The sequence below is a fragment of the Coregonus clupeaformis genome, chromosome 31, assembly GCF_020615455.1.
Source record: "Coregonus clupeaformis isolate EN_2021a chromosome 31, ASM2061545v1, whole genome shotgun sequence".
NCBI lineage: Eukaryota > Metazoa > Chordata > Actinopteri > Salmoniformes > Salmonidae > Coregonus > Coregonus clupeaformis.
This window is the reverse complement of record NC_059222.1, coordinates 22,816,520-22,959,513: the sequence shown is the minus strand read 5'-3', so window position 1 is coordinate 22,959,513 and position 142,994 is coordinate 22,816,520. Positions and strand designations below refer to the sequence as shown.

General features: G+C 42.6%; 7 protein-coding genes and 1 pseudogene across 14 annotated transcripts; 6 read left to right on the top strand and 2 right to left on the bottom strand.

Moving 5' to 3' along the window:
• The first annotated feature begins 43,076 nt into the window (after positions 1 to 43,076).
• Positions 43,077 to 47,134, top strand: LOC121547956 (charged multivesicular body protein 2a). Its single transcript, XM_041859357.2, has 6 exons — positions 43,077 to 43,184; positions 43,777 to 43,944; positions 44,061 to 44,240; positions 44,443 to 44,573; positions 46,640 to 46,701; positions 46,851 to 47,134. The coding sequence occupies exons 2-6, from the start codon at positions 43,777 to 43,779 to the stop codon at positions 46,970 to 46,972; spliced, it is 663 nt and encodes a 220-aa protein (XP_041715291.1). The 5' UTR covers positions 43,077 to 43,184; the 3' UTR covers positions 46,973 to 47,134.
• Positions 47,135 to 47,403: 269 nt separating this feature from the next.
• LOC121547268 (male-specific lethal 1-like 1) lies at positions 47,404 to 55,016 on the bottom strand. 2 transcript variants are annotated; one of them, XM_045209806.1, is made up of 10 exons: positions 54,911 to 55,016; positions 53,425 to 54,203; positions 53,126 to 53,322; positions 52,710 to 53,038; positions 52,499 to 52,563; positions 52,287 to 52,354; positions 51,970 to 52,094; positions 51,726 to 51,798; positions 51,265 to 51,326; positions 47,404 to 50,695 (listed from the first exon to the last, which is right to left on the bottom strand). In XM_045209806.1, coding segments are annotated over exons 2-10 (1,581 nt in total). In that variant the 5' UTR covers positions 54,085 to 54,203; positions 54,911 to 55,016; the 3' UTR covers positions 47,404 to 50,693. The 2 variants fall into 2 exon arrangements, with proteins under 2 accessions (XP_045065741.1, XP_041714376.2); XM_041858442.2 differs by lacking the exon at positions 51,265 to 51,326.
• A 4,889-nt stretch (positions 55,017 to 59,905) lies between these two features.
• LOC121547051 (gastric inhibitory polypeptide-like) lies at positions 59,906 to 60,797 on the top strand. The gene is made up of 4 exons (XM_041858136.1): positions 59,906 to 59,927; positions 60,215 to 60,310; positions 60,427 to 60,564; positions 60,695 to 60,797. The coding sequence occupies exons 2-4, from the start codon at positions 60,225 to 60,227 to the stop codon at positions 60,795 to 60,797; spliced, it is 327 nt and encodes a 108-aa protein (XP_041714070.1). The 5' UTR covers positions 59,906 to 59,927; positions 60,215 to 60,224.
• Positions 60,798 to 65,204: 4,407 nt separating this feature from the next.
• LOC121547271 (vacuolar-sorting protein SNF8-like) lies at positions 65,205 to 73,018 on the top strand. 3 transcript variants are annotated; one of them, XM_041858445.2, is made up of 9 exons: positions 65,205 to 65,313; positions 65,448 to 65,526; positions 65,670 to 65,720; positions 65,838 to 65,976; positions 66,144 to 66,248; positions 66,336 to 66,408; positions 66,571 to 66,712; positions 66,972 to 67,046; positions 71,358 to 73,018. In XM_041858445.2, exons 2-9 carry the CDS (start codon positions 65,473 to 65,475, stop codon positions 71,493 to 71,495), a joined length of 777 nt encoding a protein of 258 aa, XP_041714379.1. In that variant the 5' UTR covers positions 65,205 to 65,313; positions 65,448 to 65,472; the 3' UTR covers positions 71,496 to 73,018. The 3 variants fall into 3 exon arrangements, with proteins under 3 accessions (XP_041714379.1, XP_041714378.1, XP_041714380.1); XM_041858444.2 differs by having other exon boundaries at positions 65,205 to 65,526; XM_041858446.1 differs by having other exon boundaries at positions 65,205 to 65,526; positions 71,362 to 71,454.
• Positions 73,019 to 73,065: 47 nt separating this feature from the next.
• LOC121547270 (calcium-binding and coiled-coil domain-containing protein 2-like) lies at positions 73,066 to 83,833 on the bottom strand. Of its 5 annotated transcripts, XM_045209802.1 has the most exons (21): positions 83,686 to 83,833; positions 82,973 to 83,148; positions 81,535 to 81,637; positions 80,307 to 80,467; positions 79,981 to 80,106; positions 79,754 to 79,876; positions 79,236 to 79,361; positions 79,021 to 79,143; positions 78,702 to 78,761; positions 78,485 to 78,600; positions 78,244 to 78,313; positions 78,071 to 78,133; positions 75,784 to 75,843; positions 75,556 to 75,671; positions 75,315 to 75,384; positions 75,012 to 75,182; positions 74,736 to 74,924; positions 74,468 to 74,563; positions 74,178 to 74,355; positions 74,034 to 74,059; positions 73,066 to 73,835 (listed from the first exon to the last, which is right to left on the bottom strand). In XM_045209802.1, exons 2-21 carry the CDS (start codon positions 83,138 to 83,140, stop codon positions 73,671 to 73,673), a joined length of 2,310 nt encoding a protein of 769 aa, XP_045065737.1. In that variant the 5' UTR covers positions 83,141 to 83,148; positions 83,686 to 83,833; the 3' UTR covers positions 73,066 to 73,670. The 5 variants fall into 5 exon arrangements, with proteins under 5 accessions (XP_045065737.1, XP_041714377.2, XP_045065738.1 ...); XM_041858443.2 differs by lacking the exon at positions 75,784 to 75,843; XM_045209803.1 differs by lacking the exon at positions 78,702 to 78,761.
• Positions 83,834 to 99,017: 15,184 nt separating this feature from the next.
• On the top strand, positions 99,018 to 106,677 carry LOC121546991 (annotated as a pseudogene).
• Positions 106,678 to 110,944: 4,267 nt separating this feature from the next.
• Positions 110,945 to 112,956, top strand: LOC121547273 (homeobox protein Hox-B6b-like). The gene is made up of 2 exons (XM_041858448.2): positions 110,945 to 111,478; positions 112,082 to 112,956. Exons 1-2 carry the CDS (start codon positions 111,052 to 111,054, stop codon positions 112,333 to 112,335), a joined length of 681 nt encoding a protein of 226 aa, XP_041714382.1. The 5' UTR covers positions 110,945 to 111,051; the 3' UTR covers positions 112,336 to 112,956.
• Positions 112,957 to 113,339: 383 nt separating this feature from the next.
• On the top strand, positions 113,340 to 115,554 carry LOC121547272 (homeobox protein Hox-B5b-like). Its single transcript, XM_041858447.2, has 2 exons — positions 113,340 to 114,111; positions 114,608 to 115,554. The coding sequence occupies exons 1-2, from the start codon at positions 113,526 to 113,528 to the stop codon at positions 114,853 to 114,855; spliced, it is 834 nt and encodes a 277-aa protein (XP_041714381.2). The 5' UTR covers positions 113,340 to 113,525; the 3' UTR covers positions 114,856 to 115,554.
• The last annotated feature ends 27,440 nt before the right edge of the window (positions 115,555 to 142,994 follow it).

Genomic DNA, 142,994 nt, shown 5'->3' with positions numbered 1-142,994 from the left:
TATTGTGTTATTCTGTCTTTAAAGCCATCCTCCAGTGATTTTTGAACTTTTCCTGTTGAAAAGTGATATCCCAAGTGTAAAGACATTTTCTAGTTTTGAAAGGACTGTATGGCTGGTTTTAGTAAGAATGGTGAAGGCTGCCAAAGGGCTCCTGTCAGAGAGACTCAGATTTAGGACTTCTCTTTGATCAGTTTTATTATGGCAGTTGAATCATCAGAGAACATTGTAGTAGTATGTATGGTTCAAGGAACAAAGGAAAGAAGTGGCAGTTATCAAGTCAACATATCCACAATAGACAAAAGCAGGCTTCAATTACCCTAGTTTACACAGTTCAACAATACACATTCACCACATAATGCTACCCCAAAAGTGCTAAGAGCAGCAATACTGAAATGGCATAAACTTGGCCAATATGTTAACAGCTAAATGCTACAACAATATAACACAGTACTCTAAGTCAAGGGGTAAGTAGCAGTATTTGATTGGCAGTAAGAACTGAAATTGACAATATGCTAAGTAGCAATAGGCAAACAATAGGGCAGTAGAGCATCAAAAGTAAGGTTCAAACATAATCTGATAAGTAAGAAACTATAGCACAAATCACAGCACACAGTAACACATTACATCAGATCGAGAACTCACTTCAATCAAATGACACATACTGGAGTGTCCTGGGATGATGACTGCCAGACAATTCATTGTTTGGTGTGTGTGTCGGCCATCTTAATATGGTCAGCAGGTGACCACCATTGGATAAGCACTTTGGCAGTGAACTTGGTATTAAACATGGGATAATCTGCAACACCAAGTATAAATACAGTAAAGTACACACACTAAAGGGTAAAATATGTTTTGAGCAAAATAGTGTTTTTTAGACAACTGCAAACTTCAAGGAGTTGGTTTGATGGGAAGTCGTGATGTCATCGGCCTCCCCCTTGCTTGAAGAACAATAGAGGAGCAATAGATAGCAAAAGAGGAAAGGCCCACCCCCCACTTGTGCTATGTCATGATTTGTGGTGCGGTGCCAGGCCAACAACCTCTCCCTCAACATCAGCAAGACAAAGGAAACAAAGGAGTGAGCACACCACCATCCACATCGATGTGGCTGTAGTGGAGTGGGTCAAGGAATTAACATGGTCCACACACACCCACACAGTTGTGAGGAGGGCACAACAGAGCCTCTTCCCCATCAGGAGGCTGAAAAATGTGGCATGGGCCCTCAGATCCAAGATGGCGTAGCAGTGCGGTCGTGTTTTTTTCTGTGTCCTTGTATAAATAGCCAGTTTTTTAGTTTTTTGTCTATTTTGTATACATTTCTCAATTTAACTTTTCATTCTTTAACTAAATATACTTTCCTGCAACCCACCTCACCCAACGTGGAAAGGATTCTATTATTTCTTTATAACTTTTATCAAGAACCTTAAGCTGAAACTAGTCTAGCTGCAACTGAATGGCTACTTGCTATTAGCCACCGTTAGCTTCTTCACCATTGTCCGTGGCCTGCACTACCCACCAGCCAGCTCTAGCTCTAGCCTGGACAATTTGTCGGCCAGTCTGCACAGCGTGCTATCGACCCAGAGCATATCAGATTTTCTGCCGCAATCACTGGACCCTAGCGCCGGATCATCGCAACCAGCTAGCTGCAACCAAATGGCTGTTGTCGTTGGCTAATTACCATTGCCCCTTAGCAAGCACCAGTTAGCCTTGAGCTAGCCTCGAGCCAGGCCCATCTCCCGGCTATCTACCTCTCTGTCAAACGGACGGGACCTCCTAGTGTTGACACGGAGCCCTGCCGATCCAACACGACTGGTTTGCCGACGAAATCATCTGATGTGGTTTCAACAGGCTTCCCGTTACGACGTTGACCACGAAGATCCATCTGCTAGCCCCGGCCCGCTAGCACACGCAAGCCGGGCCTCTTGCTCGCCAGTGCTGTAGCAGCCCCCGAACTACCTCCGAACTCTCCTATTGCTGTTCACCGGACCTTATGATAACTCAGCTATACAGCTGATGCCTGCTGGACTGTTCCTTTATACGGTACCGCATCCTGTTTATGTTTAGCCTCAGCCCAAACTTTGTCGCCATTACCAGCTGTTGTCTTAGCTCTCTCGAATAACACCTGTGATTGCTTTATGCCTCTCTCCCATGTCAATATGCCTTGCTTATTGCTGTTTCGGTTATTTCTTATTGTACTATTTCACTGTAGCCCAGCTCAACCTGCCTTAGACAGCTCCTTTGTCCATCCCCCATACACGCGGAGACCTACTCAATCGGTGCCTCCAGTGATGCTATCTCTTTCATCGTTACCCAACGCTTAGGTTTACCTCCACTGTACTCATATCCTTCCATATCCTTGTCTGTACATAATGCCCTGAATCTATTCTACAACGCCCAGAAATCTGCCCCTTTTTTTCTCTGTACCCAACGCACTAGAAGACCAGTTCTTAAAGCCTTTTGCCGTATCCTTATTCTACTCCTCCTCTGTTCCTCTGGTGATGTAGAGGTTAACCCAGGCCCTGTAGCCCCCAGTATCACTCCTACTCCCCAGGCGTTATCATTTGTTGACTTCTGTAACCGTAAAAGCCTAGGTTTCTTGCACGTTAACATCCGAAGCCTCCTCCCTAAGTTTGAGTTATTCACTGCGTTAGCACACTCCGCCAACCCTGATGTTCTAGCAGTGTCTGAATCCTGGCTTAGGAAGGCCACCAAAAATTCAGAAATGTCCATCCCCAACTACAACATTTTCCGTCTCGATATAACTGCTAAAGGGGGTGGGGTTGCAATCTACTGTAGAGATAGCCTGGAGAGCTCTATCATACTATCCAGGTCTGTGCCCAAACAGTTTGCGCTTCTACTTCTAAAAATCCACCTTTCCAGAAATAAGTCTCTCACTGTTGCCGCTTGCTACAGACCCCCCTCAGCCACGAGCTGTGCCCTGGACACCATATGTGAACTGATTGCCCCCCATCTATCCTCAGAGTTCGTACTGCTTGGTGACCTAAATTGGGATATGTTTAACACCCCGGCCATCCTACAATCCAAACTAGATGCCCTCAATCTCACACAAATTATCAACGAACCTACCAGGTACAACCCAAAATCTGTAAACATGGGCACCCTCATAGATATCATCCAGACAAATTTACCCTCTAAATACACCTCCGCTGTCTTCAACCAGGATCTCAGCGATCACTGCCTTATTGCTTGCGTCCATAATGGGTCCGCGGTCAAACAACCACCCCTCATCACTGTCAAACGCTCCCTAAAACACTTTAGCGAACAGGCCTTTCTAATTGACCTGGCCCGGGTATCCTGGATGGATATTGACCTCATTCCGTCAGTAGAGGATGCCTGGTTGTTCTTTAAAAGTGCATTCCTCTCAATCTTAAATAAGCATGCCCCATTCAAAAAATTCAGAACTAAGAACAGATATAGCCCCTGGTTCTCCTCAGACTTGACTGCCCTTGACCAGCACAAAAACATCCTGTGGCGTACTGCATTAGCATCGAACAGCCCCCGCGATATGCAACTTTTCAGGGAAGTCAGGAACCAATATACACAATCAGTTAGGAAAGCAAAGGCTAGCTTTTTCAAACAGAAATTTGCATCCTGTAGCACTACCTCCAAAAAGTTTTGGGACACTGTAAAGTCCATGGAGAATAAGAGCACCTCCTCCCAACTGCCCACTGCACTGAGGCTAGGAAACACTGTCACCACCGATAAATCTACAATAATCAAGAATTTCAACAAGCATTTTGCTACAGCTGGCCATGCTTTCCACCTGGCTACCACTACCCCGGCCACCAGCTCTGCACCCTCCACTGCAACTTGCCCATGCACTGCAACTTGCCCATGAAGGGCCGACTCTATTCTCTGTGTATATCAATGATGTTGCTCTTGCTGCTGGTGACGCTCGGATCCACCTCTATGTGGACGACACCATTTTGTATACATCTGGCCCTTCATTGGACACTGTGTTAACAAACCTCCAAACGAGCTTCAACGCCATACAACACTCCTTCCGTAGCCTCCAACTGCTCTTAAACACTAGTAAAACTAAATGCATGCTCTTCAACCGAACACTGCTTGCAGCCGCCCACCTGACTAGAATCACTACTCTCGGCGGGTCTGACCTAGAGTATGTGGACAACTACAAATACCTAGGTGTCTGGTTAGACTGTAAACTCTCCTTGCAGACTCACATTAAGCATCTCCAATCAAAAGTTAGATCTAGAATCGGCTTCCTATTTCGCAACAAAGCCTCCTTCACTCATGCTGCCAAACATGCCCTCGTAAAACTGACTATCCTACCGATCCTTGACTTCGGCGATGTCATTTACAAAATAGCCTCCAACACTCTACTCAGCAAATTGGATGTAGTCTATCACAGTGCCATCTGTTTTGTCTCCAAAGCCCCATACACTACCCACCACTGTGACCTGTACGCTCTTGTTGGCTGGTCCTCACTACATGTTCGTCGTCAAACCCACTGGCTCCAGGCCATCTATAAATCACTGCTAGGCAAATCCCCGCCTTATCTTAGCTCATTGGTCACCATAGCAGCACCCACCCGTAGTCTGCGCTCCAGCAGGTATATCTCACTTGTCATTCCCAAAGCCAACACCTCCTTTGGCCGCCATTCCTTCCAGTTCTCTGCTGCCAATGAATGGAACGAACTGCAAAAATCTCTGAAGCTGGAGACTCTTATCTCCCTCACTAACTTTAGGCATCAGTTGTCAGAGCAGCTTACCGATCACTGCACCTGTACACAGTGTAACAGTGTTGCTTCCGTCCCTCTCCTCGCCCCTACCTGGGCTTGAACCAGGGACCCTCTGCACACATCGACAACAGTCACCCTCGAAGCACCGTTACCCGTCGCTCCACAAAAGCCGCGGCCCTTGCAGAGCAAGGGAAACAACTACTTCAAGGTCTCAGAGCGAGTGACGTCACCGATTGAAATGCTACTAGTGCGCCCCGCTAACTAGTTAGCCATTTCACACCGGTTACACTCACCCCCCTTTTGACCTCCTCCTTTTCCGCAGCAACCAGTGATCCGGGTCAACAGCATCAATGTAACAGTCTTGCTTCCGTCCCTCTCCTCGCCCCTACCTGGGCTTGAACCAGGGACCCTCTGCACACATCGACAACAGTCACCCTCGAAGCACCGTTACCCGTCGCTCCACAAAAGCTGCAGCCCTTGCAGAGCAAGGGAAACAACTACTTCAAGGTCTCAGAGCAAGTGAAGTTACCGATTGAAACACTACTAGTGCGCACTGCTAACTAGCTAGCCATTTCACACCAGTTACAACAGCCCATCTGTAATTAGCCCATCCAACTACCTCATCCCCATATTGTTATTTATTTTGCTAATTTGCACCCCAGTATCTCTATTTGCACATCATCTTTTGCACATCTATCATTCCAGTGTTAATACGAAATTGTAACTATTTTGCACTATGGCCTATTTATTGCCTTACCTCCATAATTTAATAATAATAATTAATAATAATAATTTACTACATTCGCACACACTGTATATATATTTTCTGTTGTATTTTTGACTTTATGTTTTGTTTACCCCATATGTAACTCTGTGTTGTTATTTTTATCGCACTGCTTTGCTTTATCTTGGCCAGGTCACAGTTGTAAATGAGAGCTTGTTCTCAACTGGCTTACCTGGTTAAATAAAACAAACAAAAATAAAAGATCCTCAAAAAGTTATACAGCTGCACCATTGAGAGCATCTTGACTGGCTGCATCACCGCTTGGTACAGCAACTGCAAGGCAAGGCGCTACAGAGGGTGGTGAATACGGCCCAGTACCCATCACTGAGGCCAAGCTCCCTGCCATCCAGGACTTCTATAGTGTCAGACGAAGACCCAAAATAAATTCAGACTCCCAAGCCATAGACTGTTCTCTCTGCTACCGCACGGCAAGCGGTACCAGTGCACCAAGTCTGAAACCAACAGGACCCTGAACTGCAGCTAATCCCAAGCCATAAGACTGCTAAACAAGACTGTTAAATAGCTAATCAAATGGCTACCCGAACTACCTGCATTGACCTGTTTTTGCACTAACTCTCTTGCACCGACTCTATGCACACACACTGGACTCTACCCATACACTCACATATACTTACACTGACACCCCAACACACACATGCCCGCACCAGTGGCGGTCGGTGCCGTTTAAGATGCGGGAGGACAGTTTCTTTTTTGAATGAGCATGGCCTTATTTCTATTATATTATTTCTTATCTCTATTATATTATATCTATTATTTCTTATTTCTATTACAGCATATTGGATGACTGTCATTCATATTCCATTCAGCTGAATGTAACATAGATAGGTTTATGCTACTACATACTCAAATTTCCCTATACCTATCATGTTGCTACAACCTAGCCTATGAATGAAAGTTTACAACATAGGTGCACAAGTCGAGATACATTTTAGTAATCAAGGTGACAGACAGTGATACATTCAATACCGCTGTCATGACTTGCCCTCATGGGCTGAGGATCAAAAATGTTGGCTAGGCAAAGGTTTGAACACCCCCTCTCATGGGGGCCAGTTTTATGACTGGTCGTAAATTCCTTGCAGAAACGTTATTTTCCGTGCCATGCAGTATTGGGAGAGGGGAATTTCCCTGTGGAACAAAGGAAGTCTTCTCGCCAAGACTCCAACATCCAAAAGTGGATAATGAAACAATATTCCTACTTCAAAGAATGTGGGAAATGGTCAGTGGGCACTTAAAGAACAACCATGTCAAATGCGTTACTATGTTGTGATGTCATTAAAGACGGTGGAACAACATAACTGTATCTCTGGGGTTGTATACTTCCCAGTTATGAGGTTTGCATCTAATTGTTGTATAAAACAAATTATTAAGTATAAAAATACTTTCGTGAAGATACAGTACCTTGCAAAAGTATTCATCCCCCTTGGCATTTTTCCTATTTTGTTGCATTACAACCTGTAATTTAAATTGATTTTTATTTGGAATTCATGTAATGGACATACACAAAATAGTCCAAATTGGTGAAGTGAAATGAAAAAAATTACTTGTTTCAACAAATTACAAAAAATAGAAAAGTGGTGCGTGCATATGTATTCACCCCCTTTGCTATGAAGCCCCTAAATAAGATCTGGTGCAACCAATTATCTTCAGAAGTCACATAATTAGTTAAATAAAGTCCACCTGTGTGCAATCTAAGTGTCACATGATCTGTCACATGATCTCAGTATATATACACCTGTTCTGAAAGGCCCAGAGTCTGCAACACAAAATTCACCTCAGACCATGCAGATGCAAATGGTTGAATTAACATTAGACAGGGAAGCATGAAGCTGAAGCTACACGGCTTAAAATGGTTAGTCCAAGAAGACCAGCAGACGTGAAGCGTGAGCTAAACGTTACAAAATGGTTAAACTCTACAGACCAGCCGACATGCAGCACGAGCTGAAAATTGTGAAACTCTGACCAAATAAATAATGATGATCCACACTTCTTTGACAATATCATAAATTATCAACCCTGCAAGCAATTCAAGACAATATTATTATGGTGGGGGATTATAATACTGTTTTAAATAGCTCAATGGACCGTAAAGGAAATCACACCACAAACAATCACCCACATGCTCTTAAGGAATTTGTGAATGTCATTGATACATAAGAACTAGTATATATATGGATACTTAAATATCCTGATCTAGTGAGATATACATGGCGGAGACTCAATCAAGCTAGTCGTCTTGACTTCTTTCTTATCTCATTCTCGTTGGCACCAAAAGTTTAAAAAGTGTTGATAGGGGACAGAATGCGGTCGGACCATCATATAATTGGTATATACATTACTCTTACTGAATTTCCACGTGGGCGAGGATATTGGACATTTTATCAAAGCCTATTGGATGATAATTTATTTTTACCTAGGACAAAGAAATGTATAACTGACTTTTTCTGACATAACATAGGTACAGCAAATCCCCTTATTGTATGGGACACCTTTAAATGTGCCTTTAGAGGCCATGCAATTCAGTACTCATCTCGAAAACAAAAGCAATTTAGGTCAAAAGAGTTTATACTATCAAAGGAAATAGAAAGTCTAACAGAACAGATAGATGGCAATAAAAACTGTAACATATAGGCTCAGAATAAATTAGAGGAAAAACAAAAATAAATGGAGAAACTTATTCAAGAAAGATCAAGTGTAATATATTATAAAAATAAAGCAAACTGGATGGAATATGGGGAAAAATGCACCAAATTCTTTTTTAATCTTTTTGGAATGCTAACAAAAAGAATGTAATGAAACTGGTTACAATTGACGGAGTAACCCATGATTCACCAAATGATATTTTGAAGGAGGAAACAAAGTACTTTAAGCATATGTTTTTGTTTCAGTCGCCTCCATCTCCTCTAACAGAAGCTAATTGTAAATATTTTTTTCTATTGACAATGTTAAATTAACAGCCATACAGAAAGACTCATGTGAAGGTGAAATTACAGAGGAGGAACTTCTGGATGAAATTAAAGACTTTAAGTCCGGGAAAACTCCAGGGTTGGATGGCATACCAGTCGAGGTATACCAAACCTTTTTTGATATACTAAGAGGACCTTTATTAGCATGTTTTAACCACTCCTATGTAAATGGTAGATTATCTGACACTCAAGAAGGTCTGATCTCATTATTACTGAAACAGGATACAAGTGGAAAATATAAAGATCCAGTCCATTAAAAAAATTGGAGGCCCCTTACACTTCAGTGTTGTGATGCAAAAATTCTATCAAAATGTATAGCGCATAGAATTAAAAAGGTATTGTCGGATATTATTCATTCTAATCAGACAGGTTTTTTATATGGAAGATACATTGGAGATAATATAAGGCAAGTATTGGAACCAATAGAACACTATGGAAAATCTGAGAAACCAGGCCTGCTATTCATAGCAGACTTCGAAAAGGCATTTGATAAAGTACGACTGGGGTTTATATATAAATGCATGGAGCATTTCAATTTTGGAGAATCTCTTATAAAATGGGTCAAAATCATGTATAGTAACCCTAGGTGTAAAATAGTAAATAATAGCTATTTCTCAGAAGGTTTTAAACTGTCAAGAGGAGTGAAACAAGGTTGTCCACTATCGGCATATCTATTTATTGTGGCCATCGAGATGTTAGCTATTAAAATCAGATCCAACAATAATATTAGAAATATTAGGGATTAGAAATCCAGGGCTTAAAAACAAAGGTGTCATTGTACGCTGATGATTCATGTTTTTTTTTTTTATCCACAACTAGAATCCCTCCACAGCCTCATAGAGGATCTAGATACATTTTCTAGCCTCTCTGGATTACAACCAAATTAAGTCCGGGAAGTCATACTATATTACGTATTGGATCACTAAAAAAAACAATTTTTACATTACCATGTAGTTTACCAATAAAATGGTCTGATGGTGATGTGGATATATTCGGGAATACATATCCCAAAGGAAATTAACGATCTCACTTCAATACATTTTAGTAGAAAGTTAGCAAAAATAGATAAGATCTTGCTACCATGGAAAGGTAAATACCTGTCAATTTGTGGAAAAATCACCATGATTAACTCGTTAGTATTATCCCAGTTTACCTATTTGCTTATGGTCTTGCCTACGCCTAGCGAACAGTTTTTTAAATTATATGAGAAAAGAATATTCAATTTTATTTGGAACAGAAAGCCAGACAAAATTAAACGGGCCTACAGTGGGGAAAAAAAGTATTTAGTCAGCCACCAATTGTGCAAGTTCTCCCACTTAAAAAGATGAGAGAGGCCTGTAATTTTCATCATACAGTGAGGGAAAAAAGTATTTGATCCCCTGCTGATTTTGTACGTTTGCCCACTGACAAAGACATGATCAGTCTATAATTTTAATGGTAGGTTTATTTGAACAGTGAGAGACAGAATAACAACAAAAAAATCCAGAAAAACGCATGTAAAAAATGTTATAAATTGATTTGCATTTTAATGAGGGAAATAAGTATTTGACCCCTCTGCAAAACATGACTTAGTACTTGGTGGCAAAACCCTTGTTGGCAATCACAGAGGTCAGACATTTCTTGTAGTTGGCCACCAGGTTTGCACACATCTCAGGAGGGATTTTGTTCCACTCCTCTTTGAAGATCTTCTCCAAGTCATTAAGGTTTCGAGGCTGACGTTTGGCAACTCGAATCTTCAGCTCCCTCCACAGATTTTCTATGGGATTAAGGTCTGGAGACTGGCTAGGCCACTCCAGGACCTTAATGTGCTGCTTCTTGAGCCACTCCTTTGTTGCCTTGGCCATGTGTTTTGGGTGATTGTCATGCTGGAATACCCATCCACGACCCATTTTCAATGCCCTGGCTGAGGGAAGGAGGTTCTCACCCAAGATTTGACGGTACATGGCCCCGTCCATCGTCCCTTTGATGCGGTGAAGTTGTCCTGTCCCCTTAGCAGAAAAACACCCCCAAAGCATGATGTTTCCTCCTCCATGTTTGACAGTGGGGATGGTGTTCTTGGGTTCATAGGCAGCATTCCTCCTCCTCCAAACACGGCGAGTTGAGTTGATGCCAAAGAGCTCGATTTTGGTCTCATCTGACCACAACACTTTCACCCAGTTCTCCTCTGAATCATTCAGATATTCATTGGCAAACTTCAGACGGCCCTGTATATGTGCTTTCTTGAGCAGGGGGACCTTGCGGGTGCTGCAGAATATCAGTCCTTCACGGCGTAGTGTGTTACCAATTGTTTTCTTGGTGACTATGGTCCCAGCTGCCTTGAGATCATTGACAAGATCCTCCCGTGTAGTTCTGGGCTGATTCCTCACCGTTCTCATGATCATTGCAACTCCACGAGGTGAGATCTTGCATGGACCCCCAGGCCAAAGGAGATTGACAGTCTTTTGTGTTTCTTCCATTTGCGAATAATCGCACCAACTGTTGTCACCTTCTCACCAAGCTGCTTGGCGATGGTCTTGTAGCCCATTCCAGCCTTGTGTAGGTCTACAATCTTGTCCCTGACATCCTTGGAGAGCTCTTTGGTCTTGGCCATGGTGGAGAGTTTGGAATCTGATTGATTGATTGCTTCTGTGGACAGGTGTCTTTTATACAGGTAACAAACTGAGATTAGGAGCACTCCCTTTAAGAGTGTGCTCCTAATATCAGCTCATTACCTGTATAAAAGACACCTGGGAGCCAGAAATCTTTCTGATTGAGAGGGGGTCAAATACTTATTTCCCTCATTAAAATGCAAATCAATTTATAACATTTCTTACATGCGATTTTCTGGATTTTTTTGTTGGTATTCTGTCTCTCACTGTTCAAATAAACCTACCATTAAAATTATAGACTGATCATTTCTTTGTCAGTGGGCAAATGTACAAAATCAGCAGGGGATCAAATACTTTTTTCCCTCACTGTAGGTACACGTCAACTATGACAGACAAAATGAGAAAAAAAATCCTGAAAATCACATTGTAGGATTTTTAATGAATTTATTTGCAAATTATGGTGGAAAATAAGTATTTGGTCAATAACAAAAGTTTCTCAATACTTTGTTATATACCCTTTGTTGGCAATGACACAGGTCAAACGTTTTATGTAAGTCTTCACAAGGTTTTCACACACTGTTGCTGGTATTTTGGCCCATTCCTCTATGCAGATCTCCTCTAGAGCAGTGATGTTTTGGGGCTGTCGCTGGGCAACACGGACTTTCAACTCCCTCCAAAGATTTTCTATGGGGTTGAGATCTGGAGACTGGCTAGGCCGCTCCAGGACCTTGAAATGCTTCTTACGAAGCCACTCCTTCGTTGCCCGGGCGGTGTATTTGGGATCATTGTCATGCTGAAAGACCCAGCCACGTTTCATCTTCAATGCCCTTGCTGATGGAAGGAGGTTTTCACTCAAAATCTCACGATACATGGCCCCATTCATTCTTTCCTTTACACGGATCAGTCGTCCTGGTCCCTTTGCAGAAAAACAGCCCCAAAGCATGATGTTTCCACCCCCCATGCTTCACAGTAGGTATGGTGTTCTTTGGATGCAACTCAGCATTCTTTGTCCTCCAAACACGACGAGTTGAGTTTTTACCAAAAAGTTATATTTTGGTTTCATCTGACCATATGACATTCTCCCAATCCTCTTCTGGATCATCCAAATGCACTCTAGCAAACTTCAGACGGGCCTGGACATGTACTGGCTTAAGCAGGGGGGACACGTCTGGCACTGCAGGATTTGAGTCCCTGGCGGCGTAGTGTGTTACTGATGGTAGGCTTTGTTACTTTGGTCCCAGCTCTCTCCAGGTCATTCACTAGGTCCCCCCGTGTGGTTCTGGGATTTTTGCTCACTGTTCTTGTGATCATTTTGACCCCACGGGGTGAGATCTTGCGTGGAGCCCCAGATCGAGGGAGATTATCAGTGGTCTTGTATGTCTTCCATTTCCTAATAATTGCTCCCACAGTTGATTTCTTCAAACCAAGCTGCTTACCTATTGCAGATTCAGTCTTCCCAGCCTGGTGCAGGTCTACAATTTTGTTTCTGGTGTCCTTTGACAGCTCTTTGGTCTTGGCCATAGTGGAGTTTGGAGTGTGACTGTTTGAGGTTGTGGACAGGTGTCTTTTATACTGATAACAAGTTCAAAAAGGTGCCATTAATACAGTAACGAGTGGAGGACAGAGGAGCCTCTTAAAGTTACAGATCTGTGAGAGCCAGAAATCTTGCTCCTTTGTAGGTGACCAAATACTTATTTTCCACCATAATTTGCAAATAAATTCATTACAAATCCTACAATGTGATTTTCTGGAGAAAAAAATTCTCAATGTGTCTGTCATAGTTGACGTGTACCTATGATGAAAATTACAGGCCTCTCTCATCTTTTTAAGTGGGAGAACTTGCACAATTGGTGGCTGACTAAATACTTTTTCCCCCCACTGTATAAACATCATGGGACCACGCAGCCATCATACCGTTCAAGAAGGAGACGCGTTCTGTCTCCTAGAGATGAACGTACGTTTGTGCGAAAAGTGCAAATCAATCAGGTACAAAGGTATCTACAGTGAGGGAAAAAAGTATTTGATCCCTTGCTGATTTTGTACGTTTGCCCACTGACAAAGAAATGACCAGTCTATAATTTTAATGGTAGGTTTATTTGAACAGTGAGACAGAATAAATAAATAAAAATCCAGAAAAACGCATGTCAAAAATGTTATAAATTGATTTGCATTTTAATGATGGAAATAATTATTTGACCCCCTCTCAATCATAAAGATTTCTGGCTCCCAGGTGTCTTTTATACAGGTAATGAGCTGAGATTAGGAGCACACTCTTAAAGGGAGTGCTCCTAATCTCACCTTGTTACCTGTATAAAAGACACCTGTCCACAGATCAATCAATCAGATTCCAAACTCTCCACCATGGCCAAGACCAAAGAGCTTGATTGTAGACCTACACAAGGCTGGAATGGGCTACAAGACCATCGCCAAGCAGCTTGGTGAGAAAGTGACAACAGTTGGTGCGATTATTCTCAAATGGAAGAAACACAAAAGAACTGTCAATCTCCCTCGGCCTGGGGCTCCATGCAAGATCTCACCTCGTGGAGTTGCAATGATCATGAGAACGGTGAGGAATCAGCCCAGAACTACACGGGAGGATCTTGTCAATGATCTCAAGGCAGCTGGGACCATAGTCACCAAGAAAACAATTGGTAACACACTACGCCGTGAAGGACTGAAATCCTGCAGCGCCCGCAAGGTCCCACTGCTCAAGAAAGCACATATACAGGACCGTCTGAAGTTTGCCAATGAACATCTGAATGATTCAGAGGAGAACTGGGTGAAAGTGTTGTGGTCAGATGAGACCAAAATCGAGCTCTTTGGCATCAACTCAACTCGCCGTGTTTGGAGGAGGAGGAATGCTGCCTATGACCCCAAGAACACCATCCCCACCATCAAACATGGAGGTGGAAACAGTATGCTTTGGGGGTGTTTTTCTGCTAAGGGGACAGGACAACTTCACCGCATCAAAGGGACGATGGACGGGGCCATGTACCGTCAAATCTTGGGTGAGAACCTCCTTCCCTCAGCCAGGGCATTGAAAATGGGTCGTGGATGGGTATTCCAGCATGACAATGACCCAAAACACACGGCCAAGGCAACAAAGGGGTGGCTCAAGAAGAAGCACATTAAGGTCCTGGAGGGGCCTAGCCAGTCTCCAGACCTTAATCCCATAGAAAATCTGTGGAGGGAGCTGAAGATTCGAGTTGCCAAACGTCAGCCTCGAAACCTTAATGACTTGGAGAAGATCTGCAAAGAGGAGTGGAACAAAATCCCTCCTGAGATGTGTGCAAACCTGGTGGCCAACTACAAGAAACGTCTGACCTCTGTGATTGCCAACAAGGGTTTTGCCACCAAGTACTAAGTCATGTTTTGCAGAGGGGTCAAATACTTATTTCCCTCATAAAAATGAAAATCAATTTATAAAATTTTTGACATGCATTTTTCTGGATTTTTTTGTTGTTATTCTGTCTATCACTGTTCAAATAAACCTACCATTAAAATTATAGACTGATCATGTCTTTGTCAGTGGGCAAACGTACAAAATCAGCAGGGGATCAAATACTTTTTCCCCCTCACTGTATATCCACAGTAAAACAAGTCCTATATCGACATAACCTGAAAGGCCGCTCAGCAAGGAAGAAGCCACTGCTCCAAAACCGCCATAACAAAGCCAGACTACGGTTTGCAACTGCACATGGGGACAAAGATCGTACTTTTTGGAGAAATGTCCTCTGGTCCTAAGAAACAGAAATAGAACTGTTTGGCCATAATGACCATCGTTATGTTTGGAGGAAAAAGGGGGTAGCTTGCGAGCCGAAGAACACCATCCCAACCGTGAAGCACTGGGGTGGCAGCATCATGCTGTGAGGGTGCTTTGCTGCAGGAGGGACTGGTGCACTTCACAAAATAGGTGGCATCATGAGGAAGGAAAATTATGTGGATATATTGAAGCAACATCTCAAGACATCAGTCAGGAAGTTAAAGCTTGGTAGCAAATGGGTCTTCCAAATGGACAATGACCCCAAGCATACTTCCAAAGTTGTGCCAAAATGGCTTAAGGACAACAAAGTCAAGGTATTGGAGTGGCCATCACAAAGCCCTGACCTCAATCCTATAGAAAATGTGTGGGCAGAACTGAAAAAGCGTTTGCGAGCAAGGAGGCCTACAAACCTGACTCAGTTACACCAGCTCTGTCAGGAGGAATGGGCCAAAATTCACCCAACTTATTGTGGGAAGCATGTGGAAGGCTACCCGAAACGTTTGACCCAAGTTAAACAATTTAAAGGCAATGCTACCAAATACTAATTGAGTGTATGTAAACTTCTGACCCACTGGGAATGTGATGAAAGAAATAAAAGCTGAAATAAATCATTCTCTCTACAATTATTCTGACATTTCACATTCTTAAAATAACATTTTTAAACAGAATCGGCAGAATGAATACAGTCCTGATCACACGCAAACACAGTTCACTTTCATAGCAGCCACATACAAACAGCATGATCACTTTGCTCTTTGTATAATTCCTTCTCGCTATCCTCCGCTCACCTTTTCCCTTCGCTTGTGGACTTCAGTTCACAACACGACAGCTGTCTGTACCCAGGCGAAAAAACCTTTCCAAGCCAAACCTTCATATCATAACCGCTAACCTCTACACACAGCCTACATCGTTGTCACCATATTAGCTAACGTCATAGTCAACATAGCTAATAGAACCCGCTACAATCATGCAGTACAGTCAGCAAGCAGTTTAGCAGTTACACTGGCGGGACTAGGTGGCAATAAATTAATAAAACCAAAAGCTTATCTTGACTTGGAAGAGTTCCAGTGTTGGATAGCCATAGCCAGCTAGCTAACATAGCTAAACTAGTTAGCTGCATTCGCTAGCTAAGTAAGTGAAAGTGAAAAAAATACAAGGAATATAGCTTGCTCTCTCTCTCTCTCTCGCTTCTCCTTCATTTTTGAAATTAATTTGTTCAAAACTGTTCAACTATTGTCTTCTCTCTTTGAGTCATCTACTCACCACATTGTATGCACTGCAGTGCTAGCTAGCTGTAGCTTATGCTTTCAGTACTAGATTCATTCTCTGATCCTTTGATTGGGTGGACAACATGTCAGTTCATGCTGCAAAGAGCTCTGATAGGTTGGAGAACATCGTCCAGAAGTTGTAAATTACTGTGCAAGTCTATGGAAGGGGGTGAGAACCATGAGCCTCCTAGGTTTTGTATTGAAGTCAATGTACCCAGAGGAGGATGAAAACTAGCTGTCCTCCGGCTACACCATGGTGCTACCCTACAGAGTGCTGTTGAGGCTACTGTAGACCTTCATAAAAAAGTGTGTTGTAATACATTATTTGGTGAAATGTGAATATATTTGGAATAGTTTTATCTAAAAATGATAACTTTTTAATGTTTCACTTTTTATTTCTCTGAAATTCACTGAGGATGGTCCTCACCTTCCTCCTCTGAGGTGCCTCCACTGGCCCCCACACACACACAACACACACACACATTATTACTGACACCACACACACACACTTTCACACTCACCACATACGCTGCTACTAGGGTCTTATCATCCTGTTGCCTAGTCACTACCCCTACCTATATGTACATAGCTACCTCAATTACCTTGTACCCTGCACATCGACTTGGTACTGGTACTCCCTGTATATAGCCATGTTATTTTTCCTTGTTATTGTTATTCACTGTGTATTTATTTCTCGTGTCACTATTTCAATTTTTTATTTTTTTTAACTCTGCATTGTTGGAAATGGACCCATGAGTGTCACGGTTTCGGCCGAGGCGGCCCCTCCTCCTTGTTCGGGCAGGTTTCGGCGGTCGTCGTCTCCGGAGTACTAGCTGCCACCGTTCTATGTTTCTTGTTTGATTGGTTTTGTCTGTTTGTCACACCTGTTTTGTGTTATGTCTCATTAAGCACCCTATTTAGTTCCTTGTTGTTAGTTAGGTGTTGTGTGTAATTGTTCCTTGTCGTGTTGCTGCGCTACCTGTATTTTGGTGCGCTATTTTGTAGCTTACCTCCTTGTTTGTATTTAGGAGAAGATTACGCACTTGTTTAGTGCGCCCGTTTGTGTACGCCTGTGCGCGCTTTTCTCGCCTCCGGGCTGGTTTTGGATTATTTTTGTGTGATCTACTAAAGTATTTTGTTGGACTTTACTTCTGCGTCCTGCGCCTGATTCCACACCACACCTACCTACAGCAACTCGTGACAGAATTACACACCACATATGGAATCAGCAGGAGCACCCACCGACAGCATGGAGGAGCGTCTTCGTGGTCAAGAGGATCGAATCAACCAAATCGGGCACGCCTTGGACCGCGTCATGAACACCCTCCATCGATGGGAGACCAGCGGGGTACCCACACCCCCACCTATCGCACCATCACCATCGGACAGCCCGCCCGTCCAACTACCGGAACCCAGTGGGATTCGGCTCTCGCTCCCGAGGGCGTACGACGGCACCGCTGCCGGGTGTCAGGGGTTCCTATTACAAGTGGAGCTCTACCTTGCCACCATACACCCGGCGCCCTCGGGATACGAGAGCGTTTCCGCCCTCATCTCCTGTCTCACCGGCAAGGCGTTGGAGTGGGCCAACGCCGAATGGAGGGGAATAGACGCCGCCACAGTCACCTATGCGGAGTTCTCCCGCCGCTTCCGTGCTGTCTTCGACCATCCACCAGAAGGGAAGGCGGCGGGGGAGCGTCTATTCTACCTCCGACAGGGGATGAGGAGCGCTCAAGAGTTTGCGCTGGAGTTCCGGACTCTAGCGGCAGATGCAGGGTGGAATGAGAGGGCCCTCATAGACCACTTAAGATGTAGCCTTCGGGAGGACGTCCGCAGAGAGTTAGCGTGCAGGGATACTACACTAACATTTGACCAGTTGGTGGACATGGCCATTCGGCTGGACACCCTGCTCGCGACCCGCGGACGTCCCAGGTGGGGGTCTCCCATTCCACCCTCCAGCGCCTCCGAGCCGAGCCCGATGGAGCTTGGAGGTGCTGGCGCTAGAGGGAGGAGAGGAAGGAGCCCGAGGGGGGCAGTCTCCTGCACCAACTGTGGCCGCGGAGGGCACACCGCGGCTAGGTGCTGGGGAGGGTCTCCTGGTGAGGGAGATGGCAGGTCACACATTGGGGAGTCCTCCCAGGTGAGTAGGCGCCCTACTTACACAGAGCTTTCTGTCGTACACATTACATTACCTGTTTGTTTCCCACAGGTTGCACCTCGTTCCCAGCATAAGGCGCTAGTCGATTCAGGCGCAGCTGGGAATTTTGTAGATCGTAAATTCTGTGTTGAGTTAGGGATTCCCCTCCTTCCAGTCGATAAGCCCTTCCCTGTACATGCCTTAGATAGTCGTCCGTTAGGATCTGGGTTGATTAGGGAGGTCATGGCGCCACTTAGGATGATGACGCAGGGGGGTCATGAGGAGACGATTCAACTCTATCTGATCGACTCTCCTGCGTATCCGGTGGTACTGGGGCTTCCCTGGTTGATTACCCATGATCCTATGATTTCGTGGCGAGAGAAGGCTCTTAAAGGGTGGTCTGCTCAGTGTGAGGGGCTATGTCTGGGTGTTTCCGTAGGGGCGACCTCGGTGGAGAGCCCGAACCAGATGCCAGCACTGCACATTCCGCCTGAGTATGAGGATTTGGCACTCGTGTTTAGTAAGACCAGAGCGGCACGGTTGCCGCCTCATAGACAGGGGGATTGTGCGATAGACCTCCAGACAGGAGCTGCGCTCCCGCGGAGCCATGTGTATCCTTTGTCACAGGAGGAGAAAAGGGCAATGGAGACTTACATTGCCGAGTCTCTGAGACAGGGATACATACGGCCCTCCACTTCTCCCGCGTACTCGAGCTTCTTTTTGTGAAGAAAAAGGATGGAGGTTTGCGTCCGTGTATTGATTACCGCGGTCTCAATCAGGTGACTGTGAAATATAGTTATCCACTCCCGCTGATTGCGACCATGACGGAGTCATTACACGGGGCACGGTTCTTCACAAAATTGGACCTCAGGAGCGCATATAACTTGGTGCGCATTAGGGAGGGGCGATGAGTGGAAGACAGCATTTAGTACTACCTCCGGCCATTACGAGTATCTCGTCATGCCATATGGGTTAATGAATGCTCCATCAGTCTTCCAATCGTTTGTAGATGAGATTTTCCGGGACATGCAGGCGCAGGGAGTGGTGGTGTACATAGATGATATTCTTGTGTACAGTTCTACTCGGGCCGAGCATGTAGCCCTGGTGCGCAGGGTATTGAGGAGACTGTTGGAGCATGACCTGTATGTCAAAGCCGAGAAATGTCTGTTCTTTCAGGAGTCAGTCTCCTTTTTGGGTTACCAGTTGTCTGCGTCAGGGGTGAGAATGGAGGTGGACCGAGTGTCTGCCGTGCGTAATTGGCAAACCCCAACTACGGTTAAAGAGGTGCAGCGGTTCTTGGGTTTTGCGAATTACTACCGGAGGTTTATCCGGGGTTTTGGACAGGTGGCAGCTCCCATAACGTCTCTTCTGAAGGGGGGTCCGGTGCGCTTGCAGTGGTCGGCTGAGGCGGACAGGGCCTTTGGGAGACTGAAGGACCTGTTTACCTCGGCTCCAGTGCTGGCGCACCCGGATCCCGCTTTACCCTTCCAAGTAGAGGTGGACGATCTGAGGCCGGTATCGGGGCAGTTCTTTCACAACGGTCCGGCACACCACCTAAGCTCCGCCCCTGTGCTTTTATTCTAAGAAGCTCAGTCCGGCGGAGCGGAATTATGACGTAGGGGACAGGGAGCTGTTAGCCGTAGTACAGGCCCTAAAGGTGTGGAGGCATTGGCTTGAGGGGGCTCAACACCCTTTCCTCATTCTGACCGACCACCGTAACCTGGAATACATTCGGGCAGCTAGGAGACTGAATCCTCGCCAGGCTCGATGGACATTGTTTCTCGCCCGGTTTGTGTTCAAGATCACTTACATCCCTGGGTCCCAGAATGGGAAGGCAGATGCCCTGTCCCGGCGGTATGACACGGAGGAGAGGTGCGTGGAGCCCATTCCCATACTACCGGAGTCTTGTCTGGTGGCACCGGTGGTGTGGGAGGTCGATGCGGAGATCGAGCGGGCATTACGCACCGACCCTAGCCCTCCACAGTGTCCGGTGGGTCGGACGTACGTCCCGCGCCGAGGTCCGGGATCGGCTGATTTATTGGGCTCACACGTCACCCTCCTCTGGACATCCAGGTATTGGCCGGACAGTGCACTGCCTTAGTACAAAGTACTGGTGGCCAACGTTAGCCAGGGATGTGAGGGTTTATGTCTCCTCCTGCTCAGTGTGTGCCCAGTGTAAGGCGCCCAGACACTTGCCCAGGGGTAAATTACAACCCCTGCCCGTTCCACAACGACCCTGGTCTCACCTCTCGGTGGATTTTGTTACCGACCTTCCCTCCTCACAAGGGGAATACCACCATCCTGGTCGTTGTGGATCGGTTCTCGAAGGCCTGTCGTCTCCTTCCCATGCCGGGTCTTCCTACTGCCCTACAGACCGCTGAGGCTCTATTTACTCACGTCTTCCGGCATTACGGGGTACCCGAGGATATAGTGTCCGATCGAGGCCCCCAGTTTACCTCCAGAGTCTGGAGAGCCTTTATGGAACGGTTGGGGGTCTCAGTGAGTCTTACCTCGGGTTACCACCCGGAGAGTAATGGGCAGGTCGAACGAGTCAACCAGGATGTGGGTAGGTTTCTGAGGTCATATTGTCAGGGCCGGCCGGAGGAGTGGGCGAGATATGTGCCCTGGGCCGAGATGGCACAGAACTCTCTCCGCCACTCCTCCACTAGACTAACCCCTTTCCAGTGTGTGTTAGGGTACCAGCCGGTTCTGGCACCTTGGCATGAGAGCCAGATCGAGGCCCCTGCTGTGGATGAGTGGGTGCGGCGCTCGGAGGAGACGTGGAACGCTGCACACGTCCATCTGCAGCGAGCCATCCGTCGACAGAAGACGAGCGCCGACCTACACCGCAGTGAGGGGCCAGTGTACGCACCTGGAGATCGAGTCTGGCTCTCAACCAGAAACCTGCCCCTCCGCCTGCCCTGCCGGAAGCTGGGTCGGCGGTTTGTGGGGCCTTTTAAAGTCCTGAGGAGATTGAACGAGGTGTGTTACAGGTTACAACTGCCCATTGATTACAAGAATATTAACCCCTCGTTCCATGTGTCTCTCCTCAGGCCGGTGGTAGCTGGTCCACTCCAGGACTTTGAGATTGAGGAGACTCCTCCGCCCCCGTTGGACATCGAGGGGGCTCTGGCGTACACTTCGGACCATCCTGGATTCGAGACGCCGGATGGGGGGTCTCCAATATCTCGTGGAGTGGGAGGGGTACGGTCCGGAGGAGCGGTGCTGGGTGCCGAGGAGGGACATTCTGGATCCGTCCCTGCTGACCGAATTCCATCGTGGTCATCCTACGCGCCCTGCTCCGCGTCCTCCTGGTCGTCCCCGAGGCCGGGGCGGCGCACGGCTGGAGCCGCGCGCCAAGGGGGGTACTGTCACGGTTTCGCCGAGGCGGCCCCTCCTCCTTGTTCGGGCAGGTTTCGGCGGTCGTCGTCTCCGGAGTACTAGCTGCCACCGTTCTATGTTTCTTGTTTGATTGGTTTTGTCTGTTTGTCACACCTGTTTTGTGTTATGTCTCATTAAGCACCCTATTTAGTTCCTTGTTGTTAGTTAGGTGTTGTGTGTAATTGTTCCTTGTCGTGTTGCTGCGCTACCTGTATTTTGGTGCGCTATTTTGTAGCTTACCTCCTTGTTTGTATTTAGGAGAAGATTACGCACTTGTTTAGTGCGCCCGTTTGTGTACGCCTGTGCGCGCTTTTCTCGCCTCCGGGCTGGTTTTGGATTATTTTTGTGTGATCTACTAAAGTATTTTGTTGGACTTTACTTCTGCGTCCTGCGCCTGATTCCACACCACACCTACCTACAGCAACTCGTGACAATGAGTAACCATTTCACTGTTAGTCTACACCTGTTGTTTACGAAGCATGTGACAAATAAAATTAGATTTGACTTACCTTGACCACCTATTGAGATGTGCTTTTTGTTAAGTAAATCAGGTGTTAGATGAGGTGAAAAGGAGACTGGAGTGCCACTTTAAAAGGGTTTATAAGGATCTTGGTGTGTCTAGCATTTCATTTACAGTTACATTTTAGCAGACGCTCTTATCCAGAGCGACTTACAGTTAGTGAGTGCATAATTTTTTTATTTTTTATATATGTACTGTTCCCCCGTGGGAATCAAACCCACAACCCTGGCGTTGCAAGCGCCATGCTCTACCAACTGAGCTACACGGGACTAGCACTGCCATGCCTCGTGTTTGAATAGCCGAAGCCAACTAGTTTTTCAACGTGTGTTCATGTTTTAATCGCATTCACACACTTACAGCATATCAACAATGGCAACTCCACAAAATATAATAACAAGCCTTTCACGATACAAGCACACAGTAGCGTAACCAAGTTACAGGAAAGCAACCATAATACAAGTCAGCTACTCTAGTAGTTTGTACAGCCCTCTTTTCCCCACTAAAACTAAGTGTGCAAGGTTGATTGAAAGTCTTTGAGGTGACCAGGCCATGAGTGGGTCCTGATAGGGTGAGGAGACAAAGTAGCCAGTGGTGGTTGTAGTTCTGGGGCCTGACCAGCTTGCACAGCTAACTGGTCATTCTGGGCAAGCTGCAGCAACAAGGGCAGTATCCTTCCTGTATGACTGGCGGGGTATTGGGGCTGTGGGGTGAACTATTTCCATTTCTACAGTTCGGTATAGGCACTCAGCAGATGCAGCTTGCATGTCAACAAGACCCATTGACTAACTGGAATGTTATCCCAGCCTATATATTTCTTAATTCCATTATTTTATTTTTAGATGTGTGTATTGTTGTGAATTGTTAGATACTACTGCACTGTTGGAGCTAAGAACACAAGCATACAGGGAGTACCTGTGTCAGCGGCCATTGTGCCTTCTCCCTACGAATTCGAAGTCGACGTCGGCAACCTTCCATCCCTGCTCTGGATCGAGCGGGGCTTCTCCATCTGTCGGAGGCCTGCACCATCCTGTGAAGCGTGGGAGTGGGCGGATTTCCTCATTCTTCTTGCCAGCCGGGATTTTGGGCAGCTCCATGGTAAGAAATGTGACTGTTCCTGGTGCAAAAACAATGTCCTATCCCGGAGCTCGAGTAAATTACATTACTAAGCTGCTCGCAAATGTACTACGCCATGACATGGACATCGATTCTATCGTAGCCCATGTGGGTTTTAATGACATTATGAAGGGCAGCTCTGAACAGTTGAAACTGGATTTCTAACAGCTGATTGACTCTGCTAGACACTAATAAAAGACCCATCATATCTGGCCCTGTGCCCTCTCTGAATCGTGGCATTGAACGCTTTAGCAGGATTATTTCTCTTCCCATCTGGCTACGTGATTATTCCAGCTCAATGGGTGTAACCTCTGTTGACAATTTCGATACCTTTTGGAAAAAAACACGTTTTATAAGGAGGATGGGATCCACCCAAATCATTTGGGTTCCTGGATCCTTTCACAGCATTATAAGTCATTGTCTCAACGCAGCCTTATCAATGGCCCAAACCCAGCTCAGTTAATCCCTACATTGTGTCGCTGAGTCATCATAATGCTTTAGCATTTGTACATTATACCACAGGCATTGGTAGACACAATGGAAGTAACCTAATTTATGTCCCTCTAACTGCCCTGAATGCCTCTGCTGATCCTACAGCTATTGCATGCAGCAATCATGTGTCTATGAACCAGAATTATGCTGTTAGCACTGAGGCGGTGTGCCCTAGTAGGAAGTCCACTGTGTGCAACCCACCCTGCACTAACATAAATAACATGAGAATATCTACTTCTGCTAAGCTTCCCAGTAAAGCAATGAAAACAACCAATCATCCCAAAAAATTGCTCAAAATAGCCCACGTTAACATACAGTTGAAGTCAGAAGTTTACATACACCTTAGCCAAATACATTTAAACTCAGTTTTTCACAATTTCTGATATTTAATCCTAGTAAAAATTCCCTGTTTTAGGTCAGTTAGGATTACCACTTTCTTTTAAGAATGTGACATAATAATAATCCCTCTCTAATAATAGTAGAGAGGATAATTTATTTCAGCTTTTATTTCTTTCATCACATTCCCAGTGGGTCAGAAGTTTACATACACTCAATTAGTATTTGGTAGCATTGCCTTTAAATTGTTTAACTTGGGTCAAACGTTTCGGGTAGCCTTCCACAAGCTTCCCACAATAAATTGGGTGAATTTTGGCCCATTCCTCCTGACAGAGCTGGTGTAACTGAGTCAGGTTTGTAGGCATCCTTGCTCGCACACATTTTTTCAGTTCTGTCCACAAATGTTCTATAGGATTGAGGTCAGGGCTTTGTGATGGCCACTCCAATACCTTGACTTTGTTGTCCTTAAGCCATTTTGGCACAACTTTGGAAGTATGCTTGGGGTCATTGTCCATTTGGAAGACCCATTTGCGACCAAGCTTTAACTTCCTGACTGATGTCTTGAGATGTTGCTTCAATATATCTACATAATTTTCCTTCCTCATGATGCCATCTATTTTTTTGAATTGCACCAGTCCCTCCTGCAGCAAAGCACCCCCACAGCATGATGCTGCCACCCCCGTGCTTCACGGTTGGGATGGTGTTCTTCGGTTTGCAAGCCGACCCCTTTTTCCTCCAAACATAACAATGGTCATTATGGGCAAACAGTTCTATTTTTGTTTAATCAGACCAGAGGAAATGTCTCCAAAAAGTATGATCTTTGTCCCCATGTGCAGTTGCAAACCTTAGTCTGGCTTTGTTATGGCGGTTTTGGAGCAGTGGCTTCTTCCTTGCTGAGCGGCCTTTCAGTTTATGTCGATATAGGACTCATTTTACTGTGGATATAGATACTTTTGTACCTGTTTCCTCCAGCATCTTCACAAGGTCCTTTGCTGTTGTTCTGGGATTGATTTGCACTTTTTGCACAAAAGTACGTTCATCTCTAGGAGACAGAACGCGTCTCCTTCCTGAGTGGTATGACGGCTGCGTGGTCCCATGGTGTTTATACTTGCGTACTATTGTTTGTACAGATGAACGTGGTACCTTCAGGCGTTTTGTCTCCTAGAGATGAACGTACTTTTGTGCGAAAAGTGCAAATCAATCCCAGAACAACAGCAAAGGACCTTGTGAAGATGCTGGAGGATGAACCAGACTTGTGGAGGTCTACAATTTCTTTTCTGAGGTCTTGGCTGATTTCTTTTGATTGTCCCATGATGTAAAGCAAAGAGGCATTGAGTTTGAAGGTAGGCCTTGAAATACATCCACAGGTACACCTCCAATTGACTCAAATGATGTCAATTAGCCTATCAGAAGCTTCTAAAGCCATGACATCATTTTCTGGAATTTTCCAAGCTGTTTAAAGGCGCAGTCAACTTAGTGTATGTAAACTTCTGACCCACTGGAATTGTGATACAGTGAATTATAAGTAAAATAATCTGTCTGTAAACAATTATTGGAAAAATTACTTGTGTCATGCACAAAGTAGATGTCCTAACCGACTTGCCAAAACTATAGTTTGTTAACAAGAAATGTGTGAAGTGGTTGAAAAACAAGTTTTAATGACTCCAACCTAAGTGTATGTAAACTTCCGACTTCAACTGTATGTGATTAACAGAGGTATATTTTCTGGGAGATTTAAATATTGACTGGCTTTCATCAAGCTGCCTACTCAAGAAAAAGCTTAACCAGTGCCTGCAACCTGGTTCAGGTTATCAGTCAACCTACCAGGGTAGTTACAAACAGCACAGGAATGAAATCATCAACATGTATTGATCACATCTTTACTAATGCTGCAGAAATGTGCTTGAAAGCAGTATCCAGATCCATCGGATGTAGTGATCACAATATAGTAGCCATATCTAGGAAAACCAAAGCTCCAAAGGCTGGGCCTAATATAGTGTATAAGAGGTCATACAATACGTTTTGTAGTGATTCCTATGTTGTTGATGTAAAGAATATGCACCCATTAAGAAAATGACTATAAAAACGGTTAAATCCTTGTGGATTGATGAGGAATTGAAAAATTGTATGGTTGAGAGGGATGAGGCAAAAGGAATGGCAAATAAGTCTGGCTGCACTACCGAGTGGCAAATGTACTGCAAATTGAGAAATCATGTGACTAAACTGAATAAAAAGAAGAGGAAACTACACTATGAAACAAAGATAAATGACATAAAGAATGATAGTAAAACTCTTTGGAGCACCTTCAATTACATTATAAGGCTAACTCAGCTCCATCATTCATTGAATCAGATGGCTCATTCATTACAAAACCGACTGATATTGACAACTACTTTAATTATTTTTTTTATTGGCAAGATTAGCAAACTTAGGCATGACATGCCAGCAACAAACGCTGACACTACACATCCAAGTATATCTGACCAAATTATGAAAGACAATAATTTTTATTTTAAATTCCGTAAAGTGAGTGTGGAAGAGGTGAAATAATTGTTATTGTCTAGCAACAATGATAAGCCACCAGGGTCTGACAATTGGATGGAAAATTACTGAGGATAATAGCGGATGATATTGCCACTCCTATTTCAATTTAAGCCTACTAGAAAGTGTGTGCCCTCAGGCCTGGAGGGAAGCAAAAGTCATTCCGCTATCTAAGAATAACTCAAATAGCCGACCAAGCAGCCTGTTACCAACCCTTAGAAAAGTTTTGGAAAAAATTGTGTTTGACCAGATACAATGCTATTTTACAGTAAACTAAATGACAACAGACTTTCAGCATGCTTATAGGGAAGGACATTCAACAAGCACAGCACTTACACAAATGACTGATGATTGGCGGAGAGAAATTTATGATTAAAAGATTGTGGGGGCTGTTTTGTTAGACTTCAGTGAAGCTTTTGACATTATCGATCATAGTCTGCTGCTAGAAAAACTTGTGTTATGGCTTTACACCCCCCGCTATATTGTGAATTAAGAGTTACCTGTCTAACAGAACACATAGGGTGTTCTTTAATGGAAGCCTCTCAGGAATTCCCCAGGGCAGCTGTCTAGGCCCCTTACTTTTTTTCAATCTTTACTAACGACATGCCACTGGCTTTGAGTAAAGCCAGTGTATCTATGTATGCGGATGACTCAACACTATACATGTCAGCTACTACAGCAACTGAAATGACTGCAACACTTAACAAAGAGCTGCAGTTAGTTTCAGAATGGGTGGCAAGGAATAAGTTAGTCCTAAATATTTCAGAAACTAAAAGCATTGTATTTGGGACAAATCATTCACTAAACCCTAAACCTCAACTAAATATTGTAATAAATAATGTGCAAATAGAGCAAGTTGAGGTGACTAAACTGCTTGGAGTAACCCTGGATTGTAAACTGTCATGGTCAAAACATATTGATACAACAGTAGCTAAGATGGGGAGAAGTCTGTCCATAATAAAGCACTACTCTACCTTCTTAACAGTACAATCAACAAGGCAGGTCCTACAGGCTCTAGTTTTGTCGCACCTGGACTACTGTTCAGTCGTGTGGTAAGGTGCTACAAAGAGGGACTTAGGAAAATTGCAATTGGCTCAGAACAGACTGCACAGCTGGCCCTTGGATGTACACAGAGAGCAAACATTAATAATATGTCACTCTCCTGGCTCAAAGTAGAGGAGAGATTGACTTCATCACTACTTGTATTTGTGAGAGGTATTGACATGTTGAAAGCACAGAGCTGTCTGTTTATACGACTAGCACACAGCTCAGGCACCCATGCATACCCCACAAGACATGCCACCAGAGGTCTCTTCACAGTCCCCAAGTCCAGAACAGACTATGGGAGGCACACAGTACTACATAGAGCCATGACTACATGGAACTCTATTCCACATCAGGTAACTGATGCAAGCAGTAGAATCAGATTTAAAAAACAGATAAAAATATACCTTATGGAACAGCGGGGACTGTGAAGCAACACAAACATAGGCACAGACATATGCATACACACACGATAGCATACACACTATACACACACGTACACACAGATTTTGTGTTGTAGATATGTGGTAGTGGAGTATGGGCCTGAGGGCACACACTTAGTGTGTTGTGAATTCTGTAATGAATGTATTGTGATGTTTTTAAAATTGTATAACTGCCTTAATTTTGCCGGACCCCAGGAAGAGTATCCATAATAAATGTCCATAATAAATGTGGTCCTCTGTAGCTCAGCTGGTAGAGCACGGCGCTTGTAACGCCAAGGTAGTACATGACACAAAATCTAATGAGAAGTTATTTCAATCAATCATTACACAATGGCCCAATAAATACTAACTACAACTATCAATATACCCTAAGATGGTTACCCCTCTTTTATATGTCTGTGCCTTTTGTTGATACTATAATTATAGTATGCACCATGAAAGGCAAGTAAACATATCACAGCATTGGCTGTATTTTTTTTCCCTAAAATGTAACTCAAGAGCCTGAATGTACAGAAATAAAAGGCTTTATTTGACCTTTTTCCATTTTAACTGAGAGCTGTTCTATCTTCCTCTAAGGGTCTCTCTCCCTCTCCTTTGTCCTTGTCCTATGCCTCTTACTGGTTCCATTCTTGCAAACAGCAATTCAGAGGTGACCTCTTTTATGCATGAATAAGGACTGATTGCTGGTTGAACAATTGTGCAGAAGCTTTGCACACGTGCAGAAGATTTTCACATTCATGGGAGTAAATTTGTATCAGCTGTGACCAAATGTTTTAATTTTGTTTGAAATGATTTACTCAACTGACTTGTGTCTTTTGTAGAGAGTTGTGTTTACAGTTTTGCAAAAATTGTTATGATGGAGATCAAGTGGACCCCAGTTTCATTCAAAGTGTCTTATCAATTGAGAAAAACTGTAATTACAGACTGGGGCACGACCTGCAGGAAATGTGGAGAGTGACAAGAACCTGTGAGGATGACCTCAGGGTACTTAAGCAGTGTTCACATTGGCAGTCTGAAGTAACTCAAATCCTATTTATTTGCATATCCGATTCGAATCTGTTATTTTTCTTGCAGTCTAAATGGCCAAAAAGCACAAGCCACATTTCAAACCACCTTCCTATGTGGTTTAAAGTCAGATACAAATCTGATTCCTGGCCATGTGACTTGTGTCTGAATGGTCAAATCTGTTTTATTTGCCCTCAAGTGGATTTTAGACTGTTATTTGGCATATCTTGTTGCTTGCTAGCTACTCTGTTGACAGTTTGACAAGAACATGTGGTACGTTAGCTAACTAGCATGTTAATTTTTTACAAACAAATTAGTGAACCCGCTAGAAAGCTAAATTGGCTACTTAGCTAGCTCATTGACTCCTGCGGCTAGCCAAAAATGAGTCGTTTTGAAAGTTGGATCATCGTCCTTTGAGGCTTTAAAAGTGTTCTTACCCTGTGATTTTTAACATTCAAAACAACTGGGAAACGTCCGTGGCAGGCATTGTTGTCACCTTAGTTTGCTACAAAAGCACCAACACGAATCAGCTTACACCACTGCGCACACAACCGTCATTACTATGACAACTAGTGTAGCCTTATCTGCAAATGACTGCTGTCTGAACACACACAAATCCGATTTGGTCACTTGTAACTTGCTGTTTGGACAGTCAGTAGTCCAAAACTGATTTGAAAAACTAAACTGATTTCAGCATTAAGGCCTGCAGTGTGAACAAGACTTGAGTGTAGCTAGGTCATAGACCATGGCCTCTATTTCCAGTGCTAGTGTCAAACGCACATTAGTTATTTTCAATTTCGTTATGTAAAATGATTTACCATTGCGTTAGGTTTGCTAAAATAGAGCCAGATTAAAAAGCATTGGTTGTGAGGGACAGACCAACTCCACCCACATATACATTTGAAGATGATACCTGGGCTTTGATGGACAAGTAAAAGGTTTGCAGAGGAGTTGGAGCTGATCAAGCATGGTGCACAAATACCGCTATCTCAGAGTCAATCCCCAGCCACCATGCGCGATCACATTCACCAAGTTTTACCAGCAATGCACATGCCCCGCCTACCTGAGGATCAGTCTTTTACTACCATCTATTTCCCCTGTTTAACATATGCAAAATCCATTTGTCACTTAAATCTTGCTGGATTGATTGCTTTAATTTTACCCCTGCGACTCTTTCATAGGCTACTCTTGAAAATACAAGTAGCTAGCAACATCAGACTAACCAGCTAACAATGACAGGTGAAAATGTAGCTAACAATGTTAGATAGCTAGCATATAAATGAGATATAAAATGCTGTAATAATTACAAAAATATTATTAAACTATTGACAACTTCGTCAGTAAAACAGGGGGAAAACATATACCTTTCTTACAGTAATGAATAAATTGGTCAGAAAGGAAATAATGTCAAAAACAGAGATTTGTGTTAACAGCAGTAGGTGGCGAGCTGCACTTGGTAATGAACTAAACTAAACACCCTGCCAGTTTGTGATAGCTGTGACATCATCACTGAGTTCTTAAAGGGACAGTCTAAAAATAGATTTGTAGTATGTTCTGGCCCCCCGACCATCCGCTCAAGAAGAAATTGGCCCGCGGCTGAATCTAGTTGATGATCCCTGATCTATGTCCATAGATGATATAAAATAAAATGTAGAGGGGGGCATAGTGGTTGAAGCCAAAAGGCTGTTCAGTAAGAAAGAGGGGCAGAGAAGTGAAACCTGTCAGTACTATTAATGTTTCAGAAGGTTTTACTTAAGAAAGTACAGATGGGCTTCCTGGCTTTCACTGTTAGAGAGTTTGTCCCACCTCCATTAAGGTGTTTTAAATGCCAAAGAATGGGACATGTAGCGGCTCTGTGCAAAGGAAAGAAAAATGTGCCAAGTGTGGAGGGGAACATGATTATGGTGAATGTGGGAACAATGTCCAGGTACAGAAAAAGGCTAGAAAGGCCCAAAGATATACAATCACTCATAATGTCTCTTATGCAGAGGCTGCATGGCAGATTGGTGGAACTATAGTGCCTTGCAAAAGTATTCATCCCCCTTGGTGTTTTTCCTATTTTGTTGCATTACAACCTGTAATTTAAATTGATTTTTATTTGGAATTCATGTAATGGACATACATAAAATAGTCCAAATTGGTGAAGTGAAATGAAAAAAATTACTTGTTTCAACAAATTACAAAAAATAAATAACAGAAAAGTGGTGCGTGCATATGTATTCACCCCCTTTGCTATGAAGCCCCTAAATAAGATCTGGTGCAACCAATTATCTTCAGAAGTCACATAATTAGTTAAATAAAGTCCACCTGTGTGCAATCTAAGTGTCACATGATCTGTCACATGATCTCAGTATATGTACACCTGTTCTGAAAGGCCCCAGAGTCTGCAACACTGCTAAGCAAGCAGCACCATAAAGACAAAGGAGCTTTCCAAACAGGTCATGGACAAAGATGTGGAGAAGTACAGTTCAGGGTTGGTTTATAAAAATATATATTGACTTTGGGGGGGTGAATAGTTATGCACGCTCAAGTTTTCTGTTTTTTTTGTCTTATTTCTTGTTTGTTTCACACACAAAAATATTTTGCATCTTTAAAGTGGTAGGCATGTTGTGTAAATCAAATGATACAAACCCCCCAAAAAATCCATTTTAATTCCAGGTTGTAAGGCAACAAAATAGGAAAAATGCCAAGGGGGGTGAATACTTTCGCAAGCCACTGTATTAGGCAGAATGATGGAGTTAATAGGGTTATTCCTGGAATAAGTGGACCTACTGTTGGAAATGTTGCTTATGTTTGTCCAGACACAGATACGAGACCTCTTCAGAAATCTTGTTCTCACAAATGTGTTGTGTCAAAGGACACCTTAATACTTAACCAGATTGACTTTATAGCCTTCATTGGAAAGGTTATCAACCTGACTGCGTTTGTGGAAAGAAGAACTGCCAAGTTGAAGATCATTGTGGAAGCAGCAACAGAGTTTTTAGGAGTAACAGATGTTACTGTCGCCATGATTGTTGATATGTTGACTCTTAATAATACTAATGATGGAATGTCTCAGTATGATGATAATTAGAGTTATGGTTTTTGTTGTCCTTCAGTGGAATGTCAGAAGCCATATTGCTAATGGTCAGGAGTTTAAGAAATATGTAATTGATTTAGAGATCAAACCTGATGTGATATGTGTTCAAGAAACATGGCTTAGACCACATCTTGATTTGATTATTCCTGGTTATTGCTCAATCAGGTCTGATAGATCAATTGGACAGGGTGGTGGGTGTGCTACGTTCATAAGGGAAGGTTTTGTATATCGTAATATACCTGTCCCATCTGAATATGAACGTGTGATGGTGGAAATCTACAGTGGAGGTAGTAAAATTAAGTTACACCATTTTTACAACAGTCGTGGTCAAAAGTTTTGAGAATGACACATACTAATTTTCACAAAGTCTGCTGCCTCAGTTTTGATGATGGCAATTTTCATATACTCCAAAATGTCATTAAGAGTGATCAGATTAATTGCAATTAATTGCAAAGTCCCTCTTTGCCATGAAAATGAACTTAATCCCCAAAAAACATTTCCACTGCATTTCAGCCCTGCCACAAAAGGACCAGCTGCCATCATGTCAGTGATTCTCTCGTTAACACAGGTGAGAGTGTTGATGAGGACAAGGCTGGAGATCATTCTGTCATGCTGATTGAGTTATAATAACAGACTGGAAGCTTTAAAAGGAGGGTGGTGTTCTTCCTCTGTTAACCATGGTTACCTGCAAGGAAACACGTGCCGTCATCATTGCTTTACACAAAAAGGGCTTCACAGGCAAGGATATTGCTGCCAGTAAGATTGCACCTAAATCAACCATTTATCGGATCATCAAGAACTTCAAGGAGAGAGGTTCAATTGTTGTGAAGAAGGCTTCAGGCCGCCCAAGAAAGTCCAGCAAGCACCAGGACCGTCTCCTAAAGTTGATTCAGCTGCGGGATCGGGGCACCACCAGTGCAGAGCTTGCTCAGGAATGGCAGCAGGCAGGTGTGAGTGTAACTGCATGCACAGTGAGGCAAAGACTTTTGGAGGATGGCCTGGTGTCAAGAAGGGCTGCAAAGAAGCCACTTCTCTCCAGGAAAAACATCAGGGACAGACTGATATTCTGCAAAAGGTACAGGGATTGGACTGCTGAGGACTGGGGTAAAGTCATTTTATCTGATGAATCCCCTTTCCGATTGTTTGGGGCATCCGGAAAACACCTTGTCCGGAGAAGACAAGGTGAGCGCTACCATCAGTCCTGTGTCAAGCCAACAGTAAAGGATCCTGAGACCATTCATGTGTGGGGTTGCTTCTCAGCCAAGGGAGTGGGCTCACTCACAATTTTGCCTAAGAACACAGCCATGAATAAAAAATGGTTCCAACACATCCTCCGAGAGCAACTTCTCCCAACTATCCAAGAACAGTTTGGTGACGACCAATGCCTTTTCCAGCATGATGGAGCACCTTGCCTAGGGCAAAAGTGATAAGTGGCTCGGGGAACAAAATATCAAAATTTTGGGTCCATGGCCAGGAAACTCCCCAGTCCTCAAGAGGCGGGTGGACAAACAAAAACCCACAAATTCGGACAAACTCCAAGCATTGATTATGCAAGAATGGGCTGCCATCAGTCGGGATGTGGACCAGAAGTTAATTGACAGCATGCCAGGGCGGATTGCAGAGGTCTTGAAAAAGAAGGGTCAACACTGCAAATATTGACTCTTTGCATAAACTTAATGTAATTGTCAATAAAAGCCTTTGACACTTATGGAAAGCTTGTAATTATACTTCAGTATACCATAGTAACATCTGACAAAAATATCTCATAACACTGAAGCAGTGAATTTTGTGAAGACCAATACTTGTGTCATTCTCAAAACCTTTGACCACGACTGTACTAGTAGACAAGGCAGTGGTTTTGGTTGGACAGTTGGAAAGCTTGTTAATGAGAGTAGTTTGAGGGAGTTGGAGGTTGGCCATTCTGTGGTGATAGGGGATGTTCCTCCATGGTTACTCTCAGATCCTGTTGTTGATCTAACCTTGGTAGGGAAAAGGAAAGATTGGTCAGAAGTCAGTGATATAGGGAAACTGGTTAACAATTAAATTGGTAGAAGTTTTTATGCTTTTTTACCGCTTTTCACAGATGGATCCAAGGACCCAGATAGTGGGCACACAGGAACAGGCATTTACATTCCTGAATTTGATGTGCAGATATGTAGAAGACTAACAGATTAACTGTCAGTATACTCAGTTAAACTGTTGGCGTTAGTAGTTGCCCTCCAGTGGGTGGAGGACGTACAACCTGTTAGAATTATAGTATGGTCAGATTCTCTGTCTGTATTGAATAATGTATCATCTGGTGAATCTAATAGGAGTGAGCTACTATTGTAGGTGTTGATGTTATTATGGAGAATTGAGAGACTGGGTGTAGTAGTGAGATTCTGCTGGGTCCCAGCACATTCGGGTGTGGAAGGGAATGAAATTGTAGACCAGTTAGCAAGAAGAAGAAGAAGAAAGACAAGCATGTTGAGTTTTCATCTGAGGGTATCCTGCTATTGACACACTTGTTGAATTATCCAACAGAACGTGACAACAACAGTAATTAATGAGGCAGTCTAGACAGCGCAGGTGAGTGCAGGTAGGCCTAGACAGAGCACATTTTTGGTGGTTGCAGCCCTGTTCCAACCCTTTATGTTAATCTATTTATATAAGCAAATACACCCCATGTATTTATGCAAATGAGGCACATATAATTTTATTTATTTTAACACAATATTAAAAAAAAATACCGGACACCATTAGAAAAAACGTATATACAGTATAAATGCATTCTATGAAAAAATACTGAAATTTGACAATACATTGAATACCTGAATTCCCACCAAAATCCCTGAACTCTATTCATTATTTGTCCATGCCAGTAAAATGTTTAATGTGCTTTTTTAATTCAGTCAATATCTGATGGATTAAAAAAAGTTTTAAAGTTTGGAGTGTCTTCATCCATTGTCCAACTGTTGCATTGAATTGTTTTTAAAACATTTTTAAAAAAAATATGACCATCGCTAGTTTTACCATCCTCTTGTTTGCCATAAATGGCGTATGTCCTTATAGTGGCATACTGTATGTCCAGCATGAGAGATCTTTCTTCACATGCGAGTCCAGTTCAGGTGTCTCATGGGCCATGGCCATCCATGGCTGGTAGCAAAATATGTACATAGAGGGCCATGCACCATCAATTTCCAGACTCCATTTTGGCTGTTGAATGGCCTCCTGACATGTGGCAGTCCAATTCTATGGTGTCTCTGTCTGTAGTAACTGCCATAGAGGAAGACTTATGGCCTTTCGAGCACAGTTCTGGAAGATTCAGGATGGTATTGATATAATAATAATAATAATAATAATATGCCATTTAGCAGACACTTTTATCCAAAGCGACTTACAGTCATGCGTGCATACATTTTTATGTATGGGTGGTCCCGGGGATCAAACCCACTACCCTGGCGTTACAAGCACCATGCTCTACCAATTGAGCTACAGAGGACCACACATTGATATTGGAGAGGTGCAATTTCTATTATACTGTATGTGAAGACATTTATTGTCACTGAGTGTCAGGCTGTGTTGGTTCATTGTAGTGAACACTTGTCTTATGCGCTTGTCATGTGTGGTTGCATCCTCCCCATACACCATAATGTCACCAAGTCAACATATAAGGCAACTCCAGGGCAGACAGCCAGGATGGTGGACATGATTGTCTGGAAGAAGCAATGTGCCAGCTCAACCTGAACAGGATAAGAGTCCACATCCTGGCTGTCACATCCCAAATGCAGTGAGCAAGTGGAAGGTCATGTTGGATTTGAGCAGACGTATTGGACTAGCAATGAATCAAAGCTCACTTCTAAATGATAAGGAGGTGACTTAAGAGCCTAATCCTAAAAGGAAAGTTACACCACAGTGGGGGCAAGTTGTAGAGCTAGGGAGAGGGTGTCAGAGTCTAGGGTTGGATTCTCTTACCTTTCGTTGGAGCCTCCCAGTTGCCTCGTTGATCATCAAAGAGGCTCTTGACTTGGACTGCTTGGTGTAGCCATGCCAAGCAGTCTGATGCCTTTTTATATATCCAGACAAAGGTGTTTGAGAGTATGGTGGGCATTTCGGATTCCTAACATAGTTGAAGTACACTAAAATAGTATTGAGTACGGGTCATAAGTGCAGTACACAAATCTGAAAAATGTCTCTCATTTAAAACGTGTACATATATACAATTAAACCACCATTTAATGGTATTGTGGCAGCCATATTGGATTTTGGACGCCATATTGGATTTTGAATTAAATCTAGGGGAGCCCTTAACGAAATTGCAAGAGTACGGGCTGAACATATAAAATCCACAGAGGAACCTTTGACCGGAAAAAAATGACAGTTTTCAGTGTCTGAGCCCACTTGCCTTGGAGCAGATTACAATAGGCACAACATTAAAAAAACATGTAACTGTATGCATTTTTGTCAGGCAGGACCATATAGCACTGACTGTGAGCAAATTTGACTTGGAAAGTTATCTATTGAACAGCTACCAATAAGTGAAGTTCATTATAAATATTCATTGTTGATATTTCCACCTATTGTATCTGTGTTTACAGGTCTATATTTCCAAGATGTGTTTGTAGGGCAGACAACTAACTACATGTATTCCACATTTTAGCAATATCAAAGCTTGCAATATTGGGTTACACAAGCTTATGTGGCCCAACCCCCCTCCAGCCAGGCATTATTCTGCACTGTTTGAGTTAAGGGTGTGTGTCACAATATCTATAAATGTAACCACTTTTGCAGTAAAATATTTTTACACAACCATCCATTTCATATATGGGAGACCTTGGAAAAATAGAAAAACATGGGTTGGGGTATCTCAAAAACCAAAGCCCTTTTTGAGGATTGGCCAGTAGCCTAATAGGCGGTCTGAACCATAGAGATAGAGGACTCATCTTTATATCTGTGCCATTATAGCGTCTGTGACCGCATGGGCATCGCCATTGAGGCTACAACCCATAGGAATCCCCAACCAGTGATCTACTTTGACTATTTTAAAATGGCGGAAGTATGGTGGAAGCACTCAATGGCGCTGCCCATGCTAAAACGTCAGTTTGGCCACTAGAGGCCTCTATTCTATATGTTCTGAGCATGCCAGGCTCTGTTTTGTCAGATTTGTGGACCAAAATGCATTTAAAACGTTGCACTTTTTGGACTTGTCGTTAACTTATCACAGATTGATTTAACTCAAAATGGTTATAATAAAGTCACTGGTCTGTGTCGGTGACTATTGCACACACTAAGAACATGAAAGCCATTCATAACAAGTTGGTGCACTCGTTTTGCAAGACACCGTACCCCGAAATTATTAAATAAAGGGGTAATACTGCCAGTCTGTTTGTTGATTGTCTCTGCCACTTGTGTTTCTTTATTGTAATATTTACTATCCAGCCATGGATAATAGTAATTTAACTATATTAGTGGAAACTCTGGCAAACCGGGGAAGAAACGGCATTAGTCTCCTTCGAAAACGAATGAACCAGTGACATTTATGATGAGTAACAGTTATAATACGCCATATCCTGCTAGAGGACAGAAGTGGGAAATGGGGCCTACAGAGTATTAGGTAGGACTTTGACTCCTGAAAATCTACTTGATTTCCAAAGGAAAAGAGCTTTGGTGCGTAGGGTCGTTAAAGTCTGCCAAGAAACATGCTTGGAGACAGTTAGTTCTGTTCTACAATAGGTAGGGGTACTGAGCTGGGAAATGTTTGGTCCATGTTGAAGAAGATGGCTGGAGGAAGCAAAAGCACTCGGATTACAGTTTTGTTTGATGGTGATAATCTGTCTGTATCAGATACAGAAAAAGCTGACTTGTTGGGGAAGACATTTGCTAATGTACATAGTGTGGTTACATTGAACGAAGTGTACAAGCAATGCAGGCGTGAGATTTTAAATGCTCATACTAATGTGTATAAGAAGAGGGATATTGTTGACTCTCTTCTTTGGATGCTGATTTTACATTGCATGAGATGCGAATAGCCCTAACAGGCAGTGGATCGACAGCCCCAGGTCATGATAAATTGTTTTATGCAATGTTTAAGCATATTCCTGATGAGGTCAGAAATGTTCTCCTGGAATTATTGAATAACATCTGGAGTGAAAGGGTTATACCTTCTGGATGGAAACTTGCAGTTATATTACCTTTTGTAAAGCCTGGGAAGGATAGATCATGTGCTGGTAGTTATAGACTGATAGCACTGACCTCTAACCTACACTACATGACCAAACGTATGTGGACACCTGCTCGTCGAACATCTCATTCCAAAATCATGGGAATTAATATGGAGTTGGTCCCCGCTTTGCTGCTATAACAGCCTCCACTCTTCTGGGAAGGCTTTCCACTAGATGGTGGAACGTTGCTGCGGGGACTTGCTTCCATTCAGCCACAAGAGCATTAGTGAGGTCGGGCACTGATGTTGGGCGATTAGGCCAGGCTCGCAGTCTGTGTTCCAATTCATCCCAAAGGTGTTCAATGGGGTTGAGGTCAGGGCTCTGTGCAGGCCAGTGAAGTTCTTCCACACCGATCTCGACAAACCATTTCTGTATGTACCTCGCTTTGTGCATGGGGGCATTGTCATGCTGAAACAGGAAAGGGCCTTCCCCAAACTGTAGCTCAGAGTTGGAAGCACAGAATTGTCTAGAATGTTATTGAATGCTGTAGCGTTAAGATTTCCCTTCACTGGAACTGAGGGGCCTAGCCCAAACCATAAAAAACAGCCCCAGACCATTATTCCTCCTCCACCAAAATGTACAGTTGGCACTATGCATTCGGGCAGGTAGCGTTCTCCTGGCATCCGCCAAACACATATTCGTCCGTCGGACTGCCAGATGGTGAAGCGTGATTCATCACTCCAGAGAACGCGTTTCCACTGCTCCAGAGTCCAATGGTGGCGAGCTTTACACCACTCCAGCCAACGCTTGGCATTGCACATGGTGATCTTAGGCTTGTGTGCGGCTGCTCGGTCATGGCAAACGCATTTCATGAAGCTCCCGACAAACAATTATTGTGCTGATGTTGCTTCCAAAGGCAGTTTGGAACTCAGTAGTGAGTGTTGCAACCGAGGACAGGCGATTTTGAAGCGCTACGCGCTTCAGCACTCGGCGGTCCCGTTCTGTGAGCTTGTGTGGCCGTTGTTGCTCCTAGACGTTTCCACTTCACAATAAAAGTACTTACAGTTGACCGGGGAAGCTCTAGCAGGGCAGAAATTTGATGAACTGACTTGTTGGAAAGGTGGCATCCTATGACAGTGCCACGTTGAAAGTCACTGAGCTCTTCAGTAAGGCCATTCTACTGACAATGTGTGTCTATGGATATTGCATGGCTGTGTGATCAATTGTATACACCTGTCAGCAACGGTGTGGATGAAATCCACTAATTTGAAGGGGTGTCCACATACTTTTATATATATAGTGTATGTAAACTGATGAAAAAGATTATTGTCAACAGACTGTCCTATTTCCTGGAACACAGAAGTTGGAAGGGATTTTGAGGGTGATGGAGGGTTTGATAGAAGTTAGTAGGGCTCTTTTTTATGTTCTTAGTAGTACAGGATTAGATAGGATTGTTAAGTTTCTCTTAATGCAAAAAAAAAAAAAAAAAGAGTCTATAAACTGTGATTGACTACACAATCCAGTACAGTAGGTGACAGCATGCACCTCTAACGTTTGTTTGTGGACCGCCATAATATTGAAGAAGAAGATGGCCATGATTATAGGTTTGAGATGGGTGGAGGAGGTGATCTGCTCTGATTCGGCTGCAGTGTTGAGTGGTGTGAAGACGGGCAGGTCGGATAGGGGAGACTTGTTTGTGGAGATGATGGTGCTGTTAATGGGATTGGAGAGGATGGGAGTGGTGGTAAGCTTTTGCTGGGTTCCCACCCATGTGGGTGTGGAGGGTAATGAGAAGGCTGATGTGGTGGCTAAGAGTGCTGTGAGGAGAGAGGGGGTAGATATTCAGGTCCCATTGGGCCGCAGGGAAGTCAAGTCCTTGATCTGGGCAAAGGGGCTTGATCTTTGGCAAAGGGAGTGGGATGCTAGTAGTAACGGGAGGCAATTTTATCGTGTGTAACGGTCAGTTAAGGAAGAGGTGGGGAGTATGGGATGTGGGAGAGAGGAAGTTGTGTGGAGTAGATACACAGGTTTGAATGCCACATTGTGGATGCTAGGGAGACATGAAACAGGTCTGTGTGATGAGTGTTTAGTGGAGGAAACAGTGGCGCGTGTTGATATTTTATGAACTGTATGACGTAGATAGGGAGAGATTGTGTGAAAGGGTTAGAGAGGCTGGACGAGGTTGGGGTTTGGGTGGTGTAGTGGGGGGAGGAAAGAGGAGGGAAGTGGTGTCTAGGGCTCTATTTCACTTTCTTAGAAGAACAGGACCAATGAAGAAAATGTTATGTAGGTAGGCTGAGACTGGCCTCACACTCCAGTACAGTAGATGGCGGTGTATGCACCTTAAGTTGGATGCGATCCGCCAACCCAATCGCGAAGAAGAAGAAGAAGAAGAAGAAGAAGAAGATGGTAACAAGTGATGAAGGAGAGCAATGGCAGAAGCAGTGCTTGATTATGTTGGCGCAAGTGAAGATAGAGGAAATGAGTGGAATACTGAAACATCTAAGAATGCAGCTGAAAGAGCTGAAATTGTAAATCAAGATGATGCCTCATTCCTTGTTGGAGTTGGATTCATGAGCAATCATTATTTTTTGGGAAACCCATTTGCGGTCACAAAGATGGTGAAGGATGCAGTGGGAGAAGTGTCAGTCCGAGTGACCAGGAGTGGTATGATGTTGATTTCATTTTATTGCGCAGGTGATTAATTGTACAGGACAAACTAACAAAAAATCGAAGAAACTGGATATCAATGTGAAAGCGTCTAAAAGGTTCTTGGATATTCAGGATTTCACGACTGAAACATTGCAGGGAATACTGTCTGAACATGCTTCCTCCTCTCAGGCCCCAGAACCTGTGTAGGGATCTGAGTACATTTGACTAAGTGAAGGAGTACAATGACTTGTTTAGTTTTTTGAGAATAAGATGAGTGTTTTATTTTAATAATTAAAAAAAAAAACATTAGGTGGCGGCAATACACGTTTTGGGATGTAGTCCGTCAATAAAACCTTAAAGAAGAAGAAGAAGAGGAGGAGCCATTCACCAGCAGGATCCAGATAGGTTATAGCTTAAGAAGGTGGACTTTGTGGCCTTTATAGCTATGGTGATTAATGGCACTGCCAAGGTGGAGAGGAAGTCCAGGAGAATAGATATAATAATAGATATTATTGTGGATGCGGCAGAACGATTCCTGGGACTGAAAGACCTCGGCGGAGGAGTTGCCTGGAGTTTTGTCACAAGTCGTACCATCTTCTCAGGCCATAGAACCTGAGAAGGGAGATATGGAGATTTGAAGGATGGAGTTTTTGTGTTTTTATTTTTTGTCAATGTGTAGTTTGCCATTAAACCCACCGAAGAAGAAACATAATAAAGAAGATTGATTTCATCGACTGGGCTTGAGTTTTTAGAAAAATTGAGGGACGTATTGTATCACAAAGAATTTTATGTATAGGCCGTGAATGGCCTCACATTCCAGTATCATAAGTGGTGGTGTATGCACCTTAAATTGGATGCGATCCACCAACCCAATCCTGAGCTGACGGTGGGAGGAGGAAATGGTTGACTGTGCTTGAATCTGAAACTGTGGCAAGTGAAGTGTGTGATGATGAACGGAACATAGTGACATCAAAGAACGGAACAAAATGAGCAAAAGTTGTAGCAGAAGACAAGGATGCAGTGGGAAAGGTGGATTCAATCAAGGTGACTAGAAGCGGCCTTGTTTTGGTTAATTGTGTTGATGAAGAATAGAAGAAGCGTGCACTGGATCTGGGAAAATTGTCCACGTCAGAAGTAACATGTATTGATCTTCGGAGCAGGGCGCCTGCCAAAGGACTTATAGCTGGAGTCTCGTTGGATATAGATGATGAGTAACTTAGTCAGAAAATTGGTAAATGGAAGGAAGGAGAAAAGCCTGTCAATTATTATTGTTGTTTGAGGAGACTCTACGTGAATATGTGAAGCTTGGATATGTGAGGTATACGGTGAGAGCATTTGTGTCCAAACCATTACAGTGTGGAAATTGTAAAGGATATGGTCACGTGTCAAATGTTTGCAGACGGGAGAAGTATGATATTGAAGAATCTGTGAATGGAAAATGTTGCAACTGTGGACTTCCTTGAGTGCCCTGTTAGGGTGAAGGAGGTTGAGGTGTCAAGGATCAGGGCTGCGCAGCGGATCTCCTATGTGGAGGCGGTGAAGAGAGTCGAAGGGGCAAGAGGCAGCAGTGTTGAAGATATGGCGATGGATACATTGCAACCAGTTGCTAGTGTTTTAAGTCAATCAGGTGATCTGGATACACTCATTGTGAAGAAGGTGGATTTTGTGGCATTTATAGCCACAGTGATTAATTGTACAGCACAAGTGTCTAAGAAGTCCAAGAAGCTGGATGTCATTATATCTGCTGCCAATAAGTCTTTGGGGCTCCAAGACTTTATGGCAGAAGCACTACAAGGACTTCTGTTGCTCGGAAATGTCCCGCCCTCACAGGAGGCTTCTGAGCCTGTGTTGGGACCTGATTAGAATGTGTTATTTTTTTTGTACATAAAAGCAGGTTGATTTTGTTTAGTTATTTTCTCTTTTTTTTGTAGTTTGTATGATATTGTATTTATTTGTACCCAAATGTTTTCCTTTTTTGTGATCCTTATTATCCACCAGCACAGTAGGTAGCGGAATGCACATTTAATTGTTGCAAACGCCATTATACCATAGAAGAAGAACCCAATCCAGAAGAAGAACAAGAACGACGGAAGTGAAGCTAACTTTCTGCGGAAGTCCATGAAAGAAAACAAATCCTTCTATCTGTGTAAATAGGGAGACTGTTCCCGATTTAAAACCGGTGAAGACCTCTCAAACGGTAGCTATTTTCCTTAACAGTTGTCATTATGTCGACATAAACAGCCCCGCCACGAAATACTTCATACACTGTAACATAAAATTGAATAATAACTAGCTTGTTACTATGACTCAACTTCTTAGTAAGCTACCTAGCAGCTAATGTTAGCTACTAACGGTAAACTAGCAAGGAAGGAAGGAAGCAAGCATAGCTAGCTAGCTAATAGTTTAAAGGTCTACTCAGAGTAACGTAATCACGCCCATTTAGCTATGCATAGTAGGCCTGTTTGTTGAATCTTTCTGGGAATTCGATCAATCACGTTAACGTTGATTGTTAAAAAGCGGTTTAATCAAACAGGAAACTGATCTGATGATGTTATCCTACACGAATTCTTGTTTATAATGTAGTTATCTCACAAACAAAACATTTGCATAAAACGTACAGAAAATGCGTGCCTGTTCAGGGTTAGGGTTAGGGTGTCCGTTTTCGTTCAGGGCAAAAACGGACACATTGTAGATTCTAAGTAGTAATGACTGACAAGAAAGAGCAGTAGATTAGATAATACGTGTAGCCTAATTATTTCCTGATTTTCTTTCCTGAATTTGTACCTTAGATGGAGTTCCTGTTTGGGAAGAGGAAGACCCCAGAGGAGATGCTGAGGCAGAACCAGAGGGCACTGAATCGGGCCATGAGAGATCTGGACAGAGAGCGACAAAGACTGGAGCAGCAGGAGAAGAAAATAATAGCTGACATTAAGAAAATGGCCAAACAAGGACAAATGGTGAGAGAATGAGGGCAAAGATAAGGGGCTGTTTAAAAGGGAAAAATACTTCATGCCTTTATGTAAATTGTCATGCATCATTTTCAATTGTCTCACACTCATCCACACCATTCCAGGATGCTGTCAAGATCATGGCGAAGGACTTGGTTCGCACAAGGCACTATGTGAAGAAATTTATTATGATGAGGGCAAATATCCAGGCAGTCAGTTTGAAAATCCAGACTCTGAAGTCAAACAACAGCATGGCACAGGCGATGAAAGGAGTTACCAAAGCCATGGCTACCATGAACAGACAGGTGAGCATCTTTTCATTGTATCATGACATTGATTCCTGTTAAAAACACGATCCAAATCTGTATCAAGAGATAAGAATAACTTGCCAGTAGAACTGTAACACACTTAAAAAGCCTCAAACTTTTGTAGTCATTTTTGTTACCAGTTGAATTGTGCCAATACATTCCATTGGCTCACAACATAATATTCACTTCCCCTACACAGATGAAGTTGCCACAGATTCAGAAGATCATGATGGAGTTTGAACGACAGAGTGAGATCATGGACATGAAAGAGGAGATGATGAATGATGCCATAGATGATGCCATGGGTGATGAGGATGATGAAGAAGAGAGGTAGGGGGTTCATGACAGAAAAATTCCAGCCAAATATAGGTTAACTTTCTGTATTTTGGATGTAAATGGCATGTCATACAAGTGTCCAGGCCTTTTTTTTTTTGCCCCACTGGCGATAGACTTCATAATGCTCATTCTGCAGGGTCACAGATAAAACATGAACAAAAACACCCGAATAAACTCAGCAAAAAAAGAAACGTCTTCTCACTGTCAACTGCGTTTCTTTTCAGCAAACTTAACATGTGTAAATATTTGAATGAACATAACAAGATTCAACAACTGAGACATAAACTGAACAAGTTCCACAGACATGTGACTTACAGAAATTGAATAATGTGTCCCTGAACAAAGGGGGGGTCAAAATAGTAACAGTCAGTATTTGGTGTGGCCACCAGCTGCATTAAGTACTGCAGTGCATGTCCTCCTCATGGACTGCACCAGATTTGCCAGTTCTTGCTGTGAGATGTTACCCCACTCTTCCACCAAGGCACCTGCAAGTTCCCAGACATTTCTGGGGAGAATTGCCCTACCCTCCGATCCAACAGGTCCCAGATGTGCTCAATGGGATTGAGATCCGGGCTCTTCGCTGGCCATGGCAGAACACTGACATTCCTGTCTTGCAGGAAATCACGCACAGAACGAGCAGTATGGCTGTTGGCATTGTCATGCTGGAGGGTCATGTCAGAATGAGCCTGCAGGAAGGGTACCACATGAGGGAGGAGGATGTCTTCCCTGTAACGCATAGCGTTGAGATTGCCTGCAATGACAACAAGCTCAGTCCGATGATGCTGTGACACACCGCCCCAGACCATGACGGACCCTCCACCTCCAAATCGATCCCGCTCCAGAGTACAGGCCTCGGTGTAACCCTAATTCCTTCAACGATAAACGCGAATCCGACCATCACCCCTGGTGAGACAAAACCGCGACTCGTCAGTGAAGAGCACTTTTTGCCAGTCCTGTCTGGTCCAGCAAAGGTGGGTTTGTGCCCATAGGCAACGTTGTTGCCGGTGATGTCTGGTGAGGACCATCCTTACAACAGGCCTACAAGCCCTCAGTCCAGCCTCTCTCAGCCTATTGCGGACAGTCTGAGCACTGATGGAGGGATTGTGCGTTCCTGGTGTAACTCGGGCAGTTGTTGTTGCCATCCTGTACCGCAGGTGTGAAGTTTGGATGTACCGATCCTGTGCATGCCTAAGGCACGTTCACACAGATGGGCAGAGACCCTGGGCATCTTTCTTTTGTGTTTTTCAGAGTCAGTAGAAAGGCCTCTTTAGTGTACTAAGTTTTCATAACTGTGACCTTAATTGCCTACCGTCTGTAAGCTGTTAGTGTCTTAACGACCGTTCCACAGGTGCATGTTCATTCATTGTTTATGGTTCATTGAACAAGCATGAGAAACAGTGTTTAAACCCTTTACAATGAAGATCTGTGAAGTTATTTGGATTTTTACAAATTATCTTTAAAGACTGGGTCCTGAAAGGGGACGTTAATTTCTTTGCTGAGTTTATGTCCTATTTGAAAAGGAAACACTATTAGTATAGTGATGCAAGTCTTTAGATGCTGTACACATGAAATTGTGTCATTCCGAACTTTATCCGCAAGGTTATATTCCATTTTTGTTGAACTCGAGTGATAATTTTCTGTGTGCATACACGGGCTACATGGAGAAGCATTGTTCTAGTCCAACAAAATGGAATATAACTATACTGAGAGCGTTGCCATTTCTAAAAGGACGTATTTGGGTGTTTTATCTGTGCCCCTGCAACTGCAGAACGAGCATGAAGAAATCTATCACTGGTGTGGTAAGTTTCTTAAAACCAAGTGAAATCGCAAAAAAAAGTGTCTGGACACTTCTATAAAATGCTATTTACATCTAAAAGACAGATTTGGTTTAAAAAAAAAAGTGAAATTGTCCTTTAAATATCAAAAATGAACCTGCACCAACTCAATTTGTATACATCGTTATTTGTGAATGTTATTTTAAACTGTACAATGTATATTTTTGGCATACTTATGTTGGCTGGTAAATCTATGGAAACACTAACGCTCTGTTTAATTTTCAGTGATGCCATTGTGTCCCAAGTGTTGGACGAGCTGGGTCTCAATCTCTCTGACGAACTCTCAAGTAAGGAATAAAGTGAAGTTATTGTGCTTGCAGTTAAAATGTACTTCACTAAAATGCTGTAGTAGTGATGCAGCTGGTCATCTCCATCACGATTCCTATGAATATTGTATGTCTTACTGATTTATTTAAATAATTTTCTGTTCATTTAGATCTGCCATCCACGGGAGGTAGCCTCTCAGTGGCAGGTGGGAAGAAAGCTGAACCCCAGCCAGCCCTGGCAGATGCAGATGCTGACCTGGAGGAGAGACTGAATAACCTCAGGAGAGACTGAGCGTGGAGGAACTGACACACAACAGCACTTTGGCTGCCTGCCGTTAATACAGATACATGTACTCAGCAACTCAGATCTCTGTATCTATACTGAACTAAAATATAAACGCAACGTGTAAAGTGTTGGTCCCATGTTTCATAAGCTGAAATAAAAGATCCCAGACATTTTCCATACGCACAAAAAGCTTATTTCTCTCAAATTTTGTGCACAAATTTTGAGCGTTTCTCCTTTGCCAAGATAATCCATCCACCTGACAGGTGTGGCATATCAAGATGCTGATTAAACAGCATGATCATTACACAGGTGCACCTTGTGCTGGGGGCAATAAAAGGCCACTCTAAGATGTACAAGTATCACTACATTTGTACATTCTCACCTTTCATAGTGGTGTGCCTGAGAGCATACACTACACATTGTCAGATATTATTAACGTCATGATTTAGTAATGGTTTCTTGCTTGCTTTTGATTTACTTTGTATAATTATATTTGTGGGAGTTTGTAGAACCTAGGTTTAGAATTATTAATGGGACTGCGGAGAAGATGCTGTTTATAAACTATATAGTTTTGATTACTGTAACCTCCTTTGTGTGAATTAAATGACATAGGTCATTGGATTATTTATTTTTAATACTCAAGTGGGGTAAAATGTGTGTACAATTTGGCTCATTTTCCTCCATGTCAAATATCCAGAAAGTGGGCACTTACTCGATGGTGCCTGATAAAACTGAAATAGCCTTTCATCCATAAAACTGTAGTCATTGTGAGTTTCTGATAATCAACATATTTATTGAAAGGTTGATTGAGGGTGTGGTTTATATTTGTAAGAAATGTCCTATTTTGCCTTTATTCAATAAACATTTTTCACATTTGACAGATGCTGGAGCTAATCATCTTCCCTCAATACCTAGAAATGTGATAACATTAATTTACATACCCTGCCCGACCCATGTGACTACACAGGGAGCTGACTAACCCCTTCCCCTCTTGACCACAACATTTGGCCAACAAGATCAATCTCATTATAGCAGTGGTAATTATACACTAAGCTCCCATGGTGTAACCTTGCTTGCCTCTACATTTGCATTGCTTACATGCCAATGTTGTTCAAACTCAGGTATCCCAATAGTATAATTCAAGAGGTTTTCAAAAAAATTGTTTGCACTGATGGACATGGCTCATAAAATTACCATTATCAATCAATAACTGAAGACTAGGCTTAATTGTTAATGTGTTTTTAGTTTTATTCCAAAACAAACTTGTCAATTATTGTCAACATACAATCATTATCATAGAACAATAATATTGAATGTAATCAACACTTGAACGTTTAAATAAAAATAAAAGTTTTTCATATTTACGACATTTGTTTCTGAAGACTAATTTCACATAATTTGAAAACCACTGTATTTCGTGGTCTGTAGCGTTGGAGTGGCCATTGTGCCAAAAGTAAAATGTTGAAGCAATAACACGACAGAACACAAGCTTAAATCACCAGGAGCTACAGGTAACTACCAAGATAATAATGGAAACACTTGGCAAATGAGGGATACAAAGTACTGTATATTGAAAGCAGGTGCTTCCACACAGGTGTCGTTCCTGAGTTAATTAAGCAATTAACATCCCATCATGCTTAGGGTCATGTATAAAAATTCTGGGCAAGCCATTATTTTAGCTACCATGGATATGCCCCCATAGGATGACAATGCCCCCATCCACAGGGCACGAGTGGTCACTGAATGGTTTGATGAGCATGAAAATGATGTTAAACCATATTCTATGGCTATCTAAGTCACCAGATCTAAACCTAATTGAACACTTATGGGAGATTCTGTAGCGGCGCCTGAGACTGCATTTTCCACCACCATCAACAAAACACCAAATTAGGGAATTTATTGTGGAAGAACAGCGTCGCATCCCCAATAGAGCTCCAGACAGTTGGGCTGCGTTTACACTTGCAGCCCAATTCTAATATTTTTTTCACTAATTGGTATTTTGACCAATCAGACCAGCCCTGAAAAATAGCTGATGTGATTGGTCAAAAGAACAATTAGTATAAAAAGATCACAATTGGGCTGCCTGTGTAAACGCAGCCATATAGAATCTATGCCAAAGTGCATTGATGCTGTTCTGGCTTGTGGTGGCTCAAGGCCTTATTAAGACACGATGTTAGTGTTTACTTTATTTTGGCAGTTACCAAGATTGTTAAATATAGCTAGAATTTAAGAGAAGGAAAATATCTAGCATTAGGTTTGAGTGCTCTAGATGATTAGGCTAAACTCTATTGAAAACAAAAACCCATGTTTTCTAAACTTCACCGTAGGACTGATGTCTATGTCTCAGTTATCTACTGCAATTAAGCATATTCTGATGTACTTGAAAAACACCAAAAAATCTAAACCTCAAGCAAACTCCTCACGTTAGAGAATGGGCTGGAGACAAGGCAGTTGTCTGAACAAAGCAGTACTTTTTGAATAAAGCAGCCAAAGTGTCATGCTTTCGAAATTCAAACACAGATGTTATTTCTCTTCTCTGAATTGTACTAAGCGGAAAGGATGTTTCATTTACAGCTCTACCATGTTAATAGTTGATATTGTTTGGAACAAATTTGTCATGCAGACTCACATAATAAAAAGGATGAAAACAAAACAAAGGAATATACTGTAGAAGATCAAAAGGTTCTCAAATTAATTTAACAGCCAATTTTGTCTACCAAGAAGCATTCAAACAAACAACTTGTTTTCATGAAGCAAAGTATGGACAATGCAGAATATCAATCATTTTAGCATCAGAGGATTTTTTCTAATCAAATATTTACTGCATTTGTAATAAAACATACATGCTGAGAAAGGATCAAACACCTTATGTCCACACTTTAGTGCACAATAATAAAACCTTTCGCTTGAAGCGGTGTCCACATAAGGAAATATTATTACAGTAAATACACAAACAGGAAAAATAGTTTACAGTTTCAATCTAAGCAAAACCCAGAGCATGTAAACGCCAATGGTGCTTCCAGCGCACAGGGTTAGTTGTATATTGTACAATTCAAGCACTGCCATTCAGTCAAATCAGAAAACACCACTTCTCTTCTTACCCTTTAGATCACAGTCCCCAAGTTACTAAGTCAGGTGACAACTGTGTAATAATGTAGTAATTATCAAAAGCTACACATTTTTGTGATGATGCCGTAATTAAGGATGACTACGTACATTACACCAAATTCCAAAACATTAGAAAATGTTTGTACTCCCCAAGTATGCTTCACAGAACATGCTTATTACTAAATTGCTACACTAGAGACATACTATGTAACTATTTTGGTTGACCTTATTATCACTTAGCTGTTAGTAAGGGGACTGTTATCTGAGGGGGGGATACAGCTTTTCTTTCATTTTGAGTAGTATGGCCACCAAATTTACCATAGCTAACAAATTTGGTAGCCATTTTCTCAATCTACAGCAGCGCCTTCTCTAGGACAGCTGGCAAGTGACAACACGGAGGACAATGGTTTACTTTTCCACAGACTATTGAGAGCAGTGCATGCTACGCCAGTGACAGCCTAATCCCACAAAAGAAAATAACCTTTCTGGGGAGGCAAGAGGGATCTCTCTTTTGCTTGACACACGCAGATACCACCTCACTTCCGACAGGTACGGTGTGGCGTGTGTTTTTTGGGCACCTCGATGCGGCAGCGGCTTCGCTGCCAAGGCAGGTCAAAGTTCCTACAGAGGAAGACACAATTCAGAAATTCTAATGTTGACTGGAGGAAGCAGGGAAAGGTCACTGGGAAAATCCGACCCCCATAACCTAAAAAGCATTTCACATTTGGTTATCATTCAATTGGCACAACGTGTTAAATAAAGAGTGTCTCGATTGTTGGACTCATTGTATAGAACAATGTCTCAATATGCACACATGCAGACATGTTAATAATAATGACTGTTGGAATGGACAAATGAAAAAAAAAAAAAAAGTATCTAGGAAAATTGTATTGTATAGAGATGTTTTGTCTTTCTTGTCCAGTTTCTTTAAAGGACTTGCAAAACTACCAGTATATAAATATCCTTATTTGAATTACCATGTCTTCAAAATAGGATTAACGGTTTTTGAATTTACACCAGTTTGCATTCCTATTGCCCTCTTTTGTAAATCATTAGGCCTTTGCCTCATTCTTTGAGAACAGAGGAAGGAATAGGCATCAAAATGGTTGCCTAGGAGTGTTTTGGGTGTAAAATATTCACAGTTTGCTTAAAACTTTAAAGACATACTTGGGGGAAGAATAAATACTTGCATTTTGATGAAAGGTCTTTCTGTGAAACTCGCCCTGGCCCGCCACCTGCACCATGGTACCATCTTGAAAAATAAATTACGCATAGTAATGGTTTACATACCTAACTTATCCCCTAACTCAACTATACAAAGAAATGTCCAGCGACAAGCCTAACAAAAAAGCCTGCTTACATAGTCCTACAAGTGAACCTATAGGCAAATTCAAAACCTGAATAAAATATAAAATTGGCAAACAAATAACATCTCTGCATACGAATGGTATATCACACAAACTATCTCCTTTGAATGAAAAAGACACAAAAATGCATAGATGTGTTGGTTTGGACCAAGTGCTTGGAAAAGGGTGCCATGATGTGTGATAGGGTTGTTCCCTGCATGTTGAACTGAACCTACAATGAGCATTGTAGTTGAGAAAGACTGACAGGACTACTGGTGGATGAAATACAAAATACAAAAACTTACTGTTGAGTGAGCTTCGGCAAAGGCCGGCCAAAGGCTACCACAGGTAGGAAAGGGGTGATGATTATGGACTCAACTGGAGAAGGGAAAGAAGAGTCTCAAAATCAAGACTGTGTCTGCATGCAATGAAAGCATTACTTGTAAAACTTCAGTAACTAAATGACAGTATTAAAGGCATAGCAACTTTATGGTTCTGTAAAAAACAACGGTTCCATGTTTAGACAGCAGATGAAGTGGCCAGTCATACCATCCTCAGTGTCCGGGTAAAACGAGGAGACCTCTGGCTCACTCTCCTGGATCCCCTTCTTCTTGTTCATGCGCTGCTGGAGACGCTGAAACATGCGCTGCTCGCGGATCCGCTGAATGTCCCATCTAAAAAAAAAAAATGATTCAGTGAGAGAGGGAGGAGGGATGATGAGAGCAAGGAAAGGATGAAAACGTTAGTGGTTCAATATAATACATCGAGATTGCATTACACGCACAAAAAAAGGAGCCGTAGTGAGAGGTTAGAGACTGATCATGAGGCATTGAGGGTAACTCGGATGTCAGAAAACCCATTTGTACCTTTTTCTCCTCTTCTCATCCAGCTCCAGCTTTGCGTGGCGCTTCAAAAAGACACTGTCGTCCAACATCTTGGTAAAACAACACACACACATTGTTGATGGGGTGAAGGACCATTTGAAGGGGTAAATGGTGAGTTGAATATTGTGTGGCATTACAGGCTTTATTTCTGACTCTCAGTTTAATTGTAAAGCCTTTGTGCTCTCCTCTCTCACCTCTGGGATGTCACTGGCAGCCTCCTCATCCAAGGGCTCCATACTGTTTTCCTTCCAGGATGGAACTGGAAGACAGAACAGTGTAAAAAAAAAAGACATAGGACTAATAACGATACTATTTGGATTTCTACATTATTATTCATTGCGAGGCAATACTACACAGCTTAACACTTGGAACGGAACAACCGGCATGTGTGGTGGGTCTACTCACTGGCTACAACCTCCTCTTTCTTCGGGGAAGGGGATGGCTCGCGCTGGGGGGAGGGGGGAGGCTGATGCCAGCGACACAGGTACATCTCAGTAGTCGACATGAAAGGGAGCTCCTCCATCTGATCGGTGCGCTCCGGGTCGTCTTTGCTCGGGTGCAGAGTATCCCTCTCCACCGCTGACCGACCAAACCCCATCTTCTCTGGGGTCTCTTTACTGCGCAGCTCCCTCTGATGTGGAGACCCAGCTCCACACTCGGACTTAGGGGAGGTGAACTTGGAGCCTTTCCCTCCTCGTGACTTCTGGCTTTTCGAGTCCAGGAAGCAAAATTTCCTGCATGAGCAGAGCATATGTATTAGTGAGTGGAAGATAGTTTGACTGAGGAGAAGTGAAAGCAGAGTAATATTTGGGGTCTGTTACCTCTTGAGGCCTTTGCCGCCTCGACTGAAGGGGATTGTCCTGGGGGTGGGAGTCTGTGGGCTGTCACACACTTCTAGATCCCACAGGTCCTCTTTATCTGGGGTCCAGGGCTCTAGTGGCTGAAATAGGCGCTTATCACGTGGGTCCTTCCTCGTCAGCTGCAAGCGACGCTCCATGCGCTCAATACGCGCCAGCAACTATGCATGCAGACATGTTTCTTTAAATGATTTGGTTCTAAACAAATGACAGCGTTACTGTCATCTACAAACAATTAAGACACTTTAATATACTGTGCATACCGTCTCCTTGTCTGCTTTCAGCTCATCTATCTCCTTGTCCTTGGACTGCAGCTGTTGTTGCTGTTGTTCAATCAAGTCCAGCTGAAGCAGGAGAATCTGCCGGAGGCAGGTGGCCTGTGTGTGGGAGTTAGCAGGGGTTTTTCTGATGTTCCTCCACTTGCCCTCTGTGCTGAACTCAATGGATGCAGTGTTGACAACTCCTCCAGGGGAGACCCCTCTGGTGCTCTCATCAGTACCAGCATCCTTGGAGTTATTGTTTGAAACCAACTCTTTATTATCCACACCGTCACTCAGAAAGGGTTTACCTTTCATTGGGATTCCCTCACCCCCCATTTGTCTGACAGAGGACGATGGCACCCCTGTGCTTTCCCAATTATCGCCTTGAACCAGTGCCGCTCCTGCTTTATTTTGTGCCGCCACCACTGGGGCCCGAATGATGTATTTCTGGTCTAGGATCTTTGTTTTGCTGAGGAGCTCCCCTCCAGTGTTGTGGATGTCCCCATGTACGTCATGGACATCTATGACAAAGTCACAGGTTTCTCTCTTGATGGTTATGGAGTTCACGACATTTGCATTTCCCACTTGTGATTTGTCAAAGTCAATTCTCTCTGTGTCCAGCTTAAATCCTGCATTAGCAAACAAAGTGGATCTCATAGTCATGGCGAATACAACTCAGGTGTTATTGAACTAACATTACAGAATAACAGCTTATTCTGCAAAGCAGTCAAGTGTCATTGATGCCTATTTCCTGTTTCATTGAGCCTGGATCAGTCTTCCTCCTGTAATAGAAATAAGTGATCATCAGTATTGAAACCAACATTCATTGACAGCTAGGTGGGTCTAAATAAAATGTGCTGCCTAGCAAGTTTGCTAGGCACAATGTTGTTCCATGACTGGCAACCTCACTAGTTACTACAACCGACTGACACATGAAATACTGCACTGCGCCTGACTGCTCGGCACCCTTTCACCAGCTAGTTAACTATCTAAAACTATACAACATTTTAGCTAGTAAGCTAACTGTACAGGACAAACAAGTTAGCTATCCAGTTTCCCAGCATCTAGTTAGCGTCTAACGATTGTTAGCTAGCTAACTAGCTTGTTACGTAGGGTCTATTATTTTACAATTGGATAACAAATATCGTTTGCACACCCTCATGGTCCTGCCAAATGATTTGGTAGCTAGCCGTTTTCACTGAAAACTACAAGGGTGCACGGGGATAGCAGTTAGCTAGAGTGGTTCGTGCTTCTAGCAAGTGCTAACTAGCACTTCGATATTTCCTCCATTTTGGTCCTGCACGCATTGCCATTGATGAAAAACATAGCGAACAGTATTTCACAGCACTGACTCGCTGCATACGGAAGCGACTTGGAGGAAGTATGTAACACACCCTACTGAAAATAAGTTATAATAAGTTAGCATATAGTTTCACCGATCATGGTATTTTGCGTTATCCCTCATTTTCGTAAAATTTCTCAAACTCACCTAGTATGTTCATGTTCCACTCTTGCATACTTGTTTAAAGCGCCCAGAATGGCGCATGCGTAGTTAGGCCAAATTGTCATGTTTTCAGGTTTTGTGAAGAATAAAGTTGCAGAAAAGCATCTGTAGAGGGCATCGATGAGCTGGAAATAGGCTTGGTCCACAGGGTTTTCACCTCCGTCTGTAAATATATATTAGTTTATTGACCTCTGTCAAAGAGCGTCCATATCACAGCAGGCAGCTGAGGCGAGGACGGCTCATAGTAATGGCTGGAACAGAGTCAATGGAATGGAATCAAACACATGGCTGGAACAGAGCCAATGGAAAGGAATCAAACACATGGAAACCATGTATTTGATACATTTTACATTTAAATTTTAGTCATTTAGCAGACACTCTTATCCAGAGCGACTTACAGTTTTAGTGAGTGCATACATTTTTCATACTGATACCATTCCACTAATTCTGCCCCAGCCATTACCAGGAGCCCATCCTCCCCAATATACTGAACAAAAATATATAAAAGCAACATGCAACAAATTAGTTAGTCCCTAATCTATGGATTTCACATGACTGGGCAGGGGCACAGCCATGGTGGGCCTGGGTGGGCATAGGCCCACCCACTGGGGAGCCAGGCCCAGCCAATCAGAATGAGTTTTCCCCACAAGAAGGGTTTATTACAGACAGAAATACTCCTCTTCAATTACCAATTTCTCACACCTGTGCTTCTATATCTTTTTACTTTTAATAGCGGAGAATATAAGGGCTCAGTTGACATTTGGCCTGCAAAAAGCAGCTCATGTCCCGTCTGATGCAATTGTATACATGTATGTTTATGCTTCACAATAAAACATATTTGAAACGACATTCAGCCTGCAAGGTAGAGATGAATGGGGAATGTTTTGTATTTTTTGCTTTCTCTGTGATGCGTATTGTGAGACACAGGTGGGCTTAACCTCGTCACACCTTTAGCAACCTAAAAGGACCATGATGAATAAATAAAAAAAGGTAACAGTTTAGCTCGGACAAATTGAAAACCCTAGTCATTGGCGACTCCATTACCTGCAATATTAGACTTAAAAATAATCATTCAGCGATCATACACTGTTTACCATAGGGCAGGGCTACCAACATAAAGGCTAATCTGAAGAGGGTGCTGGCTAAGGCTAAAACTGGCGAGTGTAGAGAGAATAGGGATATTGTTATCCACGTCGGCACCAACAATGTTAGGATGAAACAGTCAGAGGTCGCCAAGTGCAACATAGCTTCAGCGTGTAAATTAGCTACAAAGATGTGTCGGTATCGAGTAATTGTCTATGGCCCCCTCCCAGTTAGGGGGAGTGATGAGCTCTACAGCAAAGTCTCACAACTCAATCGCTGGTTGAAAACTGTTTTCTGCCCCTCCCAAAATATAGAATTTGTAGGTAATTGGCCCTCTTTCTCACCAACAAACAGGACCAAGCCTCCATCCTAGCTGGAGGTGTGCTCTCATCTTATCTATCAACATAGACAGGGCTCTAAATCCTCTAGCTCCACAATGAGATAGGGTGCAGGCCAGCCAGCAGGCTGTTAGCCAGACTGACAGCTTAGTGGAGTCTGCCACTAGCACAGTCAGTGTAGTCAGCTCAGCTATCCCCATTGAGACCGTGTCTGTGCCTCGATCTAGGTTGGGGAAAACTAAACATGGCAGTGTTCGCCTTGACAATCTCACTGGAATAAAGACCTCCTGTCATTATTGAAAGAGATTGTGATATCTCACATCTCAAAATAGGGCTACTTAATGTTAGATCCCTCACTTCCAAGGCAGTCATTGTCAATGAACTAATCACTGATCATAATCTTGATGTGATTGGCCTGACTGAAACATGGCTCAAGCCTGATTAATTTACTGTGTTAAATGAGGCCTCTCCTCCTTGATATACTAGTGACCATATCCCCCGCTCATCCCACAAAGGCGGAGGTGTTGCTAACATTTACGACAGCAAATTTCTGCGTTTAGTCATGAAATCTCTGCAGCCTACCCAATCACTTTTTATAGCTACTGTTTACAGGCCTCCTGGGCCATATACAGCGTTCCTTACTGAGTTCCTTGAATTCCTATCGGACCTTGTAGTCATGGCAGATAATATTCACATTTTTGGTGACTTCAATATTCACATGGAAAAGTCCACAGACCCACTCCAAAAGGCTTTCGGAGCCATCATCGACTCATTGCCACAGTCATATCCTGGATCTAGTTTTGTCCCGTGGAATAAATATTGTGGATCTAAATGTTTTTCCTCATAATCCTGGACTATCGGACCACTAATTTATTACATTTGCAATCGCAACAAATAATCTGCTCAGACCCCAACCAAGGATCATCAAAAGCCGTGCTATAAATTCTCGGACAACCCAAAGATTCCTAGATGCCCTTCCAGACTCCCTCCACCTACCCAAGGACGTCAGAGTACAAAAATTGGTTAGCCACCTAACTGAGGATCAAAATGTAACCTTGTGTAATACCCTAGATGCAGTCGCACCCCTAAAAACAAAAAAACATTTGTCACAAGAAATTAGCTCCATGGTATACACAAAATACCAGAGCCCTGAAGCAAGCTTCCAGAAAATTGGAACGGAAATGGCACTGGAAGTCTTCAAACTAGCTTGGAAAGACAGTACAGTGCAATATCGAAGAGCCCTCACTGCTGCTCGACCACCCTATTTTTCCAACCTAATTGAGGAGATTAAGAACAATCCAAAATGTATTTTTTATACTGTCACAAAGCTAACTAAAAAGCAGCATTCCCCAAGAGAGGATGGCTTTCACTTCAGCAGTGATGAATTCATTAACTTCTTTGACGAAAAGATCCATAGCTCAGTTGTCCTGAGTCTGCACAGGATTGCCAGGACCTAGGATCAATGGAGACATTTTTTAAATCCTGTATTTCTTGACACATTCATGAAAATAGTAATGGCCTCTAAACCTTCAAGCCACATACTGGACCCTATTTCAACTAAACTACAAAATGATCAAATTTCTCCAGTGCTAGCCTCTCTACACTGGCTTCCTGTTAAGGCTAGGGCTGATTTCAAGGTTTTACTGCTAACCTACAAAGCATTATATGGGCTTGCGCCTACCTATCTCTTCCGATTTGGTCCTGCCTCCTTATTGTCCCTAGAATTTCTATGCAAACAGCTGGAGGCAGGGCTTTCTCCTATAGAACTCAATTTTTATGGAATGGTCTGCCTATCCATGTAAGAGACGCAGACGCTGTCTCGACCGTTAAGTCTTTACTGAAGACTCATCTCTTCAGTAGGTCCTATGATTGAGTGTAGTCTGGCCCAGGGGTGCGAAGGTGAACGGCAAGGCACTGGAGCGATGAACTGCCCTTGCTGTCTCTGCCTGGGCGGCTCCCCTCTCTCCACTGGGATTCTCTGCCTCTGACCCTATTACAGGGGCTGAGTCACTGGCTTACTGGTGCTTTCCATGTCGTCCCTAGGAGGGGTACGTCACTTGAGTGGATTGAGTCACTGAAGTGATCTTCCTGTCCGGTTTTGCGCTCCTCGGGCTTGTGCGGTGGAGGAGATATTTGTGGGCTATACTCAGCATTGTCTCAGGGTAGTAAGTTGGTGGTCTGTTGATATCCTGTGTGGGGGCTGTGCTTTGGCAAAGTGGGTGGGGTTATATCCTGCCTGTTTGGCCCTGTCCAGGGCTATCGTCGGACGGGGCCACAGTGTCCCCTGACCCTCCCCCCTGTCTCAGCCTCCAGTATCTATGCTGCAATCGTCTATGTGCTGGGGGTCTAGGGTCAGTCTGTTATATCTGGTGTAATTCTCCTGTCTTATCTGGTGTCCTGTGTGAATTTAAGTAAGCTCCCTCTAATTCTCTCTCTCTCCCTCTTTCCATCCCCACCTGGAGGACCTGAGCCCTGGGACCATGCCTCAGGACTACCTGACCTGATGACTTCTGGGTGTCCCCAGTCCACCTGATTTTGCTGCTGCTGCTCCAGTTTCAACTGTTCTGCCTGCGGCTATGGAACCCTGACCTGTTCACCAGACGTGCTACCTTGTCCCGGACCTGCTGTTTTCGACTCTCTCCCTCTCGCACCTGCTGTCTTGACCTCTGAATGCTCGGCTATGAAAAGCCAACTGATATTTACTCCTGAGGTACTGACCTCTTGCACCCTCTACAACCACTGTGATTATTATTTGACCCTGCATGTAATCTATGAACGTTTGAACATCTTGAAGAACAATCTGGCCTTAATGGCCATGATTGTCTTATAATCTTCACCCGGCACAGCCAGAAGAGGACTGGCCACCCCTCAGAGCCTGGTTCCGCTCTAGGTTTCTTCCTAGGTTCCTGCCTTTCTAGGGAGTTTTTCCTAGCCACCGTGCTTCTACATGTTTGGGGGTTTAGGCTGGGTTTCTGTATAGCACTTTGTGACATCTGCTGATGTAAAAAGGGCTTTATAAATACATTTGATTGATTGATTGATTGATAGCATATTAACCATTACAACACCATCTTTCATATTTAAGACAAATCATGTTTTTCCATCTCAAGGACCATTTTAGATTTAAATATAGCTGCACGCAACCCTAAACGTGTTACAGCATTGAAACTTTGACCTTTTACTTAACTTCCTTATCTTGTAGTTTGAGCATTAAGCTGTTCACTTCTCAATTGTTTCCCATCTAGCCCATTAAGATTAGCCTAATAGCCCAGAAAGGTTTACACTGGTCATATTAAGGGTAGTTACCTCTAATCTAGAGAGCGATTTTAACCCCCCTATTATTTTACTCAGCAGAGAAAAACAGACTTAATAGTTCTGAATTTATTAGAAAGCTTGCTTATCGGAAGTATGTGTATGTTATTGTCATTAATTGCCCTAATGGAGTGGAACTTAGGTGTTATTCCTGCTGTTATTCTGGTCACGACACAAATCACCTCTGAGAAACTGTATAAAAGGACAAAATGTCTTGTAGCACCTCACAAAAAGCTTGCATTTCTCACTGAAGAATCTCCATTCTCAAGGTAAGATACTTTTCAAAATATACCCTCCCAGTATGCTGCTGTTCAAACTATAAATGTCTACTTTATACATAAATGCTTGTGTCTATCTTACTGTATGTGTAATACATGTTTACCTTAAGTGTCTTTGTGTAATAATAAATAGCACAGTTATTTAGAGATGAATCACCCAAAAAAAATCACTTCTGTATTGTAAGTGTAAGACATTTTCCTCAATTCCAGATGTGGCTTTTTTTTCTCTTCCTGACTTTCTCTGCCTCTCTTTTCTATTCTTTCCTCTCCTTGTTTAGTTTTGTCACCATGAAGGTAGCATTGTTTGTACTGGTGCTCCTCTGCGTGGCTGGAATGCTGCATGCTGAGGCCTCAGACCAGTCTGGAGAGAACAGGTAAGATTCCCATCCTGCGTTTGAGATGTCTGATCATTTAATGTTGATGTGGAGTCCCCTGCATTATCTAATATCTCCATTCCTCTCTCATGTTTGTGTTTATGTCTGCTTGTCAGTCTCACAGAAAATAGACAGGGTTTGGGGAGAAGATATGCTGAGTCAACCATTGCCAGTGACATGAGCAAAATCATGGACTCCATGGTGCAGAAGAATTTTGTCAACTTCCTGCTCAACCAGAAGGAGAAAAAGAGCACGTAAGTAAAATTGACCATAGAGTTTGAAATTACTATAATTGCTACAGTTCAGAACTTGATAAATTGCAGAAACTGAGAGCAAATTCAGTCACTGGCAACGACTATAATCGAATATAAAAAACTGTCATAGGTCTAATGTCACTCCGGTGGAAGATCCAGAGGCTCGCCTGTACAACAATCTCCTGAAAAAGCTTGCACTGTGCATCCGCAGCAAGGGACACAGATCCATGTGAGTTCATTCTGTGAAGATATTAACTTCAATATAAATTGTTGCCAAATTATTTGTTGTGTGAAATTGGCTTTATTATAATGTTTTCCAATTTGTTTCCTCACAACAGGACCCAGTGATGTTTGAAAGAATATCAGCAAATTACCAACATAGGCGAGAGAGTAATGCAATGAGAATCCTGAAGTCAACCACAACATTATGACAATTTAGAGAAAAATGTATGCTTTTTATTTTGTTATGAATCCAGAATGTCTTACCTTTTTCATCAATAATTGCTGAGGGGAAATAAAATTATTGAACTATTAAACAAAGATTGGCATCACTGGGTAGTAATTTCATCTAGCATTTTGCATGAGATAAACATTTCACAAAAGTAACAAATGAAATGGCAAAACATCGTGCACAGTAATATTTTCACAAATGTCAAACATTTTCACAAATGTCATACCTTCAAAAATGGGTTCTACTGGTCATATTGAAAGAATAACATGGTTCTTTGCATTTCTTGAGAAGAGGAGGCTTCATAGACCACTAAATAGGCAACAACTAGAACAGAGTTTGCTACTTGGCTTTATTATAATAATTTTTGTCCAACCAGGGGGGTTGGACAAAAATGGGCCTCTGCTCATTATTCTCTTGCGAGGCTCTAGGTGACAGTATTCAACTCTAGATTAATGTGGTCCTCTGTAGCTCAGCTGGTAGAGCACGGCGCTAGTGTGTTCGATCCCCGGGACCACCCATACACAAAAATGTATGCACTCATGACTGTATGTCGCTTTCTCACACCTGTACAGTAGGGGGCGGTGTATGCACCTAAAAGTTGGATGCGATCCACCAACCAAATTCCAAAGAAGAAGAAGAAGCCATGATGCCCTCGTGACAGTCATGGACTTCTTGCTAGATCGAGTCATACGGGTGAGGTTGGGATCAGAATTGTCAATGCGGTTTGAAGTGGGCAGTGGTACTCCTCAGGGAAGTGTGGTTACTCAGGTGTTGTTCACCCTGATGATATATTACATGTTGGGACAGGGAATGGGTGTGGCCTTGTATGCTGATGATGGGACTGTATGGAAGAGAGGTGGGAATGTGAAATATGTGAAGATTGGTCTCTAACATGGGGGTTTAGGATGTCTGTGGCTAAATCCTGCTTTATGGTGTTTTCTAGGAAGAAGGTTAAAGATGTTAGGCTGCAAATATAGGGTCAGGATATTGGTAGGGTGTCTGAGTTTAAGTATTTAGGTATGTGGTTTGATAAGAGGCGTACGTGGAAGAGACATGTTGAGTATATTATAATTAAGTATAGGAAGGTGCTGAACCTCATGATGGCAAAGGCAGGTTATGATTGGGGGTTGGATAGACAAACACTGTTGTATATGTACCAGACATTGATCAGGTCATCTTTGGATTATGGGTGCTTTGTATATGGATCGGCAGCCAAAACGGTACTACAGCAGCTGGATAGGATACAGTCAAGGGCCCTGAGATTGTGTGTGGGTGCCTTCAGGACGACACCTGTTGAGGCATTACAGATGGATAGTGGGGAACTGCCACTGAGGATAAGGCGGGGCAAACTTGCATTAGCATACTGGGCGAGGTTGAAAGGGAGTTCAGAAGGACATCCTGTGGTCACAGCAACTGGGGAATGCTGGGAGTGAGGAGGGGGTAAGCAGAGGGCATACGGGTGGACAATCGGGCAGAAGGTGGTAGAATATGGACTGGGGAAGAGAGAGATAGGGCTGGCATTGGGGAACGTTCCTCCTTGGCTGTTTCCAAAACCAAGTGAAGATGTGGACATGATTGAGGGCAGGAGAGAATGGGGTGAGGACGTGAGACGGGGTGTGGAGATACAGTGGGGGAAAAAAAGTATTTAGTTAGCCACCAATTGTGCAAGTTCTCCCACTTAAAAAGATGAGAGAGGCCTGTAATTTTCATGATAGGTACACGTCAACTATGACAGACAAAATGAGAAGAAAAAAAATCCTGAAAATCACATTGTAGGATTTTTCATGAATTTATTTGCAAATTATGGTGGAAAATAAGTATTTGGTCAATAACAAAAGTTTCTCAATACTTTGTTATATACCCTTTGTTGGCAATGACAGAGGTCAAACGTTTTCTGTAAGTCTTCACAAGGTTTTCACACACTGTTGCTGGTATTTTGGCCCATTCCTCCATGCAGATCTCCTCTAGAGCAGTGATGTTTTGGGGCTGTCGCTGGGCAACACAGACTTTCAACTCCCTCCAAAGATTTTCTATGGGGTTGAGATCTGGAGACTGGCTAGGCCACTCCAGGACCTTGAAATGCTTCTTACGAAGCCACTCCTTCGTTGCCCGGGTGGTGTGTTTGGGATCATTGTCATGTTGAAAGACCCAGCCACGTTTCATCTTCAATGCCCTTGCTGATGGAAGGAGGTTTTCACTCAAAATCTCACGATACATGGCCCCATTCATTCTTTCCTTTACACGGATCAGTCGTCCTTGTCCCTTTGCAGAAAAACAGCCCCAAAGCATGATGTTTCCAACCCCATGCTTCACAGTAGGTATGGTGTTCTTTGGATGCAACTCAGCATTCTTTGTCCTCCAAACACAACGAATTGAGTTTTTACCATAAAGTTATATTTTGGTTTCATCTGACCATATGACATTCTCCCAATCCTCTTCTGGATCATCCAAATGCACTCTAGCAAACTTCAGACGGGTCTGGACATGTACTGGCTTAAGCAGGGGGACACGTCTGCCACTGCAGGATTTGAGTCCCTGGCGGCGTAGTGTGTTACTGATGGTAGGCTTTGTTACTTTGGTCCCAGCTCTCTGCAGGTCATTCACTAGGTCCCCCCGTGTGGTTCTGGGATTTTTGCTCAACGTTCTTGTGATCATTTTGACCCCACAGGGTGAGATCTTGCGTGGAGCCCCAGATCGAGGGAGATTATCAGTGGTCTTGTATGTCTTCCATTTCCTAATAATTGCTCCCACAGTTGATTTCTTCAAACCAAGCTGCTTACCTATTGCAGATTCAGTCTTTCCAGCCTGGTGCAGGTCTACAATTTTGTTTCTGGTGTCCTTTGACAGCTCTTTGGTCTTGGCCATAGTGGAGTTTGGAGTATGACTGTTTGAGGTTGTGGACAGGTGTCTTTTATACTGATAACAAGTTCAAACAGGTGCCATTAATACAGGTAATGAGTGGAGGACAGAGGAGCCTCTTAAAGAAGAAGTTACAGGTCTGTGAGAGCCAGAAATCTTGCTTGTTTGTAGGTGACCAAAAACTTATTTTCCACCATAATTTGCAAATAAATTCATTAAAAATCCTACAATGTGATTTTCTGGATTTTTTTCCTCAATTTGTCTGTCATAGTTGACGTGTACCTATGATGAAAATTACAGGCCTCTCTCATCTTTTTAAGTGGGAGAACTTGCACAATTGGTGGCTGACTAAATACTTTTTTCCCCCACTGTATATATATAGATAATCAGTTTTATTCGTTTTTAAGGATATATACAGACGGTTCAAAGGATCCAGTCAGTGGAAGGGTGGAGGCTGGGATGTATATCCCAGATTTCAATGTTAGCGTATGTAAGCGGTTAACTGATTATGTGTCAATGTATGCAGCAGAGTTGATGGCCATGATTCTAGGTTTGAGATGGGTGGAGGAGGTGAAACCACTCAGAGTGGTGATCTGCTCTGATTCGGCTGCTAGTTTGAAGACGGGCAGGTCAGATAGAGGAAACTTGTTTGTGGAGATGACAGTGCTGTTAATGGGATGGGAGTGGTGGTAAGTGTTTCCTGGGTTCCCGCCCATGTGGGTGTGGAGGGTAATGAGAAGACTGATGTGGTGGCTAAGAGTGTTGTGAGGCGAGAGGGGGTAGATATTCAGGTCCCGCTGGGCCGCAAGGAAGTCAAGTCCTTGATCTGGGCAAAGGGGCTTGATCTTTGGCAAAGGGAGTGGGATGCTAGTAGTAACGGGAGGCAATTTTATCGTGTGCAACGGTCAGTTAAGGAAGAGGTGGGGAGTATGGGATGTGGGAGAGAGGAAGTTGTGTGGAGTAGACACACAGGTTTGAATGCCACATTATGGATGCTAGGGAGACATGAAACAGGTCTGTGTGATGAGTGTTTAGTGGAATAAACGGTGGAGCATGTGTTGATATTTTGTGACTTGAGTGACATAGATAGGGAGAAATTGTGTAAAAGGGTTAGAAAGGCTGGACAGGGTTGGGGTTTGGGTGGTGTATTTCGGGGGAGGGAAGTGGTGTCTAGGTCTCTATTTCACTTTCTTAGAGGAACAGGACTAATTAACAGAATTTAATGTAGTTAGACTGTGACTGGCCTCACACTCCAGTACAGTAGATGGCGGTGTTTGCACCTTCAAAGTTAAATGCGATCTGCAAATCTAATCCCAAAGAAGAAAAATAAGTTACTTCCGGGTAAAGAAGCCAGGATAGGCAGCTAGCTCTCAAACGTCACAAAGAGTGTGATATTAGTCGATTTCAGAGATGTGTGCATGGAAAGGATTATTGAATAAGTACGGAATGCAAACACCTATCACATGGCTGCAATAGCCAAAAAGCATTTTACGACCTAGCATATTACTTTCACCGTTCAACTGGAAAGTAGCAAGCTAGCTAGCATAACAATAGTAGTGTCATCTTTTTCTAGCTAGTCCTTTTCTGACACCAACCAGATGCATAGGAGAGGAGTAGGTGCAGGAGCTATCGCCAAAAAGAAGCTTGCAGAGGTAATTTGTTTGCCATCATGTAGTCTATAGATGAATGTGCCCATCTACAAAATGTAAATAATCAAGTCATGGCATTGCAGTCATTTTCATTAGAAGCGAGAAATACAAACATCTTAGCCAAAACACTCTATTATTTTCTGTAGGCCAAGTATAAAGAGAGGGGGACAGTTCTAGCTGAGGATCAAATTGTTCAGGTAAGCCCAATAAGTCGTGTGGGTGTGCAAGTGTGTCTACTTTGGAATGCTATTCAATCCATGTAGGTAATCAACCTGCTGCCATTGTAGAAAGCTCTAACCATCATGGTCTTTCAGATGTCAAAACAGCTGGAGACCTTCAAATCTAACCTTGAGGAATTTGCCAGCAAGCACAAACAAGAGATTCGTAAGAGTTCCCAGTTCCGGGTCCAGTTTCAGGAGATGTGTGCCACCATTGGAGTCGACCCACTTGCCTGTGAGGATCACAACTGTGTCTTTTAAATAAGTCGTTTTTGCTCTAGTAGCCCATTAGATAAGTGCATTGAATATCCCTTAGTAATTTTTTATGCATGCGGTTCATACATTGTATTTATTCAATGAATTGAAACGCAACCAGTTGAGTGTTTTCTGTGTCCTTGACAGCTGGCAAAGGCTTTTGGTCGGAGATGCTTGGTGTGGGTGACTTCTATTACGAGCTGGGTGTGCAGATCATTGAAGTATGCCTGGCCCTGAAACACAGAAATGGAGGTGAGGCTTCTTTGGAACATAATCAAAGTCATAGCAAAATACTGAATTTGTTATGTGCCTTTCATTTGTGTTTTATCTCTGTTTTAGGACTTATTACCCTGGATGAGCTCCATCATAGAGTGTTGAAGGGAAGGGGGAAATTTGCTCAGGATGTGAGCCAGTGAGTTCCATCAGACAAATATCTGAAATGATCAATTCAATTGTATCTCCTAAGAAATGCAGAAAGTCAACATTTATGATCATATTTAATACAATAATGCACGCATATTTAGTCATCAATTTCATTATGAAGTTGAAATTGTATCTCTATTCTCCGCTCCAGAGATGACTTGGTGCGGGCCATAAAGAAGCTGAAAGCCATGGGGAACGGCTTTGGGATGATTCCTGTTGGAAGCTCTTACCTTGTGCAGTCAGTGCCAGCAGAGCTCAACATGGACCACACTGTGGTACTTCAGCTGGCTGAGGTAATCATTCATTTCACCTCTTGAATCTGTATTGTGTGGCTGCCTGATCAGTTATTAGGCTAAATGACTTGACAAAAATGTCTCAGAATACTGATTGTGAGATTAGAGGGCACTGTTTGATTTTTCTTGTGAGCGATTACCAACATCATGCTTGGGTCCAGAACATGCTACACGGATACTTGCTTTTGCATGAGTCATTTAGAGGACTGCAAATGTGGTGCCAGATGTCATGAATATTTGTTTTTCTGCCAATTTGCAGAAGAAGGGCTACGTTTCAGTGAGTGAGATCAGAGAGTCTCTCAAGTGGGAGCGAGAGCGGGCCTGTCATGTGCTGGTAAGTCTCCTCAGAGGAAATACAAAGCAAAGAGGTTGTTTTGTTTTTATTTTGGCTGTAGAAAGGATGCTACCTAGAAACAGTGTAGGAGGAGGCAGTGTTGTAGTACTCGAGCCCGGTCTTGAGACCACATATTTAGTGTCTTGTCTCTGTGTCGGATACATTTTTACTCTGCCTTGACTCTGTCTCGTCCAATGAGGACTTGTAATTTTTTGCCGAGACCAGCGGAGTGAAAAATTCCTAATTATCAGCTCCCATTCAGTCAGCCCATAAAACCGCTTCGCCAGGCCAAATATCCACACTCCTTTCATGACACATAAATATCTTATTTACTCATAACATTCCTGTCCTTTACTATCGTTGAAAAATATCATTAAACTTTGTCGTGCTCGTCAGAATTTCCTTGATTCGGTGGTAGGGAAGAGTGGGGGACATTGTGTGAAATTAGCACGCTCACTATTAGTAAGGGGAGACTTTGGGAAGTTGTAACATATTTTGTCCTATTATCTATTATAGATCTGTCAGGGTTAGCGGCAGGTAGCCTAGTGGTTAAGAGCGTTTGGCCAGTAACCGAAAGGTCGCTGGTTCAGAATCTGCTGTTCTGCCCTTGAGCAGTTATCCCCCAAAAACAACTGCTCCCCGGGTGCCAATTTTTTTTATTTAACCTTTATTTAACCAGGTAAGCCAGTTGAGAACAAGTTCTCATTTACAACTGCGACCTGGCCAAGATAAAGCAAAGCAGTGCAATAAAATCAACAACACAGAGTTATATATGGGGTAAAACAAAACAAAACATAAAGTCAAAAATACCATAGAAAATATATATGCAGTGTGTGCAAATGTAGCAAGTTATGGAGGTAAGGCAATAAATAGGCCATAGTGCAAAATAATTACAATTAATATTAACACTGGAATGATAGATGTGCAAGAGATGATGTGCAAATAGAGATACTGGGGTGCAAATGAGCAAAATAAATAACAATATGGGGATGAGGTAGTTGAGTGGGCTAATTTCAGAAGGGCTGTGTACAGGTGCAGTGATCGGTAAGGTGCTCTGACAACTGATGCTTAAAGTTAGTGAGGGAGATAAGTCTCCAGCTTCAGAGATTTTTGCAGTTCGTTCCAGTCATTGGCAGCGAGAACTGGAAGGAATGGCGGCCAAAGGAGGTGTTGGCTTTGGGGATGATCAGTGAGATAAACCTGCTGGAGCGCATACTACGGGTGGGTGTTGCTATGGTGACCAATGAGCTAAAATAAGGCGGAGATTTGCCTAGCAGTGATTTATAGATGGCCTGGAGCCAGTGGGTTTGGCGACGAATATGTAGTGAGGACCAGCCAACAAGAGCGTACAGGTCACAGTAGTGGGTAGTATATATAAATGGATGGCACTGTGATAGACTACATCCAATTTGCTGTGTAGAGTGTTGGAGGCTATTTTGTAAATTACATCGCCAAAGTCAAGGATCGGTAGGATAGTCAGTTTTACGAGGGCATGTTTAGCAGCATGAGTGAAGGAGGCTTTGTTGCGAAATAGGAAGCCGATTCTAGATTTAACTTTGGATTGGAGATGCTTAATGTGAGTCTGGAAGGAGAGTTTACAGTCTAACCAGACACCTAGGTATTTGTAGTTGTCCACATACTCTAGGTCAGACCCGTCGAGAGTGGTGATTCTAGTCGGGTGGGCGGGTGCCAGCAGCGTTCGATTGAAGACCATGCATTTAGTTTTACTTGTGTTTAAGAGCAGTTGGAGGCTACGGAAGGAGTGTTGTATGGCATTGAAGCTCGTTTGGAGGTTTGTTAACACAGTGTCCAATGATGACATGGACGTCGATTTAAAGCAGACCCCCGCACCTCTCAGAGGGGTTGGGTTAAATGCGGAAGACACATTTAGGTTGAAAGTATTCAGTTATGCAACTGGCTAGGTATCACCTTTTCTTTGTCTATTTGCCCTCGGAATGCATTTTTTCACCACTCTGAATGTCTAAAGAATCCATATGTTCTCCTGAAATATGAACACATTTTGAACTCTTATTACGGTGGCGATTTGACACAATTACAACCATGGTCTTGAATTGGACTCGCATTTTCCGGGTCTTTTTCTCGCCCCCCTCCCGGTCTCAGTCTTGACTCTGTCTCTAATTGCTCTGGTCTTGAATCAGTCTCGCTTGAACACAACACTGGGAGGAGGATATTTTACAGAGGGAAATTGTTAGCTACAGGACTGACAAAGGACCATAGAACCATGGTTCTTCATTCAGTTTAGAGTCTAGATAGCACTAGCTGTATTATGCCTACAACAGTGAAGTTTCAGTCCGCTAGGTGTGTCTCTACAGCATGGGCATATCTCTGGTTGACGTGGACATCCCCATGCATGCACCTTATCAAAATATGACTAATTCTATATTGCACCATCCCATTCTCTGGGCTCTGTCTGCAATCATAACTAGTAGTATATACCAGGAATAATGAAACAGAATAATAATAGATGTTTGGTGAATCTATGAATTATGCATGACCACTCCAGTCTTTGCCACTCAAAATATATTTTATTGAATATGTTCATATTTATTTAATCACTCAAAATCTTGCCAAAGCATATTCTGTAGGAGCGGTTAATATGAATTTGTAAATAATTTGACATGATTTATATGAATCAGATCATGAACATATGGACTTTGAAATGAACAAGGGAGAGGTTAAACTTAGGCTGAATCTGGCATAAGATTATTCTCACACTTTACAATAACTCTGTTGCAGTGGTCTTAGGTAGGTTCCGTATAGGCTGTTCCCTCCATCGCGACACTGCTGCCCAGCTGAGGAGCTTGTGATCTCCATGCAGCACCACAGCACCATGCGCCTTCGGAAAAGCACCCCTCAGCCTCAGAAGAGCAGAAGCCCTTGTGGAGGCATGCAGCCATAGAGTCATTATACCCTAATGTAGGCCTATTTGCCTACTAGTCAAATAAACTGCCGAGCACGCATGATTCGTGCAACTCGTCATTCCAACATATTTGAACATTTAATTCATCCTTCATTCAGTTCAGTCTGTATGTCATCCATTCAGTCATTTGTCGGAGTTGCAATAGGAACTAAATCATAGAGAATAGAAGTCTTATCCATTTGTTTATTGAAATCCATGTGTATTCAAAATGATCTAAATTCTCCAAAGTTCTTTTAGCCTATCACTTTAATAATGAAATGTTTAATTTAGGCCTATCCAAATAAAAATAGGCCTTCAACTTGTAGGCATTGCAATTTAGTCTATCATTTTGGGTACTGGTGTCTTGAGGACACATTTTTAAACTCCATTTGTGTTTTATAACTGTTATTATTATAGGACTCCCGTTAAAAAGAGACCCTAGCTCACAGGCCTCTAAATATAGCCTCTAAAAAGTTGAAGATGCACGTGCAGAGCATCTTCAACTATTTCGCTCAGGACAGGTTATAGCCAAGACTTAATCAATATTTAGTTTTGTCTCATTTATTGATATGGATGTAGCCTCTGCGTGATGGGGTTGTGCAACGCAAATGGCTATATCAAGCCTACATACAGAGTGGAATTCACTAATACAACAGTCAAAATGTCTAATATAAGGCCTACAGTCCATGCTCCCAAATACTGGAAAAGGTGTGAATCATTAGGTTACATGATCACCACACTAGCCCCACGCGGCTATAAAAATGTATTATACATTAAATAACACACAACAGCATGGCATATTTAGATAGCAGAATAGGCCTAGCCTAAATCATATTTACTTTCTATTTTGCAGTTCAGGCGGTTATTCTAGACAAGGCTCTTCTGTGTCTTTATCATTCTCACACAAGTCATTTGCTGAAGGCCCAAGCCTATACTACGTCATCTACTGGTATAACATCGTTAATGATTGCAATTCTAAAACAAGCTCTAGACTTTTATTTTGGAAATGACACCGGAAGCTGCAAAGCAACTCTGTCTGGGCTAGAGTTGCTTGATTGACTAGCGAACTTCGACTAGCTACATTCAGTTCATGTCCTTTGCAGATGCCACATTACTGACAAAGGTTTGTACGCATAAAAAAAGATATGTAACCGAGTAAATGGAGACGTAAAGTAAGAATTGAACGTGTAAATGTTCATTCATAGTCGTAACAGGTTTTGTACGTTTACAGATCTATTTTAACGTTTACGTTTCATGCATGGCTTTTCTTACAATCCTAACAATTTACATATGGATTTTCTTACGATCCTATGGATACGTACGTTCAACCTTTTGGCAGGTATCTGGCCCCGTACCCACCATCCTAACATACACACTCCTTGTTGTCCTAGGAAGACCTGTTGAAAGAGGGCTTGGCGTGGTTGGATTCCCAAGCTTCCGGAGAGCCACAGTATTGGCTGCCAGCCCTCTTCTCTGAGCTGACTTCCCGTGATGTCACACCTGAGGAGGCCAATCAGATGACGCCTTAAGAAAAATAGGATTTTTGGTACGTGGGAAGTCAGGGGGGACATTTTGATGAACAATGTGTGCATGTTGGGAATGTCCTGAATTGTAATGGGGTGTATACGCAATTATTAGGCAAGTTGTATGTTTGAGGATTAATTTTATTTTTGAACGACTACAGTGCTCTCGGTCAATCCAAAATGTTAATAAATCTCAAACCTTTCTTTGGAGAATATCTGTGTGCACAATTATTGGGCAACTATTAGTGTGCAGAATTATTATGCAACTTAATGAAAAACGAAAAGTTCCCCATCTCACTTGTTTATTTTCGTCTGTTAAAGTGAGAATAATAAACAAACTCAAAATTTACAAATAAACATTTCTGACATTTCAACAACAAAAATATTCTGTGACCAATATAGCCACCTTTCTTTTCAATAACAGTCATAAGCCTTCCATCCATGGAGTCAGTCAGTTTTTTGATCGGTTGACGATCAACTTTTTGTGCAGCAGCAACCACAGCCTCCCAGACACTGGTCAGAGAGGTGAACTGTTTTCCTTCACCGTAAATCGACCGTTTAAGAAGGGAACACAAGTTCTCAATAGGGTTTAGGTCAGGTGAGGAAGGAGGCCATGTCATTATTCTTTCATCTTTAAGGCCTTTACTGGCTAGCCACGCAGTGGAGTACTTCGATGCATGCGATGGAGCATTGTCCTGTATAAAAATCATGGTCTTCTTGAAAGATGCAGACTTTTTCCTATACCACTGCTTGAAGAAAGTGTCTTCTAAAAACTGGCAGTAGGTTTGGGAGTTGAGTTTGAGTCCATCTTCAACCCGAAAAGGTTCAACTAACTCATCTTTAATAATACCAGCCCATACCAGTACTCCACCTCCACCTTGCTGGCGTCTGAGTCGAAGTGGAGCTCCGTGCCTGTTACTGATCCAGCCACGGGCCCATCCATCTGGTCCGTCAAGAGTCACTCTCATCTCATCAGTCCATAAAACCTTTGAAATATCTGTCTTCTTGGCCCAGTCTTGACGTTTCAACTTATGTGTCTTGTTCAGTGGTGGTCGGGTTTCAGCCTTCCTTACCTTGGCCATGTCTCTGAGCACTGAACACCTTGTACTTCTGGGCACTCCAGGTAGGTTGCAGTTCTGGAATATGACAGCACTGGAGGATAATGGGTTCCTGGTAGCTTCACGTTTGATTCTTCTCAAATCTTTGGCAGTTCATTTGCGTATTTTTTTCTCAACACGGTTCTTGCGACCCTGTTGACTAAGTGCAACAAAACGTTTGATGGTTCTGTGATCACGCCCCAAAACTTACAGCTTGGAGTTGGGAAATATGCATAATAATGATGATATGGTCAAAATACTGACTTGCCTAATAATTGTGCACACAGTGTATAATTTCAAGGGTAGGTACACATCATCTTGCTTTCCTTCAGTGATTGTGGAGATGAAAACTAGGTTACAAATGTTATGTTTTCTGTGTCAGTTGACATTTTCATTATATTCAATTACCTTTTATTAAAACATCAGAGTAATTCTTTGTATATTGCAGTTCATGATACAAAACAATGTGTACTTCCATGTTAACACAACTGTGAAGAAAACTTTATTTGTTGCTTCCCACATGAATCCCATTTCAACTGTTACATTATCAGAGGGCATCATTTGACCATTAATCATTTTACTCTATTATGCAACACGTTATGTATACATATTATCAGCAGCTTTAAGGGGAGAAAGTCAGTTTAGTGCAATTATCCAAAGTAAACATAGTTCAGCAGAGATTATAACAGAGTAAACATAGGAAACCATTAAATAGCAATGCAATACATTCCTATCACCCAGCAATGGAGGCAAATCTCTATTCCAAGACCAAAATTAAGAATGGACAGTCTTAAGTGCCATCAAACAAATATCAGATATAGTATGACACATTTCAGGCAAAATCAATTAGCTACGGATTTACCGGACATTTAATTCTTAAACCTTATTTTACCAGGTAAGAGGACATTTACAGTAATGAACAGGGGACTATAAATGTTGGTTTATATATAATGTCCTGGATGGGTTGTTAGCCCATATTTATTTGTCCCCCCCCCCTCTTACAAAAATAATTAGTAGAGTATCAGCTTTCTTTAATGAGTAGTCAACTCACAGCAACTCTCCGGGTTGTGAGGAAGTGGCATCTCTACACCTCATGGCTGTAGACGTGGTCTTCATATAAAGCCTGCGCCATTCCGTCACAGATAAGGGTGCAGAAGGGGCACACTCTGTGGCTTTGCTCATGCAGCTCCAGCTCATCCTGGGTGATGCCGGGGAAGGATTCATGGCAGTGACGACACTCCAAGGACAACTGTGGGACAGGCACAGGTCTTGAAGTGGTAATAATATTGTATCTTGACTAGATTCAGTTAACTATACTGTAGCACAGAAATGATTGTGGATAGAGCAGTATGAAATCAACCCTTCGATCCCAAATCCCTTGCGTATGTTCTTGTAAATATGTACGCTTTATTAATACCATGTGTACCATAGGAATGACTTTACATACCTCTTCCTCCAGGTTTATAGCAGTGCCTGCAAACAGAATCGTATGTCAGTCATAATTGAACTTGTTATTTTTCAAGGTGTGTCCGTGAGGTACAAGTGGTGTTCATTTTGGAATATTTTAGAGTAGCTGGAGAATTGGGATTACCTGGGGTTTCATATGGGTTCCCAAAGTGGAGAGAGTCATCCAGTGCATCTTGCTGCTGCTCCTGAGTGGGGGTGGGGTACATTGAAGAGCCATACGGGTTGGGATGCTGCATGGGCACTTGAGCAGCCTGGACGTCATCAAATTCCTTGCGAAGTCTTTCAATATCTCTTTTGAGATCCTGACAGACGGAATATATTGGAAAAACCCCAAGGTAAGCGAATGTCCCTGATTTTATTGTAAAGTAAATAATTCAATGACTAGTAAATAGTAGCACAATTCATAGCAGTCACCTGATTTTCTCTGGACAACTCCTCTTTCTCTACTTTAGCGATCTCTGCCATGTTTTCTTTCTCCTCAATGATTCCGTGTAACTCTGAAAGTTGCATCTGAGAGGAGAAAACAGGCAACTTGTGATCAGCCAAGAGAACAAGGTTAGTGTGTTCTCTGTTTATTTCCTCTCACAGGTCAACTAACTTCATAGAACAAACAACATATTGGTTAGCAAAAATCATATCGCTGGATTGGAAAATTCAATAGTATAAGATATTCTCAAAGCACCTCTAGTTTGCTGCTCTTCTGCTTCATCTGATCAGACGTCATGGCCGTGCTCTCCATGCACTCCTTGACCTCCTTCAGTTCCCTTTCTGCTTGCTCTGCACGTTTGCGGGTATTGTTGGAAGCCTGCAGCTCCTTACGCAACTGTGTCCGAGCCTCCTGCAGCTGGCCAAGAAGGGCTTGGTATTGCACCTGGAGAGACACAAGAAGACTACAGTATTACATTGCACAATGGTGTGTAGGGGGAATGACATGGTTCTTTTAGCAACTTGTTCACGCCTTCAAATCACTGTCCACCATCTGCAGTGGCTGCTGTTCCTGCTCTGACAGGCTTCTGCGTAAGGCCTTGTTCTCAGTCTTCAGGTCCTCTAGATCATGTGTAACACCACACCCTCTGTGCAGCGCTGCAGAAAGCTTCTCCTTCTCTTTCTCACTGCTCTGGAGATCCACCTGGAAAGGGTCATGAGGTTCCATTTATTGTTTTTCTCAAATCATTGAATGAATTGGCCAAAAAGTATTTTAAAGAGTGTACATATGTTACAGGTATTCAATCACATTGATTACTCTGCTGAGTTTGCTGACCTGTAGAAGCTGAATATGATCCTTCAGTCTGTGGGACTCCTGCTCAGATTCTTTGAGCCTTGGGCTCAGCCTATTTACACAGACACAGGGGCATGAGGAACCACATTATGTAAAAAAAAAAAAAAAAAGTGTAAAAAAAAAAAAAAAAAGGGATGATATCATGATATGACTGGAAAGGAATTGGACTAGATAGCTATGTCCCCATGCATTGAATGGATTGCTCCAGATAAGATTGACTCACTGTGCCATCTCCACACTTTGGACCTCAACCTTTCCTTTCAACTCCTCTCGCTCCGTCTTCAGCTGTTTGATCTTGATCAACGCTCGTTCATATTTCTCACAAATATTCGTCAGAGACTGCAGTCATTTGTGAAAAGAAATAGGAAGTTACATACATGACAAGGAGACTGAGAAAGTGGGAAAAAATAATAGAAGTAGCATTGAAAAAAGATGTTGATGGTATACATACAGCTGTCACATGTTTTGACACTAAATTCACCAAATATTTTTCATGAATAGGGGTCAGAGACTGGAGCCATTCATGGGAAGAAACAGTTAGAAACAAGACAAGGAGAGAGAGAAAATGGAAAAAATAGGTTATGTTGCAATGAAAAGCATTTATGTTATTCAGCTCTATAGCGTGTAGCCTATAGCTGTCAGATTGGATGCTTTTTTACTGCTACTGAGAATTAGTTGTAGTAGTACTGGTAGTTCTTTAGTATTCCAAAATGGGAAATTGGTTTGCGACAGCTACAGTTGTCAGAGGTTTACATACACCTTAGCCAAATACATTTAAACTCAGTTTTTCACAATTCCTGACATTTTAATCCTAGTAAAAATAGGTCAGTTAGGTCAGTTAGGATCACCACTTTATTTTAAGAATGTGAAATGTCCGAATAATAGTAGAGAGAATGATTTACTTCAGCTTTTATTTCTTTCATCACATTCCCAGTGGGTCAGAAGTATACATACACTCAATTAGTATTTGATAGCATTGCCTTTAAATTGTGGCCACTCCAATACCTTGACTTTGTTGTCCTTAAGCCATTTTGCCACAACTTTGGAAGTATGCTTGGGGTCATTGTCCATTTGGAAGACCCATTTGCGACCAAGCTTTAAATTCCTGACTGATGTCTTGAGATGTTGCTTCAATAAATCCACATAATTTTCCTTCCTCATGATGCCATCTACTTTGTGAAGTGCACCAGTCCCTCCTGCAGCAAAGCACCCCCACAGCATGATGCTGCCACCCCTGTGCTTCACGGTTGGGTTGGTGTTAGTCTCCCGAGTGGTGCAGTGGTCTAAGGCACTGCATTGCAGTGCTAGCTGTGCCACTAGAGATCCTGGTTCGAATCCAGGCTCTGTCGTGGCCGGCCACGACCGGGAGACCCATGGGGCGGCGCACAATTGGCCCAGCATTGTCCAGGGTAGGGGAGGGAATGGCCGGCAGGGATGTAGCTCAGTTGGTAGAGCATGGCGTTTGCAACGCCAGGGTTGTGGGTTCGATTCCCACGGGTGGCCAGGATGAAAAAAAAATCTATGCACTCACTAACTGTAAGTCGCTCTGTATAAGAGCGTCTGCTAAATTACTAAAATGTAAAATGTAAAAATGTGTTCTTCGGCTTGCAAGCGTTCCCCTTTTTCCTCCAAACATAATGATGGTCATTATGGCCAAACATTTCTATTTTTGTTTCATCAGACCAGAGGACATTTCTCCAAAAAGTACGATCTTTGTCCCCATGTGCAGTTGCAAACCGTAGACTGGCTTTCTTATGGCGGTTTTGGAGCAGTGGCTTCTTCCTTGCTGAGCGTCCTTTCAGGTTATGTCGATATAGGACTCGTTTTACTGTGGATATAGATACTTTTGTACCTGTTTCCTCCAGCATCTTCACAAGGTCCATTGCTGTTGTTCTGGGATTGATTTGCACTTTTTGCACAAAAGTACTTTCATCTCTAGAAGACAGAACGCGTCTCCTTCCTGAGCGGTATGACGGCTGCATGGTCCCCTGGTGTTTATACTTGCGTACTATTGTTTGTACAGATGAACGTGGTACCTTCAGGCATTTGTAAATTGCTCCCAAGAATGAACCAGACTTGTGGAGGTCTACAAAAAAATTTCTGAGGTCTTGGCTGATTTATTTGGATTTTCCCATGATGTCAAGCAGAGAGGCACTGAGTTTGAAGGTAGGCCTTGAAATACATCCACAGGTACACCTCCAATTGACTCAAATGATATCAATTAGCCTATCAGAAGCTTCTAAAGCCATGACATCATTTTCTGGAATTTCCCAAGCTGTTTAAAGGCACAGTCAACTTAGTGTATGTAAACTTCTGACCCACTGGAATTGTGATACAGTGAATTATAAGTGAAATAATCTGTCTGTAAACAATCGTTGGAAAAATTACTTGTCATGCACAAAGTAGATGTCCTAACCGACTTGCCAAAACGATAGTTTGTTAACAAGAAATTTGTGGAGTGGTTGAAAAACGAGTTTTAATGACTCCAACCTAAGTGTATGTAAACTTCCGACTTCAACTGTACCTCCTGTCCTCTCTGTGATTCATCCATTGATTTGGCATTCTGTGTCAGTTCTTCATGCTCTCTAGTATTATGTTGCTGTTGTTCCAGTTTGCTCACTAACTGTACCAGTTCCTCTTTGGATTCCTACATAAACAATATACAATTCATAACCCTCTCAACCTGATTAGGGGCTAGAAAGACAAACGACTTGGAAACAAGCCTTAAGGTGGTCAACCTCTTGCTGTTGCTCCTTTAGGGCAGAACATTTCTTCTCTTTCTCACTGCTCTGGAGATCCACCTGGAAATGTTATAAAAATCCATGATTTGGATTTTCTGAGTTTCAAATTTTAAAATGCTGTGTGTTATAGGCATTTGTTCACTTTATATTACTTTGCTGGATGTGCAGACCTGTAAAAGCTGAATGTGAGCCTTCAGTCTGTGTGACTCTCGCTCAGATTCTTTGAGCCTTGGGCTCAGCCTGTATACACAGGAGCATAGGGGACCACATCAAGTGACACAATTGTCAAAACATTCCTAAACCAGATGACATCATGAGAAAATATTTGATTTTAATCACTGGAGCGGTATTCTGAAGGGGAGACTATGTCCCCATGCATTGAATGGATTGCTCCAGACAAGATTGACTCACTGTGCCATCTCCACACTTTGGACCTCAACCTTTCCTCTTAACTCCTCTCGCTCTTTCTTTAGCTGTTTGATCTTGATCAACGCTCTTTCATATTTCTCACAAATAGGGGTCAGAGACTGCAGCCATTCATGAAAAGAAATAGCAAGTTAGACAAGACCAGACTGAAATGAGGAAAACTAGTAGAAGTAGCATTGAAAAATATTGATTGTATACATACAGCTGTCACATGTTTTGACACTAAATTCCCCAAATATTTTTCATGAATGGGGGTCAGAGACTGGAGCCATTCATGGAAAGAAAGAGTTAGAAACAAGACAAGGAGACAGAGAAACAAGACATGAATTCAGAGAAAGTGGAAAAAGAGGTTATGATACAATGAAAAGCATTGATGGTTTTTAGATGTATAGTGCATAGCCTACAGCTGTCAGATCAGATCATTTGTTACCACTGAGATACAAAATTCACTCAATAGTAATAGAAGTAGTATTAGTAGTTCTTTAGTAGTCCCAAATGGGAAATTGGTTTGTGACAGTTACCTTCTGTCCTCTCTGTGATTCATCCATTGATTTGGCATTCTGTGTCAGTTCTTCATGCTCTCTAGTATTCTGTTGCTGTTGCTCCAGTTTGCTCACTAACTGTACCAGTTTCTCTGTCGATTCCTACAGAAACAATATACAATTCATAACCCTCTCAACCTGATTAGGGGCCAGAAGTAAGAATGCTTGTGGAAAGAATAGACTTGCAAACAAACCTTGAGGCGGTCAACCTCTTGCTGCTGATCCTTTAAGGCACATGTCAGAGTCTCATTTTGTTCTTTCAGTTGCCCCAACTCCATGGTCAGCTCTTCTTTCTCCCTCTCACTTTGCTCCACCTGTTCCTAGATTCAGAGATGCTTAAATCATGTCCATAACCTCTTAAATTGTTTGGATAGTTCCATTGTCTTACCCATTCACCCTCTGAATGGCACACATACACAATCCATGTCTAAAGGCTTCAAAATCCTTCTTTAACCTGTCTCCTTCCCTTCATCTATACTGATTGAAGTGGATTTAACAGGTGACATCAATAAGGGATCATAGCTTTCACCTGAATTCACCTGGTCAGTCTATGTCATGGAAAGAGCAGGTGTTCCTAATGTTTTGTACACTCAGTGTAGTTCCACCCAAGACAAGTTATGTTCAAAAGCATTGATGTTTCAATATGTTGTTTCTTAGTTGTCAGATGGTTTGTGATAACTGTGTTATAGACACAAAATTGACCAAATATTACCTCCTGCCCTCTGTGTGAGTCATCCATTGGTTTAGCGTTCTGTGTCAGTTCTTCATGCTTTCTTGCATTCTGCTGCTGCTTCTCCATGTTCCCGTCTGCCTGGTATAGTTCCTCTTTTGACAGCTGCAGAAATAATGTTACAATTCTGTTACCTCACATTTTTATTCACACACTTGACTAGGCGCTAGAAATGACCAGCTGTTGGAACAAATAACTTGAAAACAAACCTTGAGGTGATCAATCTCTTGCTGTTGCTCTTTCAGGGCACTTCTCAGAGTGTCATTTTGCTCTTTCAGTTGCCCCAACTCCATGACCAGCTCTTCTTTCTCCCTCTCACGTTGCTCTACCATTTCCTAGATTCAGAAATGCAAATCATGTACGTACATAACCTCTCCTACGGATAATTTTAGCTAAAATGTTTTTGTGAGGAACATCATCACCTTGAACCAGCCACTAAGCAAGCCAAACAGAGAGTGCTGCATTTTTAAGAAAAGTATTTCAAGCATGGTCTTCAAAACACAATCAATGTTAGAAATGGTGGATTGTATTGTACCTGAGTTGTGATCACCAAGAGGTCGTTTTCAAGACTGCAGTCTGTGCTTTGTTCCCCTGGGGTTTTAAAGCAGAAGGGGGTGCTGGCTCCTCTCACTTGGCCATTGCTATCAACATAGCAGAACTGATAGAACTCTGCGTTATCCTTTGGCAAGTAGTATGCTATCAGAATCACAATATAATTGTCAGTGTAATCCCCAGAATAATATTGATCACTTTAATATCAAATAAAAATTTAAAGTTAATACCCTACAGGTATCATCAATAAAAAGTAACCTACACTGAACAAAAATATAAACGCAACATGTAAAGTGTTGGTCATGAGCTGAAATAAAAGATCCCAAAAATGTTCCATGTGCACAAAAAGCTTATTTCTCTAAAATGTTGTGCACAAATTTGTTTACATCCCTGTTAGTGAGTTTTTCTCCTTTGCCAAGATAACAACCGCGGACCACGTGTATGACGTCATGTGTGCGAGCAGTTTGCTGATGTCAACGTTGTGAACAGAGTGCCCCGTGGTGGTGGGGTTATGGTATGGGCAGGCATAAGCTACGGACATTAAACACAATTGCATTTTATTGATGGCAATTTGAATGCACAGAGATACCGTGATGAGATCCTGAGGACCATTGTCATGCCATTTCAGCATGATAATGCACGGCCTCATGTCGCAAGGATCTGTACACAATTCCTGGAAGCTGAAAATGTCCCAGTTCTTCCTTGGCCTGCATACTCACCAGAAATGTCACCCATTTGAGCATGTTTGGGATGCTCTGGATCAACGTGTACAACAGCGTGTTCCAGGTCCCACCATTATCCAGCAACTTCGCACAGCCATTGAAGAGGAGTGTCAACATTCCACAGGCCACAATCAACAGCCTGATCAACTCTATGCAAAGGAGATGTGTCACTCTTTATGAGGCAAATGGTGGTCACACCAGATACTGACTGGTTTTCTGATCCACGCCCCTATCTTCTTTTTTTTTTTTTAAGGTATCTGTCATCAACAGATGCAGATCTGTATTCCCAGTCATGTTACTTCCATAGATTAGGGCCTAATGAATTTATTTCAATTGACTGATTTCCTTATGAACTGTAACTCAGTAAAATCTTTGAAATTGTTGCATGTTGTGTTTATATTTTTGTTCAGTATAAATTGATCACAATAATTCATATCAAAGTTCATGTCAGTTGAAAAGTTTGAGGATAAAGTCCACACATGGTCTTACCAGTAAAAAACACTTGTTTTCTGACTGGCTCCTGTCCTATCAGATCCAATGATGGTTCTACCCACACAAATGTGTGATAATCCTTTGTGGTGCTCCAGCCCACCTGCACAATGATACACCAGTTATAACACATTTATGACTGACAACATATAGGGAGGCATTCCAGACTGGATATTTATTGTTTAATATAGGTTATTTACTTTGTGGATTAAACAGATCACTCATGAACATTGTTCCCTCTTAACTGCACAGCTCCCCGGTACTGCCGTGCAGAAGAAATATCAGCAGATGCACAGAAGAACTTCACTCAACTTTCTAGAGTTTTCCCCCCTTAGTTAACACTATCAATGTTTCCCTTTCCTGTGGGAATTGTGATCAAATCAACGTAATATTAGTCACTTTCAATGCAACATACCGAAACAAAACCAATTATGCAAGAGATTTTGTTGTAGGCAGAACACATCGGAGTAGGATTTTATTGCATTGACACTCACGACTCAGCCGTACTCTACACAGACCGGTATGGCATAACCAAACAGAGCTGCAGTAGGACTATATGCAAATAGACCATTGCCATACATGGATCTGTGCCATTGACTTTGAACTGGACTGTGTTTACAGCATGAGTGGTCGTGAGTAGATGTGCTTGTTTTGAGATCAAAGCGAGAGCTTCATGTAGCCACGTGTGCGCATTTGTTCATATCCTTTGCTAGTTAGTTATTAGCCCAGTTATAGATACTTTGTAGTCAGCAATGGGGGAGTGATTTGCTTCCTAAAAGAGCACAAAACGTGTACATTTCTAGACATCTTTGAAAAGCAAGTCTGGTAAAGAGCTTTTTTTTTTGTCTTAAAGGGGCAGTGTTGTATTCTGAGACAGACTTGAATAAGATAAGTAGCCAATAGGCAGAGGGTAGCATAATTCGTCTGATTCTCTGTGATAATGGTATGGGAATAATAATGCATTCTATTTTGTAAAGTGGTTTCTTGCATCAAACAACACATTTTCTGTCACCTCCTTGTCTGAAGGACAAGTGGATAAACAGGTTAATGTCAAGCCCTGCATGTTTTTTTTTTAAGTAATGGAATGTAGGCCTACATTGAACACCACACATTGACTGCTATTGTAGGATGAATGCTAGAACATGGATTTCCATGTTAAAATGTTATGGGAGGTATTTTATCCATTGTTTTTGATGATAGGCCACTAGTAGGCCTACATTATGATCAAATAGCCACAGTAGCCTACTTGCCCACTGTCTGAAACTAACTTAAAGCGGGTACAGCCTCAGTGTTCACAGTAAACACGAGCAGGAAGTTGCACAGATATTTCACAACATTCAAGTTTGCACTCAGCAGACATGACATTTGCTCAATGCCGACATTTTTTTGAGGAAACATTGCTAATGAATATTCATGACAAAACAGTGTATAATCTCACCTTGAATATCCCCACCCAGTCTCTGGGATTCGGTTGGATGGCTGCTGTCAGAGTGTAGCAGCAAGTCAAGGCAACATTTGATGCATATGAGTTGGGGATTTCCTGAAACAGAACCTGGGAAAAGTTTGTTGACAATTCCATTTTGGCTGCAGTTTCGAGGCTCTCCATTCTGAGTTCTGAAATTGAGAATATAACAAAATGAAAACACATAGGCCAAACATGAGCATAAAACATTTAATGGTTTAAAACTAACAGCAGGTGCAACTTCCATAAACCATAATTTATTTTGTCAATTTAACCCTTATGTATCTTCTCTGGCAGCACACATTGTCGATGGGTCGGTTGTTTATTAGAAGGCCAACAATTTTATATCACATAGAAATTGCATTACACTATTGCGTTGTTTGCAAAACTTAAGTTTCACTTTCATTTAAAATATGTTGTGCAATGTTTATGCTTCCCACCAGACCCTCATATTTAACATAGACCTACTGTTTTCAGAATTATTTGTATTTGATTGTCAAACAATCTAACCCAATAGATTATTCGAGATTGTTTTATTATGTTTGATCAAGCCATAACAAACCATACAAGGCCACAAATAAAACACAGGAGAAAACGAATGTGAAAGTAAACGCAATTATGTCATTATTACGATCACATTTGTAATGCTGTTTAACAAAAAACATAAGACATTAAATGGTTGAACTTACATGAAGTTTGGACTGCCACTGCTTGTTCAACTCAGCGGTGTCGCAACCATAGATTGTGTATATATAAAGATCGCAACTCAGACGTCAACTCAGAATACTGTCCGATGTATTCATTTCAATTGCGCACAAACATCATCAACCGTAGGGCTATTTGGGAAATGCAGTCTCTCAGGGCGTTGGCCACGACCAATCAGAAGTGAAGTTTGGAGTTTAAAGGGCCAGTCTACTGTCAGCTAGGCTTATACTTAATTTCCCTTTTATCTAGACAATGGAACAAAAATATTCAAAGTGATCAGTAACCTAGATTACTAGCCTAATCATAATAAGATTTCGCAATCTTGTTAGCTTGTATCAAATAGGCCTGAAGATGAAAATAAATGCCACTAGATAATGCCAAAAACAAAACAAAATGTCTGTAACAGTTACATTGTATTATGCTCTGTTACACATGAAAAGGGATATTGTTACAACAACCCGTTTTGATCTTTTTAGGATGCCTATTTTATGGAACTCAACAGTAGACTGACAGATGGGGAGATTTCACAATATGAAATTGGAGATAGCCTCTTCCCTCATTAAAGTGGGATATTGACCTGTCCCCATTTATTAAAGGGTTGGTCTTATGTTGTGACTGTGTGGATATTGCTGATGTCAATTAGTGGCATGTCACTAGTCAATATAGCACTATCCAATAGGAAAGGGCTTCAGGTAGCCTTGGTTTTGGACTGTTTCTGTTTTCAACAATGACAATTCAGCTGAAGCAAAAACACACTGTCACCCAGGATAGATAAAAGGATGGGGGATAATCATAATTAACTTTCAAATCCCTGCACCTGCTGTAGCGCACTCAGATATGTGTATGTAGCATGCAGCCAACAGGCTTCTTTCTCCTCAGTTAATCCGTTTTCTGGGGAAACGAACAACAGTGTTTCATATAGATGTGTTGGTTGAATTATGCAACAATCTCCTGTGTTTGCCAGAATACTTGGTCAAGCTGGTGTGATTGAAGGTGCAAAACGCTTCCTTCCATTGGCAAACAATAGCAGATGAAAAAAGGGCCATAGAGGATGACAACCAATGGAAATCTAAAAGGCATACAATAGGTAGAACTTTGCAATAGCAGAAGCAGACAACATGCCATAACATAATCACTGGCGACACATTGGTGCTGCTATTCCGGTAACACTAGCCCACTGCTCTCCTTCCGCTTCCCTGGCTCCCTTGGTTCAGTGGACAAAAGGAGATTACCTGCTGGGCACTGTATCAGATAGGTGTGACTCACGTGTAGCCTAGTTGAACAGGCAGCAGCTCCCCAATGTATTAACCAGCTTAAAACACACTCTGCGTAAACCCTAACCTTTCTGATGCTAGCCAGGATAGTCTAGTATTAGACACAGGAGGCGCATTGAAATGCACTTTGCACCTGTTGCAAGCCGGGTATGGCTTTTGGATCTTTCTCTCACTGCTCTGAACCATATTGGATTTTTGGAAGGATTTATTCTCATGGTGGTTTATTTATGTATTTTATAAAAAAATTATTTAACCTTTATTTAACCAGGAAAGCCCATTGAGACCCAGAGTTTCTTTTTCAAGGGAGACCTGGCCAAGAAGGCAGCAACAATTAATACGTTACAGAATTAAAACATAAGACAATACAATTCAACAACATGATCCAGCCTAAAATAGGCATTTACACTGTAAATGTCCTGGGGACTTTAAGTAGCAGCCACCTGGCAGACCGGGTATGGTAACTGCTGTGGTGAAGGAGACCAGACTACAGAGGTAAGGAGGGAGTTTACCTAAAAGGGCTTTGTAGATGAACACATACAAATGTAGCGTTCTGCGCAAATAAAGTGAGGTCCAACCCACCATTTGGTACAAGGTGCAATGGTGGGTGAGTGACTTGGTATTTGTAATTAAGCGCAAGGATGCATGATAAACAGAGTCCAATCTCTGTAAGACAGAGGAGGCTGCATGCATATACAACAGGTCACCATAATAAATTACAGAGAGAAAAGTGGCCTGATCAAGCTTCTTTCTAGCCATAAGCGGGAAGCAACCCTTATTATGAAAATAAAAACCCAATTTCAATTTAAGCTTCCTCACAAGACTATCCATATGAACTTTAAAGGACAACTTGTCATCCAACCATGTACCTAGGTATTTGTAGGATAACACTTTTTCAATGGATAAGCCACCAGATGTGACAATGCTAACCTTCTCTGGCTGAGTGTGAGCTCTGGTAAAGATCATGAATTTTGTTTTTTGTACATTCAAGACCAGTTTGAGACCGTGAAGGGAGGCCTGCAGTGACTGAAAAGCAGTCTGGAACTTTTCAACAGCCTGAACCACAGAAGGAGCACATGAATATATGACTGTATCATCTGCATATAGATGCAACTTTGCTGGTTGCATCCCATTTCCCAAATCATTAATAAAAATTGCGAAAACACAGTAGCTAAAATGGAACCCTGGCGCACACCTCTATTAATCTCAAGAAAGCTAGACTTGTGATTGTCAGCATATACACATTGTGTTCTGTCAGAAAGATAGTTCCTAAACCAATTTACTGCCCCTTCACTGAGACCAATGTTACTGAGTCTAGCTAGCAACAATTCATGGTCAACTGAATCAAAAGCCTTTGATAAATCAACAAACAGAGCAGCAGAAGTTTTATTTTATTTTATTTTTTTGCCGTATCTTTCTAACTGTGCTCTTTCACAAAAGCTCTCAACCTATAACCTACAGTTGAAGTCGGAAGTTTAAATACACCTTAGCCAAACACATTTAAACTCAGTTTTTCACAATTCCTGACATTTAATCAGAGTACAAATTCCCTGTCTTAGGTCAGTTAGGATCACCACTTTATTTTAAGAATGTGATATGTCAGAATAATAGTAGAGAGAATGATTTATTTCAGCTTTTATTTCTTTCATCACATTCCCAGTGGGTCAGAAGTTTACATACACTCAATTAGTATTTGGTAGCATTGTCTTTCAATTGTTTAACCTGGGTCAAACGTTTCGGGTAGCCTTCCACAATCTTCCCACAATAAGTTTGGGGAATTTTGGCCCATTCCTCCTGACAGAGCTGGTCAGGTTTGTAGGCCTCCTTGCTCGCACACGCTTTTTCAGTTCTGCCCACATATGTTCTATAGGATTGAGGTCAGGGCTTTATGATGGCCACTCCAATACCTTGACTTTGTTGTCCTTAAGCCATTTTGCCACAACTTTGGAAGTATGCTTGGGGTCATTATCCATTTGGAAGACCCATTTGCAACCAAGCTTTAACTTCCTGACTGATGTCTTGAGATGTTCCTTCAATATATCCACATAATTTTCCTTCCTCATGATGCCATCTATTTTGTGAACTGCACCAGTCCCTCCTGCAGCAAAGCACCCCCACAGCATGATGCTACCACCCCTGTGCTTCACGGTTGGGATGGTGTTCTTCGGCTTGCAAGTTCCCCCTTTTTCCTCCAAACATAACGATGGTCATTATGGCCAAACAGTTATATTTTTGTTTCATCAGACCAGAGGACATTTCTCCAAAAAGTACGATCTTTCTCCCCATGTGCAGTTGCAAACCGTAGTCTGGATTTTTTATGGCGGTTTTGGAGCAGTGGCGTCTACCTTGCTGAGCGGCCTTTTAGGTTATGTCGATATAGGACTCGTTTTACTGTGGATATAGATACTTTTGTACCTGTTTCCTCCAGCATCTTCACAAGGTCCTTTGCTGTTGTTCTTGGATTGATTTGCACTTTTTGCACCAAAGTACGTTCATCTCTAGGAGACAGAACGTGTCTCCTTCCTGAGCGGTATGACTGCTGCGTGGTACCATGGTGTATATACTTGCGTACTATTGTTTGTACAGATGAAAGTGGTACCTTCAGGCGTTTGGAAATTGCTCCCAAGGATGAACCAGATTTGTGGAGGTCTGCAATTATTTTTCTGAGGTCTTGGCTGATTTCTTTTGATTTTCCCATGATGTCAAGCAAGGAGGCCCTGAGTTAGAAGGTAGGCCTTGAAATACATCCACAGGTACACCTCCAATTGACTCAAATGATATCAATTAGCCTATCAGAAGCTTCTAAAGCCATGACATCATTTTCTGGAATTTTCCAAGCTGTGTAAAGGGACAGTCAATTTAGCATATGTAAACTTCTGACCCACTGGAATTGTGATACAGTGAATTATAAGTGAAATAATCTGTCTGTAAACAATTGTTGGAAAAATTACTTGTGCCATGCACAAAGTATATGTCCTAACCGACTTGCCAAAACTATAGTTTGTTAACAAGAAATGTATGGAGTGGTTGAAAAACTATTTTTAATGAATCCAACCTAAGTGTATGTAAAATTCCGACTTCAACTGTATATACTTATTATGGACACAGTATGCTTTACATTAGTTATCTTGTTGTTATTAGTTGTTGTTAGTTGTTATTAGTCCCATCCTTCAGCTCCATTCAACACCTCCCATCTATCTCTTAACACCATCCATGTTGGATTTCTATTTGCCATATACTTTTCAACTGTACTGTGATGTTTCACAAAAGTTCTGAACCCTTCTATTCTCATTGTTTCTACAGATTGTAAATTGAAAATAAACATTTTTGCTAAAAGTATTATTATATTATTGATCGATTGACTATGACTTTTCAGATCACCCAATAGTGCTACAGTGGGGGAAAAAAGTATTTAGTCAGCCACCAATTGTGCAAGTTCTCCCACTTAAAAAGATGAGAGAGGCCTGTAATTTTCATCATAGGTACACGTCAACTATGACAGACAAATTGAGAATGTTTTTCCCAGAAAATCACATTGTAGGATTTTTTATGAATTTATTTGCAAATTATGGTGGAAAATAAGTATTTGGTCACCTACAAACAAGCAAGATTTCTGGCTCTCACAGACCTGTAACTTCTTCTTTAAGAGGCTCCTCTGTCCTCCACTCATTACCTGTATTAATGGCACCTGTTTGAACTTGTTATCAGTATAAAAGACACCTGTCCACAACCTCAAACAGTCACACTCCAAACTCCACTATGGCCAAGACCAAAGAGCTGTCAAAGGACACCAGAAACAAAATTGTAGACCTGCACCAGGCTGGGAAGACTGAATCTGCAATAGGTAAGCAGCTTGGTTTTAAGAAATCAACTGTGGGAGCAATTATTAGGAAATGGAAGACATACAAGACCACTGATAATCTCCCTCGATCTGGGGCTCCACGCAAGATCTCACCCCGTGGGGGTCAAAATGATCACAAGAATGGTGAGCAAAAATCAAAGAACCACACGGGGGACCTAGTGAATGACCTGCAGAGAGCTGGGACCAAAGTAACAAAGCCTACCATCAGTAACACACTACGCCGCCAGGGACTCAAATCCTGCAGTGCCAGACGTGTCCCCCTGCTTAAGCCAGTACATGTCCAGGCCCGTCTGAAGTTTGCTAGAGTGCATTTGGATGATCCAGAAGAGGATTGGGAGAATGTCATATGGTCAGATGAAACCAAAATATAACTTTTTGGTAAAAACTCAACTTGTCGTGTTTGGAGGACAAAGAATGCTGAGTTGCATCCAAAGAACACCATACCTACTGTGAAGCATGGGGGGTGGAAACATCATGCTTTGGGGCTGTTTTTCTGCAAAGGGACCAGGACGACTGATCCGTGTAAAGGAAAGAATGAATGGGGCCATGTATCGTGAGATTTTGAGTGAAAACCTCCTTCCATCAGCAAGGGCATTGAAGATGAAACGTGGCTGGGTCTTTCAGCATGACAATGATCCCAAACACACCGCCCGGGCAACGAAGGAGTGGCTTCGTAAGAAGCATTTCAAGGTCCTGGAGTGGCCTAGCCAGTCTCCAGATCTCAACCCCATAGAAAATCTTTGGAGGGGAGTTGAAAGTCCGTGTTGCCCAGCGACAGCCCCAAAACATCACTGCTCTAGAGGAGATCTGCATGGAGGAATGGGCCAAAATACCAGCAACAGTGTGTGAAAACCTTGTGAAGACTTACAGAAAACGTTTGACCTGTGTCATTGCCAACAAAGGGTATATAACAAAGTATTGAGAAACTTTTGTTATTGACCAAATACTTATTTTCCACCATAATTTGCAAATAAATTCATTAAAAATCCTACAATGTGATTTTCTGAAAAAAAAATTCTCATTTTGTCTGTCATAGTTGACATGTACCTATGATGAAAATTACAGGCCTCTCTCATCTTTTTAAGTGGGAGAACTTGCACAATTGGTGGCTGACTAAATACTTTTTTCCCCCACTGTATCTGCAGCGTTAGCTCCAGGTAAATATTGCAATCCTTCAGCCATTCCTGGACCTGTGACCAAAAACAAGCTACAAATGGACAGTACCAAAACAAATGATCGAGTGATTCTGTCTCTTTGCAGAAACATCTGCAGAGCTGGGAAGATTGTATCCCCCATATAAATAACATTCTATTGGTAGCAAGAATTTTGTATAATCATTTAAATTGAAAGATTCTAAGTTTTGAATCCGCCGTCGTTTTGCGTACCAGTTCATAAACACTATGCCATGGAATCGGTACGTCAAAAATCTCTTCCCAACTATTTTGCAATCTAAATGGGACGGCTGTCAATCCTTTGGTCCTTAAATGAAACTGGTATACATTTTTATTTATGACAATTATCTTTAACCAATTATGTTCTTTAATGCAGTGCCGACATACAAGTTCCTTACTTTTTCCCCCTTCCACTTTCCTCTTCCATTTTTGCGGTAATGCTGCAATTATTTGGTTGTAATTTTGGGTAGATCAGACATTTCCATATGTTTTTGTTAGCTGCATGTGCGACATAACTCCACCAGTCCTACCTATGATATCATTTACGAAGATTATACCTTTTTTAAACAACAGTTTTTTATCAATTAGTATATTTGAGTTTAACCACAATATTTGTTGCATTATTTATTCTGTCGTTTCTGGAGGATTAAATTGAAATTGCAGCAAACTTTCTATGGCTTGTTTTACAAATAGTGATATTTGGGAGAAGATTTCCTTTTCAAATAACTGAAAGTGAGAGGTTGTAATCTGAATAAAGGGAAAAAGGCCATTCTTGAACATGGTGTGAGACAATCTTACTAATTTTCTAGAGAACCAGTTTGGATTTAAGTATAACTTTTGCATGACTGAAGCTTTTAGTGATAGGTCTAAAGCTTTAATATTTAATAATTTCTGTCCTCCGAATTCATATTCATTATATAAATAGGCCCATTTAATTTTGTCTGGCTTTCTGTTCCAAATAAAATTGAATATTCTTTTCTCATTTAATTAAAAAAACTGTTCACTAGGCGTAGGCAAGACCATAAGCAAATAGGTAAACTAGGATAATACTAAAGAGTTAATCAGGGTGATATTTCCACAAATTGACAGGTATTTACCTTTCCATGGTAGCAAGATCTTATCTGTTTTTGTTAACTTTTTATTAACATTTGTTGGAGTGAGATCATTTATTTCATTTGGGATATGTATTCCGAGTATATCCACATCACCATCAGACCATTATATTGGTAAACTACGTGGTAATGTAAAAATTGTATTTTTTAGTGATCCAATACGTAATATAGTACATTTATCATAATTTGGTTGTAATCCAGAGCGGCTAGAAAATGTATCTAGATCTTCTATGAGGCTGTGGAGGGATTCAAATTGTGGATTTAAAAGAAAACATGAATCATCAGAGTACAATGACACCTTTGTTTTTAAGCCCTGGATTTCTAATCTCTTGATATTATTGTTGGATCTGATTTTAATAGCTAACATTTTGATGGCCATAATAAATAGATATGCCGATAGTGGACAACCTTGTTTCACTCCTCTTGACAGTTTAAACATTTCGGAGAAATAGCCATTATTTACTATTTTACACCTAGGGTTACTATACATGATTTTAACCCATTTTATACAGTGGGGAAAAAAGTATTTAGTCAGCCACCAATTGTGCAAGTTCTCCCACTTAAAAAGATGAGAGAGGCCTGTAATTTTCATCATAGGTACACGTCAACTATGACAGACAAAATGAGGAAAAAAAATCCAGAAAATCACATTGTAGGATTTTTAATAAATTTATTTGCAAATTATGGTGGAAAATAAGTATTTGGTCAATAACAAAAGTTTCTCAATACTTTGTTATATACCCTTTGTTGGCAATGACACAGGTCAAACGTTTTCTGTAAGTCTTCACAAGGTTTTCACACACTTTTGCTGGTATTTTGGCCCATTCCTCCATGCAGATCTCCTCTAGAGCAGTGATGTTTTGGGGCTGTCGCTGGGCAACACGGACTTTCAACTCCCTCCAAAGATTTTCTATGGGGTTGAGATCTGGAAACTGGCTAGGCCACTCCAGGACCTTGAAATGCTTCTTATGAAGCCACTCCTTCGTTGCCCGGGCGGTGTGTTTGGGATCATTGTCATGCTGAAAGACCCAGCCACGTTTCATCTTCAATGCCCTTGCTGATGGAAGGAGGTTTTCACTCAAAATCTCACGATACATGGCCTCATACATTCTTTTCTTTACACGGATCAGTCGTCCTGGTCCCTTTGCAGAAAAACAGCCCCAAAGCATGATGTTTACACCCCCATGCTTCACAGTAGGTATGGTGTTCTTTGGATGCAACTCAGCATTCTTTGTCCTCCAAACACAACGAGTTGAGTTTTTACCAAAAAGTTCTATTTTGGTTTCATCTGACCATATGACATTCTCCCAATCCTCTTCTGGATCATCCAAATGCACTCTAGCAAACTTCAGATGGGCCTGGACATGTACTGGCTTAAGCAGGGGAACACGTCTGGCACTGCAGGATTTGAGTCCCTGGCGGCGTAGTGTGTTACTGATGGTAGGCTTTGTTACTTTGGTCCCAGCTCTCTGCAGGTCATTCACTAGGTCCCCCGTGTGGTTCTGGGATTTTTGCTCACCGTTCTTGTGATCATTTTGACAAATGATCTTGCGGGTGAGATCTTGCGTGGAGCCCCAGATCGAGGGAGAATATCAGTGGTCTTGTATGTCTTCCATTTCCTAATAATTGCTCCCACAGTTGATTTCTTCAAACCAAGCTGCTTACCTATTGCAGATTCAGTCTTCCCAGCCTGGTCTACAATTTTGTTTCTGGTGTCCTTTGACAGCTCTTTGGTCTTGGCCATAGTGGAGTTTGGAGTGTGACTGTTTGAGGTTGTGGACAGGTGTCTTTTATACTGATAACAAGTTCAAACAGGTGCCATTAATACAGGTAACGAGTGGAGGACAGAGGAGCCTCTTAAAGAAGAAGTTACAGGTCTGTGAGTACCAGAAATCTTGCTTGTTTGTAGGTGACCAAAAACTTATTTTCCACCATAATTTGCAAATAAATTCATAAAAAATCCTACAATGTGGTTTTCTGGATTTTTTTTCCTCAATTTGTCTGTCATAGTTGACGTGTACCTATGATGAAAATTACAGGCCTCTCTCATCTTTTTAAGTGGGAGAACTTGCACAATTGGTGGCTGACTAAATACTTTTTTTCCCCACTGTAAGCGATTCTCCAAAATTGAAATTCTCCAGGCATTTATATATAAACTCCAGTCGTACTTTATCAAATGCCTTTTCAAAGTCCGCTATGAATAGCAGGCCTGGGTTCCCAGATTTTTCATAGTGTTCTATTGTTTCCAGTAGTTGCCTTATATTGTCGCCAATGAATCGCCCATGTAAAAAACCTGTGTGATTAGAATGATGTCCGAAAATACCTTTTTAATTATATGCACTATACATTTTGCTATAATTTTTGCATCACAACACTGAAGTGTAAGGGGCCTCCAATTTTTTTAATCGACTGGATCTTTATATTTCCCACTTGTATCCTGTTTCAGTAATAATGAAATCCGACCTCCTTCTTGAGTGTCTGATAATCTACCATTTACATAGGAGTGGTTAAAACATGCTAATAACGGTCCTCTGAGTATATCAAAAAAGGTTTGGTATACCTCGACTGGTATGCCATCCAACCCTGGAGTTTTCCCGGACTTAAAGTATTTAATTGCATCCAGAAGTTCCTCCTCTGTAATTTCACCTTCACATGAGTCTTTCTGTTTGGCTGTTAATTTTACATTATCTACAATTAGCTTCAGTTAGAGGAGATGGAGGCGACTGAAACGAAAACATATGCTTAAAGTACTTTGCTTCGTCCTTCAAAATATAATTTGGTGAATCATGGGTGACTCTGTCATATGCAACCAGTTTCAGTAAATTATTTTTGGTAGCATTTCTATGTTGAAGATTAGAAAATAATTTGGTGCATTTTTCCCCATATTCCATCCAGTTTTCTTTATTTCTTATAATATATTACACTTGATCTTTCTTGAATAAGTTTCTCCATTTATTTTTGTTTTTCCTCTAATTTATTCTGAGCCTCTATGTTACAGTTTTTATTGCCATCTAACTGTTCTGTTAGACCTTCTATTTCCTTTGTTAGTATGGACTCTTTTGACCTAAATAGCTTTTGTTTTCAAGATGAGTCCTGAATTGCATGGCCTCTAAAGGCACAGTTAAAAGTGTCCCATACAATAAGGGGATTTGCTGTACCTATGTTATGTCGGAAAATATCAGTTATAAATTCCTCTGTCCTAGTTAAAAACAAGTTATCATCCAATAGGCTTTGATTATATTTCCAATATCCTCACCCACGTGGAAATTCAGTCAGAGTAATGTATATGCCAATTATATGATGGTCCGACCGCATTCTGTCCCCTATCAACACTTTTTAAACTTTTGATGCCAACAAGAATGACATAAGAAAGAAGTTTAGACGACTAGCTTGATTGAGTCTCCGCCATGTACAGTGAGGAGAACAAGTATTTGATACACTGCCAAATTTGCAGGTTTTCCTACTTACAAAGCACGTAGAGGTCTGTAATTGTTATCATAGGTACACTTCAACTGTGAGAGACGGAATCTAAAACAAAAATCCAGAAAATCACATTGTATGATTTTTAAGTAATTAATTTGCATTTTATTGCATGACATAAGTATATGATACATCAGAAAAGTAGAACTTAATATTTGGTACAGAAACCTTTGTTTGCAATTAAAGAGATCATACGTTTCCTGTAGGTCTTGACCAGGTTTGCAAACACTGCAGCAGGGATTTTGGCCCACTCCTCCAAACAGACCTTCTCCAGATCCATCAGGTTTTGGGGCTGTCGCTGGGCAATATGGACTTTCAGCTCCCTCCAAAGATTTTCTATTGGGTTCAGGTCTGGAGACTGGCTAGGCCACTCCAGGACCTTGAGATGCTTCTTACGGAGCCACTCCTTAGTTGCCCTGGCTGTGTGTTTCGGGTCGTTGTCATGCTGGAAGATCCAGCCACGACCCATCTTCAATGCTCTTACTGAGGGAAGAAGGTTGTTGGCCAAGATCTTGCGATACATGGCCCCATCCATCCTCCCCTCAATATGGTGCAGTCGTCCTGTCCCCTTTGCAGAAAAGCATCCCCAAAGAATGATGTTTCCACCTCCATGCTTCACGGTTGGGATGGTGTTCTTGGGGTTGTACTCATCCTTCTTCTTCCTCCAAACACGGCGAGTGGAGTTTAGACCAAAAAGCTCTATTTTTGTCTAATCAGACCACATGACCTTCTCCCATTCCTCCTCTGGATCATCCAGATGGTCATTGGCAAACTTCAGCGGGCCTGTCATTGCCGCAGCAATGGTAGCTTCAGAGTGGGCTGATCCCTCACCTTAACAGGCTTCAAGCTGCTTGCCTATTGTCCTGTAGCCCATCCCAGCCTTGTGCAGGTCTACAATTTTATCCCTGATGTCCATACACAGCTCTCTGGTCTTGGCCATTGTGGAGAGGTTGGAGTCTGTTTGATTGAGTGTGTGGACAGGTGTCTTTTATACAGGTAACGAGTTCAAACAGGTGCAGTTAATACAGGTAATGAGTGGAGAACAGGAGGGCTTCTTAAAGAAAAACTAACAGGTCTGTGAGAGCCGGAATTCTTACTGGTTGGTAGGTGATCAAATACTTTTAATTAGTTAAATGCAAATTAATTAGTTAAAAATCATACAATGTGTTTACAGTGAAGTTACCTATGATAACAATTACAGACCTCTACATGCTTTGTAAGTAGGAAAACCTGCAAAATCGGCAGTGTATCAAATACTTGTTCTCCCCACTGTATATCTCACTAGGTCAGGATATTTAAGCCTCCATATATCTACTAGTTCTAATGTATCTATAACATTCATGATTTCCTTAAGAGCATGAGGGTGATAGTTTGTAGTGTGATTTCCTTTACGGTCCGTTGAGCTATTTAAAACAGTATTATTATCTCCCACCATATTAATAGAGTCTTGTATTGCTTGCAGGGTTGATAATTTATTATATATATTGTCAAAGAAGTGTGGATCATCATTATTTGGTCTGTAAAGGTTAAGGAGCCATATCTGTTTATGGTCCAATAACATATTTCAAATCATCCATCTACCTTGCGGATCTGTTTGGACAATTTGCACATTTGGATCGAAATTACTGTTAATTAATATCATCACCCCTTTTGTGTTTCTTTGCCCATGGGAGAAGTACATTTCACCCCCCCCCCCCAGTCCTTTTCCCACACAACTTCATCTAGAATTGTTGAATGAGTTTCCTGTAAACAATAGATATTCTATTCCTTCTCTTTGAGCCATGTAAATATTGTTCTTCTTTTGTTATTATCAGCTAAGCCATTACAATTATAACTGGCTATACTTATTTCACCACTTACCATAATGAGATACAAGTTTCAAATCTATTTATCATAATATATGTTTGTAGCACAATGTTGCTTTTTATCAAGTGCATGTATTTTTATCGGCCAAACACCCTGGTGGCTTCCGCAGGATCTACCCCGCGAGGGTGGAGAGAAGTACAAGAAGTACTTCAAACACAGCAGCGCCCTGTTTCAAGAGACTGCCACCTCCAAGACCAGGGAGGAGTGTGCCATGTAGACACAATCATCCCATGTTGAGGCAGGCAAACACTTTCACACACACACACACACACACACACACACAGGCTTATAGACAATACCATGAAAACACTCAAACAGAAAATACAACATCTTAGTTTGTACTTTTAAATGAACTTTTTCCGTTGTTTCATGTATAATTTATTTGTGTGTGACTGTGTGTGACTGTGTGTGACTGTGTGTGACTGTGTGCTTAGGCAGCAGCTGCAGGTGCTACGTCTGAAGCAGGAGCAGAAGGGGAACTGTAGATGAGACTTCCAGGGGGAATCTGCAGGAGAGAGGTCAAACCACATGGAGTACAAGCCCAACAGACCAACTCCAACAGGTTACTGTGAGTCACATCACCCTGCCCATCAGTTTTGTATGTACGTGGGGGGTCCTGTATCAATGCTAGATCCATGACATTTTACCTATGGTTTTTCATGTGTTATTACCTACAGAAGCCTAGCCGTCCACAACGATAGAGGAAAGTCCAAAGTCTCATGGTATTATTGGGGGTGGCAATCTTACTTGTAGTTGCAGGGCATTTCAGCGGCCACAGGAGGGAGCCAAACTTCTTCTCCACTGAACAACTCACATACAGTTGAAGTCGGAAGTTTACATACACCATAGCCAAATACATTTAAACTCAGTTTTTCACAATTCCTGACATTTAATCCTAGTAAAAATTCCCTGTCTTAGGTCAGTTAGGATCACCACTTTATTTTAAGAATGTGAAAGGTCAGAATAATAGTAGAGAGAATGATTTATTTCAGCTTTTATTTCTTTCATCACATTCCCATTGGGTCAGAAATTTACATACACTCAATTAATATTTGGTAGCATTGCCTTTAAATTGTTTAACTTGGGTCAAACGTTTCGGGTAGCCTTCCACAAGCTTCCCACAATAAGTTAGGTGAATTTTGGCCCATTCCCCCTGACAGAGCAGGTGTAACTGAGTCAGGTTTGTAGGCCTCCTTGCTCGCACACGCTTTTTCAGTTCTGCCCACAAATGTTCTATAGGATTGAGGTCAAGGCTTTGTGATGGCCACTCCAATACCTTGACTTTGTTGTCCTTAAGCCAAGTATGCTTGGGGTCATTGTCCATTTGGAAGACCCATTTGCGTCCAAGCTTTAACTTCCTGATTGATGTCTTGAGATGTTGCTTCAATATAATTTTCCTTCCTCATGATGCCATCTATTTTGTGAAGTGCACCAGTCCCTCCTGCAGCAAAGCACCCCCACAGCATGATGCTGCCACCCCTGTGTTTCACGGTTGGGATGGTGTTCTTCGGCTTGCAAGCGTTCCCATTTTTCCTCCAAACATAACGATGGTCATTATGGCCAAACAGTTATATTTTTGTTTCATCAGACCAGAGGATATTTCTCCAAAAAGTACGATCTTTGTCCCCATGTGCAGTTGCAAACTGTAGTCTGGCTTTTTTATGGCGGTTTTGGAGCAGTGGCTTCTTCCTTGCTGAGCGGCCTTTCAGGTTATGTCGATATAGGACTCGTTTTACTGTGGATATAGATACTTTTGTACCTGTTTCCTCCAGCATCTTCACAAGGTCCTTTGCTCTTGTTCTGGGATTGATTTGCACTTTTCGCACCAAAGTACGTTCATCTCTAGGAGACAGAACGCGTCTCCTTCCTGAGCGGTATGACGGCTGCGTGGTCCCCTGGTGTTTATACTTGCGTACTATTATTTGTACAGATGAACGTGGTACCTTCAGGCGTTTGGAAATTGCTCCCAAGGATGAACCAGACTTGTGGAGGTCTACACATTTTTGTCTGAGGTCTTGGCTGATTTCTTTGATTTTCCAATGATGTTGAGCAAAGAGGCACTAAGTTTGACGGTAGGCCTTGAAATACATCCACAGGTACACCTCCAATTGACTCAAATGATGTCAATTAACCTATCAGAAGCTTCTAAAGCCATGACATCATTTTCTGGAATTTTCCAAGCTGTCAGTGTATGTAAACTTCTGACCCACTGGAATTGTGATACAGTGAATTATAAGTGAAATAATCTGTCTGTAAACAATTGTTAGAAAAATTACTTGTGTAATGCACAAAGTAGACGTCCTAACCGACTTGCCAAAACTATAGTTTGTTAACAAGAAATTTGTGGAGTGGTTGAAAAACGAGTTTTAATGACTCCAACCTAAGTGTATGTAAACTTCCGACTTCAACTGTACATGTCCAACTACCACACCATAAAATTGCCATTTAACATATCTACATAAACATCTCATTGAATACTGAAGAATTATTATACATTGTGATGAAATGTTTCCTTACTATATGGTGTGAATTGTGGCTCTCCAGCTCCTAACCATGCTCCCCCTGCTTACTGCGACCAACGGTTCCCCTATAGTGCAGGACCTTTCTGAGGAGGAGGTGGAGAGGGTGAGTGGACTGCTTCAACAGGAGAGTCTACTGAGGGACTTGGGGGTGATGGACCAGGTCTATCAGCTGCTGCAGGGGGGAGGACACCCCATGCCTGACGCCATTACACCCCACCCCCCCCATTATACATTTAGTTAGTTCAGTTTATTGTTTCCCTATCAGAGAAATGTGTCCTCCATATTTCTCCTAATATGGAATATTTGTATTTGTATTTATTATGGATCCCCATTAGCTGCAGCAGCTACTCTTCCTGGGGTCCAGCAAAATTAAGGCAGTTATACAATTTTAAAAACATTACAATACATTCACAACAGATTCACTACATATCTACAACACAAAATCCATGTATACATGTGTGAATAGTGCGTATATTATTGTGTGTGTGTGTGCATGTGTTTGTGCCTGTGTTTGTGTCTCTTCACAGTCCCCGCTGTTCCATAAGGTGTATTTTTATCTGTTTTTTAAATCTAATTTTACTGCTTGCATGAGTTACTTGATGTGGAATAGAGTTCCATGTAGCCATGGTTCTATGTAGTACTGTGCACTTCCCATAGTCTGTTCTGGACTTAGGGACTGTGAAGAGACCTCTGGTGGCATGTCTTGTGGGGTATGCATTGGTGTCGGCGCTGTGTGCCAGTAGTTCAAACAGACAGCGCCGTGCATTCAACATGTCAATACCTCTCACAAATATGGTCACTGCATTGTCTCAAAGTTATCAGTTAACATCAGTCCAGTAATAGTGAGGTGCTTTGGATTGTCCTATGTAAGGTATTTCCAGTCGGTCTCCCTGACTGAGTTCTCGTGGATGCCGTAGCACCACTGTACTGTGATCCAACGCCATGTGCCTCCAGGGGCAAAGCCATGCCTTCAGTACTTCCATTCCCAGCTGCTGCAGCAATGTTGGCCCTGGCCCTGGCCCAGTCTGGACAGGGGCCCCCAGGGGCACGCTCACACTGAGTCTGCCTGCCTATATTATACTTATGGATAATCATGTTTGTCATTTTGCATAGTATTGATTTTCTCTACCTTTCTCTCTCTCTCTCTCTCTCTCTCTCTCTCTCTCTCTCTCTCTGCCTCTCAGTCAATGGTGCTCGTCAGGGCGGTATGAGCTCATCCTATGCAGAGTCCAGGGCCTGGGCCACAGTGTCAAATGTTTCCCAGCTCATGCCTGGATGGCTCCACTGCACCCCCATGTCCTCTGACCCCAAGGCCCTCCAGAGCCTGTTTGTCATTTCCACCCCAGCCCCCCGATCCAGCGGGCCGACTTCCACCACCCCGTCCGCAAACCCTCCCGTAAAGTCCCCCAGCACGGACAAAGGCGCTAGGGAGCAGGGATGTCACCGGTTCTTCCATAGTGCCACAAACCACGAGCGGGGGTGAGCGAACGAGCTTTCCTGGCAAACTTTGCACTAGTTGTTCCCCAAATACTCTCCATATACTGTATACATTTCTTCTTCATTTTTTTTACATCCTCAAAATGAAATTCATTTTTACATTAGGACTGAGCTTCTGATAATTCATTGAAGTGAAATGGTGAGAAGAGAAATGGAGTGAGGCCTTATTGTGAAAATATTGAAGCAATGGTGCATATTGTGACTTAGGTATTGTGTGGTACTTGGTAGAAAGATGTGTCATCTCATATGTCTATGCAAACACTGTGGCTTTTACAGAATGGAATTTAAGTGAATACTATCTGTGTCTTATCAAATACCTTGGGTTGTTAAATATCACTATATCCACTGAGACAAAGGTGAAAGCACTTAAAAATATTGTTCCAGGAAATCTGGACATTTTACTCAGTTATGTGAAATCTGAAAGGAAGAGATGCGTGTGATCAGGTAGTCATATAGCAAATGTGTGCGCCTTTGCAACTATGCTTTGTTATCATATTGGTTTTTGTTTATAATTCTGCAACGGTAACCATAATCATTAATTTGTGCTAAATCTTAGAAGAAAAAAAGCTGGGGGCACTGAAATTACCAGGAAGATAGACTAACAAATACTGCTCAGATTTCACTGATTTAATTGTAGATTAACCCACAGTATTTTCACATGGTTGTTTTAGATTTGGGATGGGGTGTACATTTGCTTATTGCGCATTATTTTATTTGAGTTGGTGAGAAATATGTTATGCATTCATCATTGCTCATGTTTATGTGAGGATATTTGTTAAATTCAGGGTGATATTGATAATAGGACTAGGCTTATTATCAATATACTCCATATGAATAGTCAAACAGTTTAGCAAATAATTTACATAAGTGGGAAATCGTAGAGACGTTTTTATTGTAAAACCCAAGTTTTGCACCATTTTAGGCGTACAAATTATAAGTGAAATCATTGGAAATGCAAACCGATAGGCTATTTGAATTAAAATGTAAGCTTATTTCTTCTCTTTAACAATGATCGCATTGTTTGATTGTTTAAAATGTAGCTCATAAACATCTTACTAGGCTAGGTCTACTGTATTTAATTGGAAATTCGATATGTCGATTGGTTTCAATTTTACCTCAGTGATGATTTGGAAAAGTAGGCTATTAGAATCGAGATGATTTAATGATATATTTATTGTTCAATTGGAATATGTAGGCCTACGCTGAATTTCTACTCGCGTGATATACAGTATCTCTCAAGATCTAAGACTTGTGGCTATTGGATAGTTGGCATAACAATAGTTTCAATTACACAGTTTAGTTATAGCCTACTTTTATATAACGTTCAACACCCTTTATCACAATATTTCACATTTCAATAAAAGCACATACATTTTATTGTAACCATGTGCAAAAAACACTACTCAGACCCATGTTTTCCTTCTATTTTTTACCAATGCCCTGCCACTGGCATTAAACAAAGCCTGTGTGTCCATGTACAGTGGGGGAAAAAAGTATTTAGTCAGCCACCAATTGTGCAAGTTCTCCAACTTAAAAAGATGAGAGAGGCCTGTAATTTTAGGTACACGTCAACTATGACAGACAAAATGAGAAAAGATTTTCCAGAAAATCACATTGTAGGATTTTTAATGAATTTATTTGCAAATTATGGTGGAAAATAAGTATTTGGTCACCTACAAACAAGCAAGATTTCTGGCTCTCACAGACCTGTAACTTCTTATTTTCTTCTTTAAGAGGCTCCTTTGTCCTCCACTCGTTACCTGTATTAATGGCACTTGTTTGAACTTGTTATCAGTATAAAAGACACCTGTCCACAACCTCAAACAGTCACACTCCAAACTCCACTATGGCCAAGACCAAAGAGCTGTCAAAGGACACCAGAAACAAAATTGTGAATCTGCAATAGGTAAGCAGCTTGGTTTGAAGATATCAACTGTGGGAGCAATTATTAGGAAATGGAAGACATACAAGACCACTGATAATCTCCCTCGATCTGGGGCTCCACGCAAGATCTCACCTTGTGGGGTCAAAATGATCACAAGAACGGTGAGCAAAAATCCCAGAACCACACGGGGGGACCTAGTGAATGACCTGCAGAGAGCTGGGACCAAAGTAACAAAGCCTACCATCAGTAACACACTACGCCGCCAGGGACTCAAATCCTGCAGTGCCAGACGTGTCCCCCTGCTTAAGCCAGTACATGTCCAGGCCCGTCTGAAGTTTGCTAGAGTGCATTTGGATGATCCAGAAGAGGATTGGGAGAATGTCATATGGTCAGATGAAACCAAAATATAACTTTTTGGTAAAAACTCAACTCAGTGCGTGTTTGGAGGACAAAGAATGCTGAGTTGCATCCAAAGAACACCATACCTACTGTGAAGCATGGGGGTGGAAACATCATGCTTTGGGGCTGTTTTTCTGCAAAGGGACCAGGACGACTGATCCGTGTAAAGGAAAGAATGAATGGGGCCATGTATCGTGAGATTTTGAGTGAAAACCTCCTTCCATCAGCAAGGGCATTGAAGATGAAACGTGGCTGGGTCTTTCAGCATGACAATGATCCCAAACACACCGCCCGGGCAACGAAGGAGTGGCTTCGTAAGAAGCATTTCAAGGCCCTGGAGTGGCATAGCCAGTCTCCAGATCTCAACCCCATAGAAAATCTTTGGAGGGAGTTGAAAGTCCGTGTTGCCCAGCGACAGCCCCAAAACATCACTGCTCTAGAGGAGATCTGCATGGAGGAATGGGCCAAAATACCAGCAACAGTGTGTGAAAACCTTGTGAAGACTTACAGAAAACGTTTGACCTGTGTCATTGCCAGCAAAGGGTATATAACAAAGTATTGAGAAACTTTTGTTATTGACCAAATACTTATTTTCCACCATAATTTGCAAATAAATTCATTGAAAATCCTACAATGTGATTTTCTGGATTTTTTTTTCTCATTTTGTCTGTCATAGTTGACGTGTACCTATGATGAAAATTACAGGCCTCTCTCATCTTTTTAAGTGGGAGAACTTGCACAATTGGTGGCTGACTAAATACTTTTTTTCCCCACTGTATGCTGATGAGTCAACCCTATACGCGTTAGCAACGACAACTAATGAAGTCACTGAAACCCTTAACAAAGAGTTGCAGTCAGTTTTGGAATGGGTGGCCAGTAATAAACTGCCTGAACATCTCTAAAACTAAGAGCTTGGTACAAATCATTCCGTAAGTTCTAGACCTCAGCTGAATCTGGTGTGGCTGTTGAAGATTTTGAGGAGACTAAATTACTTGGCGTTTCCTTAGATTGTAAACGTCATGGTCAAAACATATCGATTCAATGGTTGTAAAGATGAGGAGAGGTCTGTCCGTGATAAAGATATGCTCTGCTTTTTTGACACCACACTCCACAAAGCAAGTCCTGCAGGCTCTAGTTTGATCTTATCCTGATTACTGTCCAGTCATATGGTCAAGTGCTGCAAAGAAGAACCTAGTTAAGCTGCAGCTGGCCCAGAACAAAGTGGCAAATGTTGCTCTTCATTGTAATCAGAGGGCTAATATCAATACTATGAATGCCGGTCTCTCTTGGCTAGGAGTTGAGGAAAGACGGACTGCATCACTTATTGTTTTTATAAGAAACATTAATGTGTTGGAAATTCCTAATTGTTTTCATTGTCAATTTACACACAGCACTGACACACACACATACCCCACCAGGAATGCCACCAGGGGTCTTTTCAGTCCCCAGGTCCAGAATAAACTCAAGGAAAAGTACAATATTATACAGAGCCATGAGTACGTGGAACTCCCTTCCATCTCATATAGCTCAAGTGAACAGCAAACCTGGTTTCAAAAAAACAAATATTGCAACATCTCATGCCTCTCCCCCATGTGATTTGTTTAACACTTTTTTGGTTACTACATGATTCCATATGTGTTATTTCATCGTTTTGATGTCTTCACTATTATTCTACACTGTAGAAAAAATAAAAAATAAACCTTGAATGAGTAGGTATGTCCAAACTTTTGACTGGTACTGTATGTTTAACTAAATAGATGTACACACAAGCACCCTACATGTTAATGTTTTTAAATGTATGTCAATTGTAAAGTATTTTGTCTGTAATGTATTTTTTGTTATGGGACCCCAGTAAGACTAGCTGTCACCATTGGCATCCTAATAAAATAAAATAAAAAATATACCAAAAGTGATTGATTTGTGATCAGCAATATTTAGCCTTTACTTTGTCCACAGAAACAGTCTGAGTACTGATGATAAAAAACATAATTGTATTATTGTTCTTTTTGAATGCCTAGAAATCAATAATATAGGTTATCCGTTTGTTGTTAGAAATACATCATAAGATGTAGGCGTGTCTTTTTATATTCGATCCAGTTAACTAGCCAATGCATCAATATTCTCTATTATTTCAGCAAATACTCTTCACAATTGAATATTTGTATCAGGTTCACTATTCCCTCGTCTCCCTTCATCACCCCCTCCTTCTTTCTCCCGCTCTGTTGGTTTCTCTCACTTTCCATATGATAAGCGCGCAATGCTTTTCTGTTGTCTGTCTGGAGATTCTGAAGCCTTGCAGTGGATTGTAGACGCCCATCATCGTATCCAAAACATGGCGGACTATACCCCATGAAGCTACAATGCATAGTCTGCCCTACATTATCATTCATGGCCTTTCTAGGTATTGAATTGACATTAAAATGTTGGTCTTCGCCGAGGATTATCTCTCAACTCATGCCTAAACTTTCGAAACTTGTCGTTTATTCCTGCCTGTTGAATGAGATTTGAAACAAAGTAGAACATTAGCTCTTATTTAATTAATGGTCTATTCTCAAAATACAGTAAGAGCGAGTCGTTGCATTCCGATTATGGGCTGGCACATGATTTGGAAAGCACACCCTCTGCAGCATACGGATACGGTGCCGGTGGCACCATCCAGCAGCAGCATCCCAAGCAGTTACCGGGATACGGTGCCGGTGGCACCATCCAGCAGCAGCATCCCAAGCAGTTACCGGGATACGGTGCCGGTACCACCATCCAGCAGCAGCAGCATCCCAAGCAGTTACCGGAATTCTACCATGGCACATGTTGTCCAAAACAGCTCACCAACAAAATCCGTGCATATTCTCGCTGCCATATAATGCCCACAGAGAGCAACCTTTTACGCAAAACCATAATACGGATTGTGTCCAGTAGGCCTACATTGATTGTAATTTGAAATCCACCGGGGTTGCAGATGATTCCGAGTGCGCAGAACATTGCTCCTCTCTGCCGGACCTCTTTCCCTGGATGAAACTACAAGGTATATCTGTAAATGTATTTTATGATGTGAGAAAAGTTCTTGCTTCGCCTGATTTATAGTTAATTTTTATTGTTAGGAATAATACGACCACAAACTGTGTGTGTGTGTGTGTTCACTAACGGCTATAGTTTGGGGTAGCCTTTGGTATTAAGTAAATGTTTTGTCTAAAATGGTTAATCTCTCAACAGATACGGGACAGACGTACAGTAGCTACCAGACTCTGGAATATGAGGAGTTTCTATTCAACCTTACTTAACCCGCAAGCGCAAGGTTGAAGTGTCGCACGATCTGGTGCTCACGAACCAGCAGATTAAAATCGGGTTTCAAAACAGACTTATAAAATGGAAAATGGAAAAAGGAGAACAAGAAGGACACATTTCCAGTAAATAGGCTGGATCAGAATGAAATCGAGAAACAAGCAAAAAAAACTGACAAGAAGATTCAGACGTCAGATGAGGAGGGTAAAGGATAAGACTGGATCTAGACTTGGTCATGAGAGGCCACAACAGTGAAATGTATTGTGTTTGTTGATAATTCATTGTCAAATTGAACTTGAAAAGACGTGCACAACTAATTTTAACGCACAATTTTAACGCATCATTCTAATTCGAGGTTTGAGCAAAAGGTTGAAGGTGTGAATCACCTCTGCAGAATAGTCTGAACAGGAATGTATGTTGTTAAAATGTATAATTTGGTAACTTAGTGCAGTATGGTCGCACAACTGCCACATTTTATGGCACTGATAATAATGATTATTCGTTAGATGGAACTGAATCCTAATTTGAGATGTGCATAAACAACTTTGCGCAAATCGAGTCCCTGTCATTTTAATTGGCAGTTTTTTGTCTGCGTTTGTGTTGTGTCAAGAGCCGTTGTCTTGTCAGGCTTTGGCTGTGAAGGCTATACTGGATGTCAATAAAATGTCACCTTTTAAAATGGAAGCTTCACTTTATTGTGAAACATAGTAGGCCTACCTAAAAGTGTAGTTTGGGGGATCTTTGGCATATGGTATTCCCTCAGGAGTTGGTTCCATAGCGGAGAGGAAAAGTTTACAACCAAGATAACATCTTGCAGGTCTGTATCCGGTTTCCTCAGTGTTATATCAATATTTTGAGTATAGGCTAGTCTATACAGTTTGCACTATCATCACAAATTCAAAAGATCTAAAGGCATTATAGAAAATGTTATTTTTAAAAGAGGATGTCGGGTAACTGATGAATTCATGCTAATTCAGCAATTTTATATGAATTGGGCCTAGTGTAAAAAAAAGTGTCTACTGAAGGTTAATGTAAAAAAGTCCAAGTGTGGATTATTTAGGGAGTTAATGCCAGGAAAGAGGGACACACACACAATTTCAATTAATTTGTATCCACATTCATGACTCAACAAAGCCCAAAAGTGTGCAGTTAAAGAAAACTGTAATGTATTGAAATGCTTTATTTAGTTTAATTATTGTTTATAGGTTGTTAGCATTTTTTAACTGCAATAAAAGGGGCAAACGTAGGCCTAGGCTCTACTTGTCACATGAATTCGAGGTAGAATAATTTCAAACTGCATTTGACAACATCCAATTCAAAAGATCAAAAGATAGCCTACATAATATTTATCATATTTAAGGATTTTATAGAAAATAATTATAGAAAACGAATTTTCGTTTATAGTCGTGGAGGTTAATTGAGTTATTTCGATTAAAAAAATACTTACCTTTATGATAATTGAATTGAACTAAATAACTGCCCGTTTTCTAGAATAGCCTATGTTCGGTTTGGGTACCCCGTTTTCGGGATATTAGGCCGAATTCTCTATGTGCAACCTTTTGCAGAGGGATTAGGTTGCATTGGGGGGTTTTATGGTTTTATTGCATCTATAAATGTCGGAAATCCTTTTTGTCAACGAAATGAAATTGAACAGGGCACCATGCAAACAGTACCTTGGGATCGGTCTAACCGAGAAATGTTCCATCCATTTGATATTTATTTTTCACCTTATATGCCTGATGTTTTCATACAGGGATATCTTTGGTATATATCTATATCTTAACACGCAACTATTTTATATGTGAGCAAAATCAAAAAATGGGTAGCTCAGTAGGCTATTGCAACGGGATAGGCTTTAATGGAGGGAAATATAACACATTTTGCTTGCATTTGTTTGAAAATGTGTGCTAACGCTATGAAGATAGGCACACCTAAGGGATTCATAAAGGCTACACGGTTGATTATGTAGATATATAGTTTAACTAAATTAATAACTTAATATAGGCTAATGCAAATGTAGACTAGGCCTAGCCTACTATAATTAACCGTTTACATGGGCTCTTATAAAGGTTTTATCAATCCTTTAAGTAAACGTATAATAGGCTACTTACCCTATAATACAATGTAAATAGTTATCAAACATGTTTTAGATAAGCCTATATGCTAGTGTGGAACTACAATTGGTCAAATGTTTCCATATTTTTGTCTATAGAATTTAATTGATAAGGCATCATCATCAAATGCTCTAAATATGACACCAGCCTGAAATATTATAGGTCTAGCCATTTCGCTTTAAAGACAATGTAGCTTCCAAAAATTGCTTAAGATGCATACCCGTCTTTGAAAGAAAAAGATGGCGATGAAGAAAAAAATGCCTTCTATTGAAAAATGCAATAAATTAGAGTCTGTTTATGAAAATTTACAACTTTGTGATGGAATTTTACGACTGCCTGGGTTCTGGGATTGGCTAAGGTTGGTCATGTGGACTCTGGCCAGGGAACTTTTTCCTCATGAGGTTATATTGCAGCTGTCTGTTTTCTGCCGTTCATTCAGTAACACCTTCGTTTTCTTGGCTTTTTGTTTTAGCTATGGTTCAATTGTGTCAAAGAAATGTGTTCAGTAACTGCGCAGCTCCACCAACTGAGAGATGGAGTCAATGAGGAATCTCTCATCCAATGCTAATGTCGCCATCTCTGAATTGCACCGTCAAAGAAGACTCAATATACGCCAGGACAATGGAATATTGATTTTATTTTCCACAGAGGGACTCGTTTAGTTATTGTTATTTATCGTATGCTTTATACCAAAGGAACAACAATTGAATATCTAAAAAGAACCAAGATAATCGCATCCGGAATACCCACATGCGAAATGATGGATTATCAACAAAGGTAGGTCGTCAAGTCTCAATAATTTCCTATACCACCATAATCATACTAGAGTAGGCCATGAGAGGTTAAAATTAGGTTCGATATAAAACAGTTACACATGTAACATTGGTAACCCTCAAAATGGCTACAGTGTTTTAAAGTCAAGCATTGTTTCCATTTGAAAAACCTGGTTGCTATACTGATAATGTGTTAGTGGCAAGATGGCAGCCGCATCTTTGGCGGGTGACGGGTTCAGATAAATAGGTAGGCCTATATGATACCTCTTGGAAGCTTTTAGACCGGCAGTCCAATTCAAATTCATTCATGCCGCGTTCATATGCTAGTCGGAACTAGGAAACTCGGAAATGTCAGACTTGCTTATTTGTTGAACATGGCACGTGTATAACTACAACCAGTTAGCATGTCGAAAATGTCCGAGTCTCATAGTTCCGACTACAGTCTGAACGCGGCAATACATCTATGTCGTCGACGATGATCATCATCATCATAATCATCATAATCATACATCATCATCATCATCATCATCGTCAGCCTCCATCAATTCACTGCATTAATCCAGCTGTATGCTGAATTTTCTTTATCTCGTCTCATTTATTGCTCTTTGACGCCATCTAGTGGCGATAATAGGCCTACATTTGGTGGCGGTGGCACCTCCAAAAGGCTTCTTTCCCAAAGAGCTCCATATTACTTTTGAGTTAAGGATGTATTCGTTCTCAATTACTGCATTTCCATGATTTACCAAGATCAATAAATGCATTCAGTAACACACACACACACACACTCAATTGACATATTGGCACAAATTATTTAATTAAACAAAAGCAAATTGATATGCATTTTGCACAGAAGCTATTGAAGTTGAATAACTGTCATTCTGCATACAGCAAAGTCGTAGGATACTAAGCTAAAATGTTTGATTAGTTGTTGAAACATAGGCCTAATGCTGTTGAAGGAAAAATTGAATTAATAAAGACAAGTCTACACATATAGACTATTAACTTGGCTCAGCAAAGGCCTGCTTTTCTTGACGTTTAAGTTGGTTATAGAAATTGATTTGCATTAGGCTACTTGTGATAGATAATACGACATTATTTGGAATTAGAAATTTGGAAAACAAGGAAAATATCATTTATTGGAAAAAGGAAAGACGTCATGTTGTAAAGAAAGTGGCTTTGTTTATTTATTTTTAATATATTGACCGTTTTAGTCCTTCAAGAAATAACAATAATAGCATAATAATAATAATGCATATTCAATTAAATAATATAGGCCTACTGATAATATACTTGGTCTTGATCCGTTGGAAAATCATTTTGCCTCTGTGCAAGCATCTGTGCGTTGATTTGTCTTGATCGTGTTTTACTCTTTATCCGGATAGTATGGGAATACCTAGAAAGCATAACGAACACGTTAACTTATACGTCGAAGGAATTATGAAACATAAATGTTATCCAACGGTTTAAAATAACAGATGCATGAAAGTAGAGTTTCAGCTGAAACAATTTAATCCCACTGGGCACACATACACTGGTTGAATCAACGTTGTTTCCACGTATATTCAATGAGATTACGTTGAACCAATGTAGAATAGATGTTGAATTGACGTCTGTGTCCAGCTGGATATGCCCACTTTTCATTGTGCAACTAGCCTACTTCTTATTAATCAGTACTTTACATTTGTGGCTAATTGAACGTGTGTGTGTGGGGGGGATAAAGAAATGGGAGAAAAAGAGCGGTGCTGCCAGCATTATATTATTTATATAATTTGTTTGCAACGAAATTAAGAACGAAAACGAAATACTTCAATTTTGAATGATCGAGGTTGCTCATTTGATATGTGCAAAGACTGTGCGGGAGAAGCCTGGGCGCTACGTTTCCAGTCACTGGTGACCCCTGTACTCAACAACGGCCCCCCAGGAGGGCAATATTGCAACCGCAGACGCTCGCTATTGGCCAGACGTTGATCAGATGGTACAGTTCCCTTCTGCCATATTCAGTGCCATCACGCAAGCCCCCTTCAGCTAGAACCAAATCTCCGATAAAGTAATGGCAAAACCACTTGGACTATAAAACACTACAAATCATAGTCCTCGGAGCATACCGTTGTCCATCCAATGAGTTCCTATTTTGTCAACTCAACGTTTCCTGTTTCTCTGCCTGGAGGACAGGAGTCTCTCCTGGGTCAGATACCATTATATTCCTCCGGAAATACTGACCCGTTAAAACACTTTTCTAACGCTACATATGGAGCTGCCAATATGCAAGAGAAAGCTTACCCAACCTCATATTACCAGCAAACCTCTAGTGTCTACGGTCGCCCCAGCTCCAGCGCTCCCTGCGACTACACAGCTGGAACTTTTTACAAGGACAGTGACGGTTCGTGCGCTTTCGCAAGTCGAGAGGAGCAACCGCTCTTAGTAACTCAGGATCAGCGCAAATCAGAGTGCCTCGAGCAGAATGTAAACATAACCACTGCTGTGGACAACGAGTCTTCTTCTCTGCTGTATCCGTGGATGCAAAGAATGAATTCTTGCACCGCCGGTGAGTGAAACTCTTTTATCTTTTAAAACTTCTGACCTGTTTACAATCAGCATGTTGCCTATCAATCAGGTGACTACTGTAACAGCGTTGCCTGTCCACAAGATGCATTGAGATTGTAGTCCATAAGTAACTATTGCTTATGCAATTTAGACGGAAAAAAATAATTCTACAAGACATTGTGTGAACACACGCATGATGATTTGGATATGTATTGGATTCAATAGCCTAGGACGTGATTGACGTGAAAAATATATTAACAGATAAACTCGTTTTGTATAGGAAACGAAATGTTGTTAAGCTATGTCAAAATACAGTCGGCTATCATGTGAATCAAGGTGATCATTTTAATATGCATTTTTGATTCTTAGGATATCGACGGTTTTACTATAGGCTAATGGAGGCAAATGTATTACATCAAATAATAATAGTAGTCTATGATAATAGTTATTAATAGTGATTATAACAGTATAGCCTATAAAAAGTGATAATAGTGTAAATGTATCCAACAGTCATATTGATTATAATCAATATTTTAGCCTGTCTATACCTTTGTTTCTTACATAATGGCTGACTTTTATTTGCATTATTTATTTATTTTTGCAGGGACCTTTGGCAGCAGTGGGCGCAGGGGCCGTCAGACCTATACTCGATACCAGACTCTTGAGCTCGAGAAAGAATTTCATTTCAATAGGTATTTGACCAGGCGTCGTCGAATTGAGATTTCGCATGCTCTGTGTCTCACTGAACGTCAGATAAAGATTTGGTTCCAGAATCGCAGAATGAAGTGGAAAAAGGAGAACAAAGTTATGAATCCTTCGAAACCCAGCGACGAAGAAGAGGAAAAGAAGCCAGATTAAAAGACACTGAATAAATAAGCTACACAAGCCATAACTGTTGTAACATGAATTGAGAGAAGTTGAATTATTGTTGTTGTTTTTCAGAAAATAGCTGCATAGGCCTACACATTTTTGTGAAATATGTCAATAGGCCTAGACTAATATATTTGCACGATTAAATAACGTATATAGGTTAGAAACAGGTTAAAAACAACTGTAGGCTAGCCTATTCTTATTTGATGGTGTTGTGTTTTTAGTTTTGTGAATATTGTTGCTTGACAGTGAAATAAATACACTCGCACATAATTGTAGGGGCACAATTTCTTGCAGGGGCGTTGATGTGCAACAACAGGCCTAGTCAAAATGACATGATAATTAAATAGTTTGCTTAAAAAAATGCCCCTAATATCGATACAAGAGAGAGGCTTTGTTATAGCCTATGTGTTGTATATTGTTAGTTTTTGGCTTTTACATCGCTTTGTCCTATTCAACTGAATAATGTTTTGACAAGTTATTTATTGTGCACTTGCACACCTGGATGTCATGTGCAGTGTAATACATGTTTTGTCATCTTTTATAAATACAAATAAAGCATTGTTTATTTGTGTAAATATTTCATAGAAAGTTTGCTTGTTTTATTGATGTGCAGGCTAGTTTTATTATTATTTTATTATAATTATAATTATAATTATTATGTCCTGTAAAGATTGACCTAGTTGAGCAAGCCCAACCTTTAGTCTCTCTCTCTTTTAATGATCAAAATGCTAATGTATTACTATAACAGATTACTGGGATACCTGTTGGTAAAATAGTTTAGCCTACTTTTATGTCCTTGAATGTTCTAATAAATTTACAATGAAAAAAGTCTGCATAGCATCCTCACTGACAGTTATCTCCACTGCCAGTAGATGACGCTGTCTGCCTACATGGATATCAGGTCGCAATGGGGAGGCACCATTGCCTTGAGCATAACGACCATCATTTCGTCATCATTTGTAACCATAGAGCATGAATTACCTCTTGAAGTCATCAGTGAGAATTTACGACTGGTCAACAAAGGCACGTGATTCCCGAGCGCTCTCCCATATTTGGCCGCATACCTGGCAAAGTTCAGTAGGCTTCATTGCTATAATTCATGATTACATCATAAATCGTGAAGCAGAGGATTATAGGGACAAATATCTACGAATCGAGTCTTTAAAAACAAGCAAATGAACTCTTACTTTGTTAACTCGTTTTCAGGGCGCTATCCGAATGGGTCCGACTATCAGTTACTAAATTATGGGACTAACGGCGCTGTGAACGGTACGTTCAGGGACCCTGGCACCATGCACTCCGGGTCTTTCGGCTGCAACTACAATGGCATGGACCTAACCGTAAATCGCACCAACACTGGTAGCCACTTCGGGGCTGTTGGGGATGATACCCGTGGTTTCCCGCCCACGGGCCCGGACGCCCGGTACAGACAGCCGACCTGCTCGCTCTCGTCTTCACATCCCCTGCCTTGCGCCAACCCCGAGTCTTTGGAAATAAAAAGCCCCTCTCCTCCATCTGACCAGACCACGACCTCGAGCGGCAATAATAATCTCAACAAAGGCAACAACAGTCATTTCACAGAGATAGAGGATACCGGCGTTGTCTCTGAGTCCGAGGAAGGCGCGCACACAAGCAGCTCCAGCAGCACGGCTGCCCGGGCGCAACAACCACAACAGGAGTCCAACGCAACCTCCACCACGTCAAACGATTGCCAAACGCCACAAATATTCCCTTGGATGCGAAAACTGCACATTAACCATGGTACATACTTCTACTGTGTTTTGTGGTGGTCTCGCTGTTGTGTTTTGCTATAGTCTAAATTTGTAGCATCATAAATCTGTCAAGTGTTGCATGAACTCGGTAAGGTCAGTAAGGATGGTGTATGGCAACGGATGGGGTAGAGTTTTAATGATCATTGCTTTTATGACGGGGTCCAGTGCGAGATAAAAAATAAATAATTGGTAACCTATGAAGGAAATTTAAATCGAAAAAAATAACAATTCAGATAATTACTGTTCGAATATTGAATTTAAATGGTGGACAATTGGTGGGTATTTATATTTATGGCTGGAAGCAAGTTATATGTTCTGTAGCTACAATACGTGCATGGCACGCGCCCGCGTGCAGCCTATTCCACAATCTGAATTGCTTCATATCCTTTGTTCTGTTGAATAAACGTGTTTCCTTTTTTAATGTTTTCAATTATATTTCCACTATGTGTTGTCCACTTCTAATTTGGATTTTTCATACAATTTAGAAATGGCTGGACCTGATGGGAAAAGGGCCCGAACAGCGTACACCCGCTACCAGACGCTAGAGCTGGAGAAAGAATTTCACTTCAATAGATACCTAACCCGGAGGAGGAGAATAGAGATAGCCCACACTTTGTGCCTCACGGAACGACAAATAAAAATCTGGTTCCAGAATCGAAGGATGAAATGGAAGAAGGACAATAAACTGAAAAGTATGAGTCTGGTTACAGGAGGTAGCGCGTTCCATAACTGAGCTCGAACTGCAAGTGATGATAAGGGGGAAATCCGGAGTGTAAGCTACAGCGCAGCACCTTTCGGCATGTTGTGATTTTAGACGAAAAAATATTCTATGGTCTTAAACAGACGTTTAGTTTTCCATTGTCTTATGGTAGCCTGTAGAACTTATCTTTGGAAATAGGGGAAAAAAAGAAAAAAAAAACTCATTGTCGAAGGGTTTAAAGCCATGTGCTCTGTTTTATCTCTTGAAGGTTGTCATGTTTCACGTGAGCTCTTATATTGTGTAACTTATAAACCGTATAACAGGTGTAACGTGTACAGTAGGCTATGTTTCCAAACCATATCCTGCTCTTCATTGAATGTAAGCCTGTAGATGATGGGATCATTCAAAGCGCTTTAGTGTACGTTTTAATGCTGTATTTATGCTTGATTATCGTGCTCAGAACCTTATGTTTTCAAGGTTTTAAAATACAAGTAACCTATAACAAATGCACAAATATATCAATTGTAATTGTTTAGAACTAAGTACATATTATGTTGCATACTAATGTAAATGTAGGTTATTCAACCTTTCAATGTGACTCATTAGTAGTGGACAAGGAGGGAGTGGTATTATGTGGATTAGCCTATAAGGCAACAGGGATGGTAAACAGTTAGCCAATGAAGCATTTTGTATTTGTATTGGAAATAAAGTTTCTCTCCATCGCTTGATATATTTGAAGCTAAGTATTGCAATTAATTCACCTCTTCATTAAACATATTACAAAATAAGAAATTAGCCCCACAAATGTTGAATGCAATATTGAACATATTCTATCGACACAAATGGGCTATAGCCTAACACTGGTGAACGTAAACCATTCATGGCATTTTGGATAACTTGTATCAACAATTTAGACCTAGCCTACTTCACCTTGCCACGTTCAAACAAATTCACTTCATGACAAAACATTTTTCTATAGCTTCTGTGCTGTTTTACATTAATATATTAGGTAATAACACATTAACAATAATAATTTCCATAGGCGTTTCTATGCATAACATCGTCTTGAGATTACTTTTTTGGGATAGGTTTATGACGTGGATTAAATTTGAGTCAGGTTTGTTGTTGATTTAATGTGGCAAGTATCTGCATTGTTTTAGTCAAACCTATATTGCCACTTATAAAGTGCCCGCCATTATTTTTGCAAGCTGGCCTTCTTTACCAGAAAAACAAACGCTTAACCTTTTAAACTTACCCTCTAACGACTTCTTTGGGTTGAGTTGCTCTTCCGTTTGCTTGTATTTAGATATTCGTTTCCCCATCAAATGTCCCAAGATGTAGTCTATCTTACAGGTGCATGGCTCGAAGTTAGTAAATGTCTCCGTACCATAGAACATATAACCCCTTTACTGACTTTGAAAGGTCACGTGGGGTCCATAAAGTTCGTTCTATGGTTTTGGGGAGTAGGCAATGTACTATATAATTCACATTCTTTAATGAAAGTGACGGTTTAACTGCTGCGAGGGGATTAGAAAGGTTGTGGACTGTACAGCGCTAGTCTTGGGATAGAAAGTTCATAGCAGAAATGCAGTGATAAAGTAAAATAAGTCTTCCACTGTATATGATTATAATGAAACAAATATGAATGTTATTCATGCTAGAATTAGACGCAATATATATATTATTTTGAGAATCCATAGATTATAATCGAATTATTGGCTACCTAAACTCCAGCAAATAAGAATTTATTAATTCATTTTGTGCTGCGTAAAACTAGAAAAACTGATGGAAATTCTGTGGCTTTATGAACAGGGTACTAACTGATTACATTTCTACAATAACTTAATTGAACCTCGTGCAGTCAGTGTAGAGGTTCTGATATTAGAAGGAAAATTAGTCAACAGTTGCTTTGATGGAAAGGCAATGTAGGCTTTACTATACTGCATATGGCTCAGACTGAAGCCAGAAAACTGACAAAATCTTGAAGTGAAATTCAAGTCTGTATACAAAAATTGGACCGTAATGATAAAAGCATATAGCCTAAGGTATAGACACAAGCTTGAGCAGGGGTTTTGTGTCGATCTCCAAGATAAGCCGTTGAACGTGCGTCCAAGGAGAGGATAGGTGAATCCACTGATAACTTTGGGGATCAGACCTCAGACAATTTGAACAAGTTATGCTGGATATATGGAGATCTAAGAATATACATGTTAGGCTTTATGATTCTATAAACGCATCACACACTGATCCTGATTGTATATGCTTGTGTATGTCAAACCTGGAAATACGTGCGACTTGTGTATTTGTAAGCTATTTTATATTGTAATTAGGCCTACGTGTTGCTATAGGTGTTTGGGCCCTTGGTTTTATAATGCATCATGTCTTTGCATAGCTGCAATCATAGCTACATTTAATCTTTCTCCCATTGCGTTCCTGACCTGACCAAATTGTATAAATTCAACCATGCAATCGCAGTACTGCGTAGTGATATCCAATCAAATCTAGGCCAATATGAAAACACTGTTGTTGACATCTTTCGTAAAAAACTGCAATCTAATAATCGAAAATTCAACTAAATGCAATATTCCAGAAGAAGTCGGAAACTTATATATATTTTTTAAAATAAAGATGCAAAAGCGCACACACGCCAATGTTTTCCATTGGGTTGAAACAATTCCACTATTCATAACTGTTAAATAGCCATTTTACCAGGGTAATGAGTATTGCATATTGATAGAGGTAATCTGTGCACGGATCTCATTAATAATTCATAGCCCTGGGATCATAGCGAGGTCACTAGACGAGAGCCAAGTCCACAGATGCAAAGCCGAGGCTCTAACCTACAATACCAATAGGCCTGTTTCTCAGACACCATCCTCGAAATACATAGGCCTACACGAACGAAAAGACGAATTGTTTCATGTGTGCTTTTGGAAGCGTAAATGGTAGCCTATGGAATTGTACCTTGTGTATTCTGTATGGATTCATGCATTTTGTGTTGAATTGGCTATGTTTCGTTTTACATTTCTAGGCCTACTTATTATTTAAATAAAATACAATTGCATGGAAATTATTTACACATTTATTAGTGTGTAGGCCTATTGTTTTGTGTGAAAATTATGTAGTTAGGAATCAAGTTTTACATTGAAAACGCATTGGGAGATCAACATATTTGTTCTTTCTCTGAAAACATGTCTTACAGCAATTGCAATCGAAAAAATATGTTTATATGCATGGATAGATGGCATAATAATCTCGACTCACAAAGTGACCTCAAAGTAAATCTTAAAACATGCGATTGGAGCAGATACGCCTATGCGTTTTCAGTGACGTGTTGTAATGCCACCTGCACACCAGCAGAGCGCGCATCAGACCTGGTTCACTGTTATGGCTCGCAATCTATCTAGACCTATGAACATGTTATAGCCTACAAACAAAACAATAGGCTACTATGTGTCCAATGGATCACATTTATGACGTCTAGACTACTCAAATATTGTTTAAACGTTTGTAAATTAAGCACATACTTTGAATGTGTAAAAAGGTCCTAAACCTGAAAAGTCTGATTATATGACAATGGCCTATATTTCCAAAGAGGGGAAATAAAATTACCTAATTTCTCGAGTAACATGTAAAAACCTTCTGGATCAAAAATCATTTATTCTATTCTGAATTCTGTTTTAATTCATGCAGGGTGTAGGTCTATACCCACTGTTTGCTAGTTAACTCTAGTAAATCACTAAATCACTATACATTTCATTTCTCTCTCTGTGCTCAGAATTTATATATCTCTTGGGCCCCTGCTCTCTTTTTGGTAAAAGGAGTAGGCCTACATTATTCAATATCATCGAACAAGTCAGAAATTGCTAATGTGTGAGGCCTTGAGGAAGGGGTGAAACGCAGGTCACCATTTCTAACAAATATTAAAATGCCATGGGATTCGTGAGGCCCGCTGTTCATCAAAGGCTTCATGTCAAAAAACGAGATTAATTAGAAATCTCTTGTGTCCACCTCTTAGGGGGGCAGCATTTTCACAATGAAAGAGCACCAGTAGGCCAACTACATGCTTTTTGAATAGGAGAGACAAGTGGTGTTTGCATGCGAACGCAGGACCAAACAAAATGTAGGACCCAGTGGCCATATGATGTGATAAAGACCCCTTTTCTGGTTGAAATCTGGTCGGGACCTCTTATACCAGATCACAACTAGATTAAGACGTCTTTTTCATGACGTCTTTTTGACATAATGAAAAATAGGCCTACATCTTATTTTCCTTGATATCTGGTTATTAGTTGAAATCTGATTGAACTGTATTCTATAATATTCTACTGTATCTTAGTCCATGCCGCTCTGTCATTGCTTGTCCATATATGTATATATTCTAAAATTACATTCATTTTAGTCATTTAGCAGACGCTCTTATCCAGAGCGACTTACAGTTAGTGAGTGCATACATTATTATTTTATTTTGTCATACTGGCCCCCCGTGGGAATCGAACCCACAACCCTGGCGTTGCAAACGCCATGCTCTACCAACCGAGCTACATCCCTGCCGGCCATTCCCTCCCCTACCCTGGACGACGCTTGGCCAATTGTGCGCCGACCCATGGGTCTCCCGGTCGCGGCCGGCTACGACAGAGCCTGGATTCGAACCAGGATCTCTAGTAGCACAGCTACTGCGCCACTCGGGAGATTTGTGTGTATTGGGTATATGTTGTGAAATTGTTAGATATTACTTGTTAGATATTACTGCACTGTCGGAGCTAGAAGCACAAGCATTTCACTACACCCGCAATAACATCTGCTAAACACGTGTATGTGACAAATACAATTTTATTTTATTTTATTTATCTAAATGCTACTCAAATAGATACCAATATATATAAACACGTGCACGTGTTTGTGGGCCATGCACCCATTGGATATAGCCTAAGACACTAGAACCATTACAATTATAAAAATTGGAGTAATGTTATTTTTCAGCAGGGTTTGCATGATTCAGCTTAGCACAGTTGGCAAACAACAGCTGGCAGAGCGCACCAAAGCGGGTTAGGGTCTACTGTACCCAGTCAACACGCTGGACTCGGGTCTATTCCGTTTAAGACTCGGGGGACTCGGCATGGACTTGGACTCTGGGGGCTTCATGCGGGCGAGCTGTTCCGGAGTCCGGCAGAATCATATTACTCTGTAGTCCCGTGTAGCTCAGTTGGTAGAGCATGGCGTTTGCAACGCCAGGGTTGTGGGTTCGTTTCCCACGGGGGACCAGTATATAAAAAATGTATGCACTCACTAACTGCAAGTCGCTCTGGATAAGAGCTTCTGCTAAAAATGTAAAATGTAATGGTACTCGGGCCGAGCCCACTTCAGTTTATCCTTCCCGATGAACTTTTTCAGTAGTAGGGCCATTTGAGGTTTTTACAAAACAAAGAAATGTGATATATTTCACCTCCAAGTAATCGAATTCATCAAAACCAAACATTTGTCTGCGGTCCTATAGCTATCAGAGATGGTCCCTAATTTAGAGAATCTCCGATATTATAAATGCTTTCGATTTTACTACAGGCTATGGCAGTTTTTCGTAGTTGCATTCCACCCAATTGAAAAGTGCACATTCACTTCCATAACATTTGTTCTAGGCTACCAGCAAATAAGATAAACATGCACAATAATACAGGATACCCGTACAAAAATTCACTGCCCTTAAAATGCAGTAAAACTGCAGTACAGTTAAATAATGATTGTTTAATTAATGCTACCTGGTAGCTTGCTGTGTGTGTTGGTTTCTAATGGTAATCCTTTGCCAGTCTTAGCTAATTGCACTATTTACTGTGCTGCACATTTTCTTCTGTTCTACTGAATGCAATTTTGATGTTCTATTATGACTAACTAAATTCGTTTTCAGAATTTAACAAATAACACATAGGCCTATGCCTTTTATTTCAATATCCTACTACAATCCACCAGGACAAAACCCTATTTTTATAGCATTTATTTCCATCAATAATTAGTTTTAAAAAATCAATTAACCTGAATTTGACCCTGAAAATATGACTATTATATTTTCCCTTAAAGCTTTTAAGCAACATAATGTGTGTACTCATTTTATTTTCATTTCAGTAGCTAAATAAGGAGGTAGGCATAGGTAAGGCTCCTTGCAGGCATTTTAGCAGTCATTGCATTATGTACAGTTGTCACGCCCTGGCCTTGAGAGCCCGGTTTTCTTTAGTTGGTTTGGTCAGGGTGTGAATTTCTATGTGTAAGATCTAGATATTGTAGATCTATGTTGGCCGGGTGTGGTACCCAATCAGAGGCAGCTGTCGATCGTTGTCTCTGATTGGGGATCATACTTAGGCAGCCATGTTGCCTACCTATGCTGTAGGATCTTGTTTCTGTGTGTTTGGCTTGTTTGATGTTAGCCTTTAGAACTTCACGTTACGTTGCTTTTGTTGTTTTGTTCGGTGTTTATTCAATAAACGAACATGTACGCATACCACGCTGCACCTTGGTCCAATCCTGTATTCAACGAACGTGACAGAAGATCCCACCACCAACGGACCAAGCAGCGTGGACAGGAGGAGCACACCCTGGACACAGGTGGGGAAGATGTGGTCTTGGGAGGAGATATTTGCTGGTAAAGGACCCTGGGCGAAGGTAGAAGCCCAGGTAGGAGAGGATCAACGGTGACGCCAACGGTGCCGACCGCTAAGGGAGCCCGAGAGGCAACCCCAATAAAACATTTTTGGGGGGGCACACGGGGTGGTTGGCTAAGCAGCAGGAGGCTCGGAGAGACCTGCAGATTAGCACTCTAACAGAAGAGACAACCACCTTACTGGGGCTGATCGCGAAGATAGAGCAGGAGAGCTCCCTTCAAAAGGAGGAGCTGCAGGAGGTCCTTAGGGAGAAGGAGGCAATGGTTGCACGGAGAGAGGAGCTGGCCCGGTAACAAGAGAAGCTGAGAGAGGAATTAACCCTCCAGCAGCAGAGAGCTCAGTCTTTAGAGCAGAGGTTAGCAGAGCCAACTCCCCGCACTCGCTTTGAGGAGCGTGTGACCGTGCAGGCACCAGGCTATGCGCCGGCTTTACGCACTGTGCCGCCAGTGCGCCTTCATAGACCGGTAAAGGCTGTGCCTGCTCCTCGCACCAAACAAGTGGTGCGTGTATCCAGTCCTGTACGGCCCGTACCTCCTGTACGGCCCGTACCTGCTCCCCGCACCAAACCAGTGGTGCGTGTCGCCAGCCCGGTACGCCCCGTACCTGCTACCCGCACCAAACCAGTGGTGCGTGTTTCCAGTCCTGTACGGCCCGTACCTGCTCCTCGCACCAAACCAGTGGTGCGTGTCTCCAGTCCGGCACGGCCCGTGCCTGCTCCTCGCACCAGACCAGTGGTGCGTGTTCCCAGCCCGGTGCGGCCCGTGCCTGTTCCTCGCACCAGACCAGTGGTGCGTGTCCCCAGCCCGGTACGGCTGGTGCCAGAGCAGTCCGCTCCACCGGTGCCCAGTCCAGCTCTGGTCAGCTGCTCCACTCCAGTGCCATTTTGCCACAGCCTCTGAGGCTGCTATTAAATCTGATCAGCCTGCCAGGAAGAGCTCACCCACTCTGGATTATATGCATCAGCCTATAAAGTGCTGACAGCTAATCTGCCTGCAAGGAGCCTTACCTAGAAAACAGCCTGGAAAACAGCATCCTGACTAATCAGTCTCTGAGGCTGAAATTGAATCTGATTAGCCTGTCAGGAATGAAGCTCACCCAAATTTGAATATTATCCACAAAACAGGAAGTGTCCCTTATAATTATACTCATATCAGTTATGCAAGCTAACAACCAGCATAGATAACAAGCTAGCTACCTAGCTAGCTAACATGACTACCTAGCTAACTAGCTAGCTCACAAGACAAGCCAAGTTAGCTGCGTTGTTTCTTGCATGCGATTGGCTATGGTCTTGGGGGCTGCACGCAGCCTGGGAGACAGTACAGCCTGTCAGTAATTGTTCAGGGCTTAAATGCCCCACGAGCACATTGTGATCAACGCAGCCACAAAGCTCCGTGATGAGGTGGTTACTGTGCAAAATAACTTTTATGTTGTGATTCCGAGAAAATGATCTTGTGATCTCGACAAAACAACTTTTGTTACAGTGATCATGAGTTAAATACGTTTTTTTTTTATTCATATGTCCTCTCTGGACTTCTGTACACACAGTGAGGGAAAAAAGTATTTGATCCCCTGCTGATTTTGTACGTTTGCCCACTGACAAAGAAATGATCAGTCTATAATTTTTATGGTAGGTTTATTTGAACAGTGAGAGACAGAATAACAACAAAAAAGATCCAGAAAAACGCATGTCAAAAATGTTATGAATTGATTTGCATTTTAATGAGGGAAATAAGTATTTGACCCCTCTGCAAAACATGACTTAGTACTTGGTGGCAAAACCCTTGTTGGCAATCACAGAGGTCAGACGTTTCTTGTAGTTGGCCACCAGGTTTGCACACATCTCAGGAGGGATTTTGTCCCACTCCTCTTTGCAGATCTTCTCCAAGTCATTAAGGTTTCGAGCCTGACGTTTTGGAACTCGAACCTTCAGCTCCCTCCACAGATTTTCTATGGGATTAAGGTCTGGAGACTGGCTAGGCCACTCCATGCCCTTAATGTGCTTCTTCTTGAGCCACTCCTTTGTTGCCTTGGCCGTGTGTTTTGGGTCATTGTCATGCTGGAATACACATCCGCAACCCATTTTCAATGCCCTGGCTGAGGGAAGGAGGTTCTCACCCAAGATTTGACAGTACATTGCCCCATCCATCGTCCCTTTGATGCGGTGAAGTTGTCCTGTCCCCTTAGCAGAAAAACACCCCCAAAGCATAATGTTTCCACCTCCATGTTTGACGTTGGGGATGGTGTTCTTGGGGTCATAGGCAGCATTCCTCCTCCTCCAAATGCAGCGAGTTGAGTTGATGCCAAAGAGCTCCATTTTGGTCTCATCTGACCACAACACTTTCACCCAGTTCTCCTCTGAATCATTCAGATGTTCATTGGCAAACTTCAGACGGGCCTTTATATGTGCTTTCTTGAGCAGGGGGACCTTGCGGGCGCTGCAGGATTTCAGTCCTTCACGGCATAGTGTGTTACCAATTGTTTGGTGACTATGGTCCCAGCTGCCTTGAGATCATTGACAAGATCCTCCTGTGTTGTTCTGGGCTGATTCCTCACCGTTCTCATGATCATTGCAACTCCACGAGGTGAGATCTTGCATGGAGCCCCAGGCCGAGGGAGATTGACTGTTATTTTGTGTTTCTTCCATTTGCGAATAATCGCACCAACTGTTGTCACCTTCTCACCAAGCTGCTTGGCGATGGTCTTGTAGCCCATTCCAGCCTTGTGTAGGTCTACAATCTTGTCCCTGACATCCTTGGAGAGCTCTTTGGTCTTGGCCATGGTGGAGAGTTTGGAATCTGATTGATTGATTGCTTCTGTGGACAGGTATCTTTTATACAGGTAACAAACTGAGATTAGGAGCACTCCCTTTAAGAGTGTGCTCCTAATCTCAGCTCGTTACCTGTATAAAAGACACCTGGGAGCCAGAAATCTTTCTTATTGAGAGGGGGTCAAATACTTATTTCCCTCATTAAAATGCAAATCAATTTATAACATTTTTGACATGCGTTTTTCTGGATCTTTTTTTTGTTATTCTGTCTCGCACTGTTCAAATAAACCTACTATTAAAATTATAGACTGATCATTTCTTTGTCAGTGGGCAAACGTACAAAATCAGCAGGGGATCAAATACTTTTTTCCCTCACTGTATGTATTTGATACATCAGAAAAGCAGAACTTAATATTTGGTACAGAAACCTTTGTTTGCAATTACAGAGATCATACGTTTCCTGTAGGTCTTTACCAGGATTGCACACACTGCAGCAGGGATTTTGGCCCACTCCTCCATACAGACCTTCTCCAGATCCTTCAGGTTTCGGGGCTGTCGCTGGGCAATACAGACTTTCAGCTCCCTCCAAAGATTTTCTATTGGGTTCAGGTCTGGAGACTGGCTAGCCCACTCCAGGACCTTGAGATGCTTCTTACGGAGCCACTCCTTAGTTGCCCTGGCTGTGTGTTTCGGGGTGTTGTCATGCTGGAAGACCCAGCCACGACCCATCTTCAATGCTCTTAATGAGGGAAGGAGGTTGTTGGCCAAGATCTCGCGATACATGGCCCCATCCATCCTCCTCTCAATACGGTGCAGTCGTCCTGTCCCCTTTGCAGAAAAGCATCCCCAAAGAATGATGTTTCCACCTCCATGCTTCACCGTTGGGATGGTGTTCTTGGGGTTGTACTCATCCTTCTTCTTCCTCCAAACACGGCGAGTGGAGTTTAGACCAAAAAGCTCTGTTTTTGTCTCATCAGACCACATTACCTTCTCCCATTCCTCCTCTGGATCATCCAGATGGTCATTGGCAAACTTCAGACGGGCCTGGACATGCGCTGGCTTGAGAAGGGGGACCTTGCGTGCGCTGCAGGATTTTAATCCATGACGGCGTAGTGTGTTACTAAGGGTTTTCTTTGAGACTGTGGTCCCAGCTCTCTTCAGGTCATTGACCAGGTCCTGCCGTGTAGTTCTGGGCTGATCCCTCACCTTCCTCATGATCATTGATGCCCCACAAGGTGAGATCTTGCATGGAGCCCCAGACCGAGGGTGATTGACCGTCATCTTGAACTTCTTCCATTTTCTAATAATTGCGCCAACAGTTGTTGCCTTCTCACCAAGCTGCTTGCCTATTGTCCTGTAGCCCATCCCATCCTTGTGCAGGTCTACAATTTTATCCCTGATGTCCTTACACAGCTCTCTGGTCTTGGCCATTGTGGAGAGGTTGGAGTCTGTTTGATTGAGTGTGTGGACAGGTGTCTTTTATACAGGTAACGAGTTCAAACAGGTGCAGTTAATATAGGTAATGAGTGGAGAACAGGAGGGCTTCTTAAAGAAAAACTAACAGGTCTGTGAGAGCCGGAATTCTTACTGGTTGGTAGGTGATCAAATACTTATGTCATGCAATAAAATGCAAATGAATTACTTAAAAATCATACAATGTGATTTTCTGGATTTTTGTTTTAGATTCCGTCTCTCACAGTTGAAGTGTACCTATGATAAAAAATTACAGACCTCTACATGGTTTGTAAGTAGGAAAATCTGCAAAATCGGCAGTGTATCAAATACTTGTTCTCCCCACTGTATATGATGTGTCCCAGTCTTTCTATGCATGTAATGTATGTGGGTGAATTATGAAACAATTACTGAATGCAAATGTGCAAAAAATTGTGATGTAGAGTTGTTTTAAATGTTGCAGATTTAAACTTGAATTGGTGCCTATGGAAACAAATAGAAATGTAATGAACATTCAATATCCAACTTTATCCTCTGCAATACTTTTTATTGTAGGTAATAAGCTGTAGTCAGGTGGTCATTACCAGGTTATGACGAGGTCTTAACTATGACCAGTACATAATATAGCACATAATATAGTGGTCAGAATTATGACCAGCTGGTCAGATAGAGGTCAGAAAAATATGTCATGTTCTGGTCAGTAAAAATAAGACAAAAAGCCTTTCCCCTGTTTTCTTCACTCCCATGTAATATAATTAGACTTTTGTTTTTCCCACCTTCAGATTAGGGCTGGGCGATATGGCCAAAGTATAATATCACAATGTTTTTCTCATTGTTGATGGTATTTGATGTTTCAGAATAATTAAACATTTCTAAATTATAGTCGCGCTGGTTGGCATTGGATGAAGCTCAATGTTAAATTCAAATCTCCCTACCATCATATCTAAGCCAATATGATGCCAATGTCGATAAAAATTTGCAAATCAACTTCATTGGAGGTACACAATCCCCGCCTTTCTTCATGAGCCGTCCGACCGTTACAGAGAACCTGATTTTTAACAGGGTCATCATTAGCATTAGGAAAATAATTTTAAAATGTGAGCCGACCTAACTCAATATCTAGTCTCTAAAGTGACCATTAGACTTGCCACCTTTCGGACTGAGTATGTTTGTAGGGGCAACGGTTTTGACTAACCTTTTTCTGCAGTGGGCTGAATCAGGGTCACACAGAGTGCTTCTTGGTAGTCTTTAACAAATCTACTTTTAAACAAAAGTATACACCTCACACACATGGTTATGGGCTTTAAAAAAGAAGACACCTGTACCATGTCAGATATAAAGTTGAAATGTATTCCATTTTGAGTTTGTATCCCAATATTACACTTTATATACATCATAGAACACTAAAATATAACAAAACCGTTTGACATAGAAACGCTGGATTTTCTGCGATAAATAAATAATGTTTATTAATTATGAAATGATGAAAAATATGAATAACATTCCACCCATGAGGCCACTAGAGGTCGATTTTGTCATTTGACTGCCGCAAAGGGCTACATATATAATTTATTGTTCGCACGTGCTCATTTCTGTCCAATAACAACCAATGATATGCTACCTTTTTGTAGCATTTCTGATAATGCAATTTTAGTCGAAGCTCAGAGTTCTAACACCAGGTTGATTGCTCGGCAACAACATAGCTGCTTGCACAAAGCTGCCAGTCATAGGAAGTGTATGCGGACAAACCTAGACTACTGTAAATAGCTAGCTATATGGTGGTATTCAAGCTGAGGTGAATCAATAAATGCAGTTAAGTTAATAAAGTTGGCTAGCCCTCACTCCCCTTCATCGTCGAGATGGATGCCTCCGAAGTAGGAGTCGGGGCAGTGCTGTCCCAGCGCACCGGAACCCCTCCAAAACTGCATCCCTGCGCCTTCTACTCCAAGCAGCTGAGCCCCGCCCAGAGGAACTACGACGTAGGGGACCGGGAACTCTTGGCGGTCAAGAAGGCTCTGAAGGCACTGGCTGGAGGGGTCCAAACACCCTTTCCTGGTGTGGATGGACCACCGCAAGCTGGAGTACATCAGGGCAGCGAAGAGGCTAAACCCGAGACAGGCCAGGTGGGCTCTATTCTTCACCAGGTTGCAATTCACGCCCTGTCTCGCCTCTATGACGCAGAGGAGAGGCAGGGAGAGGAGACCCCATCATCCCTCCATTCCGTATCATCGCACCAGTGGTGCGGGACGTGGATGCCGACATACACCTGCACAGTGCCCGGAGAACCGCGCCTACGTGCCCACGGGTGTGCAGGACCGCCTCCTTTCCTGGGCGCACACGGCGCCTATGTCGGGTCATCCTGCGATAGGCCGTACCATCACCTGTCTGACTGAGAAGTACTGGTGGCCCACCTTTGCTAGGGACGTCCGGGTTTACGTCTCTTCCTGCTCCATCTGTGCCCAGTCAAAAAGACACCCAGACACCTCCCTTATGGAAAGCTCCTTCCCCTGCCAGTTCCACAACGACCCTGGTCTCACCTCTCGTGGACTTTGTCACTGACCTTCCCCCCTCCCAGGGGAACACCACCGTTCTCGTCGTTGTGGACCAGTTTTCCAAAGCTTGTCGCCTCCTTCCTTTGCCTGGGCTCCCGTCGGCCATGCAAACCGTGGAGGCTCTTTTTACGCACGTCTTCCGGCACTAAAGGATCCCGGAGGACATTGTGTCAGACCGTGGCCCTCAGTTCACCTCACGCGTATGGAAAGCGTTCATGGAACGCCTGGGTCTCACCTCCGGGTACCGTCCTCAAGCTAATGGGCAGGTGGAGAGGGTCAATCAGGAAGTGGGCAGGTTCCTGAGGTGTTACTGTCAGGACTGGCCGGGGAAGTGGGCAGATTTTCTACCTTTGGCTGAGTACGCGCAGAATTGCCTCCGCCACTCCTCCACTAACCTCACTCCTTTCCAGTACGTGTTTGGGTATCAGCCGGCCCTGGCACCTTGGCATCTGAGCCAGACCGAGGCCCCTGCGGTGGACGAGTGGTTTCGGCACACTGAGGAGATCTGGAACGCTGCGCACACTCGTCTCCAGCGGGCCATGCTTCTGCACAAGGAACAGGCAGACCTCCACCGCAGTGAGGCACCTGTTTTCTCTCCAGGCAACCGGGTCTGGCTCTCCAACCGGAACCTGCCCCTCCGCTTGCCCTGCCGGAAGCTGAGGCCGCGGTTTGTGGGGCAGTTTAAAGTCCTGAGGAGGGTTAATGAGGTAACGTACCGTTTGCATCTCCCTGCTGATTACCGCATTAACCCAACTTTTCATGTGTCTCTCCTCAGGCCAGTGGTGCCTGGTCCCCTCGCTGAGGCTGGAGCCAGTGACACCCCGCCTCCTCCTCTGGACATCGAGGGAGGTCCGGCGTACTCGGCCCATACAAACACACTTATATTAAAGTGGAGCAGTTTGCCCCACTTTATTCCTCGCTCTCCGAGCCACCTAATGTGACAGTAGTCAAGGGAGAGGTTGTGATGCTTTCCGACTGCCCTGGCACGCTTCTCCAAGCAGTGGATTCACGAATGCCCAACAAGCCACACTATTTTCTTGCCGACATCCATCTTGATGAATGAGGAAATGCCTGGAAAACTGCAAAAAAAGGGTGCAAAATGTAGTAGATGTGGAATGAATAGAACTGCATTCCAATTTAAAAAGATCATACGCAGATTCCTTTCTTCCTCCCATTCTAGGGCAGCTTTCAATTTTCAATTTAGACCATTGCAATGAAAATAAACAATTTTTTGTACGTTTCTCATTTTTCTAGTCAACATTCCCATTGAAGCACCAATCTGTTCTACCTGTTGTATTTCTATGTGCTTGAGCATAAGGCGTTCTCTGCTCTGAGAGGATCTCCTGTCAGACTTTCACTCTCTCCCTTCTTATCTCTGAGGTAGGCTTATCTCCAACAACGACTCATGAAACGATTCATCATCACCCTACAATAAAATTCTGGCTATATTTTTCCATATTTTTTACATTGTATTTCAGATATCAGATTTGTCTGACATAGTTCAGTTTAAATAGTTAGCAGGTCTGAATTGATTTGCCGTAGGCTACTAGGTAGCAGCTGGCTAGGCCTATATGTGGGCCTAGTAGGTAGGTCTAGCTGATAATTTTTTTACAGGCCAGAATCGTCTTTTTGAAGAAGAACATTCAACAACCTAGCTGAGCCTTTACAGGTAAGTTAAAAACAGACAGTAGATAAATACACTGCTCAAAAAAATAAAGGGAACAATTAAACAACACAATGTAACTCCAAGTCAATCACACTTCTGTGAAATCAAACTGTCCACTTAGGAAGCAACACTGATTGACAATAAATGTCACATGCTGTTGTGCAAATGGAATAGACAACAGGTGGAAATTATAGGCTATTAGCAAGACACCCCCAATAAAGAAGTGGTTCTGCAGGTGGTGACCACAGACCACTTCTCAGTTCCTATGCTTCCTGGCTGATGTTTTGGTCACTTTGAATGCTGGCGGTGCTTTCACTCTAGTGGTAGCATGAGACGGAGTCTACAACCCACACAAGTGGCTCAGGTAGTGCAGCTCATCCAGGATGGCACATCAATGCGAGCTGTGGCAAGAAGGTTTGCTGTGTCTGTAAGCGTAGTGTCCAGAGCATGGAGGCGCTACCAGGAGACAGGCCAGTATATCAGGAGACGTGGAGGAGGCCGTAGGAGGGCAACAACCCAGCAGCAGGACCGCTACCTCCGCCTTTGTGCAAGGAGGAGCAGGAGGAGCACTGCCAGAGCCCTGCAAAATGACCTCCAGCAGGCCACAAATGTGCATGTGTCTGCTCAAACGGTCAGAAACAGACTCCATGAGGGTGGTATGAGGGCCCGCTGTCCACAGGTGGGGGTTGTGCTTACAGCCCAACACTGTGCAGGACGTTTGGCATTTTCCAGAGAACACCAAGATTGGCAAATTCGCCACTGGCGCCCTGTGCTCTTCACAGATGAAAGCAGGTTCACACTGAGCACATGTGACAGACGTGACAGAGTCTGGAGACGCCGTGGAGAACGTTCTGCTGCCTGCAACATCCTCCAGCATGACCGGTTTGGCGGTGGGTCAGTCATGGTGTGGGGTGGCATTTCTTTGGGGGGGCCGCACAGCTCTTGAGAGATCCTCAGACCCCTTGTGAGACCATTTGCTGGTGCGGTTGGCTCTGGGTTCCTCCTAATGCAAGACAATGCTAGACCTCATGTGGCTGGAGTGTGTCAGCAGTTCCTGCAAGAGGAAGGCATTGATGCTATGGACTGGCCCGCCCGTTCCCCAGACCTGAATCCAATTGAGCACATCTGGGACATCATGTCTCGCTCCATCCACCAACGCCACGTTGCACCACAGACTGTCCAGGAGTTGGCGGATGCTTTAGTCCAGGTCTGGGAGGAGATCCCTCAGGAGACCATCCGCCACCTCATCAGGAGCATGCCCAGGCGTTGTAGGGAGGTCATACAGGCACGTGGAGGCCACACACACTACTGAGCCTAATTTTGACTTGTTTTAAGGACATTACATCAAAGTTGGATCAGCCTGTAGTGTGGTTTTCCACTTAAATTTTGAGGGTGACTCCAAATCCAGACCTCCATGGGTTGATACATTTGATTTCCATTGATAATTTTTGTGTGATTTTGTTGTCAGCACATTCACCTATGTAAAGAAAAAAGTATTTAATAAGATTATTTCATTCATTCAGATCTAGGATGTGTTATTTTAGTGTTCCCTTTATTTTTTTGAGCAGTGTATTTATACTGACATTTTAAAAATGAGGACAGGCGATCATTTACTGGAGTTGGACAGCTGTGGACATTTGTACTTAGGACATTTGTAGCTGAAGTATTCAAGGATTTAGAGCGCTTCTACTATTTCAGATTTGTAAATATGTCTATAATTTTTCTTTAAAGTGTTTTGTACTTGTCTAATGACTTTGTATTTAACAGGTGTTTCTCAGCAGTTTGTCATTTGTTACAGTGTTTGTATCAGGAGTTATCAAAACTGCTTTTGACGAGCCACCGAGTTATGCAGGCTGTTTTGTTCAAGCCCAGTTCTAACATACCTGATTCTACTACTCATCTGTTCATCAAGACCTTGAGGAGTAGAATCAGGTGCGTTAGAACTAGGCTTGAACAAAAAAGCCTGCATAACTCTGTAGCTATTCAAGAGCAGTTGTGGTCATCCCTGAATTGTATGTACAGAATTTACTGTCTGATGAATGTGTGTTTGGTTGTACATTTTATGTTTTGTGATAACTCACTTTTGTTTACAGGTCATTTAGTACTAGGCTTTATAGTACATTTTCATGTAAATAGTTAATGGGTTGTCTTCTTAAATGAGATCAGGGAAGTATATTCCAGTATACTCCATATTGTGTCACGATCGTCGTAGTAATGAGTAGACCAAGGCGCAGCGTGAGAAACAAACATGACTTTAATTAGTTAAAGTTTCTAAACAAAACAAAACACGACTCGTGAAGTCCACGGTGACAATGACCGAACACGGAACAAAAACCCACAAACCCAAAGTGAAACACAGACAGTAAAATATGGCTCCCAATCAGAGACAACCAGCAAACAGCTGACACTCGTTGCCTCTGATTGGGAGTCACTCAGTCAAACATAGAAACAGAACACATAGAATGAACACACCCTGGCTCAACATAATGAGTCCCAGAGCCAGGGTGTGACATATTGGCTTAAATGGGTTTCTGTTTTTTCGCTTCCCTCTGGAAAAACAACTATAACATGAAATAAATACTAATAACTACATTATTTCTGTTGTAATTTGTTTACTTTTACTTAACTTTTATTGCTGTATTATAATGTTGTATAATAATGTTGCATAATCACCTTCCGGTGTAAAAAACATGGAAATTAAAAACAAATAAACTATGTTTTAAGTGAGAAGTAGGCATTGGTCTGAAGTCGAAAAAGAAAATAAATTCACATGAGCGCCACAATGCCTACTCCACCCATGCTCTACCAAGGTTTGCAGCACACAGCTTTGACCTACTACAGTAGCTATGTTGGTCTATTGTACTTCAAACAATGTGTAGGCAGGTTGCTTAGGATTCAAACCTTCTCAAACAGCCTAATTCATACTCTTAGAGGAGGTTCTCCCACAATAATATGATTTGTAGCGCATACAAGTTGAAGGATTGTGTGTGTGTGTGTGTGTGTGGCGTCAATATGCATTCTGTGTGAGCATATGTAGTGTATATGTGTGTTGGAGTGTCAGTGTAGTATGTGTGAGTGTGTGTGTGGGTAGAGCCACTGCAAGTGAGTCAGTGCAAAAAAATGAAAAATAAAAATAATAATAATACAGGGGGTCAATGTAAATAGTCTGGGAAGTTGCAGAGGGAGTTGTTCAGTCCCAGGCTCCTTAGCTTAGTGATGAGCTTGGAGAGCACTATGGTGTTGAATGCTGAGCTGTAGTCAATGAACAGCATTTTCACGTAGGTGTTCTTTTTATCCAGGTGGGAAAGGGCAGTGTGGAATGCAATAGAGATTGCGTAACTGGTGGATCTGTTGGGGCAGTATGCGAATTGGAGTGGGTCCAGGGTTTCTGGGATGATGGTGTTGATGTGAGCCATGACCAGCCTTTCAAAGCATTTCATGGCTACAGATGTGAGTGCTATAGGGCGGTAATCATTTAGACAGGTTACCTTGGCATTGGGCACAGGGACTATGGTGGTTTGCTTGAAACATGTAGGTATTACAGACTGGGTCAGGGAAGGGTTGAAAATGTTAGTGAAGACACTTGCCAGCTGGTCAGCGCATGCTCTGAGTACGTGTCCTGGTAATCCATCTTGTGAATGTTTACCTGTTTAAAGGTTTTACTCACATCCGTTACGGAGAGCGTGATTATACAGTAGTCCGGAACAGCTGGTACTCTCACGCATGGTTCAGTGTTGCTTGCCTTGAAGCGAGCATAGAAGGAATTTAGCTCACGTCACTGGGCAGCTCTCGGCTGGGTTTCCCTTTGTAATCCATGATAGTTTGTAAGCCCTGCCACATCCGACGAGCATCAGAGCCGGTGTAGTAGGATTCGATCTTAGTCCGGTATTGACACTTTGACTGTTTGATGGTTCGTCGGAGGGCGTAGCGGGATTTCTTATAAGCGTCCAGATGATTGTCCTGCTCCTTGAAAGTGGAAAGCTCAGTGCAGATGTTGCCTTTAATCCATGGCTTCTGGTTGGGATATGTACGTACAGTCTGATGTGGTAAACTCCTCAATGCCATTGGATGAATCCCGGAACATATTCCAGTCTGTGCTACCGAAACAGTCCTGTAGCTTAGCATCCGATTCATCGGACCACTTCCATATTGAGGTACTTCCTGTTTGAGCTTTTGCTTGTAAGCAGAAATCAGGAGGATAGAGTTATGGTCAGATTTGCCAAATAGAGGGTGAGGGAGAGCTTTGTATGTGTCTCTGTGTGTGGAGTAAAGGTGATCTAGAGTTATTTTCCCTCTAGTTGCACAGGTGACATGCTGGTAGAAATGGATTTCAGTTTTCCTGCATTAAAATCACCGACCACTAGGAGCGCCTTCTCTGGATGAGCATTTTCTTGTTTAGTTATGGCCCTATACAACTCATTGAGTGCAGTCTTAGTGCCAGCATCGGTTTGTGGTGCTAAATAGACAGCTATGAATAATACAGATGAAAACTCTCTTGGTAAATAGTGTGGTCTACAGCCACAGATATTCTAACTCAGGCGAGCAGAACCTCGAGACTTCCTTAATATTAGAGATTGCGCACAAGCTGTTGTTAACAAAGAGACACACACCACCCCCCATTTTACCGGACTCGGCCGTTCTGTCCTACCGATGCATAGAAAAATCAGCTAGATGTATATTACCCATGTCCTTGTTCAGCCATGACTCCGAGAAGCATAGTATATTACAATTCTTAATGTCCCGTTGATAGGATAGTCTCGAACGGAGCTCGTCCAGTTTATTCTCCTGCGATTGCACATTCGCCAATAGAAGAGAGGGTAGAGGTGATTTATTAATTCAACGCCGTAGTCTCGTCAGGGTGTTCTATAGTGCCGTCTCTTCCTTCTTCGACTGTAGGGGATTTGGGCCTGGTCCAGAAAAATCTAAATGTCTTTCGCCTCAGAATCATTGAAGTAGAAGTCCTCATCCAAATCAAAGTTAGTGATAGCCATTCTGATGTCCAGAAGCTCTTTTCGGTCATAGGAAATGATGGCGGAAACATTATGTACAAAAAAAGTTCAGATCAGCGCAAAAACAGCTGTGAATCATTTTGAATAAGACTGTACCAACTTTGAAAAACTCTTAGGGCAACAAATATCCATTGTTTTTGTATAAAATTGGTCTAACTCAGTGTTACAGGCTTTGCTCGATTTCGATTTTGAGGTTGGTTCTGGGTGTGGCGTACTGATTAGAATCATCCTTGTTGGTCAGGATGTGTTGCACCTGTTGTCCTCATTAGTCAGAAGGTGTTTCGTCTGTGCTGGCACTGATAGCCCAGCGCTTCGGTTGGAGAAAGAGATGTTGGAAGAGCTACACCACTGTGTAGCTCTTACGCTTTAGGTTGTTGAACAGAGCCTTCCCTCTGGGCACAGCCGTCAGTTTAATGTCTATTTTTGATTTACATTTGGTTGAGTTTTCGACTAACGTGAATTCAACGTGAAATCAACCAAACATTTCACCATGACATTGGATTTAGGTAAAAAGTTGGGTGAAAAAATATTGATGACTTTTTGCAAATCTAATCAGTTTTCCACGTTGATTCAACGTCATCACATTAAATAGTTTTTGTTGAAATTATGTGGAAACAATGTTAATTCAACCAGTTTTTGCCCGGTGGGTTTACCTTTGTGTTTTCCCCTGTATGGGTTTGCTCCACTTTTGTTTTCACTCCCTATCCTAAGTTGATGTGTTTTTTATTTTTTATTTAATTTTGTCTGATATCAGGTAGGCTAAATCCAGTGGGTGTCCATGGTGGGGATTATTAGGCTTGGTGGGGACTCAGGTGCAGAGACGGACACACGGACAACAGAGGGTGAATTCGGATGTCGTTTATTCAGCGTGAATTGGCAGAGAGAAACAGTTCAGGGTGGAATAGCTTCAGACCGGGGTAGGAGCTGAGTGGGGGGGAGAGCCAGTAGTCCGGAGAGCTGGATGACGAGGATATCAGACAACAGATGAGCAGGTTGCGGCGTGGGAACGGCAGGTAGGCAGGCAGCAGGAACAGACGGGATCTGGTCGAAGGAGAGACAGGTTACAAAACGTGGCAGAAACAACTATAATGCTGAGATAGTAACAACTAGACTGAGATTGCTGTACGGGGCCAAGTTACCACAGGTAGTGTAGGAACGAACTGGCGCTGGAGAGGTGTCCAGCCCGGGTAGATAACTGCTGGTTGATTGGTGACAATGAGCCGCAGCTGGAGGTAACTGAGCATGAGAGAGAATGGCCACGCCCCCTGACCTAGATCCTCTGCCTGGGCTGCACAGCAGGGGGAGACAGACACAGACAACACACACAGGGGAAAAAAAAGGAAAAGGGAAACAAGCGGGGCAGGACCAACAGTGCCGGATCGTAACAGTACCCCCCCCTCAACGGGCGCCACCCGGCGACCCACCCGGCTTGTCAGGGTGGTCCCTATGGAAATCAGCCACCAGCTGAGGATCCAGTATAAATCGTCGGGGAATCCAGGACCTCTCCCTCGGGACCGTATCCCTCCCAGTCCACCAGGTACTGAAGCCCTCTACCACGCCTCCGGACGTCCAGCAGTCTCCGCACCGTGTAGGCTGGATGGTCAGCAATAGTCACGCGGTGGCGGAGGGGGATCCACAGGCGGACACAAAGGGCTGGAGGAGACCAGCTTCAGCTGGGACACGTGAAATGTAGGATGGACTCTCATGGCCTGGGGAAGCTTCAACCGAACAGCCGAAGGGTTGATGATGGAATCGATCTCGAAAGGACCCAAATACCGGGGCGACAGCTTACGGGAGTCAGTGCGCAGGGGGATGTTGCTGGAGGAGAGCCAGACTCGCTGACCAGGCTGGAACTGGGGGAGCGACTACCCTGTGCCTGTCCGCCACTCTCTTGTTACGCTCTGCTGTCCGTAGAAGGGCCTCACGGGTGTCCACCCACACCTTGCGGCAGCGACGAAGGTTATCCTGAACTGACGGGATGGCTAACTCCCTTTCCTGAGACGGGAACAATGGCGGTTGGTACCCCAAAGCCGCCTCAAATGGTGAGAGGCCGGTGGCAGAAGAGGTGAGGGAATTGTGGGCATATTCGACCCACGGGAGATGTTTGGCCCAGGTGGACGGGTTCTGGGATGTCACACAGCGTAGAGCAGCCTCCAGGTCCTGATTGGTCCTCTCAGTCTGGCCATTGGACTGGGGATGAAAACCTGATGAGAGACTGACAGAGGCACCCAGAGCAGAACAAAACTCCTTCCATACCCGAGAAATGAACTGTGGGCCTCTATCGGACACTATGTCCACAGGTATTCCATGGGGACGGAATACATGTAGGACAAAAAGGTCGGCTGTCTCACTGGCAGATGGTAATTTTGGTAATGCAACAAAATGGGCAGATTTAGAGAATCTGTCCACGATGGTGAGTATGGTGTCATTACCCTCAGACATAGGAAGTCCAGTGACGAAGTCCAAGCCCACGTGAGACCAAGGACGACTCGGGACTGGGAGAGGCCGCAGCAGGCCCGAAGGAGCCCTGTGGGACGCCTTGTTTTGGGCACAGATGGAACAGGCCGCCACGTACTCCCGGACGTCTGCCTCGGCGGATGGCCACCAAAAGTGCCTCTTAAGTAGCGACAGTGTACGGTTCATACCAGGGTGGCAGGAGAATCGTGAGGTGTGGATCCAGTTGAGCACTTGCGGCCGCACGGCTGCGGGAACATAGAGAAGGTCGGGGGGGCCATCGGCCGGTCCAGGTTCCAACTCTTGTGCCGATCGGACGAGGGACTCGATCTCCCAGTGAACAGCCGCCACCAAACAGGAAGCGGGCAGAACAGGTTCAGGATTGCTGAAGTCTTCATTGTCTGTAAACTGGCGAGAGAGAGCATCAGGCTTGACATTACGTGTGCCAGGACGATATGTTAAAATAAACTTGAACCTGCTGAAGAACAGAGCCCATCTGGCCTGACGGGAGTTCAGCCTCTTGGATGACTGGATGTAAGCCAGGTTCTTGTGGTCTGTCCAGACTATGAAGGGTTGCTCTGCTCCGTCTAGCCAGTGCCTCCACTCCTCCAACGCCAACTTGACAGCAAGCAACTCCCGGTTACCCACGTCGTAGTTCTTCTCAGCAGGGGTCAATCTCCTGGAGAAAAAGGCCACAGGATGGAGCTTCTGGTCCGTGGGGGAACGTTGTGACAGGACTGCCCCCACCCCCGAATCAGAGGCGTCCACTTCCACAATAAACTGCAAACTAGTGTCTGGATGAATAAGAACAGGTGAGGTGGTGAACAGTTCCTTCAATGTACTCACAGCTGACTCGGCCTCAGGCGTCCACAGGAATGGCACCTTAGGGGAGGTGAGCTTGGTCAGGGGGCAACCACTCGGCTGAAACCCCTGATGAAGCGGCGGTAGAAGTTGGCGAAGCCCAGGAAGCGTTGTAGCTGCTTCCGAGACGTGGGTGTGGGCCACTCCACAACCGCTCTGATCTTGTCAGGGTCTGGTGACACTTGTCCCCGCTCGATAATAAAGCCCAAAAAGGGGACGGACTGCCGGTGGAACTCACATTTTTCTGCTTTCACATACAGTTTATTTTCCATGAGGCGTTGGAGAACCAGACGGACGTGGGAGACGTGTTCATCCTGTGACTTAGAGAATATTAGAATGTCATCCAAATAGACAAACACAAAACGGTGTAGAAAATCCCTCAACACATCGTTAATCATGGCCTGAAACACTGCTGGGGCGTTAGTGAGACCGAATGGCATGACTAGGTATTCAAAGTGTCCGAGAGGGGTATTGAACCCAGTCTTCCATTCGTCTCCCGGCCTGATCCTAACGAGGTGGTAAGCGTTACGTAGGTCGAGTTTGGTAAACACGGTGGCACCATGAAGGGGGTTCAAATGCTGAGTTGATGAGAGGCAGGGGGTACGTATTTCTGACTGTGATGTTATTAAGTCCTCTGTAGTCAATGCAGGGGCGTAATGTTTTGTCCTTCTTCTCTACAAAAAGAACCCAGCACCAACAGCGGAAGATGAGGGACGAATGATGCCAGAGGCTAGGGAGTCGCCTATGTAGGTTTCCATAGCTTCTCTCTCAGGACGGGACAGATTGAAAAGCCGACTGGACGGCAAAGGGGCTCCAGGCAGTAACTCAATAGCGCAATCGTATGGCCTATGAGGTGGTAATGAAAGTGCCTTGGACTTACTGAATACCTCGGCCAGGTCCAGGTACTCCTCAGGGACTGAAGAGAGGTCTGGGGTTTTGACAGGGGAAGCAGGGGAACCTACCGAGGGCGGAATAGCCGACCCAAGGCAAACAGAATGGCAGTGAGTGCTCCAACTGTGTATTTTGTGGTTTTGCCAGTCAATATGGGGGTTGTGAATGCTAAGCCAAGGGAAACCGAGGATAAGGGGGAGGCCGAGGAGGAGACTACTTTAAACTGGATGGTTTCCTTGTGATTGCCGGACAGCATGAGAGAAACGGGGACAGTTTGATGGGTGATGTTGGCAAACTGATGGCCGTCAATAGCGGTTACTGTTATAGGCTTAGGCAGGGGCTTAACAGGGATCTCAGCCTGAGTGACCAGGTTAACGTCAAGGAAACTATCCTCAGCACCAGAGTCGATGAGAGCAGCTAGTGGGAGAGATAGATTCCTGAACTGGACTGTAGCTGGGATAACTAGACGGGGTGCTGTGGGCATTGAGTCAGGTGTAGCACTCGCAAGTATGCCCACTTTTACCTGCGAGCTTGGTCTTTTGGGCGAACCGGACAGTTAACCAGGAAATGAGTGCGGTCCCCACAGTACATGCACTCACCAGCCCGCATGCGCCGTTCCTTTTCGGCAGGGGACAGACGAGCACGGCCCAGCTGCATGGGCTCGTCTAGTTCCGTGGAGGGATCCGCTGCGGTGTGGACCCGACCGCCCCCTCTCCTGTCTCCTCTCCCGTAGCCTGTTGTCTATTCGGTAGCAAGGGAAACGAGAACATGAAGGTTAGCAGGCTCATCACGAACAGCTAGTTCATTCTTAATCGTGTCACTTAGACCGTTAACAAACGCTCCCTGAAGAGCTTCGTCATTCCACTTGGAATCGGCTGCCAAGGTCCAAAAATCAATGGCGTATTCAGCCACGCTACCCGTGCCCTGTCGTAGCTTCAATAGTCTCTTTGTGGCGGTCCCGGCATGGTCCGGGTGATCAAACACAACTTTCAATTGAGAGGAAAAATCGTCAAACGACAGGCTGGCAATCTGCTGAGTAGAACAAGCCGCTTCTGCCCAAATCAAAGCTTTGCCCCTCATTAACCCCAGTGCGTAATGTACCTTTGAGGATTCCGTGGAGAAAGACAGGGGCTTCTGTTGGAACACCAAGCGGCACTGAAGCAGGAAACCACGGCATTTGTTCAGGTCCCCGGTGAAAGGTTCGGGTGAGGTTGTAGGGGGGTTCCCGAAGGGCAGGAGCGGAAGCCGAGCCTGGAGCCACTGTAGGAGGAACAGGCGGAGGAGAAGCAGAGGGAGGAAGGGTAGTGAGTGTTACCAGGTTAGCTACCTGAGAGGTGAGATGAGATACTTGATCCAACAACTGCTGGTTGTTATCCACAAGAGTCCGGATGAGTTGGTCGTGTTGTCCCAATAACATTCCCTGTGAATGGAGGGCGCGTTGTACGCCATCACCCGTTGTTTCATGTGGCATCTCTGCTGAGTCCATGTTTGGCCAGTTCGTTCTATTAGGCTTGGTGGGGACTCAGGTGCAGAGACGGACACACGGACAACAGAGGGTGAATTCGGATGTCGTTTATTCAGCGTGAATTGGCAGAGAGAAACAGTTCAGGGTGGAATAGCTTCAGACCGGGGTAGGAGCTGAGTGGGGGGGAGAGCCAGTAGTCCGGAGAGCTGGATGACGAGGATATCAGACAACAGATGAGCAGGTTGCGGCGTGGGAACGGCAGGTAGGCAGGCAGCAGGAACAGACGGGATCTGGTCGAAGGAGAGACAGGTTACAAAACGTGGCAGAAACAACTATAATGCTGAGATAGTAACAACTAGACTGAGATTGCTGTACGGGGCCAAGTTACCACAGGTAGTGTAGGAACGAACTGGCGCTGGAGAGGTGTCCAGCCCGGGTAGATAACTGCTGGTTGATTGGTGACAATGAGCCGCAGCTGGAGGTAACTGAGCATGAGAGAGAATGGCCACGCCCCCTGACCTAGATCCTCTGCCTGGGCTGCACAGCAGGGGGAGACAGACACAGACAACACACACAGGGGAAAAAAAAGGAAAAGGGAAACAAGCGGGGCAGGACCAACAGTGCCGGATCGTAACAGGGATCTTTTTAGACCCAACTGGAGTTGCTTGGCCAGGACTCAGTAAGCCCCCCATGGATGCCTTTCAGAACCCATTTTGAAACCCCACCTGTTTTGTTTGGGTTGTCAGTGGCTCCTTTGTTAGTTCCCTTTATCTGTTGAGCAACGATTTTTGGTTTCTTATCGGGGAACGTAACAAAATGGGGGCTCATCTGGGATTTTGTGTCCCAGGTTTGTTGTAGTCGCACAAATCACTCTAAAGCAGTGGAAAGTTGCATAAACACTCACAGGTAAAAAATAAATTTTAAAAAGCCATGGACTTCGAAGTGAAAGCATTTGAAGAAAAACCCACTTGGGAAGTGCTAAGCATTTTGACATTTGTATAACACCTAGTCAAAAGCAGTAGTCAAAGAGTTGCTCGAGGCTGCTTTGGTGGAGGAGGGAATCCATTTCCGATTGATTGTGCCGCTAATGCTACTGGTTAGGCAGCACAAAAAAAGGTGTTGATCAGCAAGACCAGAGCAGGCCTAGGGCTCAGGGTTCGAATATCCATTGCAGTGTGTAATGGAGCTTAGTTTTATTTAGACTATCCGAGCAGCTACAGTATCTTAGAAATATAACTTTGCTCTGTTCTTCTCCGAGCATGCACTTCGTAGCCTATAGCCTATGGATCATTTGATTGAGACCACACTAAATAGCCTATAGGCACACTTGATATTGCGCCCCCAGCAGAGAATCAGAGATGAGGGGCGGCATTAGGCACACATTGATATGTAGCCTAATAAGCAGCTAATTAAAAAAAACTGAGAAATATTAGAATTTCATAAATTGCAAATTACATGAACCTCCCCTGGACTAGATTAAAAAAAATAAAAAATAAACCCTCCCCTTGACAGAAATCGAAAAAAGCATGACCCGCCCCCATTTTCCTCCAGGTACACATTCTGTACATTTCGATCCATCCCTAAAGGCAAAATGGGAACAACAGAAATTAGAGCTCGAGCACCAGGAAAGGGAAATAGAATGTGAGGAGTTCGAGCAGGCCATTAACTGGAGGCCACCAACGCAGCACTAGAACTGGAAGCACTCCAAATCCAGTCAGGTCATGCTGCACCCTCAACAGGAGGTGGGCGTATATATATATATATTTTTTTGTCATTTAGCAGATGCTCTTATCCAGAGTGACTTACAGGAGCAATTAGGGTTAAGTGCCTTGCTTAAGGGCACATTGACAGATTTTTCACCTAGTCGGCTCGAGGATTAGAACCAGCAACCTTCCGGTTACTGGCACAACGCTCTTACCCACTAAGCTACCTTCCGACCTTTTACTCTGTTTGAGCGGATTGTCACGTCCCTAAAATGGCCACGAAATATCTGGTCACTGCTCCTCCAAAGTGTTCTAAAATGCTATTTGGAGAACAGCAGAAACAAACGAAAATGCCCCCAGACATTAATTATCACTGCAATATTAGGTTTAAAGGTCTGTGGAGTGGCGTGTACATTTAAGTCATTTAGCAGATGCTCTTATCCAGAGCGAATTACATTATTTTTTTATTTTTCATACTGGCCCCCCGTGGGAATTGAACCCACAACCCTGGCATTGCAAACACCATGCTCTACCAACTGAGCTACATCCCTGCCGGCCATTCCCTCCCCTACCCTGGACGACGCTGGGCCAATTGTGCGCATAGGTCTCCCGGTCGCGGCCGGCTACGACAGAGCCTGGATTTGAACCAGGATCTCTAGTGGCACAGCTAGCACTGCGATGCAGTGCCTTAGACCACTGCGC

Bases quoted from the DNA above. Each gene is read 5' to 3' on its own strand.
- LOC121547956 (XM_041859357.2), top strand. From the start codon at position 43,777: ATGGAGTTCCTGTTTGGGAAGAGGAAGACCCCAGAGGAGATGCTGAGG. The intron at 43,945-44,060 runs GTGAGAGAATGA...ACACCATTCCAG, and splicing joins TGGCCAAACAAGGACAAATG to GATGCTGTCAAGATCATGGC. The intron at 44,574-46,639 runs GTAGGGGGTTCA...TTTAATTTTCAG, and splicing joins GAGGATGATGAAGAAGAGAG to TGATGCCATTGTGTCCCAAG.
- LOC121547268 (XM_041858442.2), bottom strand. From the start codon at position 54,084: ATGACTATGAGATCCACTTTGTTTGCTAATGCAGGATTTAAGCTGGAC. The intron at 53,323-53,424 runs GTATGCACAGTA...CTGCATGCATAG, and splicing joins TGAAAGCAGACAAGGAGACG to TTGCTGGCGCGTATTGAGCG. The intron at 50,696-51,725 runs GTAAGTTTTTGT...CTTCCTCTGTAG, and splicing joins TTGCCGAAGCTCACTCAACA to GAACTTTGACCTGCCTTGGC.
- LOC121547051 (XM_041858136.1), top strand. From the start codon at position 60,225: ATGAAGGTAGCATTGTTTGTACTGGTGCTCCTCTGCGTGGCTGGAATG. The intron at 60,311-60,426 runs GTAAGATTCCCA...TCTGCTTGTCAG, and splicing joins GACCAGTCTGGAGAGAACAG to TCTCACAGAAAATAGACAGG. The intron at 60,565-60,694 runs GTAAGTAAAATT...AAACTGTCATAG, and splicing joins CAGAAGGAGAAAAAGAGCAC to GTCTAATGTCACTCCGGTGG.
- LOC121547271 (XM_041858445.2), top strand. From the start codon at position 65,473: ATGCATAGGAGAGGAGTAGGTGCAGGAGCTATCGCCAAAAAGAAGCTT. The intron at 65,721-65,837 runs GTAAGCCCAATA...ATGGTCTTTCAG, and splicing joins CTGAGGATCAAATTGTTCAG to ATGTCAAAACAGCTGGAGAC. The intron at 66,409-66,570 runs GTGAGTTCCATC...TCTCCGCTCCAG, and splicing joins TTTGCTCAGGATGTGAGCCA to AGATGACTTGGTGCGGGCCA.
- LOC121547270 (XM_045209802.1), bottom strand. From the start codon at position 83,140: ATGGAGAGCCTCGAAACTGCAGCCAAAATGGAATTGTCAACAAACTTT. The intron at 80,107-80,306 runs GTACAATACAAT...TTCTGAATCTAG, and splicing joins TCTTGGTGATCACAACTCAG to GAAATGGTAGAGCAACGTGA. The intron at 79,877-79,980 runs GTTTGTTTTCAA...TTATTTCTGCAG, and splicing joins AAGAGATTGATCACCTCAAG to CTGTCAAAAGAGGAACTATA.
- LOC121547273 (XM_041858448.2), top strand. From the start codon at position 111,052: ATGAGTTCCTATTTTGTCAACTCAACGTTTCCTGTTTCTCTGCCTGGA. The intron at 111,479-112,081 runs GTGAGTGAAACT...TTATTTTTGCAG, and splicing joins AATGAATTCTTGCACCGCCG to GGACCTTTGGCAGCAGTGGG.
- LOC121547272 (XM_041858447.2), top strand. From the start codon at position 113,526: ATGAACTCTTACTTTGTTAACTCGTTTTCAGGGCGCTATCCGAATGGG. The intron at 114,112-114,607 runs GTACATACTTCT...CATACAATTTAG, and splicing joins AAAACTGCACATTAACCATG to AAATGGCTGGACCTGATGGG.